The sequence below is a fragment of the Polyodon spathula genome, chromosome 7 (genome assembly GCF_017654505.1).
Source record: "Polyodon spathula isolate WHYD16114869_AA chromosome 7, ASM1765450v1, whole genome shotgun sequence".
In the NCBI taxonomy this organism is placed as follows: Eukaryota; Metazoa; Chordata; class Actinopteri; order Acipenseriformes; family Polyodontidae; genus Polyodon; species Polyodon spathula.
The window spans coordinates 17591238-17730516 of NC_054540.1; the positions used below are offsets into that span (position 1 = coordinate 17591238).

The 139279-nt window shown below is 36.9% G+C and overlaps 2 protein-coding genes across 2 annotated transcripts; one reads left to right on the top strand and one right to left on the bottom strand.

The window, feature by feature from the left end:
- Positions 1-2537: 2537 nt before the first annotated feature.
- LOC121318275 (calcium/calmodulin-dependent protein kinase type 1D-like) lies at positions 2538-94678 on the top strand. The gene is made up of 11 exons (XM_041254777.1): positions 2538-3174; positions 38613-38744; positions 49263-49337; positions 70130-70268; positions 71726-71852; positions 79914-79989; positions 84525-84637; positions 88961-89039; positions 91605-91692; positions 91929-92070; positions 92525-94678. Exons 1-11 carry the CDS (start codon positions 3080-3082, stop codon positions 92653-92655), a joined length of 1197 nt encoding a protein of 398 aa, XP_041110711.1. The 5' UTR covers positions 2538-3079; the 3' UTR covers positions 92656-94678.
- A 25810-nt stretch (positions 94679-120488) lies between these two features.
- Positions 120489-138675, bottom strand: LOC121319053 (coiled-coil domain-containing protein 3-like). The gene is made up of 3 exons (XM_041256276.1): positions 137716-138675; positions 135177-135351; positions 120489-120901 (listed from the first exon to the last, which is right to left on the bottom strand). The coding sequence occupies exons 1-3, from the start codon at positions 138084-138086 to the stop codon at positions 120641-120643; spliced, it is 807 nt and encodes a 268-aa protein (XP_041112210.1). The 5' UTR covers positions 138087-138675; the 3' UTR covers positions 120489-120640.
- Between the last annotated feature and the right edge of the window lie 604 nt (positions 138676-139279).

Below are 139279 nucleotides of genomic sequence, written 5' to 3' on the forward strand. Positions count from 1 at the left end.
ATCAAATGGAGCCTGCACCAAGAGTAACTGTCCGAAAAGAAGGTATACAAAGCAAGTAGGCATCAACAGAGCGCAGTGCTCGATTTGGGACATAACGCTGTATAAATTCAGACAAATAGGAAGGTGCCAGGGCAAGCAAAGCTTTATAAGTAAGCAGAATTACCTTGCACTCTATTCTTGACTTACAGGGAGCCAATGGAGGCCTAATAGAATAAGAGTTATGTGATGTTGCATCCTAGTGTGTGTCAAGATTCTATCAGCAGAGTTTTGAATCAATGGAAGCTTGGCTTGAGTAGTTTTTGGAAGCCAGGCAAAAAGAGTATTGTAGTAATCCTACCTTGATGCAACAAAAGCATGGATTAAGGATTCTGCTGCAACTGTGTCCAAGTATGGGCGAACACAAGCAATATTTTTCAAGACAGATCAAATATGTGCATCAAAGCGCAAATGTAGAACAAAAGTAACAGCCAGATTCTTCATCGAGCGACTTTAATCGAGACAACGACTACCCAAAGCAGGATTTTAAAGATTTTTTTTTTTTTATCTGACACACATATCCTGTTTTATTAACATTTAATTGTAAAAAGTTATTAATCATCCACTTTTGGATACCAGACAGATATTCTGAAAGCACTGAGACAGCTCCAGATAATTGAGATTTAACAGAAATATATAGTTGGATATCGTCAACATACATATGAAAACCATTCCCTATTCTGCATCAATTCCCCCAATGGTAGTGTATAGATCAGAAAAAAGAATAGGGCCCATAATAGATCCCTGGGGTACTCCCAACTTAGCAATATGGGATGAACAACCCCCAACAGAAACATATATAACAGGGTGATTAGAAAGTAAGTTTACCAAATTAAAGCACAACATCACTGATGTGGTAATCGACATATATATATATAGGAAGTATTCACCCCACTTGGACGTTTTCATAGTTTGTTGTGTTACAGCCTGAAATCTTGATTTGCAAAAAGGCATGTGGGAGACTCTGAAAAGATGTGGCAAAAGATTCTGTGGTCCGATGAAACAAAACTTGAACAGTTTGCCTAAATGCAAAGCATTACGTCTAGGGCAAACCCAACACAGCACATCACCCAGGTAACACCATCCTTACTGTGAAGCATGCTGGTGGCAGCATCATGCTATGGGGATGCTTTTCATTGGCAGGGACTGGGAAGCTTGTTCAGGACAGAGGGTAAAATGGATTAAGCTAAATACAGGCCAATCCTTGAGGAAATACTGCTTCAGTCTGCAAAAGACCTAAGACTGGGATGGAGATTCATCTTTCACCAGGACAATGACCCCAAGCACACAGCCAAAGCGATACTGTAGGGGCTTAAAAACAAGAAAATGAATGTCCTAGAGTGGCCCAGTCAAAGCCTGGACTTGAATCCGATTGAGAATCTGCGGCAAGACTTGAAGACTGCTGTCCACCAACGATCCCCATCCAACTTGACAGAGCTTGAAAAATTTTACCAAGAAGAATGGGCTAATATTGCACGATACAGATGTGCAAACCTGGTAGAGACTTACCCCAAAAGACTAACAGCTGTAAGGTGGATCTACCAAGACATTTCCGTTTTTTTTTTTATTTTTATTAACTGTTGTTTCACAATAAAAATGTTCGTGCCTCTTCAAAGCGTTGTGTAAATCAAAGGAAACAAAATCCCATTTAAATGCATCAGGATTTCAGGTTATAACACAACAAACTGAAAATGTCAGGGTTGGGGGGGAGGGGTTAATACTTAGTATAGGCACTATATATATATATATATATATATATATATATATATATATATATATATATATATATATATATATATATGCGCCATCTGGTATGTTCTAGGAAAACAACCAACAGCCTTAAGAGGACAACTCTTCCAGCCATGTCATGACTGAGCAGATGGGATGTGAAACTCCTAAATGCATCTCATCTTTTTTATCTATAAATCAGTAAGGATGGGGTTACTTTAGCAGGACAATGCCTAGTCTGATCCCCTTGTGTTTAAAGCTGTAGTTCAGCTGATAAAAGAAGTCTACAGAAACACCTAGTCTACAGCCTATGGATCAAAAGCATTTTTAAAGTATACCAGCTTTAACATTAAGAAGCTCCTTTCTTATATTACACAAACCTTGACAGAAACTTTGTTTTTTGTGAAACACATTGCCGTTTACCTAGAAAAGTCGAACACAAACAGGCATGTATTGTAACTGGGTCGCTAAAATCTAAACATTATTGCAGCAGCACTTTGTGGGAAATCATAGACTGGCATTTACAAAAACGAGTTGCTACTGACGACATGAACTGTTGACAACAATGTATTGAAGCGTTCTGTTGTTTGTTTCGTACTCGTTCTCTGTTTAATCCAGAACAGCATGCTTCCTCTTTATCCTGTCTGCTCTTTGAAGCACATCCCCTTGCCTTTGACGCGCGCGTGTGTGTAGTTTTGGTGCAATGCGAATTATCTCCAGTTATTCAGTCACACACACACACACACACACACACACACACACACACACACACACACACACACAGTACCTGACAGAGTGAGCACTAAGCAGCATCTTACTTGTTTTCTATTACATTGCCATAACAACCGATTGCACAACCAGCATGGTACAAGAAATATACTTCCTCGGAGTAAGCAACCTGACCAAAGACTGATGCTAAGCATCTGCGTATTATGAAAAACGCTAGCTGATAACAAGAGTGATTTAAGATACATAAATAACTCCCCGCACAGTAGCATTGGCTGCACGACAGAAGAACCTAACAGGTGCAGACACTTCAAAAGAAGACAAAAACCCACAGCGTCCCGAACTGGTCTGTGCAGTTCTGCACAACTGCACAACTGGTCAGCATCGAGGCGCGTCATATGCTATAGAAGTAGAGCATAAAAAGGAAAGAACAGGAAAAAAAAGAACGAAGGGCGGTGACATATCGAAAGGGAAAATAAAATAAATCGCAGCTGTCATCAATTGGGTTAGTGTGAGCAGGAAGTCTCACAGCAGAAAGAGCTCGTGGAAGTAAAATCGGAGCAGTCACAACATTTCTTAATCCTTTGCAATGGCTCGGGAAAACGGAGAGACCAGTAACGTGTCATGGAAAAAACACGTTGATGAAATCAAGAAGGTATTTGAATTCAAAGAAACCCTTGGAACGTAAGTAAATCAAGTAACTTAAATCAAACAACATTACAGTCGCATACAGTGACAGTTCTATACAACAGAAGAAACCTGGTTTGTTTTTTTAGTATGCAAACTGTTTTGTTAATATAACAATATATATTGTAGTATACTATGCATTGTGAAAATGTAATAAAATAACAGTATTTTCTATGCCACTTGCACAGAACATACATAACAAACGTATGTGCATGTTAGGTAAATGTAATATACCGTTATTAATACATTTACACTGTTACTGGCTTTCCAGTTTCCACCAGTCTTGCACGTTTTTCCAAATGTAAAAAAACAAACAAACAAACAAAGGGGAAACTGACTTTGCCCGGAGGTTAATTTGATGTAACTCTTTGCAGGGACGTTACTTAATTAGCAGCTGGTCGAGGTTTGTTTCAGAGACCAAGCTGTAAGCAGAAAGGTCATTGTGTTTCATAAGTGGAACGCTCCAGAATGTCGAGTGTTTGCAACTAATTCCATTAGTAAATATTAATCTATGGTCAAACGCTCCAACAATGTACAGCAAAATCCATGATGCATGGTTAGGCAAGAATCCTAAGCAATGCATGGTTCTTAGAGTATATATATATAGATATATAATATATTAATATATATAGCTTATATATATATATAATATATATATATATATATATCTATATCTCGGGCTAGACATCTCTTAGTGAGACATTTCTAAAGATTTCCAATACTATTATAGAAATGGAAAAATCACTACTAGATACTGATACTGTAAAATATCCACCTCTTCAATACAAACGTTATACCCTCTGAATTTGCATAATATTTAACATGTATATAATGTAGATATTGATTTGTATCACATAGTGTGTATCAGAGATGACTTCACATTAAAATGAGCAATACTATTTCATTACTTGTATTTACCCATGTATACAAGATGATCTTCACACTTGTGGGTAGCTAGATATTGTACAGAACAATAGTCTGTATTTATTAGCCTGTGATATATTTTCTGTTTATATTTGAGGTGTTTAATAACTTCTGCAGCATTCACATTTGGGGCTGTCTCTGAGCAAGCCTGATTTTGGTGGAATTTCTACAATGAAGTCAGTCTAAAATAACCACTAAGGGGTGCAGTAGAGATGTGCAGTGATTACCCCCCATAAACAAGGAGTTTGTTAAATATTTGCTATTAACAATATTAAACCAAATGTTTCAGGGGGAAGACATTATGCTTCCCTCAAAAAAGACATACTGTCTTACTAAGGCTTGCTTAGAGACTGCACCAAAATATGCTGTTAACTTTATTAAATGTGCTGTATATCTGTGAGCAACAGTAATACATTTAAGAACACATATAATGTTATGGTAAATATTATATATATATATATATATATATATATATATATATATATATATATATATATATATATATATATATATATATATATATATTGCTATAGATAGTCTACACCCCCTTTCAAAAATGTCACCTTTTGTTGCCTTATAGCCTGGAATTAAAATGCATTAAAATAGTTTTTTATTTTCATTTATCTACACATCCTAACCCATAACTTCCAAGTGAAAAAAATATTCTAGAAAATTAATTAAAAATAAAAACTGAAATAGCTTGGTTGGATAAGTGTCCACCCCCCTTGTAACAGCAATCCTAAATTAGCTCAGGTGTAACCAATCGCCTTCAAAATCACACACTAAGTGGCCTCCACCTGTGTTAAATTGTAGTGATTCACATGTCAGGATAAATTCAGCAGTTCCTGTAGGTCCCTCTGCTGGGTAGTGCATTTCAAAGCAAAGACTCAACCATGAGCACCAAGGCGCTTTCAAAAGAACTCTTGGACAAAGTTGTTGAAAGGCCTTGAATATCCCTTGGAGCATGGTAAAGACGGTTATTAAGAAGTGGAAGGTGTGTGACACCACTAAGACCCTACCTAGATCAGACTGTTCCTCCAAACTGGATGACCGAGCAAAAAGGAGATGATCAGAGGGGCTACCAAGAGGCCAATGGCAACTTTGCAAGAGATACAGGCATTTATGGACAAGACTGGTCAAAGTGTGTATGTGACAAGAATATCCCAAGCACGCCACAAATCTGGCCTGTAGAGTAAGGTGGCAAGAAGGAAGCCATTACTCAAGAAAGTCCACCTTGACTCCTGTTTGAAGTATGCAAAAAAAACATAGGATATTCTGTAGCCATGTGGCAAAATCTTTTGTGGTCTGACGAAACTAAAATTGAACATTTTGGCCTAAATGCAAAGCGTTGTTTGGCACAAACCCAGCACAGTGCATCACCCAAAGAACACCATCCCTTCTGTGAAGCATGGTGGTGGCAGCATCATGTTATGGGGATGTTTCTCATTGGCAGGGACTGGGGCACTTGTCAGGATAGAAGGGAAAATTAATGGAGCAAAGTACAGAGAAGTCCTTGAGGAGAACCTGCTGCCCTCTGTAAGAAAGCTGAAACTGGGACGGAAGTGCACCTTTCAGAATGACAACGACCCAAAGCACACAGCCAAAGCTATGCTGGAGTGGCTAAGGAACAAAAAAGTAAATGTCCTTGAGTGGCCCAGTCAGAGCCCCGACCTAAATCCAATCAAAAATTTGTGGCATGACTTGAAGATTGCTGTCCATCAGAGCTCCCCAAGGAACTTGACAGAGCTTGAACAGTTTTGTAAAGAAGAATGGTCAAATATTGCCAAATCTAGGTGTGCAAAGTTGGTAGAGACCTATCCCAACAGACTCACAGCTGTAATTGCTGCCAAAGGTGCTTCCACCAAGTATTAACTGCAGACTGGGGGTGGAGACTTATCCAATTATGATCTTTCAGTTTTGTATTTTTAATATATATATTTTTTCTCAATAAAAACTTTTTTCCCCTTAACAGTGTGGAGTATGGTGTGTAGATAAGTGGAAAAAAAATCCTCATTTAAATGCATGAAACTCTGAGGCACTGACACAACAAAATGTGAAAAAAGTTCAAAGGGGGTGTAGACTTTCTATAGGCACTATATATATATATATATATATATATATATATATATATATATATATATATATATATATATATAGAGAGAGAGAGAGAGAGAGAGAGAGAGAGAGAGAGAGAGAGAGAGAGAGAGAGAGAGAGAGAGAGAGATTTAAAGGGTATAACATGTATGAATCTTTATTAACAAATAGTAGCACTTTTTTGCTGACTCTTAACTATTACTGTATAGATGCTCTTACAGAATAAGATAGTAACACTTCTTCTGTATTTAGCAATTATCTCCTGTGTGCTGCTTTTGGTACTACAGTAACAGTATTTTCAACTTGAGTGGTGTTTTTACTTATGGCTGCATTTGTGGTTAGCTATGTGGAAGGTTGGGAGGTCTTCCCTTTAACCTCAATCTGACTGAAACTCTGTAACACGACTCTAGGTTTTGGGGTAGTATTATTATGACATCAATTGTTGCTTCAGTTATACATTTGATGTATATTTTCTAGTCTTCCTGTGAGTGAATATGATAGAATATTGCAAAAGAGTAACAGAGAAGATGTGTTGTTTTATAGACTTTTTAAGTTAATTTATAGACTTCTCATTTTTTCAATTGTGTTGCTTTTTAACATTGCCAGGACTTTATGACCTGTTTAAAATATAAGTGGGATCCATCGTTCTGCAGAATGCATATGCTGTTAAATCGTGCAGGATAATCTACTCAACCCCATTGTTCTCTGCATACATCTGAATGGCTTGATAAAGGTTGTTTGGTTTAATATTTTCAATAATCTTAGTTTATTTGTGTGGTTGTTTTAATATTAAAAAATCCTATCCAAACTGCAATTAATAATTTTCATAAATGTGCATGGGGAATACTGAGAATAAAATATTCAAACAAATCAAAGATGCATTTTAGTGAAACTACTTTTTTTCTCCGTGTTCTAGTATCTATAGACTCAACACAGTATATTGTTACAGATTAATTATTATAAAGGTGAGCAAAGATGAAACGATATTACTGTCCTCACAGTCAACCAAGAGAAACACATACAAGTGCAAGTTTAAAAAAAAAAACATGTACGTTGATTGCATGCTGAACCCATTTATAAAATAATGTGTTTAATGAGAAAATTGATCTGATTTCATTTTCATATTTTTTCATATATTTTTTTAAAGTATAGTGAATGATCTATTTATTGCTTTTTAGTGTTTGAAAAAATATTTGGTTTCATTCTGTATTCTCAGATCGATCTTAGCAAATATGTATTCTATAGTAATCCACACCTGTCTGGCAGTATTAAAAATCCATGTGGATCCTATTCAATCCATGTGAAGAAAATTGTTTTCACAGTCTGGTAAAAATGACATATATGTGTTTGCATAAACACAGGCTTTTAAAGGTGTTCCTTATTAAAAGAAATGGATCAGCTTGTTGATCACCATTGTTCTGTGTTTTATGAGAGCCTAAACCATTATGTTTTTATATCTTGTTGAAATAGATTTAAATGGTAATTATATTGGTATACTAAGTACTTTTAGAAGACATTGATCTGTTCCATTTATAATCGGTTATATCATCCCGTATCATTTCATGCTTGAGCAATTATTTTATTGCAAATGACACAGGAAAATAAACAACTTACTTGCCATTACCACTATTGTTGTCAATATTTAATGTCAGTAAATGCTCGAGGTTTCAAGCAAAATTATTATTTTCTGGCAAGAAGAGCTCTGCTGACAGAGGTTTACGGAAAAGCTCCGATGAAGATATAGAAAGTTTTCTCTTTTACTGTTTATAAAGAATCTTGATAAAGATTTAAATAAATTGGTTCTGCTGCTCCCAGGACTGACTTAAAGATGGGTTCTGCCTCAATTTTTTTTTATTTCAAGAGTTAAATAACTGCACTTCAAATAGAAAGTAAATTCCTCATATGGTACTCATGTGTGGAATTCAACTACAGTGGTGCATATGGTTTACAAACCAGGCATTAACGCTTCTTTCTGTCAGTTGTGCTTGTAGTCCAAGTTGTTGCTTTTTCAGATCCCCTTTCCACCACATTTATCTGTAATGGTTGGTGAAAATGGCCATTAATAACCATCTACATTTCAATTAAGTCTCTGACAAGGTATAACACACATGGCAAATTTCTTTACAGTTTTTGTGGACTAGTTATAGAGCTTGTCTATAGATGTCCCTTGTTTTATGCTGTTCTGACAGGAGACATTGTTTTCTGGTCTGATTCCAACCATATTTATCAGCCAGTGACAAAATGACTTCTGGATAGTAATAGTAGCTACATATTAACCTGACACATTCTTCATTTATTTAGGTCAGGACTTGATGGGAAAGCAGGGGAAATCAGTTCCCAAGCTGTACTTATCTTTGGTAATTAATTGTGTTGCCGTTCTTTTGGTTCCACCTATAGCAAATAACAGAGCAAATAATATTAAAATAAAGAAGTAATGTGTTCACAGTGAAAATATTTCACTATATCTTTACAATGAAAACTGAACCACAATAATCCCAGGAGACATTTGACTAATTACATCGAAAGGTTTTATTAGGAAATATTGAATCCTCTTCTGTTGACAAGTTAGAGTTCTGGGAGTCTTTGGTGTGCCAACTGATTTTTACAAATCCCAAAGAGACTTGATGGTACACTTAGAGAACTCAGTTATAGAACAACATTATTGCATAGTGTAATGTATGAGCATTAGTAAGTATGAGAGTCTTGTCAAATGTAAGGGAAATAGTAACGTTTTTTTTTTTTTTTTTTTTTTTGTAGGGGTGAGTAATTTGATTTACACAATAAAATGCCTTGGGTAATATACATTATATATTTTTTTTTAAATTTGTATTATACTAGCATATAAATTATATCTTAAAGAGCTGAAGGACTCTTGAGATGAGATTAAATGGTAACACTATATTAAGGTGCTGCTTATTAATGTTTTATAAATGTTTTATAAATATATAATAGATGCTTCAGAACTATGTTGTAGAGTGTTAATAAAACCTTGTAGAGGGTTTATAACCATACAATAGCCAAAGGCAGAATCAGTTTTATACAGGGGACCGTTTCTAGCCACCTGTTCTACTTTGGGATGCTTAACCCTTAGGGGTCCATTTATTCAGCGTTTGTCAGGCGTGTCAGGTCCGTTTTATTTTCACATGCACCGTTTATTTTACACGCACTGTTTAAAATCCAAGTCATTATTTTATTACTATAACATCTCAAAAAGCTCTGCAAATGTCAGTGATATTCTTTGAGCACTGGAATGTGGAAGCAGCAGTCTTCTTTATTTGTGTTATCTCTTTGGTGCAGGGGCTATGTGTATTACTCAGATACGCCCCTTTTTTCTCTTCATTCGGCTCCTATTGGTGTCACTCGGCCATTGAAAGGTTTTCTCGGCTTTTTCCGGAGAAAAAACAACTAGAGACCTGTGCTTGATGTCTTTTTGATGATGTTGGACAGGGTCCAACATCGGATTGGAGAGGGAAAATTGTAATGTCAGACCTGGTCCGTCATAGGCCTGCAAAGGGCTAACCATGCAATAGCCATAAACAGAATAACGTTTTTATAAAGGGTAACGTTTTTAGCCACCTATTGTACTTTGTGTGGCTATTGCATGGTTATAAACCATCTATATAATGCTTTTATTAAAATATTTATAGATTGTTATTATATATATAATATATATATATATATATATATATATATATATATATATATATATATATATATATATATATATACTGTATATATAAAGCATTACCGATTTAATAGCTTTTTAGACAAATATAATGCTCCTGCACTTTCAAAATAGAGCTATTGTAAGTGGAATTATTAAATGGGGTAGGGTAAGGAAAACAAAAAAAAAAAAACACAGGGTTCATTTATCTTCTGCTCCTGTAATGTGTCATTTGTATTTTCCAATAAAAGTACTTTAAAAAAAAAAAAATGACTCCATGGCAGTTTTCTAGACGGCTGTTTTGAAACCTGCTGACAGCACAAGCCTGGAAGCACCAAAAGCTATTAGCATGCGATGTATCCGTGGTTACACCTCAATGTTCCTGAGTGATAATACTGTATGTTTACTTTGGCAAGATTTAAACTGAAGTCATTACTCGCAGATGAAATATGACCTTTAAATTGCTGCAGTAACTGTAACCACACACATATGTTAGCTGCAAACTAAGCAAACGTGTTGCAGTGACCCATGAGCATTTTGTGGCATTGGTTGCACAAAAATGCAATTTTTCATTTTATCAGGCTTTTCAGATGGACTGTGTGGACTGACTAATTCATTAGGGGAGGAGATGAGATTTAATCTTCAGAGAAATCCAGCATCAGTTTCAAGGCAGCACTAAATAGATTTGTGAGCCTGTGGTCACTATTTAAGTTCCTTTGCACTTTGTCTCCTTAGTAGACTCATGCTCAGATATCATAACCACAGAGGCCAAACCTAAGCTTGCAAGACACATTTTCAGGAGTTCAGATTACCAGACATGCTTATACGATTTTACAGATTTGTCACTGTTTAGATTATTATAACAGATCACACAATCTTATGTATTGAAATACAAATTCTATTAAAAGAGTAATTATTATTGTAGCGTGGCAAACATGGTCACCCTATTCATTTCAATAAGGTGACATAATTGATAATTATTCAAACACTTAAACAACACTTATTATTCAGACACATAGAAAATAGAATTGTGCCCTCGTCTGTGGAGCTCCAGACTGCAGTGACAAATGCTGTAGGCGCTGAAACTCGCTAGATTTACAGAAAATAATAAATTCATACTTTAGGATAACAGTGAACAAATAAGAAAAATACATTTCAATTCAAAAACAAATTAACATTTAATTCAGTTTTCTTATAGATTGTAAAGTGATTTTGCACTGCAATCATTTAATACAGGTGAATACAAAGTTTAAAAGTCCAGTCTCACATGCACCCGAGGTGTACATTATTTGACAACAGTACACATTGTGCGGCTTATTGAAGCAAGTCATGCAGTGTACATTGCCTACACAATGACCTCTTATCCTGTAAAAACATATATATATATATATATATTAGGATATATATTATATATATATATATATATATATATATAGGCTTTGTATATCACAATGTGAACGCTCCACTTGCTCGTGTTGCTACAACTGTTTAAATAATGTACCTGTAATTCTTATTTTCATTGTTAACATAATGATAACTTTTTACACTTATAACTTTAAAGTCTGTTTCAAAGCTTTTTTTTTCAAAATGGCCACTAGTGCACTTGGGTTTGAGATCTAAATCCATCCATCTTTTGTCTTGAGAAACACTGCTCAGTGTGCATTATGAAATTTCACTGGGTGGCAAAATCAGGCTCCTGTACATTACAAAGTAATTGGCCAAACCTTCACAATGTTAAATTGTGTAGCATTATTTACCAGAAAAACACTTTGATGTTATTACTTATTGATCCTTTTCTGCTACACAATCAAATGAGGAACATTTATATTGTGTCATGATGAAAGTAGGCAACATGGCTGTTTAATTCAGCAAAATGGAATGAAAAAACAAAACAAAACAACTACTAGTGGTTTCATTCAACAGGATAGAGGAACCTTATGATAATGACATTACCAATACAGTGACTGTATGAAAGGAAAGAACAAAGGAATGTGTTATGTTCTTGTTTTCTGTCTTCACTTGATGATAATTCTCAATTTAGTGCTGTGCAGTGGAGTCGCCAGGATTTCTTTAAATCCTATTAAATATAAGTCTTTACACTGGTGTAAATGATTTGATTCTAAGGCCACCAAGTTGAAAAGCTTCCTGTTCAGCCTATAATCTCTGTGATACCCATTGCCACTGTTTTTCATGCACTGCACAATCAAAAAGTTTGTGTATAATTCTGTAGCAAATTGTGATTCCACAAAATGTAGGGGTTGAATTTAACTCTGTTTTGTGAGCTATTTTAGAGCCCCACTCCAAGAACACCCTTGGTTTGTATTTAAAAGTTAAGGAATTATTACAATTTAAGCAGCTGCTGAGGGGAGAGGGGTTTGTCTTCTTTTCAGTATTTTGATAGGGGGTCATGCCCTCGCTCACCTTGTATAGTGTCTCTGTGAAGGGCTTGACAATGCATTGACACACGCTTCAAGAGTGGCTAAGGCAAGTTATCACTTTAAACCCAGATTTGAAAACATACACACCCCACTAAACAATTGGCTCAATATTATTTCTTCTTTAATGTTATTTTTACACAACCTCTGTGGCTTCACCACAGCCCTGCTCTCCCTGACACAGGTCATAGTAATGGGCAGGGTCCGTTGCTGTAGATGCTAGTGATTAGCCTGTGACAGAGACAGAATGATTCTTGGTGATAAATCTCTCTCCCGACCTGTGTGTAAACCTACCTTATTCTCTCTGACTCTCTGAACAGAACATATTATCTAATTGCTGATTAATAATCTTAACTAAATGCTAATGGTCTCCTGGTCTTTGAAACTCCTCTTTTGTATTTCTTTCTGCTTTCATTGGATTATTGGTAGTGGAAATACAAATACAGCAGTCCTAGCTATTTATAGTACAGCAATATAATACTGTGTAAGCAAAGTATAACATGAATGGAAAAGACTGAACATGAAATTTTCTTTGGTTCCCTGATGAACAATGTAATGTTTCCGTTTTGTTGAGCTGAAGTGAGCCCTTAATTTATGTCAGTTGTCCAGTCTTGCTTCAGGGAGAATTTAGCTGTTCACAGCAATGGAAAGTTTTTGAGAGGCCTCTTTGAGGTAACAATTAGATGTGCTTTCGCTTGCAGTGTTCACGTTTTGTTCTTTTGTTTGTGAATAGGTAAAACTAAACCAAAGTTTCAGCTAGTGCCGTAGTCCATAACTGAGTGATGTTTAAGTTCATTTTGATGTTTGTTGATAGAAATGAAAGTTACAAAATGACTTCCCTTAAGTCTGGGTCATACCTGTATAGTCTGTTGTTACAGTAATTATTAACCTGGCCTACCAAAATATTATAAGTCTGCTAACAACCTTGTTATCCCTGAATAGACTATAATCGGCTGTTCAAAATGGTTATGAATGGAGAACAACTGGGGTGGGGGTAGGGCATTTGTTCCCTTTTAAAGTGACTAGGCATATAGTATATTTATAAGAAATAAGTTATAAGGAGCTGCATTCTGTAACTAGATAATGAACTTGAAATTATTGTGTTTTATTGTACAACTTGAATTGACTTTGGACAAAGTTATTCTATGGGGCTTTTAAAACATCTGCTATAACAATGTGTCTGGGTAGCATTCAAAGCAATGTTTTTGAATATGATACAGTACTGACTGCAGCTGGTCTCTCGCACTCGAGGCTGTATCATTGGAGATACTGTATTAATTACTGCTTGATGTTCTCTTGGATATGTCTGCTCAAGGGTCTACCCTGTGCTGCTGAGCAGATGACCTGTGAAGACCATGGAAGTCTTGCACCCATCACACAGAGGCTCTTTCAAACACACCCTAGCTGCTCATGCTGCACTATGTTTCTTGGTGCAAACGTGAGAGAGCACAATTCTTAAAAGTAATGCAAGTTTATAAGTTGAAATAGTTTTTTGTTACCTGTGTGGGGCAGTGTTACTGTTTTGTCTTAGTCTAGACAAGGGGTATTCAGCAGCCAGTTGACTGCTACTACAACATTCTTTTACTATGTTTTTTGTTAGTGTCTTTTTTGGGTTAAAAAATCCTGTGTAATTAAAACCATGATTAACCATGTATTGTAAACACTGTAATAGTACAGTAAACTCCCTCATTTGACCAGCTCTGTAAACTAGCTGACTCTGCCAGTTCTCTATTACGGATCTTTTACTCAGTCCTATAGGGTTTTTTTTTTAAATAAAGGGATTCTGCTGTATACTGTAAGAATGGTAAAGCACTGTAAAGGTGTATGATGCAAATTTACTGGTTAGCTTTTACAGGGGTTCTGTGATGGACAATGTAGGCGCTTCAATTTTGATGTACTTTTTGTACTATCATTTGTCAAGGTTGAATTTTCACAATGGAATGTAACCTTGGAATGATAATGAGTTTCAGAATCAGAATCAGAATTGAAATGCAGTTAATCTGCAGTTGAGTCATCATCTGAGAAAGCTCTTTCTGGATAGGTGGTTTATCAAATTTAAAAAATGATGTACCGAGAATGATACCTTTTCAAAACCCCCAGGATTCCTGGTGGATTAAGAACTTTGGCATTCTCATCAGGAATAACATACAAATAAAGTTGAAGGACAGAATGACTGAGATACTGGTTTAAGCAAACTAATGTGATTTTATAACAGGGTACAGATTCCACAAAGAATGATTGGGTTCTTCAGTGTTGGCTTGAAAAAATCATGACCAGGCATACATTAAACTGGAAAATAAATATTAGAAAAATGTGGATATAAAGTATCCGTTTAAAGGAGTGCTAACTAATGCATTCAAATGCTTTTTATTACCTCCTACTAGCTCTAGTAGCATTTTATTTGCTGAGAATATTCAGGTTTTTCAGGATATGCTAATATATCAAACACATTGCTAGATAAAATGCTGCATCTTGGTTCTTTTACTGCAGGTCATTGATCACTGCTAGACCACTGGAGTGAGCTTGAACTATAACTAGTATGAGTAATTAGGTTCCAGGAATCAGCAGGAGCATTTCTCATATAGTGTCTTCTCTGCAGTATCTACTTATAAGGAAAGTACAAAGTCTTCAACAGAACGAAAAGGGGGCCAGTGATAATACTAATAGTGCTAATAAAATGTAATTTATCCATAACTAAAACATGCAATGGTGGTGTATTAAATACTAAAAAAAAAACACTGTGGCAAGAACTTTTCGTCGAAAAATGTGTCACATGCAAGTCTGAGAAAGCCAGTGGTTTGCACTGCAGGAGCCCCCTTATTGTTCTACTTCATGTGTTGTTTACTATCATGGCAGCATAGCTGTGTTGTATGTGTATTTTCATGGTGATTGTGACATGCTGTTATATCACTGCTAGTTATTAGTTGATAAGAGGGATACTAGCAGTGGGAATGGGAGTTATCCTTCTGCCTAAGGGTTAGATAATATAACATGCTGTGACCTGAATTCATCCCTTGCTGTAGCCACATCCCTGTTAGTTTTGAACCTGTTGCTGACAAATGATTCCATGAAGATCTTATGCTTACTGGTATAAATAAACTGTGCCTAGGCAGTTATACTAGATTCAGGATTGATTGGTTGGGATTATTTTCACTTAATAAATAAACACACAAGGACTTTTCAGCGGCCGGTCAATTAAGTTTAGGTTAACTGAAAGTTCATCTCAGTGTTTAATGTGAAGGTTATAAATGTAATTTAGTAAAACCTCCGACCAGCTTCAGAACATTCTACTTGCTGCAGTAAGAAATGTAAATAATTAAACCTATCTCTGCACATTACATCAAACCACTGGCCCAAAACAGAGTTGCCACAGCCAACAACAACATCAAGTGCTTGAACTTGTCCTTCTAATTCATGAAAGATTGTATAAAGGAAATAGATTACCTTGGGCATTTAGCTAGTTGGCTATTGTGCATGTAAATGTCATTGTCTGGTGGATTTGTATTTTGTGTTATTTTTGCTTGTTTGTTGTTGTGTGTGTGTGTGTGTGTGTGTGTGTGTGTGTGATATATTATATGATATATGTCACTGTGTGTGTATATTAGATATATATGATAGATATATATATATATATAGTATATAGTATATATATTATGTTTATAATATCGAATTTAGATTATCTTTTTAATATGAAGTCACTGCAGTCAAATAGGAGTATCCACACCAGCAGCGAGCAACGTCCCTTTGAGAAGATTTTGCTTCGCTAAAATAGAACCTGTTTTTTTTTTTTTTTTTTTTTTATCACGCGACTGAAATGAAACTAACCAACTAACATCCTTGACGAACGTCAAACTCACGCCTCAAAACAAGTCACGTCTTTAAACAAGTCACGCCTCAAAACTGAAAAGTTATTTTATGAGGTACAGCAGTATCCATTATTATATGATTTCAATGCCTGGGTGGCTTAGCAGCACCGAGACATTTTCTTTCCGATTATGCAAGTTGCATAAAAATAGGTTTATTAATAGGCAAAAATAAACCGGACCTACATACAGTCTATCCAGCATTTAAATGAAAAATGTGCACTTTTGCTGGATTTTAAAAATGATACAAAAAAGGTCCCCGCATTCACACAACTTGAACACGTGACCTAATTTTAAGCAATGGCTTTTTTTTTAAGGATAAATAATGTTTTATTCACTAAATTGTTCTGTGCCACAAATCTGTGATAAGAAGGCCTTTACATATGAATCCATTGACGTTTTGTGGAGATTCACCAAACAAACAAAAATATTCTCGAGGTCCTACTATTCTATAGCATTGTAAAACAAAGCAATACGTTCGTATTCTATTTGACACATCCCAACATTACCAAGCTCATACATAGTTTTGAAGATTATGAGCCATATTTATAAAAACATTTTCTGTCAAGTTCACTGGACTGTTTAAAAAGTACAGGTAAATAATAATACAAAGTGGTGACCTGGGCATAATAACACAGATAATAATAATAATAATAATAATAATAATAATAATAATAATAATAATAATAATAATAATAATAATGAAGATGGTGATTATGTATTGCTTAACAACAATGTAGTTAAAAAGTTAATAAACAAAAAGGATTAAAGAAGGAATTTCTGAAGAAACACAATTAAGATTGCAGTAGGTTGTATATATAAATGTATAACAATAAAATAATGGTGTTAAAAATCTCAGTTCAACTATACTACTATTGTCCAGCTATCTTCTGACACCTGCAGATGTACTGGGCTTCAAATCAGACTACTACGACTGGTACCACGAAAAAAAGAAAGAAATACTACAACTGCAACTGTACAATTACTACTAATAATAATGATAACAGTAAAACCTTTGGATATATAGGGATGTTCAATAACTCTGATCTATACATTTTACAAGTCCAACCTTTATTTTACAATGGAGTTGCTGGAGGTCAGGGTGGTAACCTTTTATCAAAACAAGACCTGTTTTGTAATGGGACAGCCCATCTGTATTATGTCCAATAGGAATGTACGGGCGGGGTCATGTATTTATTTCCAGTCTTTTGGATCGTTCCCATGTCGCGTCTGGTGTGGCTTGACATTGGGCGACTTCGCTCGCATCACTCGCTCGCGTCACTCGCTCGCATCACTCGCTCGCGTTCAGTGTGGATGCAGCTTAACAGAAAGAAGCAACTGACACATTGCTTGAACCTTGACCTGTATTTCCAGGAAGTACTATAACCACATACTGTACTTGCTTACATCTCATACTCCCCGGCTAGACTAAATACGTAGTTGCACACCAGTTAGTATCAAGTGAGCATCAGTAGTGTGCAAATGCAGGATCTTCAGAGTAGTTGCCTTTTTAGATGTTTTTAGTTATTAAATAAAACTAAACAAGCACATTCATTAATGTGTTAGTTTCACAACAAGAAAATCTGGCTTTCCCCCACCTTTACAATTGGGTCCCAATCAGTGGCAATTAACTTCCTCAATGGAGTGATTTAAAAGCTGTTTGGAAGCGAAGGCACTGACCTTTTTACTGCTGTGCTGAGGCTGCAAACTGACCATGAAAATAGTAGTGAAACTAGCAAATAGAGCTAATTCATCACAAATACGTGACCTTTCATAAGACCTACTGTATATGAGCTGAACTTCTTATTTTGCAAATGACCGATTCCTCATTATCTGGTACATATTAATAAACCCAATGACTTAGAGTGAAGCTCACTGACACCAGCTGAGACAGTGTGACTGCATGCTATCCTGTCTCACAGGATCAGCTGTCTTGGGGAGCTGCATTTTACATTTTTCTTAAGAAAAAGAGCAGTCTGTTAAATCAGTGCCGTAATGCGTCAGGCATTCAGTTTTCTTGGCTGAACAAATGCAGTTTGTCAACACAAGTGACCTTATTTCCCGTGAAAGTGAGGCTGTGATAATCCCTTCTGGATTAGTAGACTTCACCGTCTAGTTTGCTACTGGTTGCTGTGCTTAACAGCATGATACACCACAGTTAACTCTTATATACACAAACAAGGACATACATTTATACAACAGAAGAAATAAAAACATTCAAATATGAGTTTAACTGAAGAAAGGGTTAGCATGAGTAGTAATCCTCCACTGTTCTTTTAACATGTACATACAGATGTACTCTAGCTTTTTTATATAATTCTCACATATGACCAACCTGTGTTACTCACTTGATGCGTGCCTCACAAAAAGGCATCATTTTTAGTTAGCTGCATGTGAATATAATGCATGGGAATATTTATTTTGGGAGCTGAAAATCATTTTAAAATGAACTGCCTCTGGTTTGCTACAACTATTAAATGTGACAGTTTGTAGGGGGTGGATGAAGGGCTGCATGTAATACAACATCAAAGAAAAACATCACTCCGGTTTGTTTGCATGTGGTGTTTAATCTCGGTCTTGGTTTTAATCATTACTGCATAACTTTGAAGGTCTTACACACAAACATCGTTAATCTTTAGATTTAATGAATTAAAAAAAAAAAATTAAACTGTAGTTGTATTTGCTGTGGTAAACTTTTGATAAGTTGAAAAATATTTTGACCTAGCTAATGTTGTGTAAACAGTACATATGAGCTGACAGCTCCATTTTAAGATTAATAGCACTAATGACAGAGAAAATATTTCTGTCTCAGGCCCTCCCTAGCAAGGCATTGGACTGTAAAATAACAAAATGTGCATGTTTTGTTTTTTTGTTATTTTTTTATGTGGAAATTGTAATAAAAAAAAAAAATTGAAAACTGAACAGTAAGAGTAAATAATGCAGGTTGTTATTTACTGATCTTGCTTTTCAATTCAGTTTTAGCAGTAAGTAAAGTAGTTATTTAATTCAAATGTCCTGGTCAAGGAACCCAATTTTTCACACAGCATAATTTATTTCTAATGGCTGCACATGATTACATGTGGCCAAAGATATACAATATTTCCTGTCTTGTGTTACTGTATATTGTAGGGACAGATGTTGATTGTATTAATTATAAAGGCAAATTAACCAGACAGAATTGAAACAAACTGAATGTGTAGTTGTTGTTATTTGTTGCTGGTAGTGAGGGAAATAAGCTAGAGTATGTTCAGTATTGACCAGAGTAATACTGTAGCATACCATAGTATGCCAAAACTCCATGGTTTTCTCATAGTGGATTTTTAAAAGGTATTTACTGTGTTAATACACTTTCAATTTAAATGCAGTCTGTTATCACATATTCTGATAGAAGAATTTAATTTGGGAAAGATGTGCTGCATGTGAAAACGAAATTTAATATTCCAGCAACACAGTGTATAATCACACATTGCACACTGCTTCAATCCAATTCTGTTAACACATCAGAGACTCTAGACATGTCACCTAGACAACTCTGTGCCTTAGAAGTCATTAATAAGTTGCAGTTTAAGCAGGAATACTAAATAAGATGTTTGCTCAGTCAGGGAAATAGTTCTAGTTCTGCACAGTCAAAATGCTAAACAGCATCATTTAGGAGTGATTATTAAACCAGGAGTGCTGGTGAAGCTCCAGCTATTTCTCTAGTGCACAGAAGCTTGTGAGGTTACCAAGCTGCAGTATGGCTGTCTGCTTCTGGGTTCACATTAAGACTGGTGTCGGCTGATTTGTGGGGTCTGGTTTTACAATTGTCAAAGCATTCAAAGAACATAAAAACATGTGAATATATTTACGAGCGAGAGGTGGTCATAAGGCCAGTCTAAGCTTGTCTGGTTCCTAGTAGTTGATTGATATCCAGACTTTGTCAAGTTGGGTCTTAAAAGGATTCAAGTGATTCTGTCTCAACGGCATGATTAGATAATCCATTCCATAACCTCACCACTCTCTGTGTGAAGAAGTGTTTCCTTCCCTCTGTCCTAAGTCTATCTCACTAAATTTCCAACTGTGTCTTCTGGTCCTGGTTTCTGCACTGTTCTTAAAGGATTGGTTTGGGTTAACTTTGCCAACGCCTTTTCAAATTTTAAAGACTTCAATCGTGTTCCTCCTTATTCTGCTTTGTTCTAGGCTAAATGTATTCCGTTATTTGATCTTATGTTCTTATCTTCATAGCTCATTCTTTTAATCCCTGGGATTATTCTAGGTTCTTTGTTGGACTCTCTCCAGGGCACAATGTCCCTTTGGTAATGAATTGGACACAGTAATCTAAGTGTGGTATTCCTAGTGCATTATACAACGAGTCTATATTACACATGTTAATTTACCCCCATCACACTTGGTACAATTCAATTGTGTAAAACCAGGCTTTGTTTGCACCCGATTAGATTTCATCATTTAATAGATACTATTCTCAGAAATGGTAGAAGATCAGTTTAGCTTGAGTCAGATTGAGCTTTATTCTGTTAATGGATAAGACATTGGTCTATTTTTGCAGCTAAATCTAATATTTATATAGAGATGTTTTACTAAAATGTTATCACTATAATAGATATATATATGAGATATATTATACATATATATATATATATTATATATATATATATATATATATATAGTATAAGATTAGGTGAGGCGCATATTTTACTTAGACAATACGGCTCTACGAAATTCAAGTGCAGTCCTAAAATAATTATTTCTCATCTTGCTCCTATTAATTTAATTTGTGAATTTACACATAACTACCTCCCGCCCTTCTGAGAAATATAAATCCTCATCAATTGGATACCTTGTGCTGATTTGATTTATGAACAAATATATCCATCTCATGAGTATTTGACCTCTTTCCTATGAATTCATTTTGTGCCTTGTTCTTAGAGCAGTTTTTACCCATATGTAACTGCTTCAATAGGCCGCGTTAATGAGTGTTTGCTTTTCTTGAGACATCAGTTTCTCGTGAAATAAATGTGGACATGGTGGCTTTTTGTGTTTAAATGTAAAGCCTCTCATTTCGCTTTGGAACGCCTACTTTTCCCCGAACGCTATGCATTTAAATTAGCCATGCTGACGGCCAACTTAGATTCTCGTGCTGTTAACAATGAAAGTCCCCAAAATACTGTTTATGTGAGCAGAGAACAGTTTCAGGAGAGAGAATCCATGTGTCATTGTGTTTGATGTACATGGTTATTAAGAGTCTGATTTGCTGATGGATAGGGCTTGCATTTTAATACTATGTTTTAGTGTTGTCACCCACACTGCTTTTCACACATCACCTGTGTGTGTGTATGGGGGTTGGGGGGGGGGGGGGGGGGGGGGGGGGTTGTTAGATGTTTATTAGTAATAAACTGGGCCAAATCCTAGTGGTCATTGAACAGGCGTTTGGGCTATTGCAAGGGAGGGGGCAGATACTACTGAAGCGTACTGAAATGAACCTTGAGCTTGTTCTCTAAATCATTACAGCCTGCTGTATCCTGCACAATCTGTGCCGGGACCATAAGGAGATGCTCAGGCAGGCAGAGGAACAGCTACCGCAGCCTCCAGCAAGAATTGCACAACAGCGATATGAAGAGGGTCCTGCTAGTGGAGATGCACGACTATCTTTATCTTTGTAGCCCGACGGTGTACTTTTATTTTGTATCACATTTTTGTTTCATTAGATTTTTTCCTATCTCTTTATAACAAATATAGCATCCTCATTTGTATGACTGCTTCTGCTTAAGAAATAATTGAAATATTGAGTAGTATTGTTGATTCCCAAGAAATAAGTCACGAAAATTCCACACTACATTTTAAATTGAGAGTGGGTTAAACAATGCTTGTGTTGTGCATTGTTTCAAGCTGATTCACCATATCCTCTTCCCTTATGGGTATTTAACACCTGAGCCTCTTCATCACTCCAATGGATGTAAGTGGGAGGATGGACACAGGTTTTGCTCAGGCATAAGTAACTAAATTGCATGAGAGTATAGTTATGCACATTTAAGCATAGTACTTAGTAGGACTTTACAATAAAAGATGTTTTGACAGTTGTTTGGAAAGCTATTTTTTATACCAGCTTTAGGAAAGGACTTGAACAAGCTAATTAACATTTTCTTGAGAAACTTGTGTTTACATGTATGTGGGCTTTGATTTCACAAGTTTTTCCTGGAATCTCACAAGAAATGGAGACTTTCACAGTAGAATACTGAGATCATTTTTTGGGGACACTTTCACAGGCTTTGCCTGCAAAGTTTCACGTGTATTGTCGATTCATGTGAAATAATCACACATGTAAACTGGCCTAATGATGTCAAATAGTGACGTTCAAGTCTTGAATTTGTATGTAACTTAAATAAGTTTGAAAGTACAATAAAAATGCCTTCCTAGGATTGCTTGGTTAGCTGTTGGTGTAATAGCTGTTATCCTAATTATAATGTAGGTTGTATTGCAGCCGACAGAGTGCAAACACACTAGGTAAAGGGCAGATTAATTTTTATCTTACTGTATTTCGTTGGTTTACTTAAATATCCAATACCCAAAGAAGAAATTATTTTACCGCAAGTCTTTGCCATTCTGGAACTAATTACACCTAGACCCAGTAAGACATGTTGGAACATTGCATTGCAGTAATAATTGCAAAGTAGTTATCCATTTAGAGCTTCATGCATATTTTACATGCTTCTGAAATAAGTTAGCAAGTGCTCAAACTGCAATAGGCAGACAAAGCACATTTCAGTTTTTGCGACATATTGATTAAAATAAGTCATTTATTGTTTAAGAACCCATCTTTAAATGATAAAGATCCTCGTGGAAAACTACAATAAGATTTTGCTTTTCATTTGACTAAATTATTTCAATTTGCTGAAACCAAGCACTTCACTTTATTGAGATGAAATGGTTGGCATCATGCAAGCAGGGCAGAATACCTTTTATAAATAATATCAAGAAGGTATTGTGATTGTAAAGTGTAATTTGCTGCATTTCGCCAGTGAAAGAAATCAGTTATACTGTAGACTACACTATATGGATCATTGTACTGTAGTTGTCTGTAATTGAGCAGAGGCTCATCTATACACTCCAGCGAAGTGGAGTAAATTCAGAACAACTGTTGATGGTTTATGTGTTGTCAGTTTCACCTACTGACACCTTTGGCTAAATAACATTGTGTTAATGAGAAGATAATAGTCCAGTATTAAAATTGTACATATAAAATATGTATTATGTATTATGTACCAGTGCAGAACAACCAGATATTTTTTTATTCTTCAATTTTACACCTAACATGGCAATATGGCATGGTAAAAGGAAAAGGCTTTTCATGCCTTGTTTTTATTTCTGTTGTTGCTATAGTTACTTTACCCTGCTAAGTTGCTAAACCATATTCAAGTTCCTAATGGTTTTAAGTAGGTGTTCTTGCTGGGTCACTGTGGAAGCCGCATTGCCTATCTACAAAGACAGTGTGCAGGAAGAACTACTCTGTTGATGTATTGTCACAGATAAACCTGGTCACTTTGCTGTTCTATTTCAAGAATTGAATCATATTGTAGCGTGCACTGGGGAGGTGTAATATGGTTTTGTTTTACTGAGCTAGATCAAAGGACGACTGCTTACTCAGCTACTGTGTAATTGGATCTGGGTGTCAATGTAAAACCACCTCTTCCTTTAGATGCAAAGCCTGGATGCTTCCCAGCTTTTGTGCTGGACAGTGGATTTCCACAGCTATTGGCGAGGGATGTTTCATAAAGTAGAGTGCTGTTAAATGTATGACATGATGAATTAGCTTTCATCTCACTTAATAATTTTTCTGACAAAAAATGATAGAATTGGACATTATTTTGGAGAGCAGTGCCAATCATTTTCCAGCCATGCAACGTTTGTGACAGGATGAAAAGCGTCTTATTGTTGGCACAAGTATAGCATTAATCTTGTGTCTAATGAGACTCACATAACATTACTTAGAGTGAAACATTCTACATCTGCACAAACATTGTGGAAAATCTGGAGATTATTTTGTCATACATTGTTCTTTCAGTGAAAAGGGATATACCATCTCAATATTGCAAGTCTCTCTGGGTCTGTTTTGCATTTTCTTTTGTTCTGCCATTTGAGCTTTCCCACGATGCCCTGTAAATGTGCCAGAGGCAACCTTAGTTTATTCTCCATAACCATTCAACCACTTTCCTTTCTAAAGAGTCAACCTGAAAGGGTACTTGTACACTATGACACTAAGACCACCACTGACAATCCACCAAAACAAAGATTTATATATACAACTAGAGTTGAGAGATCTTTTTCATATTCAGTGCTGCTGCAATCTCATTTCGAAATCTGTCTTGCATTCATTCAAATTCAATGACAGAACGATGGACCGAATTGCACTGTTTCAAATTATGGCACATTGCTAAGCAACTGCAGAATAACTATAGTTTGTAGAATAACTACAGTACTAGTTACTGTAGAATGAATGTACATGGTGTACCCCTATATATCTTTTAACTTCTTAACCTGGTGAAATGTACACAACAGTGTATGCACATTACAGTATTTTCAAAGGTGGTATTCATATACTTTGTTAAACAGGCATTCTGTCATCAAGACATCACAGTTTATAATCACGTCTTTCGTCAAAATGTTGATACAGAAAATACTTGTCGAGATGCAGAACTAAAAAAAAGCATAGATGTAAAAAAATGAGTTATATCACCAGAGCCAGCAAATCGGATATTTGTATGTTGCAGAGGCATTGAAATAAAAGCCAGAGGCAGCATTTATAATTAAGATTTGTAATGGTTCTTTCTAGAGTTTGCATGTCGTATTTTCATAAAGGCATAATTAAACTGCTTTTCAAGGTTAATATTTGGCAAACAGGTGCACTTGTAAAACAAAAGGGCAGATAGTATGATTTTATTAATATTGAAATGGGAAAAAGTAGAATAGAAAATATGGACCATTTACATAAGACATTAGCACACCAGCAATGGATACCAACTATGCAGTGCTTTATGAATATCACCCTTAATCCTACAACTAACTCCCCCAGTTGTTGTAGTGGGTGTTATAACCAAGATACAATCTTAAACTTAACGTAACCAACAAAAAAAAGAAAAAAAAGTTAAAACTGTGAAACAAAAAAGTTGTAAGAAGTTGTAACTCCAACTGAATCTGGAACCGGGTCACTGAGGCAGATTTTCTACAGCCAGTGAGGTAGCATCTACTGGGTGGAATGCAATACCAGTGCCCATGTACAAAATATTCTAAACTGGAATTGTGGTCACATTCTGAACAGTATACTGTAAATGAACAGTGATTCTTTCACTTTCCTAGTCTGAAGGTCTGCTTATGTCTGACACACTGTAACTATAGTTTGTACCACTAAGAATGACATTAAATTGACCTCCACTGAAATTGTTAGCAGTCTGTCTCCCAAGATGGTGACATGATTACTTTTCCACAGGGGTTGTGCAACTTGCCTAAATTTTGTTTTCTGACAGTTTTCCCTACAGCAGTGTTGTAGAATAATTTATTGTCCAGACTTTGGTCTTGGCTACAGTACAAGCACCTCGTTCACATCCTGCTGCCACTGTCTGTGTTTTCCCTGGTTCATGCGTTGCTCATAGAGCAGAAATCATTGAGAGGGAGCGTCGTTGTGTACAATGTGTTACTCAAATGGCCATTGAACCTTTATGGTGTGCTTTTTGTCACCTGAGACCTTTGGGGGTGTCAATATAATGGATTCTCCCAGTGGTCAGACAGACAGTCCCTCAATTTCCCTTGTTTACACAATTGTTGAGTTTTACCAGAGGTAGCTTGAGTTAGGGTTAACATACGGTCATTTTTACGTGACGAATCAGCTGTATTTGACAGTTTTGCAACATATTTTCATTGTCCGTTTCCAGCCTCGGTATGGCAGTAAAAATGTCATTGATCTGGATGAGAGGACAATTTGTGTCCAATCGGTTTTTAAAACCCTTAATATGGAAGTTAATTGCTATTGACAGGTACTTAATTGTAAAGGTGAGGGAAGGGCAGCATTTCTTGTTTTAAAATCAGCACATTAATAAATAGGTGTGTTTTGATTTGAAGCAAAACATTTATATAACATGAACAGTTTATGGACCTTGGCTTTCTGAGAACACAAAACCAGCAATAACCACAAAATAAATATGAATATAAATTCATGTTTATATAAATATGGCAAATACATTTTTTATCTGTTCTTGAGTGACTGGAAAATAATAATGTGACTAAAATGTGTCCTCTGCAGGGGATTTTAAAATACTCATTCTACAACTGTAAACAATCTTGACAACTCTGTATACCAACAATTCACTGGACATGATCGAGGGCTGTGTAGAGGAAGAGACCTCAGAGATTGATAATAGAAGATATGTGCTTATAACTTAGAGAAGAGTAAGGAGATTCCCCTTGGCTCTCGGACAGCCGCCCTCGTGGAGGTGAGACAGAGCCATTCGATCTCCAAGGCTGGGAAGCAACCGATACTTCCCCCAAGAGGGAAATGTAGCATTGAAATTCTTACATAACCACATGAGTATTTAATTGGGTGGTCCATTATATCCTTGGAAGATAGAGAATGGTTCTTGAAGTGGGGATGTACCTTGGAATGAAGAGATGGCAGCCTAGGCAGGGGTGAAGAGGTGGTAACCTCGGCACACAGGGATGAAGAGGTGTGGCCTCGGGGCGCAGGGATGAAGAGGCGCGGCCTCGGGGCGCAGGGATGAAGAGGTGTGGCCACGGGGCGCAGGGATGAAGAGGCATGGGCTCGGGGCGCAGGGATGAAGAGGTGCAGGGATGAAGAGGCGTGGCCTCGGGGTGAAGGGATGAAGAGGCGTGGCCTCGGGGCGCGGGGATGAAGAGGTGCGGCCACGGGGCGCAGGGATGAAGAGGTGCGGCCACGGGGCGCAGGGATGAAGAGGTGCAGGGATGAAGAGGCGTGGCCTCGGGGTGCAGGGATGAAGAGGCGTGGCCTCGGGGTGCAGGGATGAAGAGGCACGGCCTCAGGCTGCAGGGATGAAGAGGTCCAGCCACGGGGCGCGGGGATGAAGAGGCGTGGCCTCAGGGTGCAGGGATGAAGAGGCGTGGCCTTGAGGCTCAGGGATGAAAAGCTGCGACCTCGGGGCGCAGGGATGAAGAGGCGTGGCCTTGGGGCGCAGGGATGAAGAGACACGACCTCGGTGTGCAAGGATGAAGAGGCGCACGGAATGAAGAGGCATGGCCTCAGGGCGCAGGGATGAAGAGGCACGGCCTCGGGGCACAGGGATGAAGAGGCTGTGGTCTCAGGATGCAGGGATGAAGAGCTGGTGGCCTTTTTTTCCACAAAATATAATAGACCTTTCATTATTTTATAGCGCAGAGAAACAGTGGAATGTCCCAAGAGGATGCTGTGTTCCATAAAGTCAGTGAAATTATGTGAATGCTGTATGAGACGCAATCTCAGAAAGTATTGCTGTAGTGCATTTCATTTATAAAAGGGTACCCTTGTCCAGGGCTTATGAATGTTTTATGCAACACATATGTTGCAAAACTGCAAAAGGCTGGTAGTCAGGAGTTCCAATTATTGTTCCAAAATGGATAGACAGACAGTCGGCATGTACCCCCAGGTTATGATACAATCAATAAGTTGTGCTACAGAAAGTCCTATGCATGTTTCAAAACAATTGGACAAGCAGTTCTCCACTATCTTTCCAATTGTTGATGATGTACACATCATCACTAGCAAGGGATGTAATGCTTTATACAGATTGCCCCCACTAATAATAATAATAATAATAATAATAATAATAATAATCTGTGAAAGAGATCAGTTGAGTCAAGTCAGCCATTACTGGAGCCCACTCAGCAGAGTTGTGGAACCAATAGAGTCATGACGATAATGTAAACACAGAGCACTGCTGCAGAACACATACTCAGGATGTGCCAAAACACACAGCAAGTGGAAACTGAACGTGAAATATAGGCAGCTGGACAGAGAACAAACTCAAGGCTTGGGATTTAAATAGGGGATGAGCAGATGTTATGGTAGGATGGAAGTAGGGGAAGGAGCTCTCAATCATGCCCCCAATAACACATAGGTTTACAGTTAAATTGGTGACAGTCATTGTATTACTGAATATGGGAAACACTCTGTGAAATTTTATTAAATTGTATTTGTATTATTAGTCGTGTGTAATGCTTTGTATTGTATGATGACTGTATATTGCATAAAAAAACAGAATTGATGTTCTTCAGATACATCAAATTAAATTGCCTTGAACCTTTTTTCTTATAATTAAACTGTTTCTTGTATACAGACGATTTCCTAAAATATTAGAATTCATGTAAAATGTGGAACTATGAACCCCTGCTGAAAATATGCAGTACCCCCCGTGTCACAGAGACGGCCGGAGTGGGCAACGTCAGACCAGAAACAGGAAATAAACAACAAAAGAGGTGGAGTTTGGTGGAGCTGAGCAAATGGTTTCGCTCAGCATTTAATAAATAAACAGAACTGAAAATAAAAAGGTTGTACAAACAAAAATACACAGGACACGGCACACTCGCCAAAACAAGAGAGACAAACAAAACAAACTACACAGACAACCACGGTGAGCAGGTATTCTACTTATTTACTTTACGTTTATTACCTCTGTCTCCAATCCCATTCTCCACTCACCGAACACAAAACCCTGAGTGAGTGAAAACATGCAGCTTGTATGCAGCTGTACCGAGACTCGATTGCTAATCAATCATTCAATTGGAGTCGCAGTACAACTGCACGTGAATTAATAAAGTGCAATTCCCCGTGCTCACATATTATTACATTTTACTTGCACGTGAAGCGCTGTGCAATCCTCATGCCTAAATACAAATAGACATTTTAAACACTCGTGTTACACAGACCCGTTTATATCCCGTGTACCAGTGAATATACACCAACATTAACACACAAGATATAATACACACAGGGGTGGGCACTTTGCCACACCCTGGCATAATTTAAAATGAATGTTGGCCTTCGTTAATCTCATAGAATGGATGCATACCTTTCCTGTACAGTGGTCATGGAAATGTTAACAATTTTATACACCATCTGTTGGCAGGCAAATGCAAAACAAGAACTTTTTGTTGTATTTCTTTTTTGAAAATAAGAATAGAAGTTTGTAGTTTTCTGGTTATATTAAATGTGGGTATTGCATTTACAAAGCCCCAGTCAGCTGTGACATCTTCTGTGTTGATTGGATTGTGAAAAATCTTTGCCAGTAGCTTGATGATGACCTTCTTTCTTTATGCACTCTTGGGTATTCAGACCATGGGATTTCTTAGTACTTTGGTTAGATTTATACTAAGTGCGTCTAGGATCATTATGGACTTACAGTGGGGGGGGGGCATGTTGTTGACGTCCTCACTGGTGACAATTTGTACAAAATACAACACAATACGTTTGTTACTGCTTTGTCATGCTGCTCTACATTGGCCATGGTGTCCCTTAGACTCTTGACTTCTTCCTTGACTGTTCTTTTACTGGTGTGGTATTGGAAGAACAATTTGGTTTTGTGTTTAATGTCCAAAGCAACGTGGAGTTTGATATCTGTTTTCGTATGTCAGATATCATGTTTTTTTTTTTACCTGCAGAAGCACTTCCTTGTATTCTTTTTGTTTTGCTGTGCTGTTGTTGTTTTTATACGCTCTATAGATCTTCCGCTTCTTCCTTAGACATTGCTTAACGGAACGACTAAAACATTTCAGCGACTGTTGAGTTTGTCCTTCTTAGTCTTCGTGATGAAGCGGTTTGGAATTTCCAGTATGATGTCTCAGAACTTTGTCCATCCATTTTACATATAGTCTACTTCCAGTGTTTTGTTCCAGTCTGTGCTGTGCAGACTTTGTCTCTTTTCTTCAAAGTTGGCTTTCTGGAGACTGTAGACCAGCGTTTTGGATTTTGCTGTTTTACATTTTCAGAACACTTCCAATTTTACACATGTTGTGGTTGCTTGGTTCCATGATTTCTATATTGTTTACCCTGTCTTTGTGGCATTACTATACATCAGCATGGTAAGATACTGTATGTTCAAATCTAAAAGAATTAACACCGGTACCAGAAAACGAATCCAGAGTTACTAAGAACATGGAAAACACCAATGCATTATAAGTGCATGTAAGTTAAAATCTTACACATTTATAGGTATTGTTGTAAAGGTTGTAAATGTCAAGTTTCTTTTTTTTTTTTAAAGATTTATAAATGTCATATCAACAGAGTGGACAAAATTAAACAAAAAAATCTAATTAAAGAGGGATTTATGATATAGTACTTAATGATACAATGTGGGTAAAAAGAGGGATATATACAGTACTTGGGATGGATACTGTATAGGGTGTACATACTACATTAATAAAATGCACTGCATTGAAATGTTATTGTACAACTCCATTCTCATTACATTTACAGTACTATGACATTTTCATGCTTTCGTGGTGAAAGCATGATAGTGTGGGAACAGCATGCAAGCTGCGCATGCCATTATTGACTGATCAGCAGACCTTTTTAAGTTCTATTTGAAATGGTGTAAAATTTGACATTTCTGCTTCTTCAAACAAATATCATGTTTGAAAGTAAAGGAGATCTAATAGTGCTTCATTGCAACACGAAATTCAATTTGGGCTTTTAATAAGCCTGAAAGCTAATACACTGGGTATATGAAAAATGAAACTACTGCAGTTTAACGGAAGTGTAATCTGTACACAATTAAAGACCGTACGTGTTCCGATATTCTTATTATAAAAATGCGTATGTATTTTAGGTTTATTTTAACTTTACCGTACAATTTTACAGGTGCTATTTGGCTTTCTACTTTTTATTAAAATGTAATTATTTAGAACATCTTTTGAAATAATTGAATCTTGTTTATGTGTTTGTCAGTGTCTCTCTCGCTGTCTTTATCTTTCTTCCATCCTATCTCTGTCTTTCTCTGCCAGCCTATCAATCTAGTTTAATACATCAACAAAATATGATGAATAATTTACTGAATAAGGTTAACCCTCACACTGTAAGAGGGATTTCTTATTAATCTACAGCAAATGACTGTCCTCGGTTCAGGAACAAAGGTCTTGAAAATCAGAAGCTTGTACTTGTTATGGCTGGTAAGGAGGATGCTTATTATAATTTTTTGCGCTGGAGACCTGACCTAGAACATCTCAAATTTTTAGTCTGGACATGTTCCCATTCTAAACAATAGCAGGATGCAGTATTCATATGCTTTCTGAAGTTGGAAAGTGGGTTTATGTTGATTATGTTGGGATGAAGCATTTCTTTTTGTGAAATACATTTTTATAAGTTGGCATCTGATTTCTTTACGTCACTAATTTGAATGTAGTTGGTATAAAGTTGCGCAGATTGTGTAAAGCCTATGCAAATATTCCTTCCTTTGACGGTGTCCCAGACTCTGAATGTAAGTTCGGAATTCAAATCTCTCTACATTATAAAATAACATCAAAGCTTGTAGTACCAATTTTACCAACTTTTAGCCTCAACTATTTCAGATTCTGAAAATAAAGTAGTACATATTGAATTAGTTTGGTATATACATTTTTTATATATTATGTATATATGGTGTTTACCATTCAATCACTTGCACAACCATTAATTTCTTCTTGAAGCAACTATAGAATGTGATGAAAAAAGCCAAATGTTACAGTACATAACCAGATTTTTAATCTACTGGATTTTTTATTTTTTTTTTCTTATATCACAGAGTGACGTAATGAACAATTACAATTTATCATAAGTAAATTAATTACTTGATATGTAAACTACTTGGCTGGTCCATTGAACAGAAATGGGACAGAATGGCATTGTTTAAAAAAAAAAAAAAAAAAAAAACACACACACACACACACTTTTGTACCTGTAGTGTATTTCTGCCCTTGTAAAAAGGTTGCGTAGTTCTGTTGCCCAGGAGATTAGCAGGGAATTTAATAAAATAGAAGCTTAACTGGCAGATTGCAGTCGATTGAGGGTTTAGCATCAAGGATTTAATTGTGTTCAGAATGTGAAACAAACCCCCCTGGAACAACAGTGGATATTATGTACTTCATCATGACTAAATAGTCAATGACAATAGGCTGCAAAGAGGCTTCACCAAAGTGGACAACATCCACTGTTACGAATGGAAGAACTAGGCCCATTTCAGATGTCCAAAAAACAAAAAAACAAAAAAACAATTATCTTAACAAAAATATTAAAAACAGATTAGAACAATCGTAAATATTTTTCACAATAAATGAGCAGTCTAAAAAAAAAAAAAAAAAAAAAAAAAAAACATTCTGCACTTTTTGTAAGACCCCAATAGGTTTGTGATGTTGTACTTGTGTTCCTACAGTATGAAAAAGTGCAGATAGAACTGCAGCGGAAGCTTTTATTAAAAAAAAAAACATTGCATGCTGCCAAGCAGTAAGCTGTAGGACTGACTCACAGACTGGGGCTGCATGAAACACATGCCTCGTCTCAATGAGATGTCTTCCTTTGACAGCTAAACTAATTATTCACAAAAAAGAAAATGCCATTGAGAAACCCATCTGAAGCAGAGTATTTAACACAAAGCCATGTATTTGTTTATTTCGTTTAAGTAGGTTTAACCTAGGTATTTTTCACGGTGACAAGTGAGATCCTGAGGCAAGCACTGGCAAACTAAAGAAGGTGAGACCAGTGTTTTCCAAGTAATTCCTGTTAGCTACAGGGCATACACTTAATGGGTGACTAGTACCACATTTTATGAATCAGTGTTTTATTTTTTCTTCTCTGTCCAAAAGGAAAATGATTCCTCATTCTGTTGTTGATGTAACTGACCCCTTTGCCACGCATTCATAAATATTTAAATATGGGTTGCAACATTAGGACCAGCTGTCAGGATGGCAGACCTTCAGTTTGAACACATGATCAAGATGGTGATTATCTATTGGACTTGCTGTTTTCTTTGTTGAAAGAATGGGAATCTATGTAATTCTTCATTTTTTTATAAGGTCAGTCTAGACACCTACAGTATAATGTATTTAGGATTACAGTGTGCTTACATTGTCCAAACGAAATGATTCAGTTAAATTGTCTGGTTGTTTATTGTTAATCTGTAATCTTTACTTGGGTAGCTGTTGCTGATTGTTCTGCTTGTAACTGTTTTTACCCATTGTATCCTGGATATCTCTATATCGCTGTGTGGCTTAAATACAAAAGGGTTGTCCCATATTGCTTAAAATATATGAATACTATATTTGACAGTGTTGTACTGTACTTATTTGTATGTATTATTTGTGTGCTTTTTTATGGAAGCTTGTAAACCTTTAACGCCTGAATGTCTTTGTACTGAGCTCCATGACGCACAGTTGCAGATTGCTATAGCAAAGGGTTTCCCAAAACCAACAAGCTGCACATCAATAGATCAATGATCTTAATAATTTGCCAGCACACATTGGCGTGATTGGCCATGTTACTGTAGGCGAAATCCTTCTAGTTTGAAATGTAGGTCCATCATACAGTATGTATAGTACAGCTGTGTATTTGAAGTGAAAGACCCAAATGCACCATATATAAAAATTTGAATGGAATTAGTATCATTCTAGTATCTCATGGAATCCATGTAATATGAAAACATTACTTAAAATATACGAGCTATCTTCTTTGGCAGTGTTAAAAAAAAATGTATACCTGTTGAATCATTTAAGCCTTACTGGGGGTTTGACTAATATACTGTAGAAACGAAAAGCTATTCAAACATTCAATACAGAAACTGTATCTCAGCACTGCAGTTCACTGAAATGTACTAATTAGTGCAAGAAGATGATACCATAGCAACAGGCGTACATCCCTGAAACAAATATTTTGTTAACATTTTTTTTTTTTTTAAAGGCTTTAATGTTTGTGACAGATAGTGCAGATGGTCTGTTTTACTAACATCAGCAAATGGTTATTTTGAATGTCTGGTATATGATTAGTAAGAAACAATATCAGAGTTGTAGAGGACCTGGTCCCCCACAATGACCCTTGTTATGTGTATATGTAACAAACCTGGCACATACAGAGCACTCATTCGAAGCTCCATCAGACACTGACATCATGTTGAAGTGATTTATTTTATCCTTCCTCATGATTACTTTCAGTATTGCCAAACAATATGAGTCCATGATTACTAAGGCTGTATTTTTTTCACAGTTATCACAGATTTAATGATTTCTGTGAAATTTACCCATTGCCATATAATATTCCCATTTCTAAAAGAATAGTGTCAATATACATATTTTAACACTTAAAAATAAATACAGCAAATGCTTGCCTTCAACTGTGGCAAGTTCAGTTGTGGGTTTCATACAAGAAAAATTAACAAAATCAACTCTTTCATTTTGCAAAGCTGCCCCCCTCCCACCAGTGTCATAGCATTTAATCTTGGAAACAATTTGAGGTTGTGACTTCCTATCTGCAATGTTATATGAATATTGTACGCAAAATGTATTACTGTCTTAATATTTGATACACAGCTGATTTTTATACCAGTGTGTTTGTCAATATCAATGATACAGACCAGATACTTTGACATGTAGGTTCTCTATAGTTGGTACACAAAAGTCCAGCCTCCCCTCCCCCTGCATATCAGGAGCATCGTCGCTTGAGTTCTATCAGCCAACATTCTAGTTCAGTGATCCTCAGGGAAAAAGCAACACTTTCAGTTATAACAGATAGCTCTCTTTGTGTAGCCTAATAGTCACCTACAGCAATCTGACAGCTAGTTTAATTTCACAAGAACTGGAACTGCTTCAGGGTACATTTTTAAAAAGTTGAAATGAACAGATTTACTGAAGAAATTGTAAAATAATATACAGAACATAACCAGCAGTCGGTCTGGTACCCTTTTTTCTCTCTTGATTTCTGAACAGTGAACAATAAACTGGCCTGAGTATTATTTTAGATAGCACAGCAGTACACTGAACCAGAGAGATAAGATTCAGTTGCATGATTGTAATGATGACATTATACGCTATTCCAACAAAGATTATTTTGATTGAAAGCAGGCACATTGTGTCTTGGTTTGTGGAACCCTGTGTGCTTAGTAAGTACATATGTCAAATTTCTCAGGCCTTGATGGAAAACGTTTAGGTGGTGATACAAAAGTGTCTCAATTAGTAAGGGCCACATGCACTTTATATTATCAGAATTAAGTGTATATTTTGTTCACCTACCATTTCTTATAATTTCTGATTTCCATTAAAAAACTGCAAAATGGTTGCATCTTACTTCTTTGATTTGGCTATTTCTTATAGCCTCTGGTTTCATTTCCATAAGGTTTTATATATTACAGATTAATTCTTCGGTTGGGCTTGCATAGATTATAATCATGCACCAAACTGATAGTAACTTAACTTCCCTTAAACTGTAACACATTACATTATTGCAATAAAATTACATTATTACATTACATTAAAAGAAATGTTTTTCTTTTCTTTTTGTATATATAGTAGTTAATAATGGTAAACTGAACATGGGTAATCTTTTGTAAATGGTTTATATAAGTGCTTTCCCTGTATGATTAATCTGCAACTAAAGAATGATTACAACTGCAGTCTTTAGGGAAAACTTTGCAAATGAGATGCAAATATTTATGTGTAAACCGGCTAACTTCACTATAATTAACCCCCCTGGGGCCAGGAGAAATGTTCGCTGTATCAGGGTGTTCAATATAATAGGGTTTGGCATTTTTCTGTATCAGAATAATGGCAAAATGGCAAAGTTGAATTGAACATCAATATATAGTACTTGTATGAAGATTCCTTCACATTGATCAACATTTAAACGATATTGTGACAGGGTACTCATGTCACGTGTGGGTAACCACAGTGCAAGAAGAGGAGTTGGAGTTGAAACACAGACGCGCAGGATTTATTAAACACAAAACAGAAAGTAAACAAACTGGTCATGTAACGCTACCAACGATGGTAACTATAAAAGGATTACGCGATTATTGATAATGGATGGATGGAACCATAACAACTCCAAAAAGCACACAAAACAAACCCGTTTCCACATATAAATTGCACCAATATTAATTCCCCCCCGTGCAGAGCAATCACCCTGCTACAGGTATGTTTAAAAGAAAACAGTAAAGAAATGAAAAAGGAAAGAATGTACTTTAACATGCTGAATACAGTAATTACATGTCCTTTCTTTTGAAAAAACTATCCAGCATAGATTGTGTGAAGATGACTGACAGGCAACGATTGCATTCGTCATGCATGAGTCATACTACAATAGGTAATCTTTGAATAACACACTTGACACTGAAGAAAGTTCAGTGTCAGTCAGTACTGAGATCATTGTATCCGAGTCGATCCTGTACATGATCATTCTAGTAGGGCTAGTTTGCACTGAAAAAAATGGTTCTTGCTGTTAGCATTGTTAAAAGTGGGTGTTCATTATAAGAAGGGTTTGTTATAGTGAAGTTAGTCTGTATTACAATTCGGTATTGGAAATAAAGAATTCAGAAACTGAATGATTGTAAGCTTGTAATGGAAATGTAAAGTATAGGTAAAAAGGCTTCCTATCCTTTAAGGAGCAGTCTGGTATGGGTAGGGAATATCACAGTTATGTTAACTAATGTATTCTTGTCATTGTTTAGAGTCACATTGCAGCATTTATTGTTTCCGTCACTACGCTCTGGTGACGTTTTAAAACTCAAAGTACCTCTGTGGTCTCAAGCTCTTGGAATGTCTAAGCTGTAAGTACATGTTCTCTAAGATTCTGGTTATACAGTACTTAAGCAAATGTAGTATTTACTACAGCCACTAGGGGCAGACTGTTGAAGAGAGACCAGTGGTTGTACCCAGATGTTAACAAGATTCTGAGAGCTCTGTTGAGGATTGTTTTAAACTTCTAAAAATAAGTTTTAAAATTTCTAAAAGTTACTAGGTTATGATGCAGTAACTAAATCAACAAAAGTTCCAAAGTAAATCAAAATATTACAGAACATAAACCTGATATCTCATACCATTCATTGCCAAGTTGCCTTTTAAGAATGTAAGCAAAATACTGACAGAAACACATGCAGTAAGTTTAGCAGAATGTTGTTTGCATTCAGTACTTTTTTTTTTCTTATGACTGTGTGTTTAATGTGTCTCTGCTTTTATCATATGACTTCTATTGTAAGTGCAGGCAATGCAGTTGTCATTAATGGCTACAACAAAAGGTAGTTCACAGGTCAAATGTTCTGCAATTATTGTCCTTTAAACTTACCACTGAACAGCCACTGAAGGCTAGGGTTAGGTTTAGAGTTAGAAGAAAGGATTTTATGAGCAATAATCGAAGTATAGCAAAGCTTTCTAAGTATGCTTTACAATTTATTTGTTAATATGTAATATTGTGAACAGTTTTCTAATACCATTGTAAGCTATACCTGGGAATAACAACTCCTGCCTGTCAGTTTGAAGTGGTTCTTCAGCAGTGCTAGAAATTAACATTTGAAGAGACTGATCCACACACATGAGCTGTTATAAAGATGGGTTAATGCTAATCCATTTCCCCTGCTTTCCAGCTGTGACACATAGGCCAGGAACACCCAGGAATAACACTTGTCAGGCTGGCAGATGAAAAAAAAAAGATTAAAAAAATAAAACAAAACCAACAAATCAAAGCTTAATGGCTTGGAATGTAGAGTGTTAGGAAATATAGCAGTGCCAGCCCAGTCACCTATTTACTAGAGCAGTGGTTGTCAAACTTTTTGTTTCCTCTTGTCTGTGATACTTGACCCCTCCCCCAGCACACACACAAAAAAAAAAGACCCTGAACCTTCCAACACCCCCACAGAATATAGTCTGCACCCTCCAGTTTGAGAACCACTGTACTCAAACATCCAGGGCCATATACCTTTCAGAGTCAATGAGCCCCAACAGTGCAGTCAATATTAGAAACTAGATGTGACTCATCTGATTCATATGGGCTGTTCTTTATATTAATTAATGTCAACAAGATACAGAACCCCTGAGAAGTATAATCTCGTTCACATGGCAGCTGCAGATTGCCACTTACAAGATACAAAAATTAGACCGAATTAAGTTTTAGTGATCATGAAGGCACTTAGTGTGAGCCTCCTCAAACTGATTGGTTATGCTTCAGCCCAGTCTCATAGAACTCTTCTCTTGGGGGTGGTGGTGAGAGTAATAATAATTATGATTTTGGCTCAAAATAGTAATAAGAATTATGATTTTGGCTCAAAATAGTAATAAGAATTATGATTTTGGCTCAAAATAAACATCTTCAGTTAAAACCTTCCTGAGCTGCTGCAACATGACAGAAATGTTGACTCGCATTATAATATTATTTTTAACAAATGCACTGTGCTGCTCTGCAATAGTGACAAAACAGAAAGTAATAGGTACTGCATTTTTGGTTTCTTTCAGTGGAGCATTTTCAGAAGTTGTGCTGGCTGAGGAGAAGTCCACTGGGAAAATGTTTGCCGTCAAGTGTATCCCAAAGAAAGCACTGAAGGGCAAGGAAAGCAGCATAGAGAACGAGATTGCTGTTCTCAGAAAGTAAGTACATGCTACCTGTTTCACCCAAGCACAGTAATACAATGCAAGAAATAATGGACACCCAGCTGTGCCAGTAAACATGCAGGCCCTGAGCGAGAGTAGAAAGAAACAATCCTACTGAGTCCTAATAAGCTCTGATGTTTATAGGAAAATCAAAAATCACCTCATATTATCTAATGGTTTATCTTTTGACACTCATTTACAGCATGTAGTGGTTTTTTCTGCTTTTGTTATTTATCTGATCAACATTTATTTTCCCCAGTTTTTTTTTAAGGTTTTTTTTTTTATTATTTTAAGTTATTTTTAAGTTTTAAATGTATGTTAGAACACAGATTTTTTAAATCTGCATATTGGTTCATTAAGTATTGTTGAACTGACTGTTTTACTTTGCAGCACCAAATTGCAAATTTTTTCCTAAGTGATTAATTCCTATTGGGCTTTTTAATTAAAACAGAAGAACTACGTCTACCATTTCAGAGATACAAAATATCATCATGTTTTCTTCTTAGTCTCTGTGGACACTAGGGGGTCTATTCATAAAGGGTTAATGGCTGTCAAAATGAGAAAACAGGAGTAAGTGATCGGATTCCGCCCATAGCCGCCTATTTAACGTCAGTTGCTATTCATAAGAGATAATTCAGATGCGTCGTTAAGCCCCAATGATTTTCGTCTATGAAGGCATGTTTCTAACTAATTGAAAGAGATGTTAACGATTACCGCATTAGTATAATGTTTTATTCGGTCCTGAGCATCAACCTGCTATTCAGAAGCTTAAACGACAGCAAAATGCTGTCGACAACTTGGAGTTATTGAACACTTTCTACAGTCAAGTCTAAACTAACGACAGCCTCGGCAGAAATTTTTTTAAAGACCTTTTTTTTTTATTACTACACTTGCTCTGTTCTACAGTTTGACATACTCATGATTATCACTGCCTGTTTTGAAAAAAAATCTGTAGCTTTATATGAAGGAACATGTTTAATATAAATATACACTCACAAAAGAACGTATTCTCTCCATAGTCATTTTGAAACAGCGCTGTAAAGGGGAGAGCAAGTGAGAGACTGAGAGTAGACAGTTATTTTATTATTATTTCCTTGCCATGATCTGCGGCTAACAGTTTGCATGAATAATGCTACTATTATTATTATTATTATTATTATTATTATTATTATTATTATTATTATTATTATTATTATTATTATTATTATTATTATTATTATTATTATTATTATTATTCTTCAAACACCTTCTTATAGTGCTTTTTGTTTATTTATTTATTTATTGGTCCTGCAGTTAAGAATGGAAATCTTATGTGTGTGCATGGAAATGTGTTTCGTTCTTGAACGACTGTATACCCATTCATAAAGTGCTCTGTGACAGTCACCTGTTTGCTCAGATCATTTTATGAATAGCAATATAGACGACTTTTGTTAGTTTTAAACGATATTTGGTTTATTACAGCAGTCAGCAAGTATTATTTTGATAGGGCCCGTAAAGGGACTCATAAAAAGCTAGATATCAAAGCTGAAAATATATTGGTAGTGTATCATTTAAACCCACTGGGGTAATGTCATGCCTTAACTTATCTTAACCCCCCTTTAAATGTTTGATAATGTAAAACTTACATTGTTAGCAGGCTTTCAGAAACCATACAAAAGTGATTCTAGAATCATGCACCAAATTGATAGTAACTTATCTTTCCGTAAAGTGTACTACATTACATTTTATTTGCAATATGTCCATTTTTAGATCAGACCCCACTGCCCAGTGTGCTGTTTTAATTCTGCAGAGTGCTATCTTAGCAAGAGCTATCTGAAGTTGTGGTTTTACCTGACTGGGAACAAATGTGCACACTCCCACCACCCATCACAGAAAAGGGCAGCCAGACAGTGCTTTTTTGATCAATAAACTAAACGCATTGCCAGAAATATTCGCTGTATGTCCTCTGCTTAGACTAGAGTGCAAAGATACCCACCAATGTCTGGTTCTATATTTACAGCAGTCATCTCAGATTCCATAACCCTAACCATATGCTTTAGGATAAGCCCTGAATGTGAGAGCAATTCCTTGAGTAAGCCAAATATGATGAGGGCTTGATTCATTAAAGACCCGTGTAGGGGATTAAAAATAACTCCTCGAGAATTCTATTTTGTTCCAATTACTTTATATTTGATATAGTGTAGTTAGCAGTTATAAAATGCCCCGACAACCTGCAATTTCATTTTATGGTTAAGCCAGTGCGGGGGATGTGAATAAATTTATCTTCAAACAATTTGAGCCGATTTACGCTCTGTCATTGCTTTTGTGCATCTACATTTCTTTCTAAAACGGCATTATGGGATTTTTGCATTTACTCCAAGAACATGTCCTCACTACTAATGGATTCTGTACTGAATTTGTTTGAGACACAAAGAGCTATGTTTCAAACTTTTTTTTTTTACTTGTAGAAACTGCTTATTTGTCTGCTGAAAATCCCCCCTCAGCTCTGTATAATGAGTAATCTGATAAGTGGACTTGACAAAAAGGTTCCACACACATGCGTAAAAAGCATACATCCTACTTATCTGTTGCTTAGCAGCAAAAAACAACAACAGTATAATTGTCCTGTTTTCTACATTTGTTTTTATGTATAACAGGACCTTTAGTAGCATCTTTCCTTTGTTGTAATAGATAACATCGTATCATGTATTCACAGGATAGAATCAGTGGTGGAGGAAGAGGAAGATGGGCCCCGGTGCAGGACCTTATTTTGGCCTCCCTCCCCAAACGTTAATTTAACCCTTATTTATAAACATCAAAAAAATCAAGTGTTCAATATTGAACTATATTTAATTGTCAGAATGTTAGCATTTATGAAACAGTACTGGTATGTAATAAGAACGTTTTATACTCACCTGCTTTATTTTATTTTACATACATCTTTACATCCAGCACTGCACTATTTTTAATCATAAACTAACAGGTTTAATCACCTATCCTACCAGGATTCCGCAATTCTGCAATCACTAAAATGATTTAATTTAAAGTATTTGTTCACAACAAAAATATTGCCCCCCTGCTTTGGTATTTCTTGTGTCCTCCTTTGTTTTTATTATGGCTTTCTGGCGTTTATGATGATTTTTTAACCAGTATGTGCATCTTGTTTGTGAAACTGGGCCCATTCGTTTGTGCACATTTCCTTCAGCTCAGACAGATTTGATGCACAATGCTTGGCTACAGCTTTTTTCAGAGCAGTCCAAAGTATTTCTATTGGATTGAAATCTTGTGATTTGCAATGGTCATCGCCAGATCTTTTATCTTTGTTTTCTTCAAGAATTCCAGAGTTGACTTAGCCATATGTTTTGGGTTGTTGTCATGTTGGAAGATAAACAGTCTGCCAATTGGCTTACGAGCAGGGTTTCATTGTACTTTGTAGAATGTTTTGATACATGGCTTCATTATTTTGATTTTCAATCACATGAATGTTTCCAGTCCCTGAACTGCTAAAACACCCTCATATCATGATGGAACCACCTCCATGTTTAACTGTAGGTACAAGGCTTTCTTCATTGAGGGCTTTCCAAACATACTGTCATTCATTTTTCGGGAAAAGTTCTATTTTAATCTTATTGGACCAGCGAATTTTGTTGAAGAATGCTTCAGATTCCTGTTCATATTTCTTGACGAATTGCAGCAATGCAGCTCTGGGCAGCATACAGGCAAGCCCGCAGGTGCCTGGCCAGACCACAGGGGTTGCTGGTGCGGGGTGAGCCGAGGACATCCTGGCCGACCTAGCCCTGCCTCTCCCCAGTTGGCACTGGGCCAGTTGGAACAGTCGGCAGTGACATAGCCTGGATTTGAACTTGCGATTTCCAGGATACAGGGCACATCCTGCACTCTGCGCGGAGCGACTGTACTGGATACGCCACTCAGGAGCCCCCTGGATGTCCACTTCTTTCGAGCATTTCGGTTAATTTTGTTCTCTGGTGGTTTTTAGTTATTGCTCTAATTGTGGATTTTGGTATTCCATATTTATTTAATATTGTTCTGCAGCCATTTCCTTTGCTGTAATTTGCTGTGAGTGCTTTTCTCAAACGTGAATCCAACTCATTGTCTTGACCATCATCTATGTTGTCAAAACAAGCCCTAGTACACAGGCTGGAACTAGTCTGTTGTCAACTTCAAATGGGATCTTTCTGGCCATGCCGACACTCTAAATCCTGTAATGTCAGGATCCCAATCCTGTCTGGTGCTTAAGTAAGCGACCCACAAGCTCATAAAACAGGGTCTAAATTACCAACCATCACCATCACAACCATCACAACTGAATAAAATGCCAGCACACTTTCTTGATAGCTGGCTTATTCTTCTACATGGCTTGGAAACCTAGTTCCCTGCTGAGAACTAGCAACAGCCCTGCTGCCCATGCTGTAGATATGACTAGAATCACAGGGTGTACACTATTCCAACCGGCAGTGTTTATATTTACCTTTTTATTTAAGCTTTCATACAACTGCATTTTAAAGACACCTAAACTAACAAAGGGTTTGACAGTCCTGGTTTTAAAATGTAAAATATGCAAATGACAAAAAAACAAGAGTAAAGTTAAGATAACCACGGTATTCTCAGATTAGAGCCAATTTTCCATTTACTGCTCCATTTGTCTGCAGAGCTGTCATTTACAGTACAGATATAAAAATTGGCAATATTTGTCATTAAGGATTGCTTAACAGAAGCCAAAATTATTATTATCGCCCCTGTAATACAGTCAGCAGAAGTCAGCCTTATCTGATGCAGAAACACTGATCCCATATTTTAAGTTATTCCAAAACCAATTTTATATATTTTCAAATATATAAAAAAGGGTTGTATTAATATAATATTTAAATAGCAGTTGCTGAGACTAAATATTTTATTTATTAGGCCTATTTTTCCAACATATTAAATAAAGTTGCTATATTGGAAGCCGTTGCTACATTGAAAATATGGTGGGTAGAACAGTGGGGGAAAAAAACAGATCCATGGAACTGTAATGTTATTAAAGTTAAGGTCACAGGGCTGAAACAAATCTCTACCAGTCACAGATAGTTTCAGGGGAAGGTCTTATTATACCATACCTTCCCAAAGAGGTTTTAATGAGAAAGAACTTCTCAGCAGCCTGCATGTCAATCAATGACCAAAGCAGACAAAATTTAATTGAAGCTCCTTGTTCTTCAAGATCTCAACATCTATCAAAGAGAAATGTACAATTGGTGATTCACGGCATGCAAAGAGCTAACGATAATTATTGAGGATCAATGGATGGATCAATGGCAACCGTCTGTGCAGCTGTTCCAGGCAGCTACCAATCAATAGAGAAAGATCAGTAGTGAGGCGCCATCTTTAAAAACGTAATAAAAATGACTTGTGTTGATATGTACTTGATTTATATAATAATTGGTTCAAGCATTTTCTACTTTTAGAGTGAGAAAGGTTGACTCAGAGCCAAACAAGAAATCTGAACTGTTTGATCAACTCTAATTTAGATGAGATTAGATGAGTATCTGTTACACTCCTGTAATACTAATGGTTGTTAATACGGACTAGTTCTTCTCTTTGCTGCATTGTCAATGGAAGATGGCACCATTTGGCTGCAGTTGTCGCCAGTAGATGTCCTGTATAATAAAGCAGTTGTTCTGTTCTATTTGTCTCCACCAAGAATATTATGCTTTATGTTATTATGTCGTGTGTTGGGTGTCGCTTATTGTATAAGAGATGTCGTCCCATGCAGGTTGAATGAGTGAACCACGAAGCGTAGCTGAACTGCTATTAAAAATAAAAGTGGTGGTGTTGTTTTATTAACTTTAGAATTGTGTTGTATATTCTATACACAGGATGTACTTGAATGTTGACATATTGGTAACTGTGATTGGTTGATTTCTTTTGCATGATTTACTGTATAATGAAAAGTTGGACTTAGACCATAGACAAAGGTTCAATTAAATTGTATGTAGTGCATCATAAAAAATATGTGCTTGTTTACACCTAACGTTTTAGTTTACAACTATCCTTATTTGTCATTGTGATGCACTTATTTAACCGTCACCATAGAAACAAAGTAATTGCCTTGTCACACATTAAGGGCAAGTCATTACTATTCATTCAGCACATTCTAAATGCAGTATTGTGGCAAAGTGGCTGCTGATTGTGAACAGGTGCAGAGGTGATGCAGTGCAAGAACAAACACAGGCAGGAGACTGTAATCCGTTTGGAAAAGGGGGTCTTTTATTTATACTCCCGGTGTGGTGACCAAACAATAAATCTCAATGTGTAATGCACAAAGAGTAAAACAAGGGATTGCAGCCCAAATAATAAATACATGCTATCCGCCCCACAGTTATACTGAACGTGGTCACCAGTTCAGGTGCGAGCAGCAGTGCTTGTGGTGGGTGATAACAATTTCTTAGTGACTGTAGTGAAGTGCAGTTCCGGCTTTGTGCTGGCCCATGGCGACAGCTCCAGAAACGTGTTAGCCGTCTGGTGATTCACAAACAAAGACAATTACTAACAAGAACAAACAAACAAAACACTCACAAATATTTCTCTATTAAACCTTTGCAGTCCTGTCGGACCAGGTCCAACATTACAGTTTTTCCCTTTTCAGTCCAATGTTGGACCCTGTCCAACATCATCAAAAAGAAGTCAAGCACAGGTCTCTAGTCGGTTTTTCTCCAGAAAAATTAGAGAAAACATTTCAATGGCCGAATGAGACCGATAGGAGCCGAATGAAGCCGAAAAAGGGCGTATCTGGTAGACCCATGGACCACAGAGATAACACGGACATAAACAAAGGAGATAGCTGCATCTGCAGCCAGCATTCAGAGAATATCACTGGCATTTGCAGAGGTTTTTGAGATGTTATAGTAATAACTTAATGACCTGGATCACATTATTGAGGAGTTTGGTGATAAAACAAGTGATCAAGAGAGGATTTATCAGTATGCACGTCTATAAAGAGGTATGTGAAAAATACAGCAAACAAGGGGTGGCTGGAGATACAGTACTGAGTGTACTTTTGTGATTCAGTGACTTTTAAACCTGTTTTACTCTGGAAAAAAAAAAATTTAAATAACACATGTAAAATAAACAACGCGTGTGAAAATAAATTGGACCTGACGTGCCTGACAAGCTCTGAATAAATGGACCGCTAAGGGTTAACAGGGTTGACCTTGGTGCAAGACTGTGAAGACGATTATATTCTTATACTGTACCTCTCTTAAAATGGGTATTTTTTATTTCCTCCCACCTCCTGTTTGTGGTGGTCTGTAACACAGCAGCATAAACAGTCACATTGAACTGGGCCAAAATCAATTACCTTTTTATTACAAGCAACATTAGTAGAAATTATCATCAATATTGTGCTAATTTAATTCCAGTAAATATTGCTCCATATTGACTCTGATAATCACATAACCAAATATTCGTAAATGTAGCCTTTCAGCAATAAAACTAATCGAATTGGGCTCTGTTTCAGCTGCTGCTCTGTCCATAAAAACAAAAGTTCATAAAAAAATGAAAAAAAAAAAAAAAACATGCAATGGTCATTTTTTTTAAGCAAGCAGTAAACACTAAAATCAAGTGAACAGGTCTTGAAATAAACCTGCTGTGAACTCTGATTAGTTAAAAAAATTAATTGAATGCAAATGTTTATGTGCCAGTAACAGTTTTTCTGTGTTGCTGGGTAAAGGAAAGTTGGAATGATTATGGAATTTAAATATCAAAAAACAAAGATTTAAAAATCTTTTTGTTCAGCTTTTTATGGCTCTTTAAGAACTGTCGTTCAAGGTTGGATATCTGCAGTATTTGCAGTTGCTAGGTTCTACAGATCCCACTATTCTGCTTGTTTCACAGACCCTCTCACTCTCCACAGTACCTACACAGCATTCTGGATCCTGAGATAACTGCTGCTATTCTAATTATGTGGAATTCAGGAATTACACAAATTAATTGAAATGACAATTATATATAATGACTCAATCTGAATGTTTTCAGCCATCGTTTTTTATATCCAGGGCTAGTAGATAATGTATTTTCTTAAAACTTTGATGTTCAAGATTTTGATTTTAGCTTTTGTTTGTGAATATTGTGTATTTCTGTACAGACTAATTGTAACAGGGCGGTAGGAAAGCCCTGCTGTTTAACCCTATTTTTTTTATTTTTAGATTGGGGTCTCCCCCTCCGCCCCTGTGTTATTTTGTATTTGTTTATTGTATTGTGTTTTATTTTGTTTATTATTTATTGTATGAAGGCGTAGCTGTGTTTTAGTTTTGTTATTGTTTTGCAGCGTGGATGGGAAGTCCCATCCACATTATAAAACCCGTGCAGAAGGTGGCCATCTCCCGAATTAATTAAGTGATTAAATTGTTCTTAATCGGGAGATGGTCACCTGCATAAATACTTGCAGCTCTCTGCACTCCGGGTGGATGTTTGGAAGTGGAGAACGGGAGAGTGAGCGTGAGAGTCATTTAAAAACAGCAGATATAGGAACAGTGAAGGCGATCGCCCAGCCTGACCTATATTTGTATTTTGTGTTTGTGATTTGTTTTTGTTTAAACCTTTTATTTTTGTGCTATGTGAGCAGTGTTTATTTTTGTGTAAATATTGAATTTTGTGTTATTTAATAAACGGCGCATGCCGCGTTGCCTGTAAACTGCAGTTACCTGACCTGTGTGTGTTTCCTTCTGGTCTGAGTCGCCGCAACACCATTTCCTGCCACACTAATATTAAAAACAAAGCACATAAGCACATACTCTACACACACACACACACACACGTACCACATACAGCTTTAACAGTTCTTAAAGACCCAGTAGTGATGCATTATGTATGCTTTCCCCTTTAGTTTCCTCAATAAAATTGAAGCCAGTAGATTCAAAAATTATAATTATTGGTGAAAGTTACTAATGTTCTCTACAGAGAGTGGAGGCCTGACATTTTAACTTGGTCAAAAACAGAACAAAATTAATTAGTTGCAGAATACAGTATATTTATAAGGTGGCATCATCGTAACAGTGTAGAGAATGTTAGGGATACATTTTTTACAGCTGACAGCTTTTCCCTGTCTGAAAGGACCTTGATCACAGAGATAAACTGAAATAATGAAATGTTATGCTAATCCTATCAAAGCCAATGCAAAACTCATGCATTTTACAGTGCAGCCCTTTAAAGTAACAAATAGGTTATACGACAGCCTGGGCAAGGCTCCCATTGTGCCCATAATTCCATTCCACTACTTCCTGCATTCTCTGCATAAGGTGGAACTCGAATTGCATAGTCTGTTTGACTCCTGACTACATCATTATAATCAGGGTACTGTATTTGATTTTGAACTTAAATAGAATATCAATACAAGCAAAACATTTCCAGAAGTGACTTGTTAACAGATTGTATTTCAGCTTACTTTAGTTCAGCTTCAGTTACAGTTTAAAATACAAACACTGTTTTCTGAAGTTACAGTAAAAGCTAGATCACTAATAGATGAGGAGCTAATTGTCACCAATCATAAACCAGCCTTAAACCATTCAGCCATGCTTAAATGGGCTATTCTTTAGTATTAGGTACATAGCACCTCTGCTAGAGTATGTAGGGAGAGATTTACTGCACTGTTGTTACCTCTTGTCAGAAGGTTCTGGGCTGTAGACTACATTGCAGTGTTGAAGAAGCCATGTGTTGGTTTTCATTTGAACCCAGTGCAACCTTCTCCCTATAGACAAGTCTGCAACCAAGCCTATACATACACTGCCAATATGTTAGTATTGCTCTTGTACTGCCTAGAGAAAAACATGGGCTGAATTACATTGGCTGTCAGCAGCAGGGATATGCTACTACTGTCATTCACTGTTTGTGGTTCTACTCTTTACTCACACATGTGCACATATCCAAATAGATATCTTCAGAACATGCACAAAGCCTTAAATTGAATGTGCATAATGATAACTAAGATCCAAATAAGTTTGCTTTTTGTGATCTTAACGATTGTACAGTTTTGGGTGAAACAGACAGGATGGTTTCACTGGACCCAGATTAGAACTTATCGTAGACCCCTTTATCTAAGGTAACATCCAAAATCAGTACGAAACAGGCTTTGTGAGTTATGCTCTATGGAGAATTATTCTACAATTTTTGATGAAATGAGAAAATATAATAATGCAGTAAGAAAAGTATTTGAAAATATTTGTGTATGTGTGTGTGTATGTATTGTCCTTACTTATATAGATCGCTTTCACTGTACCTTGAGACACAGCATTTTCTTGGGACAGTCAACTAATGTAGCTACAGGACATTACCTGGCAGTGCTGGTTCCTGATAAGCATCAGCCAAGCTATATATAGTTTGATATCCTACAGTTTATAGATAGATTCTGGGAGGGTTGTACCATATGGTTGCCATAGAAATAAAAGGCTAAGGATATTTGTATATACAGTTTTCATATTATTTTGTACAGAATTTAAAATAAGTTCTTACGTTTTCAAATGGTCTTTTTTTTTTCTTTTTCAGAATCAAGCATGAAAATATTGTTGCTTTAGAAGATATTTATGAGAGCCCAAATCACCTGTACCTCATCATGCAGCTGTAAGTACACAGGGTACATGTGACTTTTTGTTGTTGTTCCTTTTATTTTTTTGTATTCTAATATTATTCCTTAATCTCTACCAAGGCATTCCATGCAATTCTTTTGTATTTCCCTGCATTTAATGACATTGGTATAAAGCATGTTTTAAATTTCAATGGCCTTATGATGGAGTCAGATCATCTCTTCTCCAGATGGAACTGTTTGCACATAATCATAGATTGAGCTTTTTTTAATCTTTGAGCGGTGTGCCTTTTAAAATAAACTTTTTGAGTTTGCTATGTTGAGTGATCTGGTTATTACTTAATCTTCTTTTCTTTATCTTCTTTATCCCCTTGCCAGAATCAACTGCACTACAAAAACAAAACAAACAAACAAAAAAACTTCCTTTGTGATTAAGTCATGATTTGTCTCTCATGGTCTTCCCTGCTATCTGTACTCTGGTTGGAAATGGTGTAGTCTCTCAGAGAAAGTCTGTGAAAAATGAGCCTGCAATAGTGGGCTTAAAGAATTAATCTGCAAAGAGTACTGTAGCAAAGAGTATTAGAAGAGGAGGTATATCCAAGGAGGACTCAAACTGATGACTTTCCAACTGAGAGATAAGCATGCTTCTTACAGCCCTCCCCAGCCTCGTAAATAATTAGATTAAGCCCTTCAGCCTTCAATTTGACTATTGGCAGTCCCTCAAATGAATTACAGACCAAGAAAACATAAAAACTTTGCTTGAAAACAAAAATAGTATTAATTAATCTTCATGGACAACACACAGTGGAAATAAGGTGGCAGATTTTAGCAGCTTTTATGCAATAAAGCAACTGATGCAGCATGAAAACTCTCTGTCTGGCACAGTTTTACCGATTCTAAAAGGACCCATGCACTCCTCATCACCACAGCTCCCTTTTTAGAGACAATTTCTTCATTTTAAAAAGATGTAAATTTAAATGAAGTTTGCAGCTCTGGATATTTGAGCTAAATCATAATTGTTTTGAGCTGTCGAGACCACCCTAGAGAAGAAAAGGTTGACTACATAGTGTTGAGTCAGCGATGGGGCCCAGCTTTACCTGCAGTTATTCATTCTAGCAAAAACCTGAAGAAAGGAAAGGATAGAAGCATCTTTAAAAAATAAATCCTTCTAGTGTATGTTCATTCAGAGGTCTTTTATTGTATCAACGGAAAAGCAATGTTCAGATTAAAGATCACAGGAATAGCTGCCGCAGTGATCACAGTTCTACATTCTACTCCTACACAATGTCTTAAATCATGTAACTGACTCCCTCCTTTCTCCCACTGCAGTGCCTCGGTGCCAGATACATTAGACACTGTAACGGTGACTGGACAAGAATACTTAATCACTTACTGTCAGAAATGACAATGGCGGGTAATTGTGTATCCTGCAGAGTCAGAAGAATTCCTTTAAGAAGTAGAAAAACATATGTTTATTTTGATACCGCACTCACAGAATCAATGTTGAACTGTGCTACACGTAGATATTTTGAATGTAAAATACAATGTTACAGCATTTTTTCAAACCATCTTTGATGCTAGGCTTCAATCTTACTATACGTTGACATATTGAATTGACACGCATTACACAGCTCAGGAACGCTATAGTTCTATATCAATTACAGGTAAACACTTTTTTACCCCAGATGTGGCAGCATTAATTAAGACTGGTTGAGATGCAGTGTTTTGCATGTATTCATATGGTGTAATGGTTCAATGGTACACCTCTAACTAGGATATGGACATAAATAATATTGATTCATTACTATGAAGCACTCAGTAGTAAGATAGAGGTACTGAAAATAAGGTGTATGTTTTCTGTTAAATTCATGGATGTAGACAAAACACAGACACAACTACATGCACAATCTTTACCATCTAGCTGTATTCTTACCGTATATAATTACTAAAATCATAATCTCTTGCTCCTGATAACATCAATTATTTTTGACAATGTGTTACCAGGTTTTCCAGATATTTTTTGTTTTGTTTGGAACATTAAAACAAATGAAATATGAGATTAAACTTCTGTGCTCTGTTTCTGTGCTTCTTCATTCTGAATACAAGAAGTTTCAATCACTATAATAATATTAAAGCGCCTATCGGAAAAGGCAAGCATTGATTCCAAAAGGCAATGCTAGTAAATTTACACTCGTCAGACCATTACCCATTTTGAAAGTGCTTTTGAAAATGATAATCCATCACTGGGAGGGAATCCATTTTTATGAAAAAATTTTGTGTTCCACAGCCGTTATATTTATAGTGCAGGTGTGAAATGCAATGGTTAACAGCCTTACTGTAAAGGTCACCTGTCTTTCATATGTGGAGTTATTACATTTTTTTAGATTGTATTAAGTCAGATATAGGCCAGAATATTTCTTCTGTATTATTGAGTTATGTATTGCTGAATATGAAGTTAACTTCATGGCTACGGAAATGGGCTGAAAATGCAGTCTCTATTTTCTTGTCTGTTTATAAAAAAAAATAAAAAAAACCCTGTTCTAAAATGTAGTCCCTGTTGTCTAGAAAGCCTAGTTGTAATAGTGTGGGGCCTATGTTTCTCACAGATGATAATAATATACTCTTAACTCTCTAAATCTGACTTGATTCAATGAGGAGAGTTTTTACTTGCCTCATATCCCTAGAAATATTGTTGTTGTTGTTCATTATCAACATCTGGCTTGTAATTAAGGTTCATTCATAAAAGTGGGACTGGCATGAAGCTATGGAGATTGGCCCGAAAAGGAATTGCTATGAATTGATGCTTGATTGAAAATAAATGTATTCTTTCATATATTACCAAGTTTTCATTCATTTGTACACAGCGGACTAAGAATGACAGGCATATACTTTTTCACCAGAGGGGGCGCTGATACAATAGAAAATTGCATCTTTGGTGGCCTCGGGTGCCCAGTTTACTTGATCAAAAATCAGTGTATGAGGTGTCTAGCTACATTACAAGTTCATGACGATTCTAGATATTACAGTACTATTGTCCTAAATTACTCATAGTTGAATGTGTTTACTTTTTTTTACACAATGCAGCCAACTTGTGCATGAATGGATTTTGTATGTGTTTTTCAGCAGCTTGCAAATACACACAATTTCAGAATAGGAAATCCATGTGCTCCAAAATATATTTGATATCTCAATGTCAATTTCTGAAAGTATTATTAAAATCAATTAAGAGTGTAGAGGCCACCCAAAAGGTCATAAATCAACATATAGGGCTGAGTAACTTTGTGAGTCTGTTTTATAAGCATGTCTATGAATTTTGACATGAAGATAATTACAGTGACTTGTATTCAAATCTTTCACATTGCTGCCCCTTATTTGAAGTGGGGTGTTCCTGCAGTATAAATGATATGGGTGCCCATACGGCAGGGTATAAAATGGCGTTTTGATTAAACCACCCCTTAAGCCATTTACATTAGCATTATTGTTTGCAATTTTTCACACAATTACTGATATATAGCATTTTGATTTAAGCATTTAATGCCAGAAAATCCCAACGTCATTCCCCTGATGCCACAATGAGGCATAATACAGTAAAAAACAGTGACACACAGGGCTGCTTTCAGATGACTATATGTATGTATATACTTTAAACAATCATCTCACTTAGATTGATATGACTAAAACATTACCAGCATGCCAATTATGAATAACAACATTTGTGCATATCATTTTAAGACATTTATGGCTCTGTGTAAAAAGAGATTTTAAGAGCTGGACTGAATCGATACTTTTTCTTGATCATTTACTTAGTCAGAATAAACAAAGATAAATCACATTACTCATTTTAGTTTAGTACCCTTGGTATAAAGATATGGTTTTCTGCTGGCAAAACTTCACCTCAAGCAATCTACACAACCTTTTTTTTTTATCCTGCATCAGCAAGGAAGCCTTATTCTACATATGTGAATACTTCCCAAATAGGGGCTGATGCTCCTAACCCTGCTGTGAATAATATCCTGACCTCTCAGAAGGATTGCCAGCAAAAATAACCACAATAGAAATTAAACAATTTCTCTCTGTCAAACATATCTATCTTTCAGCAATTAAATAGACAAAAAAGCATGCGTAGATAATACAAGTCACACTTAGTGTATCGTATATTTTCCGGATTCTTTTTAACAGAATTCTCCAATACACAAATAACACAACAAAGTCAGATCAGCAACTCTCAATGGAGCACCAACTACTACCTGAACTCCATCGTGCAGATTTGCTTGGTTTACATCCAGAAAATGTCAAGCATGATATTTTGGTAGTACCTTTTGGCAATTTGGGTTCATAATTTATGCAGTTTTCTTTTATGTTGAGAAATTGTCCTTCAAAATTCAGATGACCTAATTAATATTAAAATATGGGCGGGTACAGTAAATATTTCTGTGTCTGTTCCAATTTGGCCTTGCGCCACTACTGATACTGCTCAGCTTTCTTAAACTGCGTTTACAAGAAGATTTTATATAGTGTTGAAAAAAAAACCCTTATAGATTAATATGGGTTTTATAGCCTGCTGTGTGCAAAAACCCAGACAGAGTGTTACACAAATATACTTAAGGCAGATAAAACACTGACAAAGTGCTCTGTATATTTTACTTTGCACAATCCATGCATTATATTTTTTATTAAATCTTTAAACCTTTAAAATCCATTAAAACGCCGTCATGTGACAGATTATAGTTTGCACTAGTCTTTAACAGTGGCAACTAACGTGCTCACCTTTTATAGCAGAAGGGGTTAAAAATGGCTCAGCTTTCTGAAGATGAGCTTCAACATATTCTAAATGTAAAAAGTTGTAACAAAAACATCTACTGCCATCTTTTAGCAATACCCCCCCCCCTCCCAAAAACACAGACTTAGAGAAGTCTTGGAGAAATACAATATTTTGAAGGTTTAATAAAATGGACTGGATATTTCCTGTTTTGTGAAAGACTATTGTCCCCTTGTGTTGATATAGTGTTATCTGGGGGACAATATTGCTTTAAACCTTAGGATTGGAGCATATAATCCTGTCATACCAATCAGGTCTTCCCCAGATACTAACTTTACTTACATTCTCTATTTATTTATTTATTTTTGGACAGTCATTGAAAAAGCTGAGTACACTATAATGTGGACCTCACTTAAAGAATACAGAATATACTGTGTAAAAAAAAATAAAAAATAAATGTGTGTTACATTACAGCATGTTAACATCTGAACAAGTGCATATATGTTTTAGCATCCACTGTGTTTATAAACCTAGAGTTTCAAAGCCTTTCAGGCTAAATTACCAGATAACATTGCTTACCGCTCATCCTTTGTCTGTGATGAAAGAGCTACCAGTTGTATTTACTGTACATTCTTGTCAATTTAGAATGTGTATTGGTTGTAAAAGAGTGTTTCTGTTGGTGCTGATTTTTAAAAAGGTATGTGTAAATAGAGCAATAATATTAACTGTAGATTTGCTGTGTTTTAACGTCAACCTGCAGACAGCTGTCATTTATTTTGGTTTATTTATTCATTTATTTTATTTATTTTCCAACTTCTGGGCATTGCCATGTAGTGCTGAATTGTGAAATTGAAAAACTAAATTGCAAATCTCCAAAGTAGGCTTTCACTAAATTTGTTATTGTCATCGGTACGCTGAAAAAATCAAATGCTGCCCAAAGAAGTTCATGTGGCACTGAACCATATGCATTAGCCAAATCCAGGAGTGTCACATGGAGCTCTTTCCTGTCCTTTTTTGCTGATTGAATTTGTTGCCAGATTATGCTGTTGTGTTCTAAGCATCCTGGGAAACCTGGAATGCCTGCTTTTTGTACTGAAGTGTCAATGAAGCAGTTCTTTAATAGGTAGGTTGACAATCTCTGAGCAATAATGCTGAAGAAAATATTGCCTTCTACATTTAATTGGGAAATAGGACAAAACTGACCAATGCTTGTAGAATCTTTTTCTTTTGGTATAAAGACTCCACCTGCTTGGCGCCATGCTCTTGGTACAACCTGTTTTTCCCATGCCACTTTCATCAATTTCCACAGGATTTGTAGAACTCCAGAAGCACTCTTGTACGCTGTATGGAACTCCATTAGGCCCTGGAGATAATGATGCCCTTGCTTTTTTCACAGCTTGCTCTACTTCTTTCCACTTAGGAACACAGTCCTCCGTTTAGTATTCGGGTGGATTGATAGGTGGAATATCTGAATTGACATAGGCTCCTGCTTTTTTGAATGTATGTGTTTCCTCCAAATATCTCTCCAGCTCAAACTTAGATGTTTGATTTTTAGTGTGCCATTTTTCTTGCTGGAGAATATCTTCTTTACAAATTTAAATGGATCTTTATAAAAGTTAGTTCTTGCACGTTATTTCTTTTTGTAGCATTTCCGTAGGCGCTCAGCTCTGTGCAATGTTGCAAGCTTATCTTTTATGATCCTTTGTAACAGATTGAGTCCCTCCTTCTGACTTTGTTCAGCTTTTTTCCATTGCTTCCTCAACTGCCTCCTTTCTCTAACTAAGTGTTCAATTTCCTGCTGCTGTCTAGACTTTCCAGAAATAGTTTGTACTTTTTCCTTCCTTTTTTTAATTTCAAACCTCTCGCTTCCATATGCATAGATGATGTCTCCAAATTTATCCAGCTTCTGTTCAACTGTTCCATTTAACCTTTTCAAAGTAAAACAGAGATCCGTGTTTACTGTGTCCCATGCAGTTTTCTCACAAGCTCTTGGTCATTTAACTCCAGGCTTGTGCCCATTGAAGTTCTTTTCTCTCTTACGCTGGTTCGTCTGACCGGGTTTGCAGGGATCATTAGGTTCATCACTAATTGTATGCACGCAAGTCCTCCTCACATCTATGACAGGGGTGCTGAAATCCTGCGAACTGTGGTTTTCTTCCTGTCGCTGGATTTCATTCGACTGACTTGAATGACTTCGTAAGAAGTACTGATCAATGTGAAGCCCTAGTCCCTTCTCCCTCAACCATTTCATTCTCCCTTGATGAATCTTCAAACCCCTGACCATTGTCGCCTTGCTCCAGCCGCAGACACAAACCTGGAGTTCCATATCTTTACTAACTGCAGATCTTGAACTAGTCTTTTGTGAAGTACTTTCCATTCTCATATCCGTTTCTGTTCTTAAGAAGTTAACTGTGTTATCCAACATTGAGTCATTTTCCACCCCCGCTCTTGCAGGCTCTAGGGGTATTTTTCTCTTTAATTTCTTAGAAGCCTTGTCTCCAGCATCCTGTTTACCTTTGAAAACATAGAGCTGGATACTGCCGACCATGGTAGCTAACCCTTGCCAGCCCCAATGGGGTCTCTTTCCTCCTGTCACCTGTCTCTCAATGCTGTCACAAGGTCTTTCCCTTGTTGCCAGCTGCACTATTCACAGCAGTTACTGGATGTATCCAGATCTTCATGATTTCCATTACATGAGAGTAGATGTTGAACTTCATGCTGATTTGAACTCGGCTCGCTCCTAGATAAGCACCAGCTAAGACGTAGCTTTGCAGTAAACTAATGTGATCCATCTGCATCTCCGTCCATTTGCGTTGTTTTCCATCTGATGATGTAGATATCCTTCTGTCTGGTGTTGATTGTGAAGTGTAATGCAGGCTCCAGGGATCAGCTTATTTTACCTCCCCAGCGCATCAGCACACACAACGGCTGCAATGTAAACTCAGACTCTCCATCCTTGCTGTTCTGCTTCAGCAGCTAGTTGAGCATACCGAAGTTTCTTCCTCTCATACGCTTCATCCACATCATCTTCCCATGGCACTGTTAACGCTGCCAGATGAACAAGGCGTGCTGATCCAGACCACATGACAATGTCTGGTCGAAGGTTAGTGGTGGCAATCTCAGGTGGAAAAATAAGCCAGCATCTTCCAGTCTCTAGCAGCTTCCAGTTGTCCTGAGCGAGGCTTGATTTTAAAACCTTTTCTTGGTATTGATCTTCTTTCTAGTTGATCTTCTGGATGGAGGAATATTGTGTCTATATATATATATATATATATATATATATATATATATATATATATATATATATATATATATATATATATATATATAATTAGGGCTTGAGAAAGCCAAACACATCACAAGCAACACACCGTGGCTCCTGCCTAGTGGGTATGGTATGTATCTATATTTAAAACAAACAAATGATAGGATTTAGATAGGGAGAAGAAAGGAGATTACAGTACTGAATATGGAAAATTGTCTACTGCTTGTACTGTTACAAATGCATACCATGTTAAAGCATGGTGGTAAAGTATGGTAATGCACAAACAAGAAAGATTATTCACAGATAAATATAAAGCATTGTGAAAATCAAGGTATAAGCAAGGGAAACAACAAAATATCCAAGCACATTTTATGATTGATATTGTATGACTTTTGGAAATGATTACCAAAATCCTTAGAATAAATGGCATGAGATGGACCCAAAAAGGAAACCTGGAGAATACATTTCTACCTACAAGATTTTAGTAAATAGTAGCCTTACTTACACAATGTCACATATTTTCTTGTGCGCATCAAGATGTTAAACTGACAAACTGTGCAGCTTCAGGGCAGCAGCAAAACTCAGATCCCTCAGGAAAATGACATCAATAAATTTTCTTATCACACCAATAGAGACCTTGGTGTACTCGTTAGGCCTTTGCTGTCTGTGTGTGAGAGCGACCATGCATCAGAATTTGACAGCAACTGAGTCACTTAGCTTTTAATAAATACTGTTTTAGAATAAAAACTAATGACGCTACTTGAAATGTTAATTGTGTTAGGAAATCATCATAGTAACATTGTACAGAATATATGTTGTTTTCAGTGTAGTACAGTATTGTATGTGTAGTATAGAGCAGATGCTGTAATACAACATAATTTTAAAGGCTTGAATTATTGGTGATGTTCAGTAAAGGTGATTGTATGATTATAATAATGTAGAAATGTAGTTGCTTGGAGTTTGTTGTTTTTAACATTCTTATAAAGTAGTAGCTGTTGAAATCTGTTCCTCAAAAAAACAAAACAGAAATGGGTTTAAAGCCTTATATTTCATGACATTTAAGTAATTTCTTGTTTAGATATTAGAAGTGCTTGCTGAGCTTTTTTTATTATTTTATTCATTGCTTGAGGTTCACATGAAGTTCAGTGATTTTGACGTTTTTCACGTTACACATGGCAAATTGATTCATGTGACTAGGCCTTTATGAGTCTGCGTTTGAATTCATTTTGACAATTAACAACATGACCACCAGCTTTCAACACCGCAAACAACATCAATGTGTCACAAATGAACATTATTGTTACAGAAACAAGAAGACCTGCCATGAAAACCAGTGCAACACATCAGAGGTCATCTGTGTTCAATCTGTACTGCAGTTTGTTGCATGGTTGCACAGAAGGGGGAGCCAAAAACCATAGAACATATTTTAAACCATAGAACATATTACTGAACATGTGATCCAGAAATTAGAGCTTTCACTTGTCCAGGAAATAAAATATAAAACAATGGATTTATTATTTCCATTTCAGTTGTGTTTGTTAAAACACATTCGAGGCTGTAGCCTTAATATAATATGTATGCTGTTTATTCATTATTTAGACACCATTTCAAGCATATACCTTGATAATGTCACCTGTTACTGATTGATTAAATTAGTGTGGCTTACCCTGCACAGACTTATATTCAGCTTCTTGGGATGCCTCTGGGGAAATTTAAACAGCTCACTGAAACAGCCAGCTTAGTTCCATCTCTCTTTTAATTCACTATCATAGAGCAGAGCTGCTGCATGTGGCATCTACTGCTGCTGTACCGACTGCTGCAGTCCTAAGCGATGCACCTCCAGAGCAGAGCACACCACACCACAGCAGAATGTTATTGAGAGCTCTATACAAAGTGCTGCTACTACTCACCTGATCAGATTCTCTTAACTTCAGTACCTCAACACCTTTACATAAAAGACTTGTCCTTCCTGTTTGTGTTCACTTCACTTTTGTGAATAAACATGACAAAAAGCAAATAGTTCACCACAAACCTTTCAACGACCTTTAATAAGGATGCTGGTGGTACCAGAATACCAAGAAACACTTGTAGCACTTTTTGCAATGAATATCAGTTTCCAAATTTACGTGATGCAGCCTCTATTATAGCTGTTGCGTAACAAGGTTTCATGAGTCATCATAGACATGCAGTAGGACAGCTGGCAAGACAAAATGGCCTTTGGTTCATATTTTATGGGTGCTCTTATAGTGTACATTACAAAAACAGACTATCTGTATGCTTATATACTTGGAAGATTTTTATCTTCTGATAAAAATCACACTTCACCTATTGACTGCCTTCAAATAAACACTGTCAGTTATATTAACAGATCAGAGATCAGCACTAAGTAAGTGGGCTGCAATTGTGACGCAACATTTAAACAGAGAATTGAACTTCAAATTGGCAGTAACGTGTTCATAGTTTGGTGAAACTGTCATCCATCTTTTGGCATTTGCCTGAAATGAACTTGCAATACTTAAAATGTCAAACAAATTTGTATTGGTGCTAATAGTACTGTGCAGTATATCATAACATCCAATGTAAATGATCAATTTGGGATCAGTTTTTCCCATGCATGTACCTGTAACTGTGTATGAGTGTCCTATGGAAGTAGTTATAATTTTTTTACTCCTTTATCTGTTTGGATAGGAGAATTTGACTTGGTTAGCGAGAAGAAACTCTGATTTAAAGCTTTTTGACAGTTATTCCTTATAACAACCTGGCATGTGAAGCCTTGCGCATTAAAATCATGAAATGCTGCCTAACCACCTGTTGCCTTTAATTCAGTTATTTTTTAAAATCGCTTTCACTTAACTTTCTAACTGAGTAAGCTCTGAAACATCTGCCCGGAAGAAATGAACGATTGACACATGTGGAAGTTTGTTTTTTTCCTTCTTTTTAATGGATTGTATTCTTAGCAAATTCACATTTAGTGTGATATAGTTATCTTACAGTAGCAGCTGGTTATGGGTATGAAGTGTCAGAGTTATACTGTGTAAACCGACGTATTCTTCATTTTGTTTACATTCACTTTGCATATTGTTTTCTGTTTCAGTCATCACTCCCTGGTAACTGTTAAAAACTAAAATGTTAAATCCTCCATGTGTCTTCAAAAGAGCTGTCAGAAACATGTCTTATCTCAGAGCTCAATTGGTACACAATCACCCTTCCTCCCTGCAACTCTGGTATTTCCAACTGATGTATTTCTTACAATGACTGGGGGAAGAGTTTTGCAGGGGGACAAGTTAAAGATTACACTCTGATGTACCAGATGTACTAATTAGACATGTTTCCATGAGCTCTATTGAGGCCACAGGGGGCTTTCTATAGCACTCAAACTGTAGCCTAATGACAGTGGCCTCAGGCTTGAGTGGATGATGCAGTTTACTAGTGTGGGATCTGAAATTGTGTAATCATGAGCTGGTCAAATTTAATAGGATGTTATTTAATTATCAGGTCTTGTAAAATTATGGTATTTCACTTCCACTGCTGTTTTGTAAAGGCTTATAGGCCTCTGTAGTCTATGCCAGTGTATCTGGATTCAGATAACTGTTGTGTAATGTTATTAAGTGCCCACCCCAAACCCCAAGTAAAATAATAAACAGACATCACATATGGGATTTCGTGTAGTACTAACAGAGGGGGAATTGCTCAAAATGGTTGCCACTTATATAATATTCTAATAAAAATATTTAGAAATCTCATTTACAATAAAATGTATGCATTCCAGGTTTTTGAATGTCACTGTTCAAGACTCAATTCGATTTAAGATTCACGGAACATAAAAGTAGAAGTATTTTGTTTTCTGCTTTACTGTGCTAAGCTGTAGAGGACAGGTACAGTTGTGGTGAAATGACAGCCCAATGTCAACCAGCTTATTCAGAGCGGGTAAAATGGTATTGGGGCCCTCCTGTGGTCAAATGATGATAAAACAGAAATACTTGTGTTAATGTATATAGTAAATACAGTATATGCCAAGTGCTGTATGTACATAAAACACCACATAGAACAGATATACCGTAACTTAAAAAGTTCTGCTTTTCTCTGTGCAAAAGTGAATAGCTACAGACGGTTTACGTACGCTTATTTTCCCAACCATAGAGGAATAATGGTTAATGTTTTATGGTACCTACTCGTATTTCTTAGTACAGATATTGAGTTGTCTATATTTCCTTTGCAGGAGTCTTATATTTGACCTTAATGATTTTGGGTTAATGAGGAGGTAACGTCGCTACAAAAAAGATATTGCTGCTCTAGAAAAAGTGCAAAAAAGACTGACCAGAATTATTCTGGGTTTAAAAGGCATGTCATATGCAGACAGGCTAAAAGAATTGAATCTGTTCAGTCTTGAACAAAGAAGACTACTCGGCGATCTGATTCTAGCTTTCAAAATTTTAAAAGGCATTGACAATGTTGACCCAAGGGGCTTTTTGTGACCTCAAAAAAGAAACAAGGACCAGGGGTCACAAATGGAGATTAGATAAAGGGGCATTCAGAACAGAAAATAGGGGGAACTTTTTTACACAGAGAATTGTGGGAGGCTGGAACCAACTTCCCAGTAATGTTCTTGAAACTGACACCCTGGGATCCTTCAAGAAGCTGACTAATGAGATCCTGGGGTCAATAAGCTACTAACAACCAAACGAGCAAGATGGGCCGAATGGCCTCCTCTCGTTTGTAAACTTTCTTATGTTCTGAAAATGTTCAGCATGTACTGACTGAGTTCACTGAAGAAAATATAAATAGTTCTGTTTCTGATTATCCTGGTGGAACATGAATCGTACACCAATTAATTTCAGTGCAGGAAGAAGAGGGCATTTCCGTGAAGGGGAAGGAATCACACAATTCCTCTCTGTGGGGACCTTACTATTTCTAGTTTCAGTAAAAATAAATAATGTCACTGCAATTTTCTCAAACCACCAGAGATCCTCTACAAAGAGATCCTTTTCTCAAACCACTAGAGATCCTCTACACCCTGGTAGTTTGAAAATACAGGGTCACTCGTAGTTTTTTGTTTACTGATTAATTATGAGTAAACGTTCAATGGACCAATTCTTAAATTACAGTTTTACATTAATAAGGATGGCCACTTATCCAATTGTAATGAAACTTAAAGGGCATTTTTTGGCTGAGATTATTACAAGTAATAGAATATGGGGGTAAATAGAGGCTTTAAGTCTGTCCCCTGGACCCTAACCCTAACCCTAACCCTAACCCTGTCTGTCACTCTGTCATCTTCACGAATATCTAGAGAACCAACAATAGTGATGAAACTTGCTTTAGCACAATCTGGAGGGTATATGGAACCATCTGTCTATGTCAAACTTCTATTTTTACATGAACACACAGTGGATGTAAGTCACAGTTAACTACTTTCTCACATGAGTAATGTCTCTTATTTTGTTTTTATAGATGTGGCGGCGTTTTAATGTCACCAGTATTGTCTAACAGAAAGAAAGTCTTTTAAAACAAATGTACCTTTAGTTAGTTATTATTCTGTGTTGTATTTCTGTCTCCTGTACTAATGCTAGTTTCCTAATTATGTTAATTAGATCTTGCATTGATAAAAGCCTTCTAAAAGAACGATGGTGATGTGAAATCTTCCTGACTGTTTTCTACCTGCAGCATCCTGCATCTTTTTGGTTTTGGTGGTGCACTTTGAAAGATGATGGGCTAGCAGCACTCTGAAGCTGCTTAGTTATCACAGATCAACCCTGAGTCAGTTGACTTGCTCTCACACATGTCTCATAAACTGCTGTACTGCACACAAGGGACTACTAAAACCATCGGGATTAAGGTCTTTGAGATGAAAGCTGATTTGACACTCTTAGCAATAACTTATTTTTTGTCTCAAAAAAAATGAAACGGACTCATCCTTTTTTGCATACAATTTTGGATTCTACTTCGGAAGTTTTACTGGAAGCTGTAGTGTGCTGGTATACCACAATTGAGATTCAACAGTAGAAAACCAACAACAGCTGTAGAATTATATATCCTGTTGTGGAAGGGGTGTGGGTAATTCACTGACTAGGAGACAGACAGGTGTACTTGAAAACACCACACAGGTGCCCAGTTTTATTTGCGAACAGTTCTTGTTTTTTCCGGCAGAGGGCACTGTTGACCGTAGGCTGCCTATCAACGATGATAGACAGCACCACGGAAATACCACAGCTGGTATGTGAACAGCAAATGCACTCGCAGGTGCTCAAAGAAATAATAATGAAAACAGAAGGCGAAAAGAACAATGGAAAATAAAACAGTAATAAAACTACAAATAAAAGGTGCTGCACTCGGCAGCGTTATCCCGGTCGCCGCTACCCGCACAACCCGGATCACCGTCCTACTCTGTCGGCTAACTAGCCTGTTCTTTCACAATACGTCGGGGTCTGCCCAAGGGTTCCCCGCTCTCTCTGTCTCGCTATGAAACTCTTTGTTTCGCCTGATTCCCGGTCCTGGATCAGGGCTTCCGCACTCTCGTTGCGACTAAGTGGGCAGACCTGAGGAAACAGCAGAGCATTTTTTTATAGGGCTAGCAATCTGCCAAGACTCACCTCTCAGCCATTCAGAGAGGGGGAAAGTCCACACACCCACTTTCGCACCTCCCCATGTCACTGCCATGACTCACAGGCGGTTGTTGGACGACTGTTGCCCTCTTCAGCCCATGAACACGCCAGCAGAGTCAGCACAGATCTCTCCCTGTTACACCTGTGTTCAGAATAACAATGCTAATATGAAAAGATGCATCTTTATGAATGAATAAGTAGCAGCATATTCACATTCACAAGCCTGTTTCGGTGAGACACTTGACTAAGGCATATCTAATACAGTTCACAGGTGTGAATCGTTTTGCCTACAAGTAGAAATGCTTTGCGTCATCACTTTCCAAATAATACAACTTTGTGAAACATCTGCAGATTTATTCCATATATGCTGATTATCTGTTAATCACAGGATTTAAACGTACAGCAAGGTAGCTTCCCACATATGTAGCACCAGGGTCAGCACAATGGGGATGTCACAATGCACAGAGAGGAGATGCTTGGCCAAGGTTCCACTGAGGTTAGCGAGTGGATTTATGTGCAGGTCTTTATGTAATTTACAGTGTAGTATTACCAGTGATCTTGCTTTCCAACATAGCTTTTTTTTTTTTTTATTCTCCCAGGGGATGAATATCCCAGGTGATGGGATTCAGTGGAGGCGCCCATGTGTCTGTGTGCATGTCACATGTATGGTTGGTTATGTCAATTATGACTATGTATTCAGAAGCACTTCTCTGAATTTGATTAACCTTTGATTAACAATAAATTAGTGAGCGTAAAGTAGATTACAGACCTGACCTCATTGGCAGCGCTATTACAGGTTATATATTGGGAACCACAGGTCTAGTTTTTTTATTAAACTGTGCATGAGCATTTGCTATTCTAAAGGCTGTGGATTTACTGTAGGTCAGAGTAACAGGCTCTTTTAATGATTTTCCATGATAGTGATACCTGTAATATGTTTAAATATGTACTATAGACAGATGTATCAGTGTGAATGAAATGTAAAGCCAATACTATTTGATTTAGCCTTCTGAGCAATGCAAACAACACAGTTATAAATGGAATAGCCTACTAGGTTGTAGTAGGATCTAAAACACTGGGAACATAAGTGTTCTGTTTTGTTTTAAATCTAAAACCTTGTGGTAATGTGTGGCTGTCGGCTAGTGCGTTGTTAAACTAGCCAGCAGTCACATATAATTAATAAACTTGTGCAGATTGTGACCGAGGGGTAATAGAACAATTACTAACTAGTTAAACCCCTCGGCCATGGTATATAAACCTGCAGTTCCGGGTTGGTGTGTACAGAGGAGCGTACGGGAGAGCGAGAGCAGAAAAAAATTAAACGAAACGAAACAAAACGAAATGAAACGAAACGAAATGAAACTAAACGAAACGGTCTAGGATCAGTGAAGGCGATTGGTCCAGCCTGACCTGGATGATATTTATTGTTTTATGTTTGTCATTAGTTTTTTTTTTTTTAAAACCTTTATTTTTTGCTCCGTGTGCAACTGTTTTTTGTTCAACCTTTTATTTAATTCAAATAAACAGCGCACAGCACGTCTTTTTGCAACTGCAGTTACTTTGTATGTTTTCTGTTCCTGCATCTGGCCTGACGTCACCACTCGCCAGCCTGTCACACACACACACATAGTGAAAGATAAGCATTTATATTACAATTTCAGCATCAGCTTTGCTTTAGAAGTTCAGATTGATTGATAATATGTGTTTACATACAGCAATAGCGTGTTCATTTAAAATAGAAGATAGTTGACAATCATGGGGTTTCCATACAGGTCAATTTACACGTGAAATGGCGATGCACATGCACGTTTGGGAGAATTACTCGTGTAAATCAGGTTTGTGGCTGAAAAAACGGCCAAAGAGAGGGATAGGGTAAATCTCATTTACTCATGTAAATGATGAAACACACGGGAAAATCCATACCCAGTTTCGCATGGAAAACCGCATTTCACGTGTAAATGTTACCGAGTGTGTTTATCCTTAACTATAAATATTGCAAGGGAGCAGGTCTGTCGTTACTGTGGATTCCAAGATGGCAGAAAGTAAGTGGCTGATGGACGGTTTTATGGTTAGCAGTGGTGTAGTTCACCTTAATGATAATGCAGGTGTTTTTTTTATTATTATTGTGTTTTGCTGTGTCTGGCCTGTCGTGTTGCTGTATACCTCTTGTGGGTTTACAGTTCTGCATAAAACCGCTTACCATGAACTGTATTATGCCCTTGTTGTAGTATTGACTATCCACTGCAGAACTAAAAGAGTAATGCAGCACAACCTCTTCCCACCAGCAAAACGAATAACTATGTGTCCAAACTGTCCTTTCGCTAACCATTGTCAATAGATAACAAGGCATAAGGATTTGCTAGTAGAGGATGTTTGGAGGTTCAAGTTCACAAAACAAAGGGAAAACATCCACTGTTCCCAATCCAGACAGCCTTGTGAGCATACGAGGAAGTGTCTGGCACAGAGCTTTAGAATCTTACGTCTTGGTCGGTTTTCAGCCATTGTGATCTGCAATACCTGTGTTGGTCAGTTTCATTTTATACCTCCGAGTTAATTTGTAATAAATTAGTTGTAAGGTAAATTGGTTGAAACAGATTCAATACTAACGACATGCCATCCCACCAATGACATTTAAAAAACAATTTGGGCAAGAGCAGTAAAACACATTATTAACCAGCCAGACATGAGGTATTTTGCTTTATTACAGCAGCTTAGATTCACTCGTGTACCAGTTCTATGTGCATGGAAACCACATTTTCACAAAATTTCACTAGCAATCTTCAAAAACAGCACAAGTACTTTACGCATAGCTAATTTACATATCAGCCCCCACCTTTCCCATTCATTTGCATGATGTCGGGTGAAAAGCACGGTTTGCTTGAGTAAAATAAACTGATCGAATGGAAACCCCAAAAATCATTTTACACAAGACATTTTTCTCGAGAAAATGTCTCGAGCTAAAAAAAAACGCCACCAATGAAATATTACTGACTGAAATATTATTGATCTGCAACATATGTGCAGTGCAATGAATAACGTTGCAATACCATGGTTTTGGCTTTTTTCTATATGTGTTTTTATAGGGGGGTGTGACAGACATATAATGAGTTCTGGTTGGAAATCTCCCGACCTGTGAGGGCACAAAATAGCGAAAGGGAAAGTCTTGAGACGGTCTGGCCTGACAGTTCATTTCCAGGGTTGGGAAGTCGGTCAGCCTGGGTGAAGGCGAGACTCCTTTTCAGGAACGTATTGACCTGGAAGGTAAACAAGGTAGCAGCTGCAAGCAATCCAGGCAGCTGCAATCGTTTACCAAGGGGTCCTGCGTGATAGCATATAGGGGCCGGAGAATCAGTAATCATTTCCTTTGCTTGGTTTTGGGTTAGAAACTATGAGAGACTCAGAGAAAGAGTATTGGAAATATTCTTGAGTGTTTTTTTGTTTGTTTGTCCGTGTCAGTTTAGTATCTGTTTGTGTTTTCTGATTATAGCACTAGACAGCTAAACAGACCTGGAGCTGTCGCCAAGGGCCAGCACAAACCGGATCAACACTGCACTTCAGTCACGATCAACATTGTTATCACTGTCGTTTACAAATGATATTGTACTGTACCACAAGCACTGAGAGCACTCACTTTGGACTGGTGATGGTGTGTGTCTAATTGTGTGAGTACTGGGCGTATTATTGATGGGACTGCAGTCCTTTTTCAATACTGTGCAGTACACATGGTTGTGTATTGCAAGTTCGTTATTATTTACTGTCTGGTCATCAGACCCTTGGATTATAAACAAATAATAAACAAACCATTTCACCCGTACTTTGTTGTCTGTTGGTTTCTTTAGATTATTGCACCAGCACTGCACCTGCTATACACCTGCTCACTATCAGCAGCCACTTTGCCACAGTGGGCTATTGAATTTAGAGGGTTTTTTTGTTGTTATAAAGCAGGTACCATAGCTCGTCCTTTGATGACGAGGTCAATGCGAAGTACCAAACTCCTCAGCCTTTAGGTTTGTTGTATGATGAAAGTAACAACATCAACTGTGTATGCTTTGCTGTTCTGCAAAATCAACTACAGTGGACCTGTTTACAAAGTACTGTGGCTGCTGCCAAATCAGCCACCTACAACTACAGTACATTAAAAACCACGGGAGACAGCACTGGATTGTGAAGTATCTCATGATTGTTTGTATATATATATTTATTTCCTTTTTAAAAGTAATTAGAAGGAAGTAATAAAGTGGAATAGTTGTATGTTTTTGTCTTATGTAGGTATTCACTTCAATTCAGGCCACTAAAATTTCAGTTTACAAAAGTACCCTTATTTTGAAAACTCAATGTTGACAGGTATGGGTATACCATATTAAGCACCAATTAAAAACAAAATAAACAAAACAAACAAACAAAAAAATGCTTGTATTGGCAGTTTGGCACTATATGATTAGATTAAAGCCTAAATATGTGTTGCATAAGAAGTAGTGTGAAACATTTCAAAATCAAGTACCTTCATTAAATAAACTAAGCCCATAACCAATAATGTGTTATCCTGCATCCAATAGTTTTAACTGGGGTATAGACAGACACTATTTCTTTTACTCATAAACTAATTTAATTAAAGTTAATTTACGGCACTCTGGAGATTGTGTCTCTGGCATAGTCTAGGACTTGCAAGTCTGATAATCATTTCCATGCACACCCTTATTGCATGTTACTGATGTCAGGAACGCCACCATGTTTTTCTCGGCTGTTAAATAAGTGAATACTCCTCTCTTTTGCCTCTTAAAACTTGAATTTTTATGAGAGGTCAACGATTGCTGCTGTTAAATGGAAATTCTAGCAGATTTAAAGCTTTTGATATAATCCTTATAAAAACAAATACAGTTTTAATATGGCAGCGTGACTTCAGTCAGTCGTCTATATTTCCATTCTGAGTTTCAAAGTAACTTCTAGTGTGATGACACTTTTAATATGCTATACAGGAAGAGGCTCTTCGTTTCCAATTTCTGTTCCAGTTTCAACACAGAAACACATCAAAAGTCCTTGTAACATGCCTTGAAGAACAGTCAGAACTGTAATCACCAGGTGTCAGTGCTTATCAGTTACACATAAAGAGTTTAGGGTGCCAATATCTGTACTATTATGTGGCAAAGTGGTGAGTAGATAAGGTGAGTACAGTGCAGATACAAATCACACAGACAATTATAAACAAGTGCAAGGGTATTTATTGAAATGGTTTACAATGTCCAGTGCATTATGGCGAATACCTGTAAATAATAAATGATGGAAGCGATACAGCGGCGTGTATCACTTCAGTTTGTATAATCCCACAGGTTTGACCCGCAACCAAAAGTCCAGTTTTATCACCACGGAAAACACAAAGATGCAGAAATAGTTCCTACAGTGCATAAATTAAGTGCTTGTTGTTTAAAGACGGAAAGTGGAAAGTGAAGTGCTGGTGTTCGGGTTTAATGCTGGCCTGCGGCTGCAGCTCCGGATCGTGATAGTAATCTTGAAAACAGACGAAACAAACAAACAACGTTTACAAGACAGAGTAACAGAACACTCACGGTTTCTTTTAAATGCAGGGACTCCTTTTAGATTGTTTTTCTAACCATTTACAAAGGAACAGATTACTTTGCTATGCCCCTATTTTATACCCTCGCTCATGACCCCTTGATTAACGAGCGCGTCCGCTTCTCCAATCCACGGATGCCATGCCGTTTCCCGTTCAGGTCATTGAGTTCAGGTACCGTAGCTCAGTCCCTTTTCTAGCCGGCTGACTTCCACCTACCCATAGGAATAAAATGTCATGCCTTTTAGTCCAGGGTACTCTGCTCGCTTTATCTAGCACCCTCTCAGGTCAGGAGGGAGATCTAACACCAAGCGTCATTCGATCTTTGTCACATGTTACTAAAATGATATTCCACTTTCTAATCCAGTTATGTCCATTTGTGTTTTTGTTCATTACGCTAATCCTTCCTGATGTAACTTTGATTCATTCATAATTCTTATGCATGAACCTTTCTCAAATCAGAAAATCTTTCGTTGTGGTCGATATGAAAATCCATTATTTCTCTTGGCACCCTCACATCAGTGAGAGCAACTGAATATGCATGTTCCCATCCTTTGCTAAAACATCATTCCAGTACTCAAATGGCAGCTCTTAGTGAAATAGTGAATGCATTTCCCCTCACTCTTGTTTTACAGGGTCTCAGGGGGCGAGCTGTTTGACCGAATAGTGGAGAAAGGATTTTACACAGAGAAGGATGCCAGTACCCTGATACGGCAGGTTTTGGATGCTGTCAATTATCTACACAAAATGAGCATAGTCCATAGAGACCTCAAGGTACTGTAGCGTTTTCACTGGGGATCTGAACATTGCAGGGCATTTAAAACAAACAAAAAAACTAAAAACATTTTGATGGTGTTGTTGCCAGTTCTACAAGATCGAATATTGCCAAATAATACATAGACTGCAGTAGTAAGTAAACATTATGTGGAGCATTCATTTCACCCTATCCCTGAATCACAAATGCTTGGATAACTAAATATATTGGAGTTTGTCACTTTTAAGGCCGCTACACACCAGACTTTCTTTACTTTCTCAGCAACATGACCATACACACGAAAGTGGCACAGATGCGATGGGAAAGGTTTGAAAACTGCCAGATCTATAAAAGTATAAAAAATTGCTATTGACAAAACTATGATCAAGACTGGTACATATTCGAAAACATGATGGCAATAAATCATACATACCAGGCTTATCCAATTCCTTTGAAATTGACTCCCGTATATTATATTTAATCTCTTTAATTGCAATGATCTTCATAAAACTTAGGTATTTTACAATGGTCTTAAGAGTCAACCCTTTCCTCCTAAACTGAAAAAAGTTATTAGTATTTAGTTAAGTTCCTTATTTCCAGCAGTGATATCATTGTTTAGAGTTATATGCCTTCACATAGAATCTTGATTCATAGCACTTATTTCATTGTAATTATGCTGTAATAATAGTACTTTTAACAGCATAGCATGATTGATTATGTTATTCTATATTGTTACCATTGGACTAAAATAACTCAGTTGTTTGGCAGAGACCACACACCACAAATTGATTCCTTTTATCATATATAATTAGACATATGTTATAAACTAAGTAGTTCAAAATTGTTGATTGTCATACAGTATATTTGAAAAACAAAACTGACCTGAACAGTTCAATAAAATGCATTTTGTCAGGCATCATTCAGCTAGAGAAATTTTTCTACTTTAGTGATCAAACATTTCTCACAGAAAAACTAGACAATACACTTTGGTGACATCACACTTTTTCAATTCTAGTAGAAACTAAGTGCAGACTTAATGATAGTTGTAAAACTGTATCAGAAAGAGAGATCAGTCACCCCTCTTTATTTTCCATCTGTGACAATGGCCTTGACAGGCTGCTAACAGTAGCTGACTGGAAAATATTAGAACTGTCAAGTCAATTTTTCTATGGAATAAAATTTAAAAAATGCTCATTCTGATTATAAAAGTTAACTTCAGTATACCATGCTAAAAGCATAGTAAAGTGTAATAAACCACAGTAAAACCTTGGTAAAGCAGAGACAAGAAAGGTAAATCACAGGGAAGCTTTGGTAAAAAACAAACAATCACTGAGCACATTAAATCATAGTATATGCAAATTAGTTAGGGTACATCATTCTTTGCTGAACGGCTACTTCTATTGTAGTTGAGGTAGCAAAGCGTGTTTTCAGTTGTATATCTTGTTAAACCATTTTGTGTTGTCCTTCTTGTCCCCAGCCAGAAAACCTGTTGTACTTTAACCCTGCTGATGAGTCCAAGATTATGATTAGTGACTTTGGTTTATCTAAAATGGAAGGAACTGGAGATGTCATGTCAACAGCATGTGGGACTCCAGGTTATGTAGGTAAGGAACCAAAGTATGAATTCTGACCCAGAGGCATTCCTGCTTGATAAAGGACTATGATGACAGTAAAGAGTCAGACCAGTCCCCATGGAGATGGTTCTTAATATGGATGCACCGAATCCAAAGATTTGGGATTCGGCCAAATACTGAATCCTTCTCAAAAGATTTGGCTGAATACCGAATCTACAAAAACCGTCAAGAAAACTGAAGGAAACTGTTGAATGAAAAACAGAGCAGGGAGAATCGCAGGCTTTTATATTAGTATCCGAGGGACTAACAACATATCAATCATCTGATAATCCCTCAGTCACATTCTGCACAGGTTTTTTAAATTACTCCTGGCAGAGGACGAGCTACTGACAAAACAATAACAAACCAATGCACGGCTGTGCCGTCATAACTACAATAAATAAATCATAATACAAAAACAATAACCACGGTTTTCGCCGGTATATTTAAATACAATAAGTCATAAAACAAACAAATACAAAACAATAAACTGCACAGGGGTGGGGAGACCCCGTTCTAAAAATAAACAAACAAATAAATGTACAGGGTGCCTCACCCTGTTATAATTCCTGAATAAGATTTCAGTTTGAAACTTACACAATTTACCACTAACCTCCTCCCCCACAACAGAAACGTCAAAATACTGAACCGTTTACTTTACCTTTACAAGAAAGAAGAGCTGCATCTTTGCCATAATCCACTGTTTTCTTTAATGACATTTCAACCTGTGTCACCTGATCTGAGAGTAGGGTTGTCAACAGGCTCCAGAATCTCGGGACACTAAGGCAGGTCAGGTTTTGTAACTCACCTCTCTAAACTGCAATGTACTCAGTAATGTGAGTGAGAATTGTGCGAACTGTTGTTAAATTAATTTCATTGTTTTACTTAATTGTTACCAAAAGCACACATCTGCCTGCGAGGGCTGTTTCCATCAATTAGACTTGCATCCTACTCTAAGGAGAATGTATAACCTGGACATACAGTAGTCTCTGGCTAAGGGAATGCCCCTCGGGAAGCAAGTGAAGTGTTCTCTTATACAAAGTGTTCCCTGAGCCAGAGTTGACCACAGACTCAATATTAATCAAGACATAAATAAATAAATATGTATTACTTGTCATGACACACGTGCATCAACATATGAGAATATATAAGAGAAAAGCAATAGGCTAGTGTATGTTAATAAACTATAATAATAAAGTTACAGACAAACTAACGTTAGTAAACTAACTATCAAACTAAATTAACACAGCACCCCTACACATATTAAAAATGCAACAGCAGCTCTAGATTAATTAATTCTGAACAAATTACTATCGGTGCCAAGAAGGTGTTCTTTTAAGCAAAGTTCCTGTTCTTTTAGCCAAAGCATTTACAATGGGAAAATTACATTTCACCACAAGGGAGTTCCCTTAGGTGAAGTGTTCTCCTAGGAGGTGTTCCTATACATGGAGACTACTGTAGTACATTTACCTTAATATTCTGATATTTGTGCTCAAGTTGTATAAATGCAATACTAAAAGTATTACATTAACTGGCTTTGTTTTACAGAAAACAAATACAGTGAATAGTTTCTGAATCTTAAACTTTCTGATATAGTCATCTTTATTAGGTTTTATTGGTTGAATCTGCAGTGTGTGTTTTTCTTTTGGTTTCTTATTGTTGTATATATAATAGCAATCTTTGCCAGCTCCCTGCAGTCTTAATGGTATATTAAAAAGTCCAAAAGAGACTTTCCCTTTCCCCTTGTTACATATATTTATATATTTTCTTCAGTATTTCAGAGCTTACAACATAACATTTACAACATTACAACAATGCTGTACCCCCCTTACACATTAAACTTCCATTAGCCTCCATCCTTACATTAAAGCCTGTATGTTTTGTTTCAATCTGTCCCTAACAGTAGTTATCCTGCACACATTTTCAAAAACCTTCCAACAAACTCATTTATTGGTTTGGTGTAGATGTTGTTATTCCTTGCAGAAATCTGGCTATTATAAATCAGAATGAATCCACGACAGTTCCACATGCATGAACAGTATACAGGCACTGGTGTGCTAGCCCATCCGAAAAGCAGATTAATCCTACTCATAAAGAGCACATTAGCAAGCATTTTTAATACTATACCAGGGTGATAGTGAAGGCATCGCCTGTCTTCATGCTCTATGACAACATATGTTCACTTAAGACTGTTGTTGTCAAAAACCCAAGGTACAGTATACACCTGCTTTATTGCATTTCATAGACCCTAAAGTGCCTATAAAGCAAAAGGATCTCTTAGGGCCACTGAGAGATTACCCAAGGAGTGAGGGACTGTATTATAATTTTAAAAACAGATGAGAAACCTGTTTGGCTACAATTCAGATGGACCAGTGTTTGCCCATAAGGAAGTTTGTCTTACATTGTCGTGATTGTTGAGCTCCCATAGAGCATTGCAGCAACGCTGTGTCAGTTTGGCTAGGAGCAGTAGTGCATTTTTTTTTTTTTTTTGAGAAGTATTTCTTTCTGGAAAATGGGAAGGAGCAGTCACAGGAAACAGCAGCATTGGCAGCAGAAGCAACCTCCCAAGTAGCATATTTCGCCGACCCACTCATGTGGGCGGTGTGAAGAATTCGGGCAATACTGGTCGGGGTCTCCCTATGTGCGACCTACGTCAGCTTGGCCACAGCAGAGGGTCCAGGGCCAGAAGAGCAGCCATAGCTGGCTGTCTGTCAGGTTTGCCTTCTAGACGAGTTGTGCCGTGTTTGTGGTGAGTTCGTGCACACAGTGGCCATCTGCCCCACCCAATATCAGGGAGAGGTGTTGGCTGAGCGAGCCAGGACCAGGCACCTCAGAGAAGCCTGAAGAGCCGCCGCCCTCAGGCACGATCTCGGGTAGGGAACAGCCACAGACTCGAGCACCAGAAGAAGCACTGCTGGTGCTACCTGAGCAGATGTCCTGAAGGCAGATCTGGGACTGGATGGAGCACTTTGAGAGGGACATGAAGAGGGATCTCGCCGTCTCGCCTGCTCGCCATCGCTTGGGGTCACTTGCTTGCTGTCGTCTGGGGAGGCCAGTTCATTGCTGCCCAGGGGTCAGCCAGGAGGCATGCTGTTACTGCCTCCTCAGCCAGGAGGCATGCTGTTACTGCCTCCATAGCCAGGAGGCTGGTTCTCATCATCTGGGAGTCTTGTGTTTTTTTGAGTACATCTTCCTGGTCTGACATCACCCCTACAGCCAACCTGTCACAAGGGCACAGGGCTCTCCAACTACATTTTCTTAGAGTGTTACTATAATGGCATGCTCAATGATCACATAGTTAAATACTGCACATGTGGCTAGACTAAATTCCATATGTACAAGCGTTGGGCCAAACTGACAAAGCTTGTGTGGTTTGAAAATAATTAACTGGAAGTTTTCCACAAAAAAGTACTGTGAAAAATTACTGTGTTTACAAAGCCCAAGTACTTTACAGAAACAAATTTAAAAAATACTTTAAGATTTTGAAAAATATAACCAATCATCAGATAATCTAGTTATGTATTCATTATTACCAAATACAGTAAAGCAGTTTTCCATCAAAGCTGGCCCAAGGGAAAAATGCATCTTTCATTAAAATAAGTCACTCGATATAAATAGTTTAAACACTAAAATTACAATGTTTATATATGGGATGAAAAGCATGTACTTTATCTCAGGTTAGTGTGTGTGCAGCTAACACTATGGGCTACATTCTCAAAGCCATTTACTACAATTTGTCTTTGTCATTTTTTTTTTTTCCAGAAAGGAGAAACACACCCACTAAAAATGACCAAACCAGAAATAAACAACTAAGACTTTATTCAGGGGATTGAACGAAGTATTATGTTAATTTTTTTGAGTTTAATTAGTGTTTTTTTTTTCCATTCAGAAAAAATGTTAAATGTTAATCACAATTTTGAATAAATAGCTTTGAGAATCTATCCAAAGTGTTTGAAATGTACTATAGCTCTTCATGTGGAAAAGAAGCCAGTCTGCTTCAGAGCACATGAACCTTTTTTAAGCTAATTAAAACAACAGAACCCACAACCTCCCTGGCGCGAGCCATCATGTAACTTGGTAGAGCACATCATATTTCTTCAGTACAAATATCAAATTGTGTGAGTGCACTAATAATGTGCCCACCGCAGGAGAGGATAACATGATAGCTGCTGCAGGTGCCTTTAGCAATAGTCCCAAGCAGAAAACAGCAGGGAATCATATCAGGGAGCCACCCACCTGGCCTCAATTCCAGTCACTTGAAGCAGGGAAAAAGCAATCAACGGCTTATAAAAATGGCTTAAAATGTAATAGTATTGGGCTCTGATACAACCAAGTGGATGGGGATCAGTTAACATTGATCACTCAGAGGAGCTTTATTCTACACAGTGGAAGAAAAAGGCTCTTTGCCTTTTTAAATTGCTAGATAGAAACAAAACATGATGGTTCACTTGCTGTTTGCTCCATATCACAGTACATAACGGCAGCTTTTCATTGTTTTTAGTCTTGACATCTTTTACGATACAGCATGTGTCTCTTTTTCCTTCTATAATTCCAGAGGAGAAAAAAATAAGGTAATACTTCATACCCTCTGAATTTGCATAATATGTATGTTTGTATCTGCATATTATCATATTGTGTCTTCTTAATTATCATGTAGGCTATTACTGTTTCTGCACCCGTAACCATGGGTAACATGTTTTAACATTGGAGCTGTCTGAGTAAGGTATGTGTACCAGTAATGTTCTCCCTCCTAAACGGTGAATTTGTTCTCCATTGCAGTTTTTTCAATTTAAATCTGTAATAAACATATTGTTTTAAGGGGGGAGAAATCACTGGTGCACACTTCTGCACCCCCTGTGGTTATTTTTGTGCTGGCCTCATTGCAGAAATGACACCTTGACTTTATTAAAGATCCCAAATATTCATGTGTGCAGAAACAAACTATTGGTGGGGTGAGGAGATAAGTGGCTATTTTCTGCAGTTTGTTATTAGAAGAAGAGGCAAGGCATTGCCATGGCAATTGTGATCAGAAGTGACTCAGAAAGGCAGAGAGTATTAAACTACATTAGATAACATGTGTTTTTGACCTACTGTTTGTAGTTTTCCACTGTGCAGTGGTTAATTACAGTAGATGTATATGTATGCTGTGAGCATGTGCAATGGCTTAGTATGAATTGCTATCTCAGCCCATTGCATTGCATGGAGTCCCTCCCTCTGCAAGCACGTTCATTCAGCTCCCCTCCCAGCAAGAACGAATTCCCAGTGCACACTGAACAACACCACTAGGCTCAAAAAGGAAACAAAACACTCAATAATAAAATATATATGAATAGTAAAAATGTATAATTCCTTTGACAACTGTTTCAAAGTGTCATTTTTTATCAAAATCTCTATTTGGTGTAATGTGGTTTGTGAGTTTTTTCATCTGTTAAGGATTGTTGTACATCTGTGGCCAACCGTTTTGCATCACCCTGTAGAATGAACTCGTTTTGCTTCTTAAAGTCGAATAAAACCTGCTGAATAATGTTACGTTAACATATTGAGTAAAATTCTGCTTTGTAGTTTTCCATATACTTAACGTAAAACCGACAAATTGTCAAATGTGATATTTCAAAATACAGTTCTAGGTGATGCAAAATGTTTGGTCATAACTATAAATGCTACCTAGTTGTGGCCCTATTACTGTACAAATAAGCTGGATGTGCTGCATTGGTCTGCCTAAGGGAAAAGATGTCAGTTCTAGTGTCAGATCAGATTCCATAACGAAAGGCCAATAAGAAAATGATTGGCGCCTTACAGTAAATACCTATCTGCAGCTCTGAACTGGTCACCAATTGACAAGATATAGTCGTTTCTACGTTATGATTGGTTGTGCCTGGGTGTCTAAATGGAATTACTTGACGCACTGATTTCAATGAGAATGATTACATTTTTTTTTTTTTTTTTTTAATAAAAATAAAAGCATTGCTTCACTTTGGAAATGTGCCAACAAAAACATATGACTATGAATAAAACAGTTCCACAAATATGGAAATTGAATTTTTATCTACAACTCCTTGGGGTTCTAACAAAATAAATTGCTACAGATCGAGTAGACTGTCAACCGTGGGTTGTCCTTCATTTCAACACGACAGGTTTCCACCTGGCTTTCCAACACAAATATCTGAGATCTTTACAATGTTTTTTTTGTTTTTTTTGTTAACAGTAAATATAGAAACTGTCTGTTTGTACAGTATGTGTCTGTTCTTATACTGGTACTTGAATACCAGTGCATTGAAAATACAAAAGAATTACTGTGCAATAGATTTTTTGGGAACATTAAAAAATAAAAATAATGTTTATGAAAGTAATAATACCTTATTCACAAAGCAATATCCATTATTATTACTTAGTTTTGTATATTATAGCCCTATTTTGCTTTAAAAGGAAACCAGTAAGTTGTAATATATGATCATACATACTCTCTTGGTGTGTCACTAGCCATGTCATAAGTCGGAGCAAAAATTTAGCTTAAAATTAACTAGAGCGTTAAGATTTCTCCTCTAACATGTTTTGGCACTTTTTTCTGTATTACAGCCATTGTGTAATGATCTGTGTTGTGTAGATTGTAGAAGATACCGATGTACTTTGTTCTAGTAAGGTGTTATGCCATTGGAAACAACTAGTGTAGCTTAAAATTATCTGGAGTTTTATGAATGAACAACTGTCTTCATAAATGATTTAAACTTTTAAATTTTGCTGAGCTGCCGTAATCTTGTAATACAAATGACTGAAGCTAGCTTTGACACAAACCAGCTTTGATCTGAATTGACACCATCTCCCAGGGATGTTGTCACAACAAACGAGATAGCCTGCTGGGAGGCAAGCGGATTCAGTTATGAGTGCGTCTTCTCACAGCAGTTACCTTTCTATCGATGGGTCACTACAACTCACTGCATCACCCATTTTAAAAAGCATATTGATTTTGTAATGTTTTAACTGAACTGAAAACACTACAGATCTGGGCCACAGTAGCATGTTCCCTTTCACTGGAGTGTTACTGACCTCTGAGCAACTGGATAGGTAGTGCAGAAGTATACACTTCTGATATTTCTAAGATAATTTTTTTGTGAATGGCTTCTTTGGTTGGGCAATAAGTGGACCGTTTTGTTAAAGAAATTCACCATACTATAAGTTTCTAGATTAGACATCATAAATGTAATATTATATACTCACTGCCATTAAATGATATTCAAGAGATACCAATTGTTACCAATATAATACAAACACTGCATATACCAGTTGGGTTTCTTACCACCATGTGGGAGTGTTCTACAAGGTTCTTTGCTGGCTCGGCTGCACATTTTTTCCATTGATGTATGACACTGACTCTGCAAATAATTACGTCATTAGGGGGCCTGTATTTTAACACGGAATTCTTCAACCAGTTAACGTGTTAAGATGTAAATACAACACCATGGTATATCTTACAAGCTGACAACACAGGGAAATAAAATAAGTAAATTAATTCATAAAAAATCCATAACTTCTAAAAGTTTCCCTTAATAATGTAGGCGCCTTTTTTTTTTTTACTACAAGGTGGTACAAGTTGAGGGTTCAGCTTAGTTACTTTCTCACTCATGCCCTCATGCTTCAACCAAATGACTGTCACTACTGATAATGACTCTGATTGGCTCTAAAGATAACAGGGCTAATCAGACATTAGATGCTGTTTAGTTGGGTGAATTTTTCTTGTGTGTGGTTGCCTAGTAAAGACATGTTATCCTGGGAGATGTAGTTTTTAGTGGAAATTTGAGGGGAAGCTTCCCCATTGCGTTGCCACTGTTTGGCATACAAATAAGTTACTAATAACCTTAAGAGTATAGTAATTATTTAGCTGAAGGAGCTACAATACAATGTTCTTGTCTGCAAATTTAATTATTCCTTAAGAAGATGGCAATATTTCTTGTATTGTTCTATAGCATAACACCCAGTGTGACTGTATAGAAATGAGTACTTTAGCACTGTTTTTCTTTTCGTCATTTCACCAGGCTATTCTATATTCTCTTACAGCTCCAGAAGTCTTGGCACAGAAACCCTACAGCAAAGCAGTAGATTGTTGGTCCATTGGAGTTATTGCTTATATTCTGTGAGTCCTCTTGAACCTGTACTAGCACCTTGCATACTAACATGAATCGCAATGCAAAGTATACTGTGTAAAACACTAAGCTTTGTACATAGAAGAATGAAATATTTAAGCAGACACACTACTAAATCCCTTTTTTAAAATTCCAGCTGAAATTGCACTGATAATTAGTGGGATTCCATGGGTAGCTCCAGTGTACATGAAAGTCAGATCTCTAATTTAGAAAGTTTTCTGTGAATATTGTTGCTGACTAATCTTTTTCCATAACCTATGCCATTTCTTTGAAAAAAAAAAACATTTATTTTTTGAGGCTGTTTTTATGTACAGATGTTTTTACTCACAGAAAGGCAAGCTACATAAAAAAAAAGAACAACAATAAACAACCGCTATGTAGGCTGTTCAATTAGAAGCCAAGATATGAGGTCATTTTCTTAGCAACAAGATGAGAAACGATTCTGTCAAACCTTGTTGCTATGTGCTTGGTTTAAAGACATTGTTGCAATGTTCAGAATTTTTTTTTTTGTTTAAATATTTTTTTCTGTTTGCAGTCTACAAACTGTAACTAATAAATAAAAAAAATCTGAATGTTGTACTTTTGATTCGGGACAAAGTCAGTGCTGTCACTCAAAAAACTAAATTGTACCCTGGATCTTTAGTTCATTGAACCAGTTACAGGTTGCTATGGAAATGTATTTAACAGAACCAAGGGGTGGGGTACAGGGTCATTGTTCTTTATGTACTACTATAAGTACTGTACTTATCAAAATTAGATGACAGATTGTAACAGGGGGACGTATTATGTGTGTGGGTCGTCACTGAAGAATAATGAGTCAGACACAGAGCATTGGGTGTTGACAGACCGCACAGATGTGCAGATTTAATTCAGCACAGGTCCGATGCTAGTGTATCAACAATGGTAATCCTAGTGTGGATTTAATAAAGAAAAGAAAACAAAGCTAAAAGTAAAAGTTTGCCACACACGGCAAGCACTAGCCTTACTAAAAGAGATCCAGAAACCTACCATCTGTTGGGATCAGATCTCCTAAACTAACCTAACCAAGTAACTGCATTCTCCCTGTGACTCTGGCCTCTTTCTGATGGCCTTGGCTGCGCAATGTCTTCATGAGCACAGTCTTGGAGGGGAAAGGTTTCCTGTAGTATTCTCTACATAGGGCAGACGCTCTCCTACTCGATGTAAACACACAAGCTGTCGCTCAGCGCCTGTCTGTATGTCTATGACCGTGCAGCGGCCTCAAGCTCTGGCAGAGACGTCTTTTGAGCTGCACGCCTCCCCGGGATCACCCCCTCAGCCAATCCGATCAGTGCAGTGCCAAGCAAGCCTAACTGCTCAATTTATTGCCCAGCAACGCGTCTCCTGTTCCACGTCCCAGCTGCGCACATTTGCGCAAGAACCAGCAACAGGGCTCTCCCTGTCACATATACTCCCCCTCACAACAGCACCACCGGTCCATTCGATATCTCTGGATGGTTACTCTTCTATTTGAGGGGTTAGCGTGTGATGGGAGATCCAGACACGATGGAGAGGTGTCTGGAACCAAGAGTCGAGGGAGCTGACCCATAAACACCAGATTGGAGCGCAGTCTTCTCTCCTTCCCTGCTCTCTCGGTCAGCAGTTCCTCCTCCTCTGGCTGTCGAATGGCAGCTTCTCCTCAAGCTGGACGGTAGATCCCCCTTCCTTTGGCTATTAGAATTCCATAATCAAAAATCCGCAGTCATCTTTTACATGTTCAGAATCCTGAGTTTACAAGGTAATCTGAAGAGTCAGGTACACATTACAGAGAGATATCTTAAAATGAATGTTCCATCTTTCATTTTAATTGACTCCATATTTGAACGATTAGCCTAATAAGCATTCAGACTAACAAGCGTCTTACTCTTGAAACTATTTTTAGCTGCATTAACATTTTTATTTTTTTTTTTTTTTTTTTGTAGTTGTTGTTGCTGTGAATCACTGGAACATTTTTCTTCAACACTGTCACTTATTGAGGAAAAACAAAATGCATGTTAAATAAAGCAACAAAATTGTATCATGCTGGTTACAGAAGTGGATAAAAATGATACCAGCTGGAGGGCTTAAATCCTGCACAGGTACATTGCTAAATATGGGCAAGAGTATGGTAATTGAAGTTTAAATAGCGAGTTAAACTAGAGCTTTGGACCACAAGTTTTGTTTTTCTCTGGATCACTGTAGCAAACTGCCCCTGTCTGAAAAATGTAAGAAAAATGATCAAGTCCTTTTGCTGATCCTCGTTTTAACATCACAACCAATACTTAATTCAGGTTTAGCACATGTTAGTTTAATGTGATATTTAAAATAAAGTAACTGTAAGTAGAGAGGTCACTATCCTTTAGTTGAATCCCTTAAAGCAGCTAACATGGTTCTCAATGTAACAATGGCATAGCATAAACATTTTGCAATCCCATGCAAATCCATTTTTGGAAGCATCTTTGACAGCACTGCATCCAATGTATGGTCCATTTAACCTACTTTAGCTTTGGAAACTGCTTGTGCAGTCAAGTGAACCAATTGATACCATCCTTAAGTGACTGGAACTTTTTTTTTTTTGGTTTGAAATGCAAACATAGAAATAAAGAAAGTTTTGTGTCTAATTTGTCTCCAGAAACACTAAGCTGTGTTCGTTAAATTTAATTTAAAATGCATTTTCTTTGTTATTGCTTTCAGGGATATCCAAATTTGATTATATTCTTTTTTTTTGACGTCAGTAATTCTTCTCAGACCCCTTGAAAGGTAGTACTTGCAGGCCCCATGATCTTCTTTTGTTCCTATTGTTATATGGACTGGTGTTGACTTTTATGTAAAAAAAATTAAAACACAAATATACAAATGTGCAACTCCTTGCTGTTGAATGATCCAGTGATTGTAGTGTGCCATTTCTGAATCTTAAGGCTACAATAAAAACCCATCTCGTCATACTTTGCTCTTTTAGTATTTGTCACATATATCCTCATTAGCCTTGTAGTGTCCTTTTGTTTCATTTTCCAACTAAGGTTCATGTCATCTGTACGATATACAGGACACAGGTAATTCACAGAAACAGTACAAATAATTTTAACTCATTGAAAGTTTGAGGTCAAACCCGAATTTGTGTATTTTACCCAGAGTAAAACTGTAATTTTAAAGTACAGTATTCCAAAAATGTCCAAAGAGGACTAAAGTGTATTTTTGATGCCTAGGCTGGTGGTCACCTGAAATCTAGAAATTTAGTATGACTTTCCAAAAAAAAGTTTCAAAAGCAGTTAATTAATTATTTATTTGGCTGACAAAATAACATGCATATGTTTTGTAATGTATATGTTACGGTAAAAGGTAGAATCTGGTAAATCCAGTCCTTGAGTCCGGAACAGTATTCCTGTACTTTTTTTGGAACCTTTTTGAAAATAAATAGAAATCTTTTCTGCCAAACTATGTCTGAATTTGACCACACACACATGTGAAAATGTATCAACAAATATTACCGTTGCCTCGTTCTGGACGTTGAGACAGCAAATATAACATAAATTCTACTTTATATTATTCTTACTTAATTTTGATCTGTTGTTGAGCACTGGGTAAATCTTACATTTTACAAGTAACTGTCAACATTTACCAAGTAAGGTGGTAAATATCCGGAATTATGCAGAAGCATATGGCTTGTTGGACATTTACCAAAGCTTATTGGTAAAGGCACTTGGTTATTCTTGAGATTTGCTGGTAAATGTCAGAAGTAATGTGTTATCATGTATATTTCTGACATTTCCTGCATTACTTAATAAATGATGACATTTACCAGTAAATCTTAAGATTTGCCAATATTCAGACTTTTACAGTAACATGCACATGCTTTAACATTAATCTACGGTATGCATCTTGGGGTATTTAAACTGTACCTCATCTCCATTTTTTCCATGTCACCCGTTAAAAAGGGACCCTGTATTCCAATGACTGATCCTGGTAAAGAAATAAAATAAAACATTGTTTATTAGTTTGCCTTACTGTAGTTAGTAGGAATCTCCATATTCTCCCTACAATCCAGTACTCAAGAGTTTTAAATGGGGTATCTAGATTTAGAATTGGTGGATGTGTTTAATTTCCTTGGCTTCTTTTCCTTAATTGGATAACTGAAGCCCACTTGGACTTGAATTATATTACACCATCTCTATCTCTCTGTCTCCAGCCTATCTCACATCGCTGTACGGTTATATAAACCATTCCAGCCTCTCGGTTCCTTGCAGGCTTCCCCAATAACCCTGAGACACAGCTGAAACCCTGACCAGTCACTGGGAGCACTAGTCTCTCCTGGTGTTACTGGTTCCTAGTGTTACAGGCATATTTTCTCACCAAGCACTTACAAATTCTGTTTGTTCCTCTGTGGATATAAATATTGTTTTTAGCATTTCAAATATTTGTAGTTTGCCTTTGACTTGAAACATCTTATTCACAAATGGTGTCCTGTTATGTGATACTGCAGCCTGTGTTAAAGTACAGTACAGTGTCAATAACATTTATCTTTCTCTAGTTTATGTGGCTACCCCCCGTTCTATGATGAGAATGACTCCAAGCTTTTTGAACAGATTCTGAAGGCAGAGTATGAGTTTGATGCTCCGTACTGGGATGACATTTCAGATTCTGGTGAGTAGTGTCTTTGTTTAATATATGCACTCCAATATTTATAATGAGATCAGGAAAACAAGCAATAGTTTAATTTAAACATGCAGAAGTGCATGAGGGCACCTGATTCACAATTAAGCATTCCTGGTCATTTAGGCATGCTTCACCAGTCCATTAGGATTATAATTATCTAACTGAAGTGTGCACTGTAGGTACTGTGGGTATAGTGCTGCAAATTTACTATCTCAGGAATTATACAACATATTTAATTATGTGTTACTAAAACTTCATTTGTTTATAAAGTTCACCAACTGAACTAACACGAACAGTGAACATGTACTGTATATATATATATATATATATATATATATATATATATATATATATATATATATATATATATATATATATATCCAGGTATACAGTATTAAAAAAAACATCAACTGAAAGGTCCCTTAATATTTGTATGCATTTTGTGCTAGTACATATTCCCTGGTATGTATTCAATCTAACTTTCAGCGGTGTGTTGTCTGCTTCGGGATGAAGGGAACAAAATAATCACCTCAGCGCAATTAACTAAAACTGATCAGTTGGGGTCATCAGTTGTGGTCAGTAAAGGTTTAAATGTGGAGATGCTTTTAGTATTGAGGTGAAATTTTAATTAGGTAAAGCATTACGACTTCCACATTTAAAATAATACTGTGTAAAGGCAACAACGTCTGTACCTAGTTGCAGTTTCCAATTCATATTACACTGATCACATAAATGCAATTCAAGTGTTGCTCACTGCATTACTTTTCTTTTGAATTTGGAACTGATTGGTATAAAAAAAATGAAAATTTAATAAAAGATGTGTTAATAGTAAGTGACCAAGTTCCAGTGCAGCTTGAAAGAATATTCTATGTACAAGCACTTAGATATTATTCCTGAAAATTATAAAAATAAAAACTAAACTATTGATTTTACATACCTGAAATGCAGTACAAGAGCATTTTTGAATATTGGACTTTCATGTATAGTTGTTCAGCTTTCTGCCTACACATTAATGTTCACCTGCAAGTCTGGGATAGGCTATAGATGTGTGATTTTGAGTTTGGCACACAGTTGTACTGGAACCAGCCCAAGCCCTGAGTTCTTGCACCCTGAAATTCCCTGCTGAGGATTTTCACATTACCGGGGCTCGCAGCCAGTACAGACTCCCTCAGCAAACATTTAAATCACTCAGATCAGAAGGAAACTGGCACAGGTCATTGCTCCACTAATGCTATCCATGAACTAAATCATTATAAAACAATCACCCTGGATTCATGATTTTAAAACTGTGCTCATTTTAGTTAATAAAATACGTGCTAGTGCACAGCCTTTGTTTTATTAAGCACCTTTCTCAGTCTGTAAAATAAATCAGAACATATATAAAACAAGTTAATTAAAAAAAATAGAACATTGGCTTATTACATATGTGGATACAATTTCTACGTGCATACCACTAAAAAGTTTAAATTGCAAATTGACTTAATCAGGTGTCTGGTGTATAATTCTTTACGCCAAAGGAATCCACAACGATGAATACTGAAGACAAGAAATCCATCCTACATATTATTTAGGGTTTCTTATCTTGATGTGATAATATAAAAAATACCTATGAATACCTAATATGTATTTTAAAATAAATGTACAGATTATCAAACCTATTTGGAATAAATTCCATTCCTAGATCGCTTCCATTTGCTGCACAGTACATATTATCCGATCCATATGGTCTGCAGTCTGACTTGTTGAAGTCAGAACTGAGGAATTCAACATAAAGGTAGTGAAGGCCACTGATTTACATCCTCCAGATTTTTACACACTCTGAGGGACAATATAAATTCCTCACATGGTTTTGAAATGAGGCACTGTGCCAGTAACTTCATCCTATATCCACCTTGAGATGATTCAGTAGCTTATAGCTGGTGTCTCTCCAGAAAACTAAAAGGAAAATGAGCTGATGAATCAGGTAGGCATGCAATAAATAGCTCTGATAAAGCTTTGAAACACTTTGGCATGGTTAGTGCCCTGGAGCTAGTTCAATTTTAATCTCGCAGAGTGCTCAGTTCCTTTTAGTTCCCTTTTCTTTACTGGTAAACTTCACGGGGAAGTTGTGAACCATTAACAATCTGTAAGGCTATCAAAGGCTACATTTTCTTTCACTGTTTAATACTTTTTAGTTTCATTTTAGTTTACTTCATCTCAACTTGGTTCAAGTCAAGTTTGATTTAGTTATTGTATAAAACCTAAGCCCTCTTCCCCTGTTTTGGGAATAGTAAGTCGATGGGGCAATTTCCGTGGAAAAATAAAAATAAAAGTCTCACCTTTCTCTCTCTATTGTGGAAGTACTTTTGGTTTATGTCTGTTTCCATTATTTTAGCCTGCGAAATTCTCTTTCCAATTATAAAAAACCTAATTAATATTAAAATACGGTGTGTGGTGTGTGGTGGTGGTGGGGGGGGGGGGGGGTATTTAAATGTTTGTTTCTGGGTTCCAATTGGGCCTTGCATGACTTTTACTGAACCATATAGCTTTCTTAAACCAGGTTTCCATGGAGTTTTTAGGTTGTCTTAAAACACAGCCGGCCTCATTTGGCCAAAAACAAACAAAACAGAAGAAAAAAAACAGACATACTGTAGCGTTACACAAATAATAATAATAAAAAACACATTCCATAAGAAAGCATTGTGAACTATCCTTGTATTATCTGCTAAACATTTTTGACTGCATATAATTTTATTACAAACCGATTATACATGAACATATAATATGTACAAAGTTTTCCTACAGAACTGTAGCTTCAGCAATTCTGAACAGAGCTAAAATACCAACATTTAGGTTAATGATACAAAAATGATCCAGTCAAAATGTTTTGTACAGTACATTTTTTAAATACTGGTAGCATATCTACACTAGGCTACCCTACGTACCTGCATTTCCCCCTTGTAAAGACATTTTTAGAATAATAATAATAATAATAACAATAATAATAATAATAATAATACAGTCAGCACATCCTAATAAAAGGGCTACTGATAGTCAGGATTGCTGCTTAAATGGGATACAACTCTGGGAGATGGTTCTTCTCAATTCTGTTTATGTCATTTAATTGGGATGTCACTTCGTTTAATTGGGACACAGTATGTATTTTCAAATGATAAATGGAGATTGCTTTTCAGAGCAAGACAGGTCACATAGCAGAGTGCAGTGAGTATGTGATTATGCTGTGACTTGTGTAAATTGCCTAATTGAACTCTTGAAGGAGGTTTCTCCTGTCTCCTATGGTGTCTCAGGCTGCTGTTTCAAAGAAAGTTACTGTGTTAAATAAGGAATAAATAAATTTGAAAAAAATCATTGACTCATATTTTAAATTATGTATTTAACATTTAATCATAAATTATAAATTGGGACAGCCGCTTATTCAGGATATTTTTCCTTCTCCCGAGGCGTCCTGATAATGCGACGCTGACTGTACATGACTCCAAATTCCACAGGGACAGTGCAAATTCGTGGATCTAACGTTTTCTTTCTTTTTTTCATGTTTTCGTACTTTTAAAACAAATCTTGCTCAGTGAATTAGACTCAAGGCTATTGTTGTCAGTAGACACAACTATGCTAATTTAACACATATTTTGGTACAAAATCACTTTTGTTCCCTTTGGTAAGGTACCCATGATAGATGCTACTTAAGGCTAGTGTACAATGAATTGCATCTTATTGCTAAGGGACAGAAAAGTCTAGGCTAAAGCAATCATGAAGACAGCAAAAACTAAGTGTAAGGGCTCAGCTATTTATTTATGTAATTATTGCAAAGGCACTTCAGTATTTTTTATAACCTTGCTTTTAAAACTACGTAACTATAAAGCAGTTTTTAATGGCAATAATCTGAAACGTTGAATAAATTATGTCACATAAAAAACAAAACACTAAGCAGCTCATACTGTATGCTCATTGTTTTCCTATTTGGTCAAAAGTTTGCCAATAGGATTGCTTGGTACGGCCTTCAGTTTGTAGAAAATTGTGCGAGGTTGCGTCACAAACAGGATTTTTACTGCTTAAATCTCGTAAGCATAAAGTACAACTTCTGGATATGTTTACATGCAAAAAAACCTGAGCTGGTCAATTGTGTTTCTTTTTTGCATAAAAATAATCCTAACTGAGCATGTTTTTTAATGTGAAAAGGTGCACTTTCTGTAACGTATGGAATGTGCTTGGTATGTGCGTGCTACGGCACATAAATAATGACTGTGGAGAGATAGTGACAACTTTCTAAGTTGCGTGGCAACCCGGACAATGTTTACTATTCCTTTTTTTCAGCTAAAGATTTTATTAGCAGGTTGATGGAGAAGGATCCCAATAAAAGGTATACTTGTGATCAGGCTCTACGACATCCCTGGTAAGTAACAGAAAAAAACCTGTCGAGCACATAATGGGCCATAGTCACAAAATGTTTAGGGATTGTGCTGATAGATCTGAAGAGCTGATACTAGTTAGATTAACTGTAATGTACAAACACTGGTAGATATCAGCAAGAGGATGTGATGTGTAGATGTGACGCAGTGCACAAGTATTGACAAACAAGTGATTGCAATGTCCAAACAATGTTTTATTTGGGGGAGGGTTTGTAATCCAGCAATGTATATTGCAGTTTAAACTATGGGTTACAGTCCTGAAATAATATACACATTATTAAACACACAGAAGACACACATACGATCACAAGTCCACAGTGAGTGCTAATATGCAAGTGGTATAATTACAGTTTATCCGTGGACAATGTGAAGTGTTGTCTGGGTTTGCGCTGGCCATAAGTGACAGTTCTGGATCATGTTAGCTGTCTAATAAATAACAAACAGTACAATTATTCTCGACAAAACAAAGACTAAACATTCACAGTTGTGTTACTTTCATCCTTCAGCATTTCTCTCTTAACCATAAACAAAGGAACAGATCACCTAGCCACGTCCTCTTTTGTACCGTCAGTCACACCCACTTGGTTAGCGAGTGTAACTGTTTCTCCTCCAATCTGCTGTTGCCACATCGCTTCCCTCTGGAGCGATGACTTGGTGTACCATAGCTCCACTCCCTTTCTAGATCCCCGACTTCCATCTAACCTTTGGAATGAATTGTCTGACCATCCAGTCCGGGGCACTCTGTTTCCCTTACGTCACACTCTCACAGGTCGGGGGGGAGTTTTATAACTAAGATTCATTCTCTATCACAATTCAGTTTATAACCAAGATTCATTCTCTATCACAATTACATGTAAAAAACTATATATTTTTGAAGGTACAGTATGCTGCCTTTTCAATTATTTACTACTGCATTAAGACATTCACTTAGGGTAGAATATAATGTGATGCATTCTATTTCATTCTATTTCAGGCTAATATTGATAGGGCTGCATAAGGGGCATTTTTTTTTTAAATTATATATAGGTTTGAAAGGAGGTATAGTTTTAGTTTTTTGGATGTACACAAAAGGTTTAAATGATTAAAAAGCTTTATTTTAGGATGTTTCAGACAAAAGCATCTCTTCAGATGTGAAGAAAGAAGGGGTTTTTATTTTTTTTTTCATTTATAAACAGAGGAAATGCTGGCAATGATACTACTGTCAGCAGAAGTTAACAGCGTCAAGGCCGGTTCCTCCAAACTCAGCAAATCCCCGAAGGCGACACCGGCTCGACAGCCCTAGGCATTGCAGGCTCAGCAGCCCTAGGCATTGCAGGCTCGGCTGCCCTAGGCATTGCAGGTTCGGCTGCCCTGGACATTGCAGGCTCGGCTGCCTTGGATATTGCAGGCTCGGCTGCCCTATGCATTGCAGGCTCGGCTGCCCTATGCATTGCAGGCTCGGTTGCCTTGGACATTGCAGGCTCGGCTGCCCTATGCATTGCAGGCTCGGCAGCCCTGGACATTGCAGGCTCGGCTGCCTTGGACATTGCAGGCTCGGCTGCCCTGGACATTGCAGGCTCGGCTGCCCTGGACATTGCAGGCTCGGCTGCCCTGGACATTGCAGGCTCAGCAGCCCTAGGCATTGCAGGCTCAGCAGCCCTAGGCATTGCAGGTTCGGCTGCCCTGGACATTGCAGGCTCGGCTGCCTTGGACATTGCAGGCTCAGCTGTCCTGGACATTGCAGGCTCGGCTGCCCTGGACATTGCAGGCTCGGCTGCCCTGGACATTGCAGGCTCAGCAGCCCTAGGCATTGCAGGCTCAGCAGCCCTAGGCATTGCAGGTTCGGCTGCCCTGGACATTGCAGGCTCAGCTGCCTTGGACATTGCAGGCTCGGCAGCCCTGGGCATTGCAGGCTCGGCTGCCTTGGACATTGCAGGCTCGGCTGCCCTCGGCATTGCAGGCTCGGCTGCCCTGGACATTGCAGGCTCGGCTGCCTTGGACATTGCAGGCTCGGCTGCCCTGGACATTGCAGGCTCGGCTGCCCTAGGTGTTGCAGGCTCGGCAGCCCTCGGTGTTGCAAGCTCGGCAGCCCTAGGTGATGCAGACTCGGCAGCCATTGGCGGTGCGGGACAGGCAACCCCAGGTGGTATGGGTGTGGTCCGGCCAAGAGGGTGGCAATTCTCCCCCTGGTGATGGAGTCAGGACCAGTCGTGATGCTGGGGTTCGCCACTCTGACAGTGGCTGCGGCGGTACTGGCCCTCTTCGCTGCCACTGCGGCCGGGCTGTTTTCCCCCGTGTTCCTCTCAGCAGCTTATGCAATGGCTGCTGAGGAATGCCAGCATCACGTCTTGGTCCTTCCTCTTGTGGTGAAGGTGGGAGCTGCAGGTAGTCTCCCTCTTGTGGTGAAGGTGGGAGCGGGGCACACTGCCACAATGATGCACTCAAATACTGTGGGGGGGAAGCCATGTATTATCACCGTATGAGCTGTCCTGGAACAGTATTTAGATCTTAAAACATTCAACTTATGCTTTTATTATTTACCAGCTAGCTTTGTGATTCTATTGTTTCAGGATTGCTGGCGATACAGCCCTCAGCAAGAATATCCACGAGTCTGTCAGTGCACAAATTAGAAAGAATTTTGCAAAAAGTAAATGGAGGGTAAGTGCTCTAGGATAATCTATTTCTTATTATCTTAACACAATGAATGAATAACACACTGACATTTAATCTCATTAGTGCATTTAGTAAAAAAAAAAAATAAAAAAAAACAGTACAGCGTGTGTTGCTTTGAACACAATCACTGATTGTTTTGGTAAATCAGCCATTGTCTGCTACTGTATCTCTTTATGTTGATCAGCACAAAGCAAAAAGTTTGTCTGACTGTTTATTTCCAGCAAGCCTTTAATGCCACAGCAGTTATCAGGCACATGAGACGATTGCACCTGGGCAGCAGCATGGAGGGCTCTCACCACCAACACGCACAGACCAGCCCGCACCTAAACAGCCCCCCAACAGCCCCAACAGCTCATAAAGATTGTAAGTACCTTCTAACCCCCTTTTTTTGACCTATTCAGGGAGCGTTCATAAGCGGCAAGAGGTTCATTAAGAAGCCTGTCCAAGTAACACATTGATGATAACACATCTATTCAAGTGGTGAAACGATGTAATAATTGGTTTTGTTCAAAGTTGGTTATGGAGAAGCTTTGCCATAATAAATAATGTTATAAAATATATTTTCTAAAAGATGAAGGCAAAAGTGTTTGTATTATTAACTTATCGTCTTCTAAAAAACATGTTGTTCTTTTTGTTGTAAATGAGGTACAGAATGTATTCTGCCACCTACACAACTGCCAGGATAGGTTGAAATGAGGCACTGTGCCAGTAACTTGCATTCTGTATCCAACAACTTACGCATATTCGTTTTACTTCAATGTCATAGAAATTGAAACATCTAAATATATTTTACTTGATCTTATTTTTTTCCCTTCAGGTATATCCCCCTCCACTGCTTGTAGTCTAGCGTGTGCAGCCTCATCCCCCTCCCCTGCCCTGTCTCCAGTAGGAGCCGAGCGGAAACCCAGACCCACCACAATGACCACAGTGCATACCGGAAGCAAGTGACCCACTCACCCTGCAGGGAACCAGAGGGGAAGTGACATCACTGTGAGATGTATCCCGCCATTCTCCTAATGATTTCACCCTGCCATGTGCACTAAAGCCTGGAAGGACTGGAAGAGAGGAAGACTTTTTATGGCCATGTTTTATACTGTAACTATAAATGAATTTCATGTATCATAGAACTTGCATTGAACTCCAGTGTATCCAAATGGATTTTTTCAGTATCCGGTTCTGTGCATATCCATTTTGAAACGTTCTGGTTTAATAAGGGACATTAGGCTTTCTCGGTGATTTTGCAACATGACTCCTGTGGCTTTGTACTGTTGTGTTTTTTTTTTTTTTTGTTTTGTTTTTTTGTTTTTTCTTCATAAATCAAAGTTATAACTGGAATGCCAAGTTCTGAAGTATTCATGTCCAAAGCTTTATTCCTGGTTTTCCAAGCTTCCTAGATCATGACTTTGAGACAAAGAAATGTTTTAGAATTTAAGAAACTTCTGTGAATTGCTTTTCAGTTGATCATTTTGGCATGGATTTTGATGGCTTTCTGAGAAAATAACACATAGGTCAATCAGTCAGACTTAGCCGTAATTAGCATTGGTTTGTAAGAAGACTGTAAATTGAAAACATCTTAAATTACAGTAATGGGGCTCTAGCTATGCTTTAGTTGATTTCTTATATATAAATCACTATAACCATTTCCTCCACATAATTATACTAATAGACACTTCATTAAAATCAGTATGTGAATATAGAAACAAATTAAGATTTAACATAGTAAACTTAGAAAAGCCTAAATTAGATGTTTTGCCATCTTAACAAACCCCAGAACCTATCATTTAAATATGCTGTAACTGTGTCCCATATGCTAAAACATACTATTTCTGTTTGAAGAAGTATCAGCTTTTTCCAAGGACAGACAGTTCTCAGGGAAACTAGTCATTTGAATCAGGTTCATTAAAATGATCCTATTAGAAAAGTGTAAAAACCTTGTAAAGGTTTACTGTGGTGTACAGTGATAAAAGCAAAGGAAGGTATAACAAGCATTATGTATCACAGATAAGTATGGTAAAACATGGCGAAAACCATAGTTAGCCATGATAAAACATATTACATGCAGACAGTAATATTAGTATGGTAAAGGCATGGCAAAATGTATGTTTTTCATGCAAATTTACCAAATCTGCTGTTATATATTTTTATGTGCCAAATACCTAACTTTGCTTAAATTAAGGGCATTGTAGCTCATGAAACAAACAAACAAAATCTGTAAATCCAAGTCAGTCTTCACGTATAAGAAAATGTACTGTATGATTTATTTCTCATATTAACAGATTCCATCTCAAATTTGTTTGAAGTGTGAGTAGTTTTAAAGTTTTGAATCTTTAGTCTTACTTACATGAGTAGTGTCAGTCAGTTACTTAATACTGCCTCTTACCATTGGATAACATTCTGATAACGAAGCCGGTAACAGTTTTTAAAAATTACCAACAAAACAAATAACAATTGTGATAAAGATAAAATGAAATCATTACATACAGTAATCATATTTTTAGTTGTTTGTAGCTTTTTAAAAAATAATTAAATCTGTCCTTTTTTTTTTGTACAGTAAATATAAAGTTATTTTATTTGGAAGATTATTTTTGGTAGTTTGTTTCTGTTAGTTACCAGTTACTCCCAGAATGCAGATAAGTAGCAAAAAAAAGGCAAAAAAAGTATTTTGTATTCAAGCGACTACAGTGCTACTGCAGACAAGGGTTTGTAATTAAATACTGTAGGCAGGGACTTCCACATCCAGGATACCACTGGAAAGTTAGAAATCACACAACATCCTTTAATGGGGTTTTTTTTTGTTGTTGTTGTTTTTGTTTAATTTTATTACAGTACAATATGCTGTTGGGAATCTAGAACTTAAAAAAAGAAACAAGAATTGGTAAACCATATCATGTGTTAACATCAGCCATTAAACACTTATGTGATTTTTTTTATTATTGAGGGCACAGAAAATAAAAACCAAAAAAAAAAAAAAACATGTACATGAATACAGAAAAACAGAATCCCTAATCATTGCCAAACTCAAGAACATTAAAGTTGTCCAACACTGCTAGCTAAGCTATTTTAAAACCTCAGGCAGTATCTTCCCCGTGATGCTCACCATGGAAATTGTTCTGGAATGCTGTGGTCATTTCTGACAGTGTACTTTTTTGTCTAAATGAGATCAGTGTTTGATTTGAACAAAGTTAAAAAGGAACGACAAATTTTGACACATCTAATTTAATGTTAGGTTTGTAACTTATTAAAATACACAACAGTATTTTTAATGGGCAAAATGTATATGCCTTCTCTTGATATGTGGACCATGTGTCCTGCTCGATAGTTAACATAGTATCCAATGCGGTCTTCTTTATTGAAGTTCTACATGGAGAAAGATTCCAGATTAAATACATATTAAAGTATACATTATTTAGATTGCCTGCCTGGAAAGAGGAGAAATGAAAAACGTCTTTCAAGTGTAAAATGAAAGGGATGCACAGTCTGAACAGGGGAAGTAGTGATAACTGAATGTATTTAATATTATGATACATGTCTGGGAAAGGGGCAAGGCTGCTTGACATGGTGAATGAACAGTAGGAAGCAATAACTTATTTTCACTCTATTTTTAATTCATTGATATTAGTAGAGCATGTTGCAAGTTTTTTTTTCCATTTTCATCAAAGCACTTGCTTATTCTTAAAATTATTTGTTTGAAGATGAAGTGCCCTGTTTTTATTTGCAATTTTTTTTTAAACTGATATTTCTTTGCTAACTATTTTTAAAATAAAGCTGGAAAATAACCTTTTTGCAATCATTAGCTTTCATGTAAATCTGTTCTTAAAAATTGAAGTTTTATGTCAATGTGCACCAAGTGTGTGGAACATCCAGTGTTTCCCATAAGTCAAACACAATCATGAAGGTTTGGGTTTACTATTAAAATATGTATTTCAGGCTAACTGGGCAAGTATTAAGCAAACTTCATAATGTAATGAAGGTATTTTCAGCAGTTAGATGTGCCAGACCTTCTGATGTGCCTGTGCTGCTTTATGCATTGCTTATCATTTATGATTATGCCTCATCTCTTTTTTGACTTTCATTTTTTTTTTTTAAATATAGCAAGTGAAGCTTTTCAATATGCAGCTGTCCCTGCTGATTTACTAGAGGCTGACTCATTTATAAGAGGAAGTGCATCAGTGTTGTATACACTTGAATTAGTCTTTTGCCAACCCAGAATCTGCTAGATGTATTTATATATGTATTATTAAGATATTAAATGTTTTTAATTGTGCTGTTATTTTTACAGCATATATTAACATCGTTTCATTCTGCACTTAGCAGGTTGCTGTAATTGAAACAACCTGACTGTCTGACTGTTCTGAGATTTTTTTTAGTCATCAGCTGGGCCACTACACCCAAACCTATTTTACTGCTTGTCACATATGGTGGGAAGCATAGACTGCAGTCTTTTGAAGTCTATAGATCATATTTACAAGTGTTCTCCAATATTAGAAGCTCTGAGGACCATCCTGTGTTTATGACTTGAATAACGCATTTAACATGAAGATTGTTTGACTTGCTAGTTTTTAATGTTCTTAAAGCCAGTCTACACTAACCATTTTGTGGAGCAACCGAAAAGTACTGATTAGAACAGAAAGTCGTCTAAAAAAGTATACACTGATGCACAAAAGAAACGCAACACTAAGGTCTAATGGATTTAATCAAATATTTTAAACATAGATGTCAAACTAAATCACAGAAAAATTGAACAAAAATACAGATCAAAGAATCATGATACGATTTCAGTATGAAACATGACACACTGTCAAAATGAAAACATTACAAAGTTAGTATTGGGTATGACCTCCCTGAGCATAACATAATCCTAGCAGTGTTCATGCATAGTAGACCTGCTCAGCCTCTGGATAGACTGCTGTGTGATATTCCACCACTCTTCCTGTGCAGCTGCAGCCAAGTGGTAAAGGCTGGCTGGTTGCGGTTGTCTCCTGTGGATGGCAGTGGCTATTTGGTCCCACAGATGTTCTGTTGGACTCAGTTCAGGAGAAAAAGCTGGCTACAGCAAGACCTCAACATTGTATTATTGAAGTCGTGCAATTGTAATCCTAGCACTGTGTGGTCTTGCATTGTCCTGCTGTAAAATCCATACTTCCAGATTGGCTTGCAAGAATGGAAAAAGTGTTGCCTCAAGAACTTCGTCAATGTATCGCTGACCAGTAAAGTTGCCCTCAAGCTGCACCAAAGACATTCTTGTGTTAAAGGAGATTCCTCCCCACATCATCACACTTCCACCGCCACCAGTTGGCTTGAACAACGCAACAGTCAGCATAGCGCTCACCACAGCGTCTCCACACATGCTGTATTCTGTCTGGTCTGTCATGGGCAAAACAGCATTCATCTGTAAATAAAACACTCCACCACTCTCTCTGCCGCCACCTCAGATGTTTTCTGGCCCACAGAAGATGAAGATTTTGTCTCTCAGCTGTCAACATGTTACCTTGAACAACGTCCGAGCATGCAAATCATTTTCATGCAGACAGCGAGCTACAGTCATTTTGCTGATATTTGGGTTATTTCTTCCTGCAATTTCTCATGCTGTAGCCACTGCAGTCTGAAAACGATTACGCAGATGGATCATCCGTATGTGACAATCCTGGGCCGGTGTGGTGGCCCTCTGTCTTCCAGGACATGGCCTTTCCTGGTTTCTCTGGACTAGTCTGCTGATTGTTGAAGCAGAACATCTCATTCTCCAGGCAACTTCTCTCACAGACAGGCTGCCTTCAATCATGCCGATAGCAGATAGGCAATCTTCATTACTCAAGCGGGACATGGCTGTATCTTCGCTGTTCTTGCCTTAATTTAAATCGTTTCATCTTTTCAAATGGCTATTTATACAGATTCTTAATCAACTCACTTTGGCAATTTTAATTCAACTCTAATACCAAACACTGAGCACGTGTCATTTTTATGAAATCACATGACTTGAGCTCAGTATTTTGTTACCCCAAGGAAAAATACTACTCAAACAATCAACAAACCTGTCTGCTCACTATGTCAAATGTAAATAACATTATGTATGTGCACAATGAGCTATTGATGTAAAACTTAGTCTGTTGCATTTTCATTTTGTACATCAGTATATATATATATATATATATTTCCCAACATACACATAATGATTCAGTTACATATGAATGTATTTGCCAACAAGGTACTGCTTGAGTTAAGTTCCTGAGACGTGTATGACACCACGGTGTACAATCTTATTTAGAACCACCAAAATCCATAGTTATAAATCTATCATCCCTGCATCACCTGACATTTTGTAATTCAATTTATTATCAATTCATGCACCTCTTGCATCTCATTAGTATGAGGCTGCTGGCTTATGAGAGGAGGTAGGGAAGTCAGTGTCAGCACACTTGCAGTATATTAGTCATTTGTCCTCTAAAACAAGTGCAGGACTCAAGAATCTGCATTGAAAGGCAACAGTTAATAACATAGGCTGGACATAATAATTTTAGTGCAGTGCTGACTTTGAAAATTTGTCCAAGGTAATCAGGGCCATCTCGTTACTGTAGAACTGTTGAATTGCTCACCTAGTTAATATTAAAGATGCACAAAAGCTATATTCCATACAGACTTACCAGCAAATAGTGCTTCTATTTCATGGTGTTTCATGGTGATGCAGATTAAATCTTGCTATGTGTCTAATGAGCGGAACGCTAAATCACTGTTGGGTTTCAGTAATTTACAGTGAAAAAGCCAACCTCAGTTTCTAACCAAAGAGAATATACTTCAAAGGTGATTGTACCTGTTGAACTGAGACATGAACCACTTCCCTGAGTTTTCTCCCTGTATGCACTGTACAAACAGCGTTTGGATTTCTCATTTTCAAATGCATGGCAGTTTGTTTAAACACAAAGGGCTGATATGACAATACCATTCTTAATTTGTTCAGGTTAACAAGTCTTAAATTGTGGATGAATTTCATTGGGAACCAGGAAGTGCACACTGTCAGTGTTTTGAAAATCACAAGTGAAATATATCTTAAAATGCATTAACTATACAGAAACTATCATACAAATAAATGCATGACCCAGCGCTGCATGAACAAATAAAAGAATCATTCAAATATAAAGAATTATTTGCAGTCTTAATACATTTCAGACCAAGACACTGTTTTGTTGTTTTAAATTGTTTTAAATTGTAATTTCTACAGCATGTGTTAAGAAATAATAATAATTTTTAAAACAATGTAATTTGGTTATTGCAGTCTGACAACATGATTTGGTTGGTAATTCTAAAGTATGATTAACACATTATTGAAAATGACGAGGTCATGACTATGTCTTTGAATATTACAAAGCAGATATTATAAAGGAACAAAATTGTAGGAAAGTGACAATTTAGACTAATTTTCATTATAAAATGCCTTTAAGTTTAAATAGGTGGACAGTTTTGTAAGACTATGTTAACAGTTTTGGTTATACTGTACTTGTTTTGCTAAATTTTGGCCAACAATACTTAATAAGGGTTGGAAATTAGTATAGTTAACAAACAACAGGAACCAAAAAACAGAAAAAAAGTTCATTCATGTTCAGTAACAAAAAAAACATTTTAAAAAAATCAACCAATAAACTTGTCTTCTAAATTAATTAAACTTATTTTTCCAAGATACTTGAAGATGCTTCCAAATTCTTCAGAGTGAAACATGTTTCAAGTGCTTCAGATTCAAAGTTTGGGTCCCTACGACGATGCTATATATATATATATATATATATATATATATATATATATATATATATATATATATATATATATATATATAAACTGAAAACAAATGGTCTGTGATTGTTCTATTTTCATGAGAATACTGTCCAAAAGAAAATGAAACAAAGTATTTACTCTTTGCATGTAATAAAGATTCCAGGAAATTCTGACTGTGATGTTGCAAATTGTTATGGGGCCTATATAGCAAAAGACTCTGCCTTTGACAATCATGTAAACATATCAACATTTCTATCATGATTAAAATAAAAGATGAGAATAATTGTTTTTCTCCAATAAATTCAGATCAACCATTCTCTATTGCCTATTTCATTTGTACATTAACAGACATCAAACCCTAACTAAAGGAAATCCTCTGAATCAGTTGATATGGAACACTTATTATCCCCTGCTGGGAAGGAAAACCGCGGTCATCAACCTTTTCATCATCTCTAGTGGAGGATGTATAATGTATGTAATGTATAGTACAAAATGTTCATCCAGCTGCAATTATTCTCTGCAAAGACTGGAGATTATAAACCATCTTTCTACTTTATACAGATTATAAAAATCATAATGCAAAATCTTAGCAGGCTGATTAGTCAGCCATACAAAATACCAGTTTTCTAAACTCTCTAGATGTAGATACCTCCTTTTGAATGAAACTTTTATTCCAAACAGCAGTTTCATCTAATGGCTTATTGTCATGCATGTTGGCTGTGTCCTGTGCTACTAGGCAAGGCTGCCCTGCCTCCTCTTTTGACTTTGTCCAACCTTTTGAGCCTTTAGTTCTTGCTACAGTATGTGCATAATAACCAATTAGGAATTCTTTAAGAAATTAGGAATGAAACAATACAGAGGACATTAAAATGGGAAGGAGGCCAGTTAAATTGAATTAATATCTTAAAAAATGTGTTTTATACAGCACAAATCCTCAGTTACAGATCTGATTACATGAATACGTTGTATTGATAAATTATTAAATGAATCAATCAATCCAAATCTCATGTTCTATGCATAGCACATATACTGTGTTTCTACAATTTGTATATGGAAATTTGTATACAGCTTTATAATGTGGGAGAGCATCACATATTTTTATACTAAACCATTCCTCCAAAAACCGCAAATACTCACCCGCTTACTACAGATCAGTGAGCAGAATGATTTGCAAGCAAGCATAGGTGCGATTTACCATCTTAGATCCTTCTGGTTCTTGATTATTTAAAAACAAAAACAAAAAGTTTGGTCACATAAAAAATTGAACAGCTTTTGTACACCTGAATTATCTTTTATTTAGAACAAAGAATACCAAGCTTAAAATAAAGCACTCAACTTATTTCAGCCAACGATGATGACCAGCAACAGCAGTTCAGATTAAACATGTAACTCAAATGAATGTGAAAGTTGAATGGATACTGTGCATTTGTGCATGGCCTTCCCATAAAACAGTGTTAACTCATTATTGTCAGTTATCCAATCACAAAAGCACACAAGGACAGTGAGCCTTATTGTGTTAATAGTAGACCATTATGAGAGAGTCTCTCAGTTTGGCTCATGCAACCATTTATTCAAGACGTTTTTGTTTTTTTGCCAAGAAGAAAAGATTCCACTACAAAGGGAATACCAGGAGACTAATCAAGATTCATCATATAGATTTTTGTTCTGATTTGGCCAATACCTACCCCTACCCAGGAAGGTACTGCATGCAGTTTATTGGCTTGTAACATCTTCTGGCACTTTAAAGCTCAAATGTGTTTCCATTGAAAAGTTATTTTTCAATAAAAGAACAAAGTAGAGGCACTAAACTTGTGTTCTTATTTCAAATGGAGTTGAACCACATACAGCATGAAATCCAACCAATGGATCTAAGTTTGGTTACACAGTGAATATATATGCATCATGAATAGATGTTTAGTGTAAAACCTTTATTCATCTCATATAGCACGGATGAATCGAATGCTGATACAGGTTTTCTAGAGTGTAAAAATTATCTCTGAGCAGTCTGAAACATGTACTAACTGGTATTTTTAAGCTTCAATCTGCATACACGTGTAAACATGAGCAGTCAAGATAGAAGGTTGTTATTAATTTTGTGGTCTATTTTAATGTTCTATATGTGTGCAGTTTGTTGTGTGGTGTAGTCATACAAGTCTGGTTTAAATTCCATGGAATGCCAGGCTGACAATCTAGGCTGAAGACCAATATGGATCGCTGATCCCCTCATCTTGTTTCAGTGAAGGTCAGACACATGACAAGGCCAGGTAGACGTTACTCAGGCTGGGCCCTCCAGGGCTCAGTAGTTTGACAGTGGGAATGGGAGCTCTTCAACCTTCCTGATCGATAAGTGGGTTGCAAATGTGAGACAATATTTGAATTGGGCATTCCAGATTAGGTAGAAAAATGTATACAATTGATGGAAAAAACTATAATAATAATAATAATAATAATAATAATAATAATAATAATAACAATGTAGCCGACTCTGTTCTGCATGTGTTATTACCCTTTGTTAATATCATAAAGACAATAAAAAATACAGTGGAATGGCATCTGCAAAATAATATGGCTATTCATTTTTTGTACATTTAGATATACTGCTGTTTAGATCATTGAATATAGCCTTAAGCAACCTTTAAAAGTATCTCCACTTTTATAAAATCCTCCACTGTTATCTATCAAGAAGTCAAAGCTGTGACTCATATAAATACATTTATTTGAATAATTATCCAAACAATTCCCAGACAGTGATCTTCAAATGCTAGGCACAGAAAAGAAACAACAATATTTGTCTTGCATTACAATTTACATGCTTCCATGCCAAAGAAATGTCTTAATTAGCAATTTATATTCAGTGAAAAGAGACACACAACTCAGGTCTACATGGCTCTGCAAATTTAAACATTGGCTTTACAATTAGCTTCTTGGCTCTGAAAAAGACCCAGATCAAAGGAACAGCTTGACAGGTCCCATGTTGAATGAGTTCATATGGTCTCAGTGTAAAATTGCGTCACACTAAATTGCAAGTGCTTTACAGAGTTCATATCCTTCTGTCAGGCTGCTTCTGAAAACCCTTGCGTACAGGTTTCTACTATCAAAAAAACCGGAGAGAACATGTCCACTTAACCTTTTCCGTACCAGTGACCAAATGTCATAAACACATTATTAAAAATAAAGGTTGTAAGAGTATATAACATGCAAAAATTGTGTTTGGCTTCTAAAAAAGAAATTGCATACTTGATCGTCTGTTGTGTAGGGTGAGTCATGAAGTCAGTGGAGCACAGGTTTTTGTCTTAGCTTTGCCAGGGTGCTAATATTGGCATGGGGGGCACTTAATTGGTCATAAAGGGCAGGCCTTTATCACCCAGTAGCCTGGGTTAAAGAGGTGATTGGCTTGGTGGTGAGATCAGAGGGCGCCATAGACTTTAAGTTCTCTGGAACTCTTGCCTGGAGTTTCAAAAGTGTAATTGTTCCTAAAATCCCACATTAGTATGGTATTAAAATAAACACTTTAAATTGTATAGATGTAGATACAGATATAGCTAACCTTAGGTAATACTATTGATTGGCAGAACCCAGCTGTGTAGGGGAGTTATACAAATATTATAATTTATAAATAAATTATTTCAAGACTTAAATAAAATAAGAAATAAATAATAAATATACATGAATGCTCAAGATCTAGGAGGCTTTGTATTTGTTTTCTCCAGCTCCTGACCACAAAAGAACCTGGAGGCTGTCTTTATCTCCCAGCTGGCTCATCTTCAGTCAATATAGATTTTCCGTTTCATATTCCAGCCCACAGCTTAGCTAAAAGGTAAATATTGACACGTTCTTCAGCACACTCGGAGATGTTGCTTGGAATGATTATGCAAAACATCTTGTTTAAGCTTAACAGCAATGCATGTTTATTTGTAATGTAAGCAGAAAAAAGTGTCAGGCTGGAGTAAAAAATTTTAGATGTCTAAAAGAATTTTAGTCTTTTTATTTTAGATGAACTGAGAAGTGGCATGGTTATGAATTTAAATAGATAATAAGCAATGTGCTCCTGTAACCAGTTAAGCAATTGAGGTAAGTAAGCATTATTAGGAGCAGAGACAGCTGATATTGTTAAGGTTAGACTGAAGATATCTTTGATCAGGTTTTATTTAAATGTGTTTTTAATAGTTGTAGTGTTCATGAAGGACACTTTTGTGCATTTGTTAGAGTATGATTTGGTATTGTCCAAAACAGAGAATTTATATTTAAAAAAGTTCTGTTTACAAACCAGGCTTTATTCTTTTGGAAGCCAGCTGTATCAGTCAATACAGCTGACCTCCTATCAAGTCCCCTTAAATTATTAGGATTAGCCCCTTAGATGTAAGGGCTACATAGACATCCCATGAAAACAGTCATAAGCAAATCCAGAATATTTAGAAATGGTTAATATGAAGGGAATGAGATTTTCTATAATTCTAAACTGCTGCTTTCAAAGTGCCTTTACTATATTACTCATTGTTACCATGAAGTTTGCAGATGTAGCTAGATAGAAGATTAGCAATGAGCCTCCTTTCTGACAGTTGTTGATGTCACAGAATAGTCCACAGGAGGTAAAGACTGTAAAGTCACAGCCTAGACCAATCTTCAGTAGAAGGTATCTGATATGAAAGAGGCACTGTCTTACTCTGACCTCTTGCTTGCACTAATTAGAAGTTTTGATTTAGCATTGGTATTGTTTTATCTAATTGCTAAACCATCATTTGCCAAATCTGTTACGTTACACTTACCGGTATTTTTGCAAAAAAAAAAAAAAAAAAAAAAACCTTTATTCATGCGACTAGGAAATCTATTTTTAAAAAAATGGAAACTGGTCTTTGATTTCTTGGCGTTGTTTTTTTAATAATATACTTTCTGGTCTCCTAAGATTTATTTTTCAAACAAACATAATGGTGTTTAAACAATTCCATCAACTTAGCCAAGTCATTGTCTATGAATGTCTTCCCGACTCCTTAGGGGCCCAAGGAAACACATAGATGAAACTGAGCCAAGAACACTTGAGAGACTCTGTCAGTCAATAATGCAGTACAAGTATGAAGGGATACACTTGCTAGTAGAGGGCAGAGTGAGAGATTCAGTTACATTTATCAGGAACTAGATACCTTGAACCCACATGTCACATGCAACTTAAATACTTCATAAACTATAGCAAATTGATAGCAGATACATCTTAAAATAAAAGTACATACAGTACATGTGTATGAAAACTATAGCTGATCCAAGTGGTCTGTTAAATTGTATTTAATGTGAAAACCCATTAAACAAAAATGTTGAGTAAGCAGCAAGCATAAAAATGAATCATTACCTGTAGAGAGGTCATGCTGCGAAAGTTGTAATGAGTGATATTATAATAACACTGATATGTGACATCATCGCTGTATATGAAGCTGGAAGGAATGGGTCCATTGTATGCTGAGATTTTTTGAGAGAAAAGTGAGACTAGGTGCAAATGCTTGAGTCTCATAATTCAGGTGTACCTGGTGTTATGATGTACACAAGTTAATAAAGTACAATCAAGTGGCATCAGGAAAATACTAGTTTACTAGACAACTACCACATATTCAATTACTGTATTCAATTCACTGTGAATATCACTTCCACCATACTGCTTTAACATAGCTTATTGATACCAGCAATGTTCTCATTCACATCTATCAACAACATGCCAAAACCTCTCTTCCCAAGTCCAAAACACCCAAGAAAAAAACTGATCTCTACAAAACTCTATCCTTCCACAGGATCATAACTTAGAATTTCACCATTCTACTGGCTGATCTTTCAATACAGACTTCACAATCTCCACAGTAATATTGTGGTATGGTATATAACTCATATGAAATGCAATGGGCTGGAACAACCTAGGTTCTTCCCTTGTTATAATCATTCCGCAAACATTATCTTTGACTCAGTTTTGCTCCTCTTAGTTGTCACTCAACCACGGTCTTGGGATGACTGTCAGTGATGAGACCTGGATTATGGGACTGTACATCTTAAATTTGATTTGATAAAGCTTTACTGTCTTGACAGTCCTACAGTTTTTATGGACAAATTCCTCAAACAAAGGATGCATTATTTGTCAACCCTAACTTGAAACAAGGCTTTTCTTGATATGACTAATCCTGACAGGAAAGAAGCATGTATGCAAAGAACTAACAACACCCAGGGGTTTAACACACCCAGGAATAGAAGAGAGGCTTCATTGAAGCATGTTTTACCTGTGTCCCTTGACCTCAAACATGTGAAAAATTAAAAATCATAGAAGGTCAATCATACCACAAATGAAAAATGCCAGAGTCACAAAAAAAATCTCATTCTCATTATTGCATGAAATGGCATAAAAAAAACCAATATTCCATTTTTACTGATGCACTGTAGAACATAATCGGCTGGATAGATGCTTCCAAATATTAACACATGATTACTGTTTACTGTAGTCAAAATATTCACTATGTATGATTCTATCTTCACAAGTAAGACGGTGGATAAGTATTTATCCAATCCCTAATTTATAGTTTGCGCAACAATCTGTTCCTAAGAAAATCCTGTAGAAAGACAGACTGTGAATTTAATTAAGATTCATGGTACAACAGGGTGTTGTGATGTGTTGAAATATCCCAATAGCTGTGTCTGTTAAGACGGACAACTCTATATAATGCTTGGTACACATTCAAGATACATAACCTCTATACATTTTGGAAGGGATACTTCAAGAAATAAAAATATATATCAACTGACAGTTTCAATTTTTCTCTAAGAACTTCTGAGCACAATGGCAGCTGCAGTGAAACTCAGTTTGTTCCAGAAACTCTAGTTAGAATCTACTGGTAGAGTTCCAACATTCAATAACTGGTGAAATATGAGCCCTGGAGTCAAATACTTCACCTTCTAGTGTACATACTGTAGTATACATCTTGCAGGAAACCATTGTTATGGTCTGTGTGCTTGTACCAGAATCACCTGCTGTGGAGGTTTATTGGTCCAAATATGTCCTCTGCTGAAAGACTCCTGGCTTGGCTGAGGATAAACAGGCCATAGTAGTAGGTACATCGATAGCAGCACCAGCAGTACCACAAGTGTGAATGCTGAGAGCAACCAAAACTGCCAGTCTCCAATTTTATGATCCACTGGTTTTATTTCTAATGATATTGTGGATGTCCTTCAGTCTGGTTTCTGTATTTAATTAAAGGCTTGTTCTAAAGATGACAAGACAACTGTATCTGCTTGTTATCCCCAAGCAAAAGTGCACCACACTTGGATAACGCTCATTTAGCTTCATGGCTCAGACTCTCTGGAACTCCCTCCCAGCTTTGGTACATCATGCGCCCATTGTCACTCACTTTTAATCAACTCTCAAAAGCCACCTGTTCTCTTTTGCTTTCCATGCTCCTTAAGCCTGATATCTGCTATTAGCTGCTGTTACTAGTTCACATATTATGTTACTATCATGTATTACGCTGTGGCAGAGCAAAGCTCTGCCCTTTAATTTGGCAGGGATGGGGTTAACTTCCCCTACCTGCCTGGGTTTATTATGTTCAGGTGGCTGGGTTTGATTAGTTGATTAGGTTGATTAACGATCAATCAGCGCCCAGCCACCTGATATAAAAGGAGGCCTCTGCTTCTCATTTGGAGAGAGGGAGCTGAGGAAGCAGGTTGGTGTTTGTTTTGTGGTTTTTGAATTTTCTAAATCCAGGGAAGGCATTGCCCAGCCTGGAAACTATTTTTGTGAGTTTTGTTTTTGCTTTATTTGTGTTTGAGTATCTGTTATTTTGCCCTTGTGCACTTTATTTTTGTTTATTTATAATAAAATAGTTATTTTTTTGAACTGCAGTCTGTCTCTGGGCCTCTATCCACTCGCCAGCCTGCCACATACGCACTTTCCACTGTACTTAATGTACTATTTCATGTATTATGCACTTTCCACTGTATTTAGTATGCTACTATCATGAATTATGTACTTTCCACTTTATTTAATGTTATGCATTCCTTTATTTACTGTATATCATGTTTTAAATCATTTCTCTGTATTTGAAGTATTATGTATTTTCTTGTATTTACTGCATCTTGTAAAGCGCTTTGTGATGGTGTTCCACTACGAAAGGCGCTATAAAAAATAAAGATTGATTGATCTCTACATTTAATTTACTGTACCCTTTTTAAATAGCATATATACTCTGTTGTGCTTTCAAGCAGTGAGCCCAATGACCATGTTTCTGTATCTGGTTGACCTTGGCTTAATGGGTTTGAAACAGTTAGTCAACTTCAGGATCTTAATGTTCATGTCAGGATTTCATGTAACCTCATCATCATGTTCATATCATTCATTCATGTGTTCAATAATCATCTTTTTAAAACCTATTCTTTGTCTTGTTTTTTTTTTTTTTTGAATTTCATGAAATTGGTTTTGTTCCACTAAACCAGTACATGTTTCCTGCTAGCCTAAAATTAAAATGCAACATGGAGTGTCTTTTAGTGAATTACATTTTTTCTTTATTTTTATTTTTTATTTTGTATGGATTAGGTGTACGAAACATCACTACAGTAAACATGAATGCAAAATGTGGTGTGCAGCAAGATTGATTTAGATCATGACTTGTTGATGGAATTCAAATAAATCCTGCTCGATGTGTTTATTGTACTTTATTTACCAAAAGGCTTTTCCTTCAGCAATAGCAGACCTTTCTCTGCTATGAGAATGCAGGTGGATTGTGATTCTAATCCAGCCGTCACCAATCCTATTAATCATTACCAAAGCTGACCTAGTTCACTAAATAAAAGACCACATACACCTTGTTCATGTCTGCATTGCCCAGTTATTCCACATTTGTCGAGAGCATGTTTAATAGTACACCCTTTGTTAAATAATCTGTGATTGAAAGGACCATACAGTTGTCAGTTATGTGTTTCAAATGGTGCACTGCAGTATACTGTGACCTCCACCCTCCCACCCCCCAAGAACCGACATTAGTCAATTCTCACCCCTCAAAGAGAAGGCTGAAACAGGTCCCCCATGCTGTCCATTAACTGCTCAGACTGACCAAGTCTCCTAGGAAATGGATATTATGATATTATGCCAAAGCTTTCAGGCATTATTATTAATCTTCTTAATTCATGTAACCTAATCTCCAATTCTGAAATAAATTGACTTTAATGAACCAAGGGTTTCATTCAATGCACATATCGTGTTTTGTTGTCTCTGTGTCTCTATGAATTGTGATATGTATAATATCTCTGGTGACATATGAGAGAGAATGTGTCACCTAATAGTTTTAAACTTTTATCTTATCAGCATGATGGATTGGTCTGAGTTCGCTAGTAATTGAAGTTTGTGTTTCTGTGTTGTTTGTCTTGTGTGATTGATTGTAACTCAACCACTGCCCCCACTGGAAATAAGGTCTTAAAAGGTCACCCTAGCTAATAATTTTAGTAGGTACTGGAATTGGGATGACTCCATTCACAGCATATTGGTAGTTTGGAAGAAAAGGTACATTTAGCAATATTGAATTTTGTACCAAAAAACAATAATTTTGGTCTTGCCAACAGAGCAGAGGACGTTTTAGTGCCACCTCCAATATCATGGTTCTCCCCTCAAACAATGCTTGGTCATTGGTTCTTTCTAAACAAACAACTTTCTATAGTCTCTTGGAGGTCTTACGCCCAAGACCAGCCCTTCTATCTTTTTAAGCCTGACGAGATATAAAAAAAAAACAATTAAAAAAAAAAAGTGGTGTGGCTGCAAACATGAAAATATTGTCCCTTAGTTTGCTACTGGATAAAGATTTAAATGGATTCACTGGGCAATAATGACGGATTACTGTTCAGTCACACATGGCTTCAAAAGGTGATTATTAAGATTAGGATTGTGGTTAGAAACATAATATTCTGTAGTTTCTGCTGAATTTAATTACTGGCAGTTCCAAAGCTTATCCTAATTACAATACAAAGCATATTATATCATGGCAAAATGTTGGCGACTTTTCTCGGAAAGAATACAAACTAAAATCCAGCTCACTTCAAGCCTCAGTGTACAAGCCTGTTAAGAAAGGGTAGTTCAATAAAGAAAAGCCCAGGGTGTATTTGCCTGCAGCTCATCCCTGAACTTCAGTTTAATTATGTCTGTGCTGATGACCCCAAGGAGTAGCGGGCCTCGCCATTAATGACCTGAAGTCTGAAGCAAACAAACCACCAGGAAATGTAAGAGCAAAAGGCTATATGAAAAATGTTTACATTCTACTGTTTGCCCAAAGTAACATTGTTAATTTTTATTTTTAATTAATGAGATGTAGTATGTACATGTGGGCAGTACAGTGGTGTGGTGGTTAGAGCTGCTGCCTCACAGTGCCAGGGTCCTGGGTTCAATCCTGGCCTCCCCACGTCTGTGGGGGTTTTCTCTGTCTACTCTAAAGACATGCTGTTTCGGTTGATTGCTCATTCTATATTGTCGTGTGTGGTGCTCTGAGATGGACTGGCTTCCCATCCAGGGTGTAGTCTTGTGTCTGCTGGGTTAGACTCTGGCTCACCACAACCCTGTAAAGGATTAAGTAGTTAATGCTATTGAATGTGTATAAGTCAGTAAAGCTAACTGATATCCAACTGGCAAGGGTGCAAAAACTAGAAAAACAACAGATCAGATCATAGTCAACAAGACAATCAGAATCTATACCAGTTTTACTCTGCCACACCCAAATGATAATAGGTCATCCATTCATTGTTGTACAACTATTCAATTGTAATAACATTCTCACATTGCCAAATTAGGAGCATTATAAATATGTAGCTGTTTTAGATATTTATCTTATCATGAAATTTGGGGAGTGAGTTGTTTGACCATTTTACAACAAAAAGTTTATCACCTTTGGTGCTTTTTTAATCAAACTTAGCTTTCTCTTCTCATAAACAATATTTCTTGTGGTCTAATGCTCATAGGTTCTTTTTTGTTTTTGTTTTTGTTGTTTATTTAACTAGGAGATTTACCTATTGAGACCGAGACCTCATTTACAAAGGGGTCCTTCTTTGTCTTTATCTTTGTTTCCAAGCAAACTGTATAAAAACAGAATATTTGAAGCACCCCATTTGATGCGCCTGTCTGAGTCTTATAATGAAGCTGGTATAAGCTTTTGTTTATGTTGCAGCAGATTGATCAAAAATGTGTTAGGAAAAAGGCATAAACCGCTGCACACACGAGATCATAATCTCTGTCGCTTTTGAGTAATACTTTAACATGTGTGAATAATGTTTCACCATTTTGCTTTTTTCTTTGCTTTCCTCTTGAGACAATTAGTACAATTTATAGGGTTGTTTCGAGGGTTAATGATCCTGGCAGTTACAACTGAATTGGCACAGCTGTTATGGAAATCTAATGCCAGGAATGAAAACTCATTTGTTTTAATGGCAGCAATGTTAATGCACGCTCAGCAGTAAGGTAAATACATTAAACATTTTGTGGTCAAAAATGTGGATCACAGTTTGGGAGAGCTGGCTCAGACATTTAATACAAGGCAACCCACCCACCCACTGGTCAGCCTGGCACAGATGGGTAGGGTATCTGGTGGAAGTAACAAGAGCACATTAAAAACTCTTGTTTTTAATGTAAGTGTCTAATTAGCAGAACAGTGTGTTTACGAGAAAAATGCTCCTCAAAATGTGATCAGTTGATATGTTGCTTAAAATGTGAATCTCTGTCCAAAGCTAACAGCCCCATTAAACAACTTTGAATATAACTGTGGCAGTGCGATTGCCCTGCACAGTGGTAAATTAGTGTTGGTGTGGTTTATATGTGGGAATGGGTTTATTTTGTGACGTTTTGGTACTTGATTAGTTTGATTGTATTATTGTTTACAGACGGGCGCTCGATTGAGACTTGCTGCCTGCTATGCTTGGTTGAGGGAAGGGCAGCAAGTGATTGGCTGTGCTGGTCCTCAATCAGCAGGTGGGCGGGTTTCGACAGAGTGTCCGTCAGTTTAAAAACATCCGCGGGAGATTGCTCGGGGCTGCTGCAAGGCCTGCCGTTTTCACGGCACCTTTTGAGTTATAGTTTGGGGTATTGTGTTTTATTTTGCACTTTTTGTACGGTTTACTGTATTTGTCCTCTGTGCGTTACCATCGCTGGTAACGTCACATGACCGCATTTATTTTACTTTCACTTTCTGTTTGTTGTTAATAAATCCTGCGCGCCTGTGCCGGCGTTTCAACACCAACCTCTGTCTCTCTGTATGCTTGAACAGCGGCGACCCACACGCGTGACTCGAGGAAGACCCTGTCACAATAACATTTTAGCATTTTTTTTGGTTTTTAACCTAACTGGTCCCTGTGTACTCTCAAGTGATCCAATGGCCACTTGAAAAATAACTGGAGCTGAACTTTATTCAGCTGTCAATGGACACCCCTGTTGCTACGCATTAAGAGACATTGTTCAAACAGTTTCTTTAAAATGTCTCTTGTCAACATGGTCATGCAGAACGAAGATGAAGTTACCTAGAACAGGAGGAATACAATTTTAAAAACTATATATTTAGATATTTTACTTTTATATACATTTTTTTTTTTTACCAGGAAACCTGTTTAGATCTCATTTCACAAGGGTTTCCTGGGAAACCACAGGAAGAATTGCATTGCAGGAACATTTACCTTAAGATAATAAAATCACACTGCACAGATGTAGTACATATCCTTTTACATGTTATGTCTTGATGTCTTGGAAATAAAAAATAAAAAAAGACCTTATTGTAAATGTTTGCTAACATTGTAATAATTTTACCAACATTCCATAATTTACAATTAAACATTGTTTTCAGCTGGAAAATGTATAAATGTGTACATTATACTTCCCTTACAAAAAAAGGGATAATTATATTATTATTTTTATCTCAAGATAAAAATCCTTACATAAGAAAAAGTTTAAATTCCTGGGTGTTGTTTTTGGAGCCAGATTCTGTAATAAAAACCTAAAAAGTATATTGAATGAAAAAAGATTGATAGAGAGTATTTTTAAAGTTTGTTTTGTTGAGAATTAAGTGCATCTGTTTTTTTTTTTTTGTTTTGTTTTGTTTTTTAAATCTTGTATTTGTTGTAAAGCTGCAGGTGTTAGTGAGAATAAGTTGGAACAGTATCAGTCAGAGAGGTGCAGTGTATTGGTGTAGTTATTTCATCAGCTGTATTTAATTTATTTTCACTGTATTTAATGTATTATGCATTGTTCCTCACTATCTTTTAAAGAGCTTTGTGATGGTGGTCTGCTATGAAAGGAGCTATATAAAATAAATATTGATTGATTGATTGATTGACCTTGCATATTTCATTTATGTATTTCATATCATCGTAAGCATATCCAGGTATAAAAAACTGCTTTAACACCCCATAGCTGAACATTCAAGTTTAATCTTTTATTTGGATATTATCTGGACTGGCATGGCTTATTTAGGAGAACATCCACAGATTTGTGTATAGTCAAACTCTTACTGTACATGGAGGCAGTGTGAGCTTCTGGCACTCCAAAACAAAACACTAAGTTCAGGAATATTAAAGTACATACTAGATTGCTGAACTATCTGACTGTCACTTATCATTATGAGGTGTCACACTTAGTTTTGGGGTAGGTTGTTTTCTTCAATACTGCAAACATTCCAACCATGGTAGTACATGGGTGGGTGAGACCCCTCCCCTAACCTTCTAGGCTCCGAGGCCTTTATCTTAGTCAAAATAGACTAAAGACACAGGAATGTGTTTTTTAGGGACTATCCTGCTGTTTCGTAAGCTACAAAAAAAAAGATAAAGCAATGCTGTGATTCTTATTAAATGCAACATACTGTAATGCAAATTGGCATGATAGTAACTGCTATGAGTATGGCTTCACACACTATGGTGGTATCACTATTAGCATAACAAAGCTTTTTGTAAGACATCCTATGTTGGTGAATTTAGGAAAATAAAGAAACATGTGCAGTATTATGTTCTCATCCCAGCCTGAGATAGTTTCAGGTACATACTATAGCTCTCTGTATGAGTCATTTGTTACAATATCAAAACTTGGATGGGATGAGGAAGTCTACTGAATATCCACTTGAAGTATGGTTACTGCTTACAGTACTGTAGTTACTGGTCTTGATGTTAACAATTGAAATATACCTGTAGTTATACTGCTGCCAGTTCATTCTGGTAATTAAAAAGCAGGTGGAGTAGTTTAGCAATTTATAATAGTATTCACGGCAGGATGTTGAAATTTGGGGTGAAGCAAATACAGTTAAAACAATAGTACTGATGTGGATCATCAGCCACAGCACAGAATTAACATAACTTAAGAGATGTGCTACAGTACTCTGGAATTTGAAGGTGAATGGCTATCAACAGTTTGTTTCTGGAAAAAAAAACTAGAATTTATACATGCTGCCTATTGAACCATTTCAACAAGCAACAGCACATGGGAATATTGATTCCTTACTCCAAAAAAATTTGGTATGTTTTTACATATCTGGCAAGAAGTGTCAAGTAGTTCACCAGCAATACAATGATGGATACTGTGCTGTACCTAGAAATAACTTCCTGTTATAAATAAGTGTACACCAGAAATCTTTTGACGTTTACTCAGTAGATTTTATATTATTGTAAACTTTAAATTCCAAAACTTTATATTGTGATTATCTTCCTTGAAACATGTAAAGCACATCTTTTAAATCCTGTACAGCAATATACTTGCCAGTGTGTGTGTCTCTTTTAAAAGAGAGTACCCCACTGTATCAGAATAGCAATGTAACACTTGCTGTTTTTAATGTACCTGTTTATTGCATGCTGTCATATCTGTCTGTCACAGTCCTTAGTTAATTGGAACACTGCTTGAAACTCCTGTCGTCTCTGTGCTCTGTGCTCTGGAGCATCTCTGCCCTCATTCCAAGGCTAAATTAATGTGTATTTAGCTGACTGTGTGACGTGCATACTTTATGTTGGCTGGCCCCATGTGAACTGGGTTAATGTTGGATTTGTCAAGGGTTAATAGAGTGATATCCGACTAGGGGACTAAATGAAGGTGTATGTCTTTTTCCCAAACAATGCAGTAATGTGTTCCAGTAAAGTGATACATTTATAGGAAGCTCATATTCATTCCATATGCAAATGAGTTTGCTGGTCTCAACCTGACCCCAAGTAGACATGATTACCCTTGACTAAACCAGCACATGCATTGACACAGTTGTCAGCCTCTGCTTGAAAAAGGCCCAGGACAGAAAGATGTGTTCATGTTGGATTGAAATGTACTTGCCATGTCTGACTGTGGGAAGAACCATTGTCTTATGAACACGAAATGCCATGTAGAAGCAGCAAATGTGTAATTACTGCATTACACCTGATTGGAAGTTTGATGATTTTTTGGATAAAATATATATATATTTCAATATTTAAACAGTATTCATAATCACTATGTATTACTCGGTAGTTACCAAGATGTGTCTCATTATTGTATAGTGACTCTAAAACTACACAATTTTTTTTACCCAATATTTACTATATTTACTGTACTGCAATTGCTACGGTTACCAAAACTGCTACACATTTATTTGATTTCTTATTTTGCTGTCAAATAGAAATATACTGTATGGGAATCTCATAAAAAGTTTTGATAATCGATCTGTAAATATCCTTTCATTACAAAAATCAAGGTTCTCTGGTAGTCTTGACCTGTACACTGGGTTGGTGTGGGGTTGACAGTGATGAGAGGGAAAACCATCTTACAAGTAATTTCTTGTTAACTGCACTTACCTCTGCTACCACTTCAGAACCACCACAACCCAGGGATTTTAGAAAGCATTTTAGATTAGCGGATGTGTTGCTTCTGTTAGGTTTTTTAAAAGTGAACATTTTTAAAAGATGTGTAGATTTGTTTTCTTAACTGTACTTTGTAGTCATATTAGTCTTTCCTTGAAGACCTTTGCTATACTGTGACGTGTGCTGGAATAAGAATTAAGGCTGAAGTTAAGTGCTCTCAAATACACACCAAGGCTTTCTGGTTTGTAGCCAGCCAAGCAGTTGCCAGCAAAAGTTATGAATAATCTTACTCTTACAATAACATTTTGTTGCAATTATTGTATATCAATAAAAAAATGTATTTGGCCTGCCAATTGTTTATCTTTCAACTAATTTATGACACCAAAGTTAAAGTACTGGTAAAATAAAAAGCAATCCTCTTACTTTTGTGTCCTTTGTATCTTTTGTGTTAACATATGTAGTGGTTTGCAGAAGTATTTAACAACACCAATACTTACCAGTAATATCACATTTTGTTGAATTACAAATAATGTATACACAGTTTTTCAAACAAGCATATTTTTATTCAAAGCTGTAGTGGTTAAACTGAACACTGTTATATGAGGAGGAGGTTAAATGTCTTGCAAAGAAAATGTACAAAATGAAATTTACTGGTTGCATAAGTATTCAACCCCTTAAGTCAGTACTTGGTAGAAGCCCCTTTTGCAGCAATTACTGATAAGAATCTTTTTGGATAGGTCTCTACTAGCTTTGCACAGTAGGATAGTGGCATGTTTGTCCATTCTTCATGGGAAAATTGCTCCAGTCCTGATAAGTTTGTTGTGGATTATCGATGGACTGCAATCTTCAAGTCTCATCATAAATTTTTGATTGGATTCAAGTCAGGACTTTGACTGGGCCACTCAAGAACATTAATTCTCTTTTTGTTCAACCACTCCAGTGTGGCTTTGGCTTTGTGCTTCAGGTCATTGTCCTACTGAAATGTAAATTTCCTCCCCAGTTTCAAGTCTTGGCTGACTCAAACAGGTTTTCCTGAAGGATTCGCCTGTGCTTTGCATCATCCATTCTCCCATCTATCCTGACAAGTTTCCCAGTTCCTGCTGAAGAGAAGCATCCCCATTACATGATGCTGCCACCACCATGCTTGACAGTTGGGATGGTGTTGACTGGGTGATGTGCAGTGTTAGGCTTGCGCCAGATGTAACGCTTGGAATTTAGACCGAAAAGTAACATTTTTGTCTCGTCTGACCACAAAACCTTTTTCCACATGTCTGCAGTATCATCTACATACTTTTTTCTTAAACTCCGTACTTGCTTTAAGATGAGGCTTTTTGAGTAATGGCTTCTTTCTTGCCACCCATCCATACAGGCCAGCTTTGTGTAGGGACCGGCTTATTGTTGATGTGTGAACACTGACTCTCATTTCAGACACAAATCTCTCAAGGTCATTTTTGGCTTCAGAGTGACATCTTGAACCAGTTTCCTGCTTGCCCGGCTGCTCAGTTTGGGAGGGCGACCTCATCTGGGCAGTGTCTGGGTGGTATGATGCATCTTCCACTTCCTAATGATGAACTTCACTGTGCTGAGAGGGATAATCAGTGTCTTTGAAATTTTCTTGCAAATACCTGTCAACCAAACCATCCTTACTACTGGTGTTAAACTAAGGGTTGATTAAGATTGCAGTACAATGGGTATAATGGACTTGCAGTTCTGTTTCCAGGATTAAAATAATACCAAAAAGTATAGTACATATTTATTTTCAAAGAAAATTAACATATTTAAACGCATGCAGGTGCCAACAGTTACTGCTTATTTTATATGAAATGAACAAATTCTACACATAATTTCCTTCCAGTGCCTGAAGCTAATTTCATAAAGATGCTGACAGAAAAACATCAATCTGCTGTTGCAAGGCATCTTTAAAAGTAAACTCAAGGTTGACAAGGGGAAAGTCTGGCTCCCATATGAAACATCATGGCAGTTTAATTGCAACAATTGTCATTTCAATCAGACCTGCAATAATAACTCAAAAGTGTGGTTTTACTGCAGATTAATGGTGCATTAAAGTTGTGGGGGGAGCTTACTGTATTTTTGTATATTGTGATTTATTAGGGGATCTCTATTTGATGGTTTCTTCACAGGCATTCTTAAACCTTGGTCATAAATTGTAAAGAAAAAATAAGTTGTTCTGCACCTTTAAAATATTGGGAAAGAATGTTCAGCATAATCACTATAATTAGTAATAATTACTAACTGTAGCTAATGAAATAATTCCAGCACACTGGTAAGCTTGGGGAAAGCGGGACTTATTATTTATTTAGCAGAATTGGTATTGTGGTATCTGTAATAAAAATAGCTATTATTGTCGGTATTATTGTAAGTATTTTATCTTATCCAGACATCATACTTCAAAACCCTTCATTATATACCGTATATTACTTGTGCATGAACTATAGGATAACAATTCTATGTCAATGTGCAATGGGATACTCCCTTTCTAGCACACACACACACACACACATTATATATATATATATATATATATATATATATATATATATTATATATATATATATATATATATATATATATATATATATATACAGTGGCTTGCGAAAGTATTGACCCCCCCTTGGCATTTTTCCTATTTTGTTGCCTTACAACCTGGAATTAAAATGGATTTTTATTTGGATTTTATGTAATGGACATACACAAAATAGTCCAAATTGGTGAAGTGAAATGAAAAAAATAACTTGTTTAAAAAAATTCAAAAAAATAAATAACGGAAAAGTGGTGCGTGCATATGTATTCACCCCCTTTGCTATTAAGCCCCTAAATAAGATCTGGTGCAACCAATTACCTTCAGAAGTCACATAATTAGTTAAATAAAGTCCACCTGTGTGCAATCTAAGTGTCACATGATCTGTCACATGATCTCAGTATATATACACCTGTTCTGAAAGGCCCCAGAGTCTGCAACACCACTAAGCAAGGGGCACCACCAAGCAAGCGGCACCATGAAGACCAAGGAGCTCTCCAAACAGGTCAGGGACAAAGTTGTGGAGAAATACAGATCAGGGTTGGGTTATAAAAAAATATCCAATACTTTGAACATCCCACGGAGCACCATTAAAGCCATTATTAAAAAATGGAAAGAATATGGCACCACAACAAACCTGGCAAGAGAGGGCCGCCCACCAAAACTCACGGACCAGGCAAGGAGGGCATTAATCAGAGAGGCAACAAAGAGACCAAAGATAACCCTGAAGGAGCTGCAAAGCTCCACAGCGGAGATTGGAGTATCTGTCCATAGGACCACTTTAAGCCGTACACTCCACAGAGCTGGGCTTTACGGAAGAGTGGCCAGAAAAAAGCCATTGCTTAAAGAAAAAAATAAGCAAACACGTTTGGTGTTCGCCAAAAGGCATGTGGGAGACTCCCCAAACATATGGAAGAAGGTACTCTGGTCAGATGAGACTAAAATTGAGCTTTTTGGCCATCAAGGAAAACGCTATGTCTGGCACAAACCCAACACCTCTCATCACCCCGAGAACACCATCCCCACAGTGAAGCATGGTGGTGGCAGCATCATGCTGTGGGGATGTTTTTCATTGGCAGGGACTGGGAAACTGGTCAGAATTGAAGGAATGATGGATGGCGCTAAATACAGGGAAATTCTTGAGGGAAACCTGTTTCAGTCTTCCAGAGATTTGAGACTGGGACGGAGGTTCACCTTCCAGCAGGACAATGACCCTAAGCATACTGCTAAAGCAACACTCGAGTGGTTTAAGGGGAAACATTTAAATGTCTTGGAATGGCCTAGTCAAAGCCCAGACCTCAATCCAATTGAGAGTCTGTGGTATGACTTAAAGATTGCTGTACACCAGCGGAACCCATCCAACTTGAAGAGCTGGAGCAGTTTTGCCTTGAAGAATGGGCAAAAATCCCAGTGGCTAGATGTGCCAAGCTTATAGATACATACCCCAAGAGACTTGCAGCTGTAATTGCTGCAAAAGGTGGCTCTACAAAGTATTGACTTTGGGGGGGTGAATACTTATGCACGCTCAAGTTTTCTGTTTTTTTGTCTTATTTCTTGTTTGTTTCACAATAAAAAATATTTTGCATCTTCAAAGTGGTAGGTATGTTGTGTAAATCAAATGATACAAACCCCCCAAAAAATCAATTTTAATTCCAGGTTGTAAGGCAACAAAATAGGAAAAATGCCAAGGGGGGGTCAATACTTTCGCAAGCCACTGTATATATATATATATATATATATATATATATATATATATATATATATATATATAATAGTCAGTCACTCAGATAGACAATGAGTCTCAGAGACATGTCATTGTTACTCAGAGACATGTCAGTCGCGTTTTACCGACCTCGTATTAAGAATAAAATCAATTCCCATTACATATATGTAACAAATTAATGCACTTACCCATCGCTCACAATTTCTGACTCTGTCACCATCTTTTCAGTGTTACAATTTATTTTAATATCTGTCACAACCTGCGCTTTTTTTTTTTTCTCGCTGCATGCCAAATCAGTCTGTGCAGTTACACAACGCTTCTTCCAGTTTCACCTGACAAAAATGCAGCCAAAACAAAGCGAAGAGAGAAGCTACTGTAATATAACAGTTAATCATTAAACAATCGTAATTCTGAAATGTTTTTTTTTTCAATCTCTGATCTTTAGTTGTTTTTTGTGCATTTTCATTTGTAAGTGAACTGTGACATGAGGGCCTTATCGAAAACTATGTTCTGCAATCTTGAATACTGACTTTGGATACTGTTTTAATTCTGGAAACTTTTTATATATATACATGTATATATTTTGCTCAATTGCATTACCTTTTACATTGTACAACTGCATTACCTTTTACATTTTGCTTTTGTGTCGTCAACGGGAAATTTTACATACTGCTACAATACGTACCGGATTTAAAAGTATGTACTGTACTATAATCCATGTGTCGTCTCTTTGGGCAAGTGATATTGTGAGAATTATATCGTTCTGAATGAAAATACTTCTGTTGAAAATGTAGTACTGTACCAGCAAAACCAACTACAGTACATCTAAATGGAAGCCTACTTATTTTAAAACAATATCTTTTTTGTGTACCCTGAAAAACAGACAACGGTTAGAATGGGCCAAAATGAAATAATTAGAAATGCGTCACAAGCGTTTAACCATCACTGAAGTCAAGATTTTATAGGGTCGGATATGTGAGTGCTGACTCTATATATATATTTGTGTATAACAAGAACTAACTGCAATACATATTTTTGTGACCATTACCCAAACATTTCAGTAATGAAGATTGCCCAGCAACCTCCAAGATCACCAACAATCACTGCAACACGTGCGTTGCACATTACAACTTGAGGAAAATGGAGGGCGAGTTAGGATGGGGGCCGTGCTCACTGATTGCCTCTACTAGTTTCTCCTGAAGTTTCTTGTTAGCTTGCTCCAAGCGCCGGCTGTTTTTGCGGGCCTGTCGCAGTGACCTCTTGACCTTCTTGACGCGGTCTCGTAGTTGTTTATTGCGCCTCTCCAGGACAGCGATCTTCTCCTGCAGCCTCTTTGTACGATCCTCCTCCTCAAAGAGGGCCATCTGCACAGAGGAGCACAGGAGCTGCAGGGAGACAAAGTGACAAGAGGTAATACAACTTTACAACATGGGCTGCAAATGTATGTGAATTCAAACTGAACATCACCATTTAATACAATCACCTGAATAGTCTTTACATTGTTTTAAGCGTTAGTGTACAAGCTGAAGTTCTATGCCTATTACCAAAGTGCTAACCCTGCTACCACCACTGCTTCTCAAATTATTCTCTCCAAAGTTATATTTTATTGTTCCAGTGTTACTTTTGGGCTTCTGTTTATTCTTTTTTAATGTAGGTTTAAGGTTTCAGCCCTGTAATGTCAGTAATGTCTTTATTTACAAGTCTCCATTTTTGTAGTAAATAAATAAATAAATAAATAAATAGCTTTGCAAAAGTTGATATTTACTTTCTCATAACTGCCACCATTTAATAGTATATTGAATTTGTGCAGCTGAAATACACCAAAATTTAAAAAAAAGGGTACTTATGCTTTGCTACAAAATGTTTTCCACTTTCACCTATTGGATAATGATTGGCAATTTGTCTTTTTTGTGCTTTCTGTGTCACTTAGCAAGGCAAACATTCTCAGTGACCACACACTACACAATTGAGCAGCTGTTAATTATTTTTTTCCAGAATAGTTTCCCTGCATGAGTGGATTTCTTCTGTTTTCATTGCAATTAATGGCACACACATTTATCCATGGATGTACCACACTGTACAGTGTTGTAAGCAGGTGGTACAAGACAGAACAGATGACACTCCTGAACTGAAGCCCCTTTAAATGCTGACAGGTGATGGTGTGGTATACCTAATTTTCTAATTTGCAAATAAAAAAAGCTATAGTTGGTTTTATTTTAGACTGCTATGTGTCCCAATTTTAATTAAAATATATACTACAATAGGCTATTATCTGCTGTCAACTTGTTTTAAAAAATTACTTTAAACATGATTTTTAATAACATAGAAAAAGAAGCTCTGCATTCATTTAAATTTATTGGTGTTATTTCATGACTGAATATTGTTTAAATAGCAGGGGGTGTGCATTAATATTCTGTTCTGGCCGTATTGTTGACATATTGGCACCTGCGGCGAATTGAAGCTGAAGTTATGTCAATATAAATCAAAGTCCTTTAAAGAGCCAATCTACTAGCTTTTCAGGCTCATGCAATATGGAAGCCACATTGCAGCGTTATAAACCTCCAGTCATTTTTTAACACTTCAGTTTGGCACTAATAGTCTACAGGTCTTTTGCCTGCTTAACCCTTTGCATTCGAGAAGCTGTAGCAACAAACAGAAGCTCCTACACTGGCCTGCAGCCACACAGTACCAGCTTGGTACATAGTGTGCAATGTTGGGTGCCTGGTTAATCTTGAGGGAACTCCAAGGAAAAGCAAGAGCTGCAGGAAACAAAGCTGCTGATGATTTGGGTTTTATTCAGAGCTATTCCTTTTGTTTCCTCTAGGAATGACAGAGACAAGTTTCTTAAAAACAATTATAAATTAAACCAGTATTAAGAAACTGTGTCCTTTAAATAGGCATGAATAGTCTTATCTGTACCTGTCATCCTGGTAATGAAATTCTGGAAGTTACGGTATGGTGCGAGTTTCAGGAAAATAAGTTTAAAAAGCAACAGGGAGTCCTAACAAATAAGATTTATAAAACAAAGTGACCAACAGTCTTGTATTATCTGCGTTGCACATAAGCTCAGCAGCAGAAGTTAAATTATGACCTAACGGCTGGACTTGAGGTGTCAGGAAGTATTTTAATTACAGAGTGTTTTTGCAGAAAATGTAATACAAACATAGCCTCCCCCACAATGCTCTGGCTCTTAGAAGTATCAGCTCTGCTACAGACCATGTTCACATTAACTTTCAAATCCACCCTGCGGTTACTGGGTTGGCCTTAACTCGAAACTTAACAACACTCACTAGGGGGCAGATGCTTGTCCGCTACTACCTTGATATGTTAAAGATAAACTGCAAGGTTGGTTAAGCTGTTACACGTTCATCTAACAGTAGTACATAAAGACACAAGGGTACTTAAAATTACACAAAAGAGAAAGGAAGGAGCAACATGTGGACAGCATGACTGTACCAGCACAATGTAATACTGTTTGGATCCCACAATCTGAGCAACTGCACAGGGGTTTTGCGTTTTGTTTATTTCAACACAAAACCTTAAAACCTTTAGGTTTGACACAATTGTAACTAAAAAAAAAAAAAAAAAAAAAAAATGATTTTTTTTTAATGATCTAAACAACACCAAATCTTAATACTGACAAATTTATAAATGAGATTTTTCACAGACTTACTGTGTTTTTATTGTACACAGTAGTTGGTTATATGGCTACGGTATTTAGATCATGTTTAGATCATTCAAATACACCCCATTAACTTTTGTGAATTATTTTTCAATATCATAATTAGTAAGTGATAGCTTGTGACAGGGCAAATGAGATCCCTACACTGAAAAGCTCATCTCCTACCAGCAGGGGAACAGGGGGAACCTGTCCATAAGCAGGTTCTGGCAAATATGGGATTAATATTCCATAGATGTTGGCCTTCTAGGAGGTTGGTGGAGGGGAACAAGGTACACCTGGTTCCCAGGTAATCGGGTACGGGGCAGAGCCAAGGTGTACAAAAGGGGCAGCTTCTCCACCGGTCGTGTTCCTGGGACAGAGGGGTGACTGTGGTAATTGAAGGACCAGAGCTTGATATGTCTGCTCCTCTAATGACCTGTCTTGTAAATAGTGTGTCTTAAAGTGACAGCACAGTGCACCGTTTTTGTGTTTGTCTGTAAATAAACATGGTTACACCTTTTTCATTTGAAACCTGACTCTGTGTGTCATTCCACGGCCTCCCACACAGCTAACTGGCAAATTCCAAAGTGAAATAAAGAGTGGAATATGACAAAAATAAATTATTCTGGTTTCTATGCACTAGGTGAGTTAAAATGTTGGGGGCCTGTTTGAAGCAAATGTAAATGCAAAGGTAAATTTCCATACAGAGGAATACAATAATTGTGTTTTCCTTAAACCTTGAACCATTGGGGAAAGGTCAAAAGGACAGCCATTTTCTGCAGAAAGAAACCCTTTTTTGGCACCTGATAAAACGGCTGAAAGTTTCTGAAATACATATTGTTTTCTAATCCAATAATTTGCTACAGCAAAACACCTTACACACACTGCTTGCACAATGCAAAACATACAGACAAGCTTTCCTTAATAGATTTGAAAGTGTCTCCTAAAAATATTTTCCAGAGGAATTTGGTTATTGCCATTGGTGCAGCAACTGTTATTATAGGCCACATGTTCTGAATCCACCACACTGGCACTGTTCAGAGACACTAACAAGTGGGTGTCTGGATATTATTATTAGCTTCTGCTGCTGCCAATCTCTGGACTTTGCTAAACAATATACTAAAATCATGGTATATGAACATGATATATAAAGATTTTATTATCTATCACCCGCCACCACCCCCCCCCCCCCCCCAAAAAAAAAGAAAAAAGCCTAACAAACATAAAACAGAACCAAGACGTATATCCTGGTGCTGACAACATTTTTTTTGGTAACATGCTTAAAATGTATTAAAAATTCCTCTACTTGTCTGCAGGCCAGTAAAAAACATCAATAACAGTGTCAACACATTGGGAAGCATTCCATTCTACAGATGAGCTGCCTTTGCTGAGTAATGTGGCTTTTAATAAAAGTCTGCACCTTCATAACCTTCTCTGGTATGCTGAGGACATGGTACTGGTGGTCTTACAGGGCCCAGTTATGTTTCACTGAACAGGCTTAGTTCAGTAAACTATTTAACCAAATATCTATGATACAAGAAATATATACAGTACCTACGGCATGAAATTGTTATGCCTGGCATCTTGCAAGGACTTAATTGAAAAGAAGACTTGCGTCTCAACTGTAAACTACTTGTAAAATATTGAAATAGTGGCCTGTATCACATCAAATGTGTGAATTTTCAGAATAAATAATTACCACTCCCGTTCATCACCACATAGAAATAATAACCCTAAGGTCATCATTTACAACCAAACTTTAATGATGTCATTTTTTTTTTTTGTTCTAGGCAAGATGCTTGAGTAAAGGTGGACATTACAACTTGTCCAGACAGAGTTAATGGAATACCTATTCATTGCTTTCCCACAGCAGACATCAAACTAATTAGACATTCTGACTGCAATGCTCCTTTTGCTCAAATGATAGTAGGACATTTGGAAATTGAACGCATTTCTCAACAAGACACTGCATGCCTGCTGGTATTTATGACAGAAGAAGCTGTTAGCAGGATGTACATGGACATTAAACACATCATATTTCTATAGTGTCTCTGCACTAGGTTTGAAACATATCAAGAGTATATGGGAAGTGGTCAGGGAACTCTGGCACCTGAAAAAAGCAAATACATTATTTCCTGATCTCAGCATTTGGATATCTTTTAAACTGTACATTCCACATTTGAAACAGCCTCCTTCTGCCCCCTTGTGTGAGCCACCAATAACCCAATTTATTATTTTAAGCTCACTGTGAAGAATGAATTGGTTCAGGTTGCCTATATATTAACAAATATACAGCAGCAAAATCCAATGAAAAGGGAGTCATCGATCACGACTTTTACGATCATGATAATTACGTTATAACCATTGATAAATATAAATATAGTTGATAATTACTGAATTTATGTAGTTTTTTTTTTTTTTTTTTAATCACAAACAACCTGTTAAGACTTCATCTGGTTTTGCACAAAAATCTTTCATTTTGTGCACTATGGGGCTGATGTAAGGATACTTGCAAAGTGATTTGCGGTCGCAAAATCAGCATTTTGCACATGCAAACCGCATTTAGATGTCGTAAACTGGAACTTTAGCAGCCACTAAAAATGCAGCGCCTGTAAAGAATGGGTTTTACTTGCTATTCTGCATCCGCTATCAAATTAGCACTTTGCCATCATTAATCCATTAAAATGTTTTTAAATGAAGAAAAGAGCATGGAATTGGGCAGTGATCTGGAATAATAAACAGACGCAAACATTACAATGAGATGTAAGGATTTTGCCTTGCACTTGGGCAATTGCTGACCCTCCAAAAACTGTGCACCTCCTCTTACAAGGTGCAAACCACTGTAGAAGCGAGTAAGTAACAGCTGCATAAAACCATGCCCATTTAGAGACTTATCATTGGCCTCAGGATGGCTGCTGTGGTACACTTCCTGATGCAGCGATGCTTGGCTCTTGTTCAGGACAGGCAGGAAAATGTGTCAGAGGAGAAGGGCAAGACAGAGAAGACCCTGTATATTCAATCCCAGGGTCACTTTGTTTGGGATGCCGGAGGATGTGGTGGTAAGGCGTCATCGTCTCACTCCGCAGGTCATCCTAGACCGAATTTCAACTTTTTGTCACCTGGTTGACTGTCCTCCTGGTAACACCAATAGCATTGACTTTCTCCACTATAGAGGACCATTTGGCCTCTTTGGCAGCATAACTGTTATTTTCCAAACAACTCAATTTCATGTTGAGTGACATCGACTGTAAAGACTTAGTTCCTCCTCAGAAGCCTTTCCTTTTCTTTTCCGTGTGCCAAGAGGACTTTGCTGCCCTTCCTGCGACATATTTTTTTTGTTAGGTTTAATTTTTGTGTTCCACAAATCTCACACAGTGCCTACTGCTCTCTGTACCCACCTCTGGGCGGTAAGTGCGGCCGCTAAATAGCCCGATGCACAGACAGAGCTCATTGAGACTCTCATTATCATGACTGCAGCTCATTATTTGTGCATGCTGAGTAATCTGCATTACACTTACGCTTGTATAGGCTGTAATGCAAATTAATTATCTGGCCACTAGGCAATTTGGATTTAGCATCTGCAATTTTTTTTGCCTATCCTTAGATCAGCCCTTATGTGTGGTAAAAATACAGTTCCAGAAATAGCAAGTTGATGGATTTAGTTTATGTCTGACCCTGGGGTCACTGTGGTGAGTTCTGGGTATTTATGGGGGAAATACATATGCTTCTAGCAATGGCCAGCTGCTTTCAATTATAAAACAGGGAAAATGGAGGCCATGTTTGACTGTCTGGCTGCATATGACAGCATCCAGCAGGCATGTGAAAGGCATTTTTATCGTCGGTCTATTACTCACAATAAGTCATAATATTAAACGTTAACTGTAAAGATGATGGTGACAGAAAAATCAACAGGATATTTATTAAGACTTGTCTTGACTGCTATTAATGGTTTGAAGTTTATTCTTGTGATTTAAAACACTAAGTTTCTAACCACAGAGACAATAACAAACATGAAAATGGTTTTAAAAATGTTAAAAATGATTACAGAGATCAAAATCTTTCTAGACAAAATACATTTGCATGCTAAGACTTGCTATATGACATTTGACTTGCATGGAATGCACTTTGCTGCTTTACTCAATACCACAAATATGAATCATTCTAATTTGACAATGGGTCTGGATTTGTGACTTATGTGTTTTTCAGACTGCACTTATGTTAAAGTAAACTGCTACACTGTGCTTCTCATTCAGTTCCCTGGTGTTTTCAGTTTAAATTGTTTCAGTACACATGCATCTGCCTTTGACACAAGGTGCCTATCTGAAGCGTTCCACATTGTAACTCACAACTTTCAGTCCGACTCTCTAACCATGAAAATCCAAAGAAACCAGTCAAAACAAGGCCTTTCCTGTAACAGTATGTCTAGTGAATATGACAAGGGGTCTTATATGTGTGCAAGCACTTTGTGTGAAATATAGAGCAAACATCATCTACTGCAGTGTTATAAAACTTGTAACTGATCTTTTATTTATTTATTTATTTATTTATGTATTTATTAAACAATCCAATTTAGGTTAACAGGGCTATCAGTTTAGTGGCTTAGGCATCAGAATCGATTGAAAAAAATACCAAAAATGGTGGTGATTTCAGAATTGTTCTATGTGTCACATTAAATTGCTGAATCAAGTCCACTACAGAACACTGCAAATAAGACATGTTTAGTTTCTTCAACAAAAACTACAATGTATATTTCAAAAAGAATTTATTTATTTTGGATAGCACTGGTGATTTACTGGTGTGTCTCTTCAAGAGACCAAGGGGCTATATGCGTCACTTTACAGAACTGCAAGTCAGCTCTATCTATGCACTAGAGACTGTGGGGTGAGTTACCTAAAATCTAAAAACTAGTTTACAGTAAATGACCTCAGAAAGAAGGTGGGCCTAAACCAACATGTTTTACTAAGAAAATCCCAATAGTGTTAGAAATTTGATGTATTAATATTTTTGTTTTGCTTTTTTCAATGTCCCCCAGGAAGATTTAATCAGCCAATTTCAATTGTAAGTGTCTCGGAGGTATTCCAGTGGAAGAGTTAACAATGATTGGCATTGTTTGATATCGCAGGGGTACAACTGATAAATGTGCTGGCAAGTGCTAGGATTTTAGGGAAGCATTATGAATAATTTGTGCTATGCATCAAGCTATAGTCAATTACAAGAAGATTGTGTAACGATGACATTATTTTAGAGAGTTTATCATTTTTAAAAGACATTAAAAATACTGAAATTGTGCCATGTGATCCAATTTCACAGATAGTCAAACAAAAACTAAAATTCAGCAGACTGCAAAGTTTATGGAGGTCATGGCATTAGCAGTTTTCTGAAGGTCTTGCTGGGGGACTGTGTGAAAATAACTCTATTCTCAGAGAGAAACTCCTAATGATACCCTCAATAGGACTGAAACAGCTCAGCGTGCTCAGACTTACACTATGTTCATTTCAATCTCACATTCATGTAGCTCAATTCATCACATTAGGAACTCATATTGTGCACTGGTAAGAAATTAACAGGAAATTATGACCGGCTGAAAGGACACAATGACCAATCCATAGCACCTGAAGGATTGAATGTATTTGGTCTGTCATTATCGGCTGACCCTGTTTTTAGGGAATATCAAAGAGAGGTTTCTAAACTAAATCAATTCTATTGCGCTAAACTATACAGTTTAATTACTCATCACTGGTTTTAAATGAACTGCATGCTTTTTATGACTATATTGCTTAACCTTGAGAATGAAATAGCTGGTGAATGGTTGATTTAAACTATAAACTGCTAGCCTGGTGAACAGTTAAAAATAATTGTGTCGGGGTGTTTACTGTACAGTAACCAAATTTGGGTCTCAAATTTGTAAAGTGAGAAACGTTTAATCTCTCAGGCCTGTTTTTAGGTCTGGGTCTATTGTGTTCTATGGATCACATCTACCGTGTAACATCTTCAACATTTTATAATCCTCCAGGTATCACGGTTGCAAAAGCAACTGCTGTAGACGTGTCGAGATATGGACTGGCAAGAAGAGTCTGTTGTCTGCAATTAAAATACCCTTTTTAACATGAGCTGAACTCTAAATATTGGACAGCTGTTAAGGCCAACAAATACAGTATATCTGATTGAATTTCCTTACATTACAATGGGATATCTAGGATTTTACAGCCTCCATTTTTTAACATTTTTTTTAATAAATGAAGTGTTTCATTATCATGCTTTGGCTCCTAACTGTTTTTAGGTTAAAGGATGGATTCTCAAGTCATAATGTATCAACTGTTTAAAAAGTATGTGCAAAACCAACTTCCCCTGATCTAATTTATGATGGCTGTAAAATAAAAAATAAATTATCATCAAAGTGTTAATGGGAAGTCCCAGGCATGTGCAGAATAGCTTGGGGACAATTAAAGTTCCACACTGGTCTAACAGTATAAAAGGTCACTCACATAATGGGACTCTGTCACCAACAGATCATTAGAATTTCGAAGTTAAACTTAGAGGCTGCATATCATAGAGGAACTCTGAATGTGGGATATTGATGCTATAGCACCAATGTTGTGCATTTCTCAGAAGTTAAATGTCAGGTGCTACCACTGACTAAACACTCACAGACAGAAATAAATCTCATCCCTCTTAGTACTGGTGCCATCTGACAACAATTCATGTCTCAAACTCACACGTTACTCTGTCACTACCTGCCACCTGTAAATGTAACCCTTATTGTAAAATTTTACCCAACATTTAAACAAGCCACCCACTACCACACAATGACACCCTCTATCTAAATAACAGATTTACTATTAAAAACAAAACAGGTGCATACATGACGGCCTGGAGCCAGCTGAACAGTTTCTAAAAAAGAAAAACACAGACCTGTTTTTGACGACTCAAAAACCCTTCAAAACAGTTGTCCAAAATGAGCAGGCACTATAATTCTAAGTACTGGAACATACATCTCCCCTACAAAGGACACAAATAAAATGATTTAAAAAAATAGGGATCCAGAACATGCTTCTCTCCTGTGGTGTGATGTACATGGATAATTTGTTCATTAACTTGTTTAAGAAATGTTTTTGCTAAGTTACACCAAATTCAGGCTTGTGGTTCCCGAGGCAGAAGTGGGTGACAACAGATAAGATCACTTACTTTTCCATCACATGAGCATTTCTAAATAAAGAGAATTGTTTACACACACAGGTATAATCCATTACCTACACTTTTCTATAAGAAAACTTTAAACTTAAATCTTTCAATACTGACAGATTTTGTATCAGCTGTTGTTGGTGAGGACTACCAAACCAACCCAAATCCGAAAACTGTATTTTTTTTTTCACTTTGTACAGAGCCTGAGGCCTTGACATTACAACCACAACTTACGCATCTGTGTTTCAGTCATGCAGGTTATCATTAAGTGTTTAAGTAGGAAACCAGTAATTTTCTGTCTTCACCCCATATCACTCATTTACAAGAACGATACTTGCTTTGTACAAAACCTGGTCACAACAATGCTAGGTTGCATGGAATGCCTCAACTAGCAGCAACTGGTATGTGAACACTACAACCTTTTGATAAAAGTCCCAAAACAATATTGAGATTAAGACTGTTGACCCTGAAAACCCATTTGTTGGTATTCAATGGAGGGCAAAATGATAACTGTTTATTCCTGTCAGGTCAAAACCAAAACCATAATCCTCTGTAGTTCAATTTCTCTGACAAATTGTGAACAGAATGAAAATGTCAAATGTATCCTCTCTTAAAAATGCTATGAGTGCCACTATAATATGTAAGTAATAACACATAAATGACTGCACATTCCAAAAGGCAAAACCAAGGGCTTTCAACCAGTCTGAGAAGTTATTCAAAATAACCTGCAAAATCTATCAAACCACCTAAATAGTTTGACACACGATTTGTTTTTCAGGTTTCAAATTAATTGTGACTCTGTCCCTTGAAAATCGCTTTGACCACAATTTTAAATCTATAGAAAATTGGAATAAAACATTGCAACCGTGTAAAACAAGCAAGAAACAATGAAATTGCAGGATGAAATGATTACATTATTACAACAAGCAGTTTATTCTAGCTTTATAAATTGAAAATTATTATTACAAAATGGGCCTTCACAATCAGGCCCTACAGGTTCAAAGGAAAAACACCAAAGTTTAAGTTCACATTCTGTGTGAGGTTTGAATTGGGTCCTTATATTTTCTGCATAGTCAAAGTGAAAATAGCAGGGCTTGAGGGAATGTAAGAAAGTGTTTTTGAAACCTTGGTTATTATTCTTCTAAGGCTTTTGTGAGCATGACTTTTATTGGGGGATCGTAACATTAGATGCCCCTGTTGCTTTAAAACCTTACATAAAGATTAGTGCATATCTTTTAATCCCCTTAGCAATGCTTATTGTGTTGTTACCTTGGCTGTGACCCTCCACTTTAAAAGGAGGAAAGGTTAAAGAAAAACAGCTTTTGTCAGAACTTGTTATGGTTAGGGAATTCATTCCAGTAAGCAAACTTCAAATAGGATTCACTTTGGAAAAAAAAGAATAGAGGAGTTTCTGTCATTGCCGCCAATGTGTCTTGAATGCTAATGAGAGGGGAGGGTAAACAATGCAGGGAAAGCCGCAGAATTAGAAAAACAGACCGTGCCAGCATTCCTCACTCAAACCAGTGAAGACTCAACTTCTGATCTGTGTGAAGGTGTAAGCTTGCTAGCCACCCTAGGGATCAGGGCGGGCATCAAGTTTTTGTGGGCCCCGAACAACTGAACTCCAGTGGGCCCCCCACCCTTCAACCCCAAATCAAAAATATGTTTCTATCAAAAAAGTTTTCATAATCATTCTTGCAGTAGTGAATTGACAGTTATCAGTCAAATTAAAAAAAAAAGACTTTCAGTGGCAAATTTGTAAATTATGGTGTCAAATTTAACTGATTCAGCTTCTTTCCACTCAACTGAGAGAAGAGCCCATTGTTCCTGTGACACCTACGAGCAGAGGTAAACCTTGATAAGCTTTAACTTTAAATTTCTAGAATATTTTTTTCACTTGGAAGTTGTGGGGTAGGATGTGTAGATAAATGAAAAAAAAAAAAAAATATATATATATATATATATATATATATATATATATATATATATATATATATATATATATATATATATATATATGTATTTTAATTCCAGGCTATAAGGCAACTAAAGGTGAACATTTTAAAAGGGGCTGTAGACTTTCTGTAGACAATGTATGTTAAGACTAGTGGGTAAAAAAAATGTAATGTATATTGAAAATTTAATTGGACAAGCTATACAATAGCTTTACATTTCTACTTGCGATAGTGGCTACAGTTTTTCTAACATGACTAAATGTTTTAGAAAGGATTTGTCTCTAGTGAATAGAATAAAATAAATCCCAGGGAAGCCCCTGTACCTTGGTATGGCAAGATCAGCCAACAGCTCTCGGCTTTGGGAAGAACTGAGGAAGACGAAAGCTAATAAGGAGTGAGAGAGGAGGCAGGATGAATGGAACAGAGGAAGCAAGCACGAAGAGAGAAAAGAAAAACGGTTAGCTGGAAAGTTACAGTTTAGTTTAGTGAAAACGAAATGTTTCTAGGCTTAAAGCCTTCAGTAGGACAGCTGGCACAGAAATAGTACATTAACTTATATTTGCAATTGTATTTCTGCATGTATACTGTTTTTTGTTGCTTTTCCTTTATCCTTTGCATGAAGTTTAGCGCACAAAGAAAGCTCACAAGGAAGTCAACCTCTGCTGCTACCTAACGGCTACATGGGACTGTTGGCATCGCGCAAGGGATAATATACTAAATGGAAAAGACAAAGTTGACAATTTGTGAGCATCTGGTGACGGGGCGCAGGGCGAGTGATTGAGTTGCCTGGCATTGACGCCGGCCCTGCTAGGGATGAAACTAAAACTCCCAGAATAGATGTTATATAATAGTGATAGTTATGTTGCATAAAGCTCCGTATTTCTGACTCGATCGCTAATGGGACTGACAGATTGACTGGACTGAAGGTACCTGATCAGATGGTGTCTGTGCCCTTATTTGGCCTTACTAAAAAGTTAGAAAATACCATTTAAATTCTAATATAATTCCACAGCATTGCCAGCAATGAAAAATATGTTGCTGGGCAACAAACACTGTACTAATATAGGTACTACAATGAATTAAGGAGGCTTGGTGGTCCAGTGGTTAAAAAAAGGGTTTGTTAACAGGAGATGCCAGGTTCAATCCCAGCCACTGACTCACTGTGTGTGACTCTAAGCAAGTCATTTAACCTCCTTGTGCTCCGTCCTTCAGGTGAGACGTGAAACTGAGGTCCTATTGTAAGTGACTCTGCAGCAGCAGTTGTGATGCATAGTTCACCCCCAAGTCTCTGGAAGTTGTTTTGGAAGTGTCTGCTAAATGACCAAATAATAATAATAATTACCAGTGTGTATTGATTCATACCACTGTGATACCATATTCCCATCCAACACAGATTGCATTGTCACGGAAGACCATTTGGTATAGAAAAGAGGCACAATTTTCATGCTGTTTTCCCCAATGAAACAAGAAACAACTTTATATGAACTCTGAGATGTTTCTTGTAAGTTTTTTTTATTTTTTATTTTTTTCATTAACCTAGCATGCAAATGGGACTAACTTCACTGGTGCAAACAGACTAGAAATGAAAAGCTAATCATAAATAGGCTAGTACTACCAAGGCAAATTTTGTTTACCCTGCTTTTCCCCCTACATTTACTGTGCTTTATAACGGATGACCATGGCTTTTAGCAAGCTGTGCCATATCATTTCAGATGTATCATGTCTTCTTTGTCATGATGCATTTTAGTAACCTTTTATAGGGTATTTAGAAACTGTTGCCAATAAAAAGCTCCTTGACCATTGCAATTACAATTAAGAGCCTTTGGTGTTAAGACTGAGCATGATTATTATAGCAAATTAAAGGGTTAAAATGTGCTGCACATGAAGAATAGTACCACTGTTATTGGTTTATTTGTTGTCTGAACTGAGGTTTTTATAATAGATGAATATGGTAGAACAACTGGCACACAATAAGCGAGTCAACACCTGCTGCTCCACACAGAAACCACCATCGTAAAGGGAGACTTTAATGTATCCCAGCTCGCGCACTGCAGGGGGATAAAGAGAAGCCAATTAGAATGTTCTGTTGTACATATAACCTCAGATTTACCAGCAAACCACAGACATTAATGAGACGCCAAAAAATTTATAGCACCAGCTGTACTCTAGAAGAAGTTGTTTTTTTATGGCACTGATCATTTGATAGATACTGTAGCGACCTGGCCAACTGAAGGGGACCTTGTTGGACTTTTGTGTTGTCCTGGCTGTTTGTCCTGTATGTGTGTCCTGTGCTTTGGTGTTTTGTGTATTGTTAGGATTCAGACCATACTGTTTAGATGTGGTATGTGTGTGTGTGTGTGTGTGTGTGTGTGTGTGTGTGTGTGTGTGTGTGTGTGTGTGTGTGTGTGTGTGTGTGTGTTCATGCAAGCGGGAGCTGCGATTGGCTGGACCAGACAAGGACGCGGGAACAGCAGGGGTATAAAGACCTGGGACACGCGAAACCGGGGTAAGAGAGAGTGGGCAAGATAGTGTGAGAGACAGATAAGAGATTGACTGACAGAGCAACAGAATAAGTCTGAGGTTACCTAACCTGTGGTGTGGCAAATGAGAGGGAGAGAGGCTGAGGACTGTGTTGTATTTTCATAGGGATACACAGCATCTCTTGACAGAGAGCATCTTTCAAATCTGTTAGAATTTTTTTTTTTTTTCACAGAAGCAGGTCAAAGTGACAAAGTGACTTTCCATCCAGTACATATCTTCAGAAAGAAAGACATGCCCCATTGGACAATTACCCTTCACTAATTAAATCAGTAAAGTAACACCACATTGTTATAAGTCAGAGCGGAGTTTGAGAATCCTTACCCGGCTGTCCTCCTGTACCTCCCAGTCATTGCTGAAGATCTGGTGGGGCTGCTCGTGAGAGCAATTGGAGAACTGAAAGAGGCTGGAAAAGGTCCTTCTGTTTTCATGAGTGTCTGGGAAGATCGCATCCTGGAAATTCACTCCATGAGGAAGTATGTTATAGTTTTCATCCATCCTGCAAAGGACATAAATAAAAGAGTAAGGCCAGTGACTGCAATCCATCTGGTTATCAACTGCTTCTCCAGGGCTGAGACTGGCTTGAAAGCTGTTTATCACATGCTTGTGCTGTGACAACCCAATCATCTATATTTTTCAGTACAGTAGACTCGCTAAAGAAATGCATGCTGATAGCAGCAGTAGAATCTGAATTTCCACACAGGTGAATTTGAATATTATGGAAAACATCAAGCAAACTACCTTGATCAGCATATGTGTAGTATAGTGTCATTTGAAAGTAACTTGGCTGAGTTACAAATTGCGTTAACAGATGTTTTTTCCAAAGCTTTACTACTGACTTTTGAATAAAAAACATAAAACAAAAAATAGGCAATTCATTTTTAGTATGGACTTTTGTGTTGTCCTGGTTGTTTGTCCTGTATGTGTGTCCTGTGCTTTGGTGTTTTGTGTATTGTTAGGGTTCAGACCATACCGTTTAGATGTGGTGTGTGTGTGTGTGTGTGTGTGTGTGTGTGTGTTCATGCAAGAATTGCAAAATAGGCAATTCATTTTTAGTATGGTACAGAATGATCTAAATTTATCTATCAAGAAATATCTACAATCTGCACCTATTAAATATTTTATACACTGATAAAGGGTATTATACACATACTATATTCTGATCTATATTTGCATTCACATCATCCAGGGTAGTTACAATATAATAAGTATAATTATTGTGAAGGGCGAAAAAAATATCTCTTAGAAATGTTAATATATTTCTAATAATATCTCAGTCCCAAAAAATAAGATCTAGTTAAAATATATTAAGCCAGCTGTGAAAATCATACAAGTCCTCTGCAGACTGAGAAAATCATTAGTAGCCTGCAGGTTTCTCCAGTGGGTGCCAGAAAAGCCTTTGGACACTAGCAGCTCAACAGCAGCTCAGGATTTACTTTAAAACATTATTTCACAGCTTACGCAGTTTGGGTCTTATTATTGTTTCAAATACTTTTCATATGCATATATATATATAGTATATATATATATATATATATATATATATATATATATATATATATATATATATATATATATACTTTTTACTTTTTCAGCTCTATTAAGAGGTGAGTGGCTGAGTTCTGCTAAGTGGAGATCTGCACAAGCCTGTAAGTGGTGAAATGTGGAGGGTTGCTGTGAAAAAACTTCAAAGTTGTAGCCTTTGTGGCAGCATTAAAGCTGCTTGTTCCTGGGAACCATAGCTTTTTTCTGTTTTTTTCTATTTTCTGAATTTAGGTTTGGAGAATTAGGTCAATAATTAAATACAAGTATGGCATCTTATTACCATATTTCGTGAACAGGTGTATAATGTTGGCAATATGCAGAATGGATCAGTGATTCCTATAGGGGGTATTTATATTGTGTCCCCATGCATATTCACTAGAAAACAAGAGACTTCATGACCAAATACATTCAAACACTGTCAGGTCTGTGTACAGAAACAGTACAATGGAATTACTACAGCTTTATTAAAAGACTTGAAATAGGGGTGGTAGAAAAAAACTAGATGAATCACAAACCGTTTGTCTGAATTAGATTTAAACTAAGAAAAGAAAAAAATTAAGTTGACATGTTGTTCAAGAAATGTAGGATAGAATTTCTATGGGTTCATGATTAATCATCTTGAGGAATCTGTACTCTGACAAGCTGGACAATGTTAGCATGCTTCCAGTGCTCTGAGAATGGCTGTTTTAAATCTACATATTCAATAGCTATAGGTTGCAAATGGTTTACATGTTCAAGTTCCCTATTCATTACAAAATACTTGCCTTTATCAATAGTTTAGCTTTGGTCACAAAGAACCATTGACAAGCCCCAAAATCCTTGTTAAATGTTACTGAACAAATTTGACCAATCCACTAGCAGGAACCAGAGGTTAAAATAGCTTTTGTAAGCTGCGTTATATAATGTATGAACACACTGTAATTTAAATGTTTTGAAACAACTTTCTTGGAAATAATTACTTATTGGCATATTACAACAATTAATCACACAATGTTGCAATAAAGGAGAGTTTGTATAGGCTTTTGTGAAGTTATCACTGTGTTAATTTGCATGTTGACCTTAGATATCAAAAGTTATGATAAGGGGAACTCTTATTGAGATGATGTTACTCATACTTATTGCTTGTTGTTTTTGCTTTCTAACTAGAAGTCATAATAAGGGGGAATGTCCACTGGAATAGCATCTAATGAACTAGGGCACCTCTAATAGCATTGATTGGAACACATTACCCAATTTAAATTTAAGAAAAGTTGGCGACTTCAATAGCAGTGTCTGAATCTACTATGATAACTATTATGTCATTATGTGGAATACTTACCGAAGAAAAAAGATGTAGGAGTAATTTTGTACAACAGTGTGTGACTGACAGGAGAAGTAGCCCAGGCCAGTGAGGTTCAGTCTAGATCCAGCGGGCACCTCCAACATGCTGCCCCAGGCTTGGTCGCAAAGCAGCTCAATCTCTGCCCAGTAGAAGAGTGCCCCCTTGCTGCCTTCATATTGGTAAGGTAAGTAATTGTACATGCTGTACACGTCTTGATGCAGAGCCAACACCTTGGCATACACTATAATCTCTGCAAGCTCAGCTCTGCATCCCTCACTGAGGGGTCTCCAATCAGAAGGAAGCTGGCATCCCAGACTGGGTCGCACTTCATATATTATAAAGCACATGGTTATTAATACTGGAAGCATATTGCTGTTGAATTAACTTTCTAAACCCCCTGGTTGAACAGATACGTAATTACACTATATATAAATTAATACCTTTTGTCCGACAGAAGTTAGAATCCGAACCTTCTATAAGAATGATTTAACTGTTATATGCCTGGAACGAATTAGGTGAATTATTTCCCTTATTTTTCTATAGTTTTTCCACAGTATATAACTTAGTTTTAGTAGGTTGTTTCTCTCACTTTGAATGTAGCATGAGTTGTTGACGTCAAGTTGCTGTCAATCACGCAGGCAACACATTCTGCTTTAAGTAACCTTCCATGTAATTTTTAACCAGTAACACAAATCCATGTATCTCACTGTAGATCGGAATGGAAAGATATTTTGAATTTTTGCTGGTATATTTCCTCCAAGTCAAGTTTTTTTCTTTGAATAAAAATATAAATCCCGTAGCGTCAAAATGAGATGTAAACAAGACCAGTCACAGCCTCTATGGGTCACGGTTTAAAAAAAAAAAACCCAACTAAAGCCCGTCCACAGTACTTGACAGAGCGTAGAGATCACTGGCCCCTCGCGAGAGATGCAAGGACTCGCTCTGAGACATTACTCAATACAGTCAAAAGTTTTCAGAGAGCAGGAATCAGCAAGGTTGTTTAGAAAAGCCAATGAGAGAGAGAGAGAGAGAGAGAGAGAGAGAGAGAGAGACGCTTGTGGTTATACATTTTCTGTTTAACACTTTTTAGTTTCTGTAGTTTTTGTTACATGAATGTCTTTGAACGAAATTAGTTATCTTTTCTCGCTATTTCTTACCTCCACTTGTAGTTACATTACATTGTACCTATGAGAACGGGATACTAACCCAAAAATATAAGCTACGCTTTCTAAAAAAAAAATTTCAAAAATAAAAAATATATATATTAACAAGTGTTTATTTTGTAATAGGCTATGATGGGACAACTATTTACATTTTTATTTGCATTTGATATGAACACTTCACTGATCAATGTGGTGGCATTTTGGCCTCAAAAAACTACGTTGTCCTTATTTAGTTAAGGGTAAGAATGTCATGTTTGTACAATACGCATCAACATCTATGTCACATTTCCCATCACAGCAATTCATTTTCAAGGGGGATAACCCTGTTAATTAGTATGTACTAATTGGGAAGATGCAGAAACTGACAGCCTCCTTATTTTCATGAATAGCTCAATTCA

Excerpts from the sequence above, each read along its gene's own strand:
- LOC121318275 (XM_041254777.1), top strand. The coding sequence starts at position 3,080 with ATGGCTCGGGAAAACGGAGAGACCAGTAACGTGTCATGGAAAAAACAC. Across the intron at positions 84,638-88,960 it reads GGATGACATTTCAGATTCTG|CTAAAGATTTTATTAGCAGG; the intron begins GTGAGTAGTGTC and ends CCTTTTTTTCAG. Across the intron at positions 91,693-91,928 it reads TTGCAAAAAGTAAATGGAGG|CAAGCCTTTAATGCCACAGC; the intron begins GTAAGTGCTCTA and ends GTTTATTTCCAG.
- LOC121319053 (XM_041256276.1), bottom strand. The coding sequence starts at position 138,086 with ATGCTTCCAGTATTAATAACCATGTGCTTTATAATATATGAAGTGCGA. Across the intron at positions 135,352-137,715 it reads TCCTACATCTTTTTTCTTCG|GATGGATGAAAACTATAACA; the intron begins GTAAGTATTCCA and ends TGTCCTTTGCAG. Across the intron at positions 120,902-135,176 it reads AGGTACAGGAGGACAGCCGG|CTCCTGTGCTCCTCTGTGCA; the intron begins GTAAGGATTCTC and ends GTCTCCCTGCAG.